This window comes from Coregonus lavaretus, assembly GCF_964263955.1.
Source record: "Coregonus lavaretus genome assembly, chromosome: 37".
Taxonomy (NCBI): Eukaryota; Metazoa; Chordata; class Actinopteri; order Salmoniformes; family Salmonidae; genus Coregonus; species Coregonus lavaretus.
Genome location: NC_140024.1, coordinates 17,876,596 through 18,020,774, shown reverse-complemented (window position 1 = coordinate 18,020,774; position 144,179 = coordinate 17,876,596). Strand labels below are relative to the sequence as shown.

General features: G+C 42.9%; 3 protein-coding genes across 3 annotated transcripts; 1 reads left to right on the top strand and 2 right to left on the bottom strand.

The window, feature by feature from the left end:
* The first annotated feature begins 56,520 nt into the window (after positions 1-56,520).
* LOC311111721 (leucine-rich repeat-containing G-protein coupled receptor 4-like) lies at positions 56,521-85,082 on the top strand. Its single transcript, XM_084154530.1, has 18 exons — positions 56,521-57,304; positions 66,765-66,836; positions 70,005-70,076; positions 72,135-72,206; positions 73,904-74,119; positions 75,700-75,771; positions 76,379-76,447; positions 77,519-77,590; positions 78,430-78,501; positions 78,762-78,830; positions 79,012-79,083; positions 79,193-79,258; positions 79,385-79,456; positions 79,745-79,816; positions 79,953-80,078; positions 80,246-80,343; positions 80,431-80,484; positions 80,582-85,082. Exons 1-18 carry the CDS (start codon positions 57,117-57,119, stop codon positions 81,925-81,927), a joined length of 2,880 nt encoding a protein of 959 aa, XP_084010656.1. The 5' UTR covers positions 56,521-57,116; the 3' UTR covers positions 81,928-85,082.
* Positions 85,083-85,308: 226 nt separating this feature from the next.
* mybpc3 (myosin binding protein C3) lies at positions 85,309-128,131 on the bottom strand (the record flags this gene model as incomplete). The annotated part of the gene is made up of 32 exons (XM_084154529.1): positions 85,309-85,358; positions 85,950-85,970; positions 88,821-89,007; positions 89,291-89,427; positions 89,654-89,813; positions 92,442-92,581; positions 93,233-93,428; positions 94,942-95,030; positions 98,214-98,381; positions 100,552-100,686; positions 106,242-106,430; positions 106,772-106,876; positions 107,286-107,445; positions 108,265-108,312; positions 108,950-109,089; positions 109,214-109,243; positions 109,337-109,443; positions 109,540-109,705; positions 113,803-113,969; positions 115,354-115,459; positions 115,700-115,824; positions 116,373-116,505; positions 117,201-117,370; positions 117,644-117,673; positions 118,974-119,033; positions 121,356-121,404; positions 121,589-121,706; positions 121,919-122,067; positions 122,247-122,324; positions 122,645-122,818; positions 124,546-124,866; positions 128,107-128,131. 32 exons carry the CDS (start codon positions 128,129-128,131, stop codon positions 85,309-85,311), a joined length of 3,933 nt encoding a protein of 1,310 aa, XP_084010655.1.
* Positions 128,132-130,310: 2,179 nt separating this feature from the next.
* On the bottom strand, positions 130,311-139,427 carry spi1b (Spi-1 proto-oncogene b). The gene is made up of 5 exons (XM_084154542.1): positions 138,971-139,427; positions 138,230-138,320; positions 137,157-137,344; positions 132,902-133,061; positions 130,311-132,727 (listed from the first exon to the last, which is right to left on the bottom strand). The coding sequence occupies exons 1-5, from the start codon at positions 139,016-139,018 to the stop codon at positions 132,405-132,407; spliced, it is 810 nt and encodes a 269-aa protein (XP_084010668.1). The 5' UTR covers positions 139,019-139,427; the 3' UTR covers positions 130,311-132,404.
* Positions 139,428-144,179: the final 4,752 nt, after the last annotated feature.

Sequence of the window (144,179 nt, the reverse complement as noted above, 5' to 3'; positions counted from 1 at the left end):
CGTGCTTCACGGTTGGGATGGTGTTCTTCGGCTTACAAGCACCCCCTTTTTCCTCCAAACATAACGATGGTCATTATGGCCAAACAGTTCTATTTTTGTTTCATCAGACCAGAGGACATTTCTCCAAAAAGTACGATCTTTGTCCCCATGTGCAGTTGCAAACCGTAGTCTGGCTTTTTTATGGTGGTTTTGGAGCAGTGGCTTCTTCCTTGCTGAGCGGCCTTTCAGGTTATGTCGATATAGGACTTGTTTTACTGTGAATATAGATACTTTTGTACCTGTTTCCTCCAGCATCTTCACAAGGTCCCTGTTGTTCTGGGATTGATTTGCACTTTTTGCACCAAAGTACGTTCATCTCTAGGAGACAGAACGCGTCTACTTCCTGAGCGGTATGACGGCTGCATGGTCTCATGGTGTTTATACTTGCGTACTATTGTTTGTACAGATGAATGTGATATCTTCAGGCGTTTGGAAATTGCTCCCAAGGATGAACCAGACTTGTGGAGGTCTACAATTCTTTTTCTGAGGTCTTGGCTGATTTCTTTTGATTTTCCCATGATGTCAAGCAAAGAGGCACTGAGTTTGAAGGTAGGCCTTGAAATACATCCACAGGTACACCTCCAATTGACTCAAATTATGTCAATTAGCCTATCAGAAGCTTCTAAAGCCATGACATCATTTTCTGGAATTTTACAAGCTGTTTAAAGGCACCGTCACCTTAACTTAGTGTATGTAAACTTCTGACCCACTGGAATTGTGATACAGTGAATTATAAGTGAAATAATCTATCTGTAAACAATTGTTGGAAAAATTACTTGTGTCATGCACAAAGTAGATGTCCTAACCGACTTGCCAAAACTATAGTTTGTTAACAAGAATTTGTGGAATGGTTGAAAAACAAGTTTTAATGACTCCAACCTAAGTGTATGTAAACTTCCGACTTCAACTGTATTTAGTATAGTTTTATCTAAAAATGACTATTTTTATTTTCATGAAATTCACTGAGGAGGATGTTCCTCCCCTTCCTCCTCTGAGGAGCCTCCACTGGTGAGGGTCACTTAATGTTTTGAGTTCTTCTGCAAGACAACTTCATTGATCCAAACATGATGGAGATTCATCAAAGGATAAGGATGTACATCCATGACATCCATTATTTCCTATGGTATTCTCATTTACATTTGTTCAGGGCCATTGTAATGTATTCAGAAATTCCATACACATACAGTGAGTGAGGTGACAAAACATGACCTCAGGAAACGGGTTTTGGTTCACACCTTGTGTTTGTTTGTGTATGTAGCTACGTACCACCGTGTGACTGTGGGAGGGAGCTGTCGTGTTGTGAGGCTACACATGAAACAAGGTGCTTGGAGCCTCAATATGGGAGGAAGTAATAACTCTTAATGTTGGGCACTTGGGAGCTGCACGGGGCCTCATTATCTCCCTAAACCCTTTAGGCTTTCGGATGTTCTCACCTTCCGCCCACCGCTGACCTATGACTCACCAGCCTCTCTATCCTCACACTAGACCTTTATTAGATTACCTTAAATCACAAAGCCTCATGTTTTTTATCTGTGTCTCTCTCTGTGTTCTCTTCTCACTCTCTTCTGATGAAAACTGCGCGTGCTCGGCTGTGTCTGTCTACGTGTACAGAGACGTTTGCATTCATTACCCCACCACTCATTGTGAACCACTGCAGGGTGAATCAAACACATTCACATCAGTACTGTGCTTGAGTTTGTGCTGTGTAGAACTTGATTCCAGGCAATAATATGGAGGGCAGCGAATAGAATTACCTGAGAAGCAGTGAGAGCTAAGAAATGGCTACATATTTTACATTGGAGTTAATGTCAGGAACAATACCTGACACACTCAGCAGACGGAAGTCAGGCTACACAGGACAACCCCTTTTCAAAGATTGAAAATTGTTATACCTGGGATGCACAACTCAGAACTACCTAATTAGATACTGATATAGCTAGGTAAAATAGACGTGTGGACTAATGATGGACGTTTCATGGATTAGCACCAAGGCAACAAAAACATCGCCTGGTGGGTGAAGCCTTTGGTTCTGAATGAAATTGATTACATTAAGGAAATCATCCATTGCGAGAGAGGTTATGACTTTATCTGAAAATAATATTCTTGATATCAGTGACTGCCAGTAGCAAGTGACCCACAAATCAGCCAATATAGAATCTGCTGGGACTCTATCATACTGGTAGTCATGCGAAGGGCTGAATTTACACAATGAGTCATTTCCCCATGATCCTCTCTGATTTATGTGATTATCACTGAGTGGGGCTTAATTACTTTTTAAATATTTTATAGTACGAAACAAGGGATGTGACAAAAAGAGTAATATGATCCAAAAGTCTGTTTCTAAATATGTGTAACAATTTCCTGGAGAGATAAGACTTTAAAGAGGGAAGTGCTCCAAAATAATTATATTTAACTGTAATTGATTTAATAGAATGTACTATTGACCTATTGCCTGAACGTTAACCAAGTACTCAACTACTGCCAATGCTGATTTGGGCCGCTGATATATATATGTAAATATATAAGAAAATTGAGAAGACATCAGAGACAGAAGAATAGAGGCCTTCTCTTTGGTCTGTTGCGGTGGACAGATAGACCAGTACTGTCACTAAATACCATGTTTTAGGATAAATTCATACATTTATTGCAAACTGACTGACAGGTTTCTTTTCTCCCTTACAACAAAACACTAATGCTATTTATAGTGATTTAATAGACTTTTGGAGCCCCTGATATTTTTAGAATGGCGACAAATTATGCGCCACGAATGTGTCTGGCTTAATTACCAGCTTCATCTAACACTTGCCTTGGATGTTTCAACATGTGACTTTGCACTCCCTGAAACTCTCTTTCATTCATTAAACAAACACAGGAATAGGAGAACAACACAACTCTGAAATAGAGCAGGGGTTGTTACTCATGGGTCATTTGACCATGGGTTGTGGCTGACCGAGGCTCTGTATTGTGGCTGACCGAGGCTCTATATGTATCCCTAGGAAACCTTGACATTCACCCTCTCTCCCTGACATGATTCCCCATCAACCTTAAGGAGCTTGTAAAGATAAAACATGATATTCCTTAAAGGGCAATTCCGCCACTTTTCAACCTCATATTAATGATCTCCAACACCATACCAGTGTCTACATACAGTGGGGAAAAAAAGTATTTAGTCAGCCACCAATTGTGCAAGTTCTCCCACTTAAAAAGATGAGAGAGGCCTGTAATTTTCATCATAGGTACACGTCAACTATGACAGACAAATTGAGAGAAAAAAATCCAGAAAATCACATTGTAGGATTTTTTATGAATTTATTTGCAAATTATGGTGGAAAATAAGTATTTGGTCACCTACAAACAAGCAAGATTTCTGGCTCTCACAGACCTGTAACTTCTTCTTTAAGAGGCTCCTCTGTCCTCCACTCGTTACCTGTATTAATGGCACCTGTTTGAACTTGTTATCAGTATAAAAGACACCTGTCCACAACCTCAAACAGTCACACTCCAAACTCCACTATGGCCAAGACCAAAGAGCTGTCAAAGGACACCAGAAACAAAATTGTAGACCTGCACCAGGCTGGGAAGACTGAATCTGCAATAGGTAAGCAGCTTGGTTTGAAGAAATCAACTGTGGGAGCAATTATTAGGAAATGGAAGACATACAAGACCACTGATAATCTCCCTCGATCTGGGGCTCCACGCAAGATCTCACCCCGTGGGGTCAAAATTATCACAAGAACGGTGAGCAAAAATCCCAGAACCACACGGGGGGACCTAGTGAATGACCTGCAGAGAGCTGGGACCAAAGTAACAAAGCCTACCATCAGTAACACACTACGCCGCCAGGGACTCAAATCCTGCAGTGCCAGACGTGTCCCCCTGCTTAAGCCAGTACATGTCCAGGCCCGTCTGAAGTTTGCTAGAGTGCATTTGGATGATCCAGAAGAGGATTGGGAGAATGTCATATGGTCAGATGAAACCAAAATAGAACTTTTTGGTAAAAACTCAACTCGTCGTGTTTGGAGGACAAAGAATGCTGAGTTGCATCCAAAGAACACCATACCTACTGTGAAGCATGGGGGTGGAAACATCATGCTTTGGGGCAGTTTTTCTGCAAAGGGACCAGGACGACTGATCCGTGTAAAGGAAAGAATGAATGGGGCCCTGTATCGTGAGATTTTGAGTGAAAACCTCCTTCCATCAGCAAGGGCATTGAAGATGAAACGTGGCTGGGTCTTTCAGCATGACAATGATCCCAAACACACCGCCCGGGCAATGAAGGAGTGGCTTCGTAAGAAGCATTTCAAGGTCCTGGAGTGGCCTAGCCAGTCTCCAGATCTCAACCCCATAGAACATCTTTGGAGGGAGTTGAAAGTCTGTGTTGCCCAGCGACAGCCCCAAAACATCACTGCTCTAGAGGAGATCTGCATGGAGGAATGGGTCAAAATACCAGCAACAGTGTGTGAAAACCTTGTGAAGACTTACAGAAAACGTTTGACCTGTGTCATTGCCAACAAAGGGTATATAACAAAGTATTGAGAAACTTTTGTTATTGACCAAATACTTATTTTCCACCATAATTTGCAAATAAATTCATTAAAAATCCTACAATGTGATTTTCTGGGAAAAAAAATCTCATTTTGTCTGTCATAGTTGACGTGTACCTATGATGAAAATTACAGGCCTCTCTCATCATTTTAAGTGGGAGAACTTGCACAATTGGTGGCTGACTAAATACTTTTTTTCCCCACTGTATGTGTAAACGGCTTGTTTCTATGATCTGTGGTGAAAAAGATAAGAAAGGTCCTAAAAAATGCTTCTCTGTGACATCACAGGATAGGATTAAAAGTATGAAAAACAGTGATTTTCAAAACCTGCAACGAGTTTCTATCTTGCTCCCCAAGTCACAGCGAATATTATAGTGTTATAAAATCACTGTATCATAGGGTAGAACTTTTTAACTTTCTATTTTTTTCTACAAAACGTAGAAATGCGCCGTGTTCACATATGTAGACACTGGTATTGTGCTGGAGATATTGAAAATTACGTTGAAAAGTGGTGGAATTGCCCTTTAACATTGATCACGACAAGTGGAAGCCTGTTGCCAGCGCTACAAGGATGACAATAGCTAACAACATGCTCCCCCTTCCTTTAATACCAAGTCAAATCCACAGAACATCATGTTACTGCATGTGTATGGGCTCATGTAGAAGATCAAAGCTATTTTGAATGTGTAACCCTAAAATCTATCCCCCTGTTGTATCGTAAAACACAACCAATATAAATCAATGAAGAGCATGTATCGACACGTCGTTACAGCAATCACTTTGGCTATCTTTGGTCTGCAGGATCGTGTCTAATGCTCAGAAGTTTCATGTTTTCATCTCAGCGAGAGGCCAGTCTCCAGATTCCTTATTTCCATGCCTCGCTCCTGTGGATGACTCATCCCCCTACACCCCCTGCCTTATTCCGCACATAGAGGACGACTCCGTCTCCATTGCCGGACTACAGGATACTAATTATTTTATTGCACATGCCTTATAACGAAATAGGGAAAAGAAAGGGAGAAAGAGGGGGAAGAAAATCAATGACAAATTGCTTTTGAAATGCTTCAAACATAGTTATGATAATGAGTTTCAGATATGAAGAGGTGAATTAAACTCTTTATATTGCGCTACACAGCAAATCGTGTTTAGTGGATCCCTGAGATAGGAAGGCGATGAGGAAGAAGGATGCTCCTGATGGAGGTGGTTGACTCAATGTGCTATAAATTCCTCTGAAGCTACATAGAGAGAAGTTATTTTAGTGCATTTGATTTCCTCTCCAGTGAGTGCAGTGTTCTTCATTCAAATCAAGCAGCAGATATAAGCAATATCAAAATCCCTAAGACTAGCAATGAGTGGCAATTAATTTGGGTATCGTCGTCCAAAAATCTGAAGAGTTGCTCTGTGGAGTCTGTTGCAGTCCTTAGGTTTTACGTACACACTAGATACAGGAGGATGTTTGAGAATATTGTATTGATTTGTGCCCCCAAAGTGTCAATATGGGCCACTTGAAGCCATATGTCATGCAGTGAGACAGACCACTGATCTGAATTAGATCAGTGAGCTGAGAGACACAGCCATCAATGCACTCCGGCATCATTTACATTTTTAAATTTTTGTCATTTAGCAGACGCTCTTATCCAGAGCGACTTACAGTTAGTGAGTGCATACATTTTTATTTTTCAAACTGGCCCCCCGTTGGAATCGAACCCACAACCCTGGCATTGCAAACGCCATGCTCTACCAACTGAGCTACATCCCTGCCGGCCATTCCCTCCCCTACCCTGGACGACGGTGGGCCAATTGTGCGCCGCCCCATGGGTCTCCCGGTTGCGGCCGGCTACGACAGAGCCTGGATTCGAACCAGGATCTCTAGTGGCACAGCTAGCACTGCGATGCAGTGCCTTAGACCACTGTGCCACTCGGGAGATACATCACATATAACAAACCAACTATCCATAAGCACACAATTATATTTCATAACCAAACATGTCTGTCATGTTTTCTGAATTGGAACACATTCAGGAGATGTAAGTGTTTCATATTAGGTGCAGTGATTTGTTAGCTACATGTAAATAACTAGCCTGTGATGAGCGTTTGCATGTGATACCTTAATATCGATGGATAGAAGATAATTCATTGTGGAAGTCATCATCTCCATGGTTATTGATACTGATGCAGGTGTTAGCTTCACAGCCTGGTTGACTCCCCCTCCAAAAGTTTCACTCCTTATATATGACATGGATGAAACGTCACATGACGTCTGTATTTGGAGGTGGAGTAAAGGAGGGGGGTGGCATGAGAACAAATTAAACCTAACTTTGATGTAAACTGTTGTGCCCTAACACACTCACTGACGACCACACCAACTCCCTAGCTCCCCATGCACCAATCTACCTCTTACCTCCTATCTTTAAATAGCTCCAGCCTTGAGAAATGTGAGCGAAGCTTTAGAAATACACCTTTATGTTTTATGGCCACCTGTGTGGCCTCCAGTGGCTCATAATTGCCTCCAGTTTGTCCCAAAACGTGCGGGAGGCCAGGGGTACTCCACAGCCCTCATTATTCTCATCCTTTACCAGTTAATCAGGGAAATTTGGCAAGAGCTTAATGATGGGGCCGATGAGTCAGCCAGAGAATTACACTAAGAGGAGGGGGAAACAGGGAGAAACCAATGGAGAGAGATGGAGAGAAAAACAAATGGTAGACAAAGTGGTTTGGGAGCAATGCAAAGAATATAAATATCTGCATTGAGCTAACAGACACTTTTCTGTTGCTGGCACAACCACAATGTGTTGGTATAAATATATGACATGGCCCCTATCTCCTGAATCCCTTCATTGACATTGTTTCCTTGCAATGTAAATGTTATCATTGGAAAGCCAAAAGCCTTTGGAATGGGTGACTGTACTCATTACTAAGAACCGTAGAATGTCACTTCTAAAACTACTATGGGGTAAAGCCTTATTAGGAATGTTCATGAATAAACCAACACTTTACGGTCATGCAACTGGGTAAAAAAGGTCATTCAATGAAGATCATCAACATACTTATGTTGAAGGTATTACTGTAAATGATGATTACTGTAAGCAATGTTCATTATCTGACCATATAAGACATGCATGCATCCCATAACCCGTCCACCTGATTGATGAGGTATTAGACTTAGGCATTCCAACTATGCCATCAAAATTAAAGCCAATGACACAACTTTCCATGCCTGTGTTTGTTTAATAGCTTGAATTGTTTTTTCAAACACTAAAGGTGATGTGATTTATGTGTCTTTTGGGGTTTGACTTGCTGTTTTAACACTAACGGTGCTACAGCAACACTGTATGCATTTTGGTTCCAAAATGAAGGCCATGATCTGTACCTGACAAATAAACTACTCTGCATAAAAGTTTTTACCTTAGCCATTCAATTTCATTTTTTTGTAATTCTGAATATGACTGGTGCATTGTAGTGACGAACCACAGAAGGTAAGAATGTAGTTAGAGAAAGATGGATGCAGGGTGCTGCTTAATGCAGTAACCCACTGAGCTGTTGGATTGAGCCAGGCCTCAGCAGGACAGAGAAGAGGGGAGAGACACAGATCATGAACCTCTCAGTCATGGAGGGAGGAACTAGGTTTCACTTCCAGACAATGCCTTGAGCAAGACTTGGACGAGGCAGACAATGTCAGTGTCCTACAGTATGACACTAGAGACAGACAGAGATGTGAGTCCATGGTAAGACATACACCTATATAATTCCCTCCATATAGTGTTACATACCCGTGAAAATCTAAAACCGTGATAGAGCCCATTCAATGAGACAATATAAAAACAAAATGAAGGGACGTCACATCATGTAAACAAACCTCACATTGAGAAAATAATCACACATCATAGGAGGACAGTGGAGACACAGTGTTGGAGAGTGTTAAGGTAATTATGTGCATGGAGCAGGCTGATGTCTTAAGGGTCGCAGAGGAGCACTCAAAACAAGCAGCAGCTGCTAGCTGATTTTATTGTAATCTGGAAAACCACCCTCCCTTACTCTATTGCCTCTCCCCTCACTCTCCTCTCTCTCCGCCGGCTGTCAAATCAAAGATGCTGAGCCTTTGAAGGAATGACGTCAAAACAGTGCATCAATCATGATCCCTCAGATTTCTGAGGTATAAAAATGATGCATTGGCAGGTCTCTGGCTCCCTCTGAATGGTAACCCTCTGTGGGGATAGGGAAACAATCCTTTGAATACAGAGGAACCGAGGATAAGGTTATGAATGACATTTAGTTTTAGTTTAAAATACAGTACATCTATTATTTGTATCTTGACGAAACTAAGTAACATTTGTATGAAAATGATAGGAGAAGCTGATGATGATTACAGACCTCCATCTTATCTCTGTGGGGAAAAAATACATTCATAAAGCACAGGATGATTGTAATAACCAAGACCTTTCCAAATGCAATTAAATTAAATAAACACCTCTCTGTAAACATGACCTTGTTGACATTACAAGTAACATGTGCCACTTCAGGATAGGTATCTGAGGAATCAGACTGTGACTCACTGTTATGATAATCTCTCCTAGACTTCCTGGTCTGTGTTCAGTGGCTGCCATGCCATAGGCTGACACTCTCTCCTAACCTAACAGTGACCCTCTGTGAATAGGACAGTGGCACCTGCTCCACGCTCCACTAGTGGGCTTCCTGTTTGGTGTGAGGTGTGGAACAGAGACCTTTAATTGTACCTTATTACTATTGACAACCTGAGCCAGTGGCTTAATGAGTTTCAGGTTCAGGGCCCTGGGCAAAGCTATTCAATAGAGTTATTAATCATGCAACTGGAATTGATCCAAGACGTACCCCCTACCATGACAGGGAAAGGCTGATGAAAGCCCTGGGAGAATGAATAAGGCAGGCAGGCCAACTTTTAACAAAACAGAGCTGGACATTTGAAAGGGAACATAGAGTAGAGTTAAATGGTGCGTGAACACAAACACCACTCCTTCTAAAATGTGGTTGAAAGTGTTTGTGACTGTAGTTGCTTCAAGCCATTAATGAGATAGTGACAAACAATTTCCTAATGAGATGATAGTGATCATTTAGCAATCCAAAGTGCTGGATATTACTGGATCAATATTGGAAGCTATTGTTTAGTCAAAAGTCATTGATCCAGTGTCAGGTGCAATCAGGCATTGTCCCTTTCTTGGATTCATGGCATAAGCTCATCTTTTGCTCTGAGGTCGGCCAGTCCAGGTGGAATTCAGATTGGTTAAATTATAAGAAGCCAATTTTGTTAAAATTCCCTCAAGTTACTTTACTTCATCTCACCTGGGAAAGCTCAAATAAGTTATTTAGTGAGACTTTTTTTTATTGGATGTTGATTTGACTAAATGAGCTGAAGGTAGATTTTGAACTGTTTTTGCAGTGCAACAGTTGGGACCAAATGACCAAAGGATTGCTTGGAGCTGTAAGCAGAATAGAGTGACTACTGTAGCTACATGTTCTTTGCTTCCAGGTGCTGCTCCGGTAGGGAACTGTGTCTGAATATTATTATTGTTTTATTTTTTCTTCAGAAATGCCTTCTTGAACATTTTAACTTTCATGTGCCTTACATTACAAACTCTTATTGGATCTGTATATATTAATAAAAATGTTTAATTATGAGCCTAGTTTAGCCAAGGAGAAAGCACTGAGCTATATAGGGAGAAAGACAGAATCCTTCCTGGCTAGCCATGATTGGCTGATATAATTGAGGGGTTGGCGATGCCAGGAGATGAGTCCTGATTGGTCTGTCATGTCACAGGCTTCTGTCTATAACAGAATGGGGGCTTAGATCATCTTTGCTACCGCAGATGTTTGGAAAGATAACTGCAAAAGTGTTGCTACAGCTCTGAAAAAACATTGGTCCACTGAATTTAGCTGGGGCTATCGACAAAACTCAGTGGGAGAAAGTTTAAGTAGAGAGACTACTTTCTGGAGGACAATGTCATGCTGGCTCACATGCGTTTACATGTGAATTCTTAAAGAGATGGGTGGGGCAAAGGCTTAAGAGGGTGTGAACGATGCTGAATGGGCGTAAACAAAGAAGAGCTCTCTGGCAAGTGTGAAAATCTCAGCAAGGGTATTTTACATTCAGCAAGGGTATTTTACATTCAACATTTACATTTTAGTCATTTAGCAGACGCTCTTATCCAGAGCGACTTACAGTTAGTGAGTGCATACATTTTCATACATTTTCTTCTACTTATCTCCTAAGTGCAGTGGTGGAAAAAGTACTCAAATGTCATACTTTAGTCAAACTAAAGATACCTTAATCGAAAATGACTAAAGTAAAAGTGAAAGTCACCCAGTAAAATACTACTTGAGTAAAAGTCTAAAAGTATTTGGTTTTAAATATACTTAAGTATCAAATGTAAATGGAATTGCTAAAATATACTTAAGTATCAAAAGTAAAAGTATTAACAATTTCAAATTACTTATATTATGCAAACCAGGGGCACACTCCAACAATCAGATATTCATTTACAAACAAAGCATTTGTGTTTAGTGAGTCCGCCAGATCAGAGGCAATAGGGACGACCAGGGATGTTCTCTTGATAAGTGCGTGAATTGGACCATTTTCCTGTCAAAATGTAACGAGTACATTTGTTGTCAGGGAAATGTATGGAGTAAAAGTACATTATTGTCTTTAGGAATGTTGTGAAGTAAAATTAAAAGTTGTCAAAAATATAAATAGTAAAGTAAAGTACAGATACCCCCCAAAACTACTTAAGTAGTACTTTAAAGTATTTTTACTTAAGTGGAATAAGAGGTGTATCAGCAGAATAACTTTCCCATGTTTCCTCCAACTACAATGTATGATACACCATTTTGAAGCTCAGAGTCTATATTTTTATAAAATGCAAAACATATGTATACTGTATAAAAAAACTACAAACATTTGATTTAAGCTCACATAGAGAAATCTGATTTTAAAAATTCTGAACACCCAGTATTTACATAAGCTCAGGATGTGAGATGTCATCACAACATGGATTCACTGAGCCAATGAAAGCTTAAGTGAGCTGCCCTTGAGAGGAGAAGGAGGATGACGCAGATAGTAAGTATTGGTGAATGAGAGACGGAGATAGGCACACAGAGAGATACGGTAAGAGGTGAGAAGAGAGATTCAAACAAAATAAAAAAACAGTGACAATCAGAGAACGATACCCCGGCCACCAGCTCTGCACCCTCCGCTGCAACTTGCCCATGCCCCCCCCCCCGCTTCTCCTTCACCCAAATTAAGATAGCTGATTTTCTGAAAGAGCTGCAAAATCTGGACCCCTACAAATCAACTGGGCTAGACAATCTGGACCCTTTCTTTCTAAAATTAGCCGCCGAAATTGTTGCAACCCCTATTACCAGTGTCACGCGACGTGTATGCGATTAGCGAAGTCAAAAGCAGGACACAGAGCGGCTGGCAACGTATTTTACTGAACACAGTAAAATCAACGTACAAAACAATAAACCTCCAAACAGGGAGGAAAACACAAAGACCCGTACATACAAGAACTGCCGGAATGACAACAAACAATAACACACAAAATAACCAATGAGAGACAGGGGTTAATATAGGGAATACAATCCAACATAATGGGAAACAGGTGTAAAAAATAAACACCAAACAAGACAAACACCGAAACATCGATCGGCAGCAGCTAGTACTCCGGGGACGACGAACGCCGAAGCCTGCCCGAGCAAGGAGGAGGAGCAGCCTCGGCTGAATCCGTGACAGTACCCCCCCCTTGACGCACGGCTCCAGCCGTGCGCCGACCCCGGCCTCGGGGACGGCCAGGAGGACGCGGAGCAGGGCGAGTCGGATGACTCCGGTGGAAATCCCTCAACAGGGAGGGATCTAGGATGTCCCTCCTAGGGACCCAGCACCGTTCCTCCGGACCGTACCCCTCCCACTCCACGAGATACTGCAGACCCCCCATCCGATGCCTCGAATCCACGATGGAACGGACTGAGTACGCCGGAGCCCCCTCGATGTCTAGTGGGGGCGGAGGAGCCTCTCGTATCTCATTCTCCTGGAGTGGACCAGCTACCACCGGCCTGAGGAGAGACACATGGAACGAGGGGTTAATGCGGTAATTAATGGGCAGTTGTAACCTATAACATACCTCGTTCAATCTCCTCAGGACTTTAAATGTCCCCACAAACCGCCGACCCAGCTTCCGGCAGGGCAGGCGAAGGGGCAGGTTTCGGGTCGAGAGCCAGACCCGATCTCCCGGTGCATAAACCGGAGCCTCACTGCGGTGGCGATCGGCGCTCGCCTTTTGCCGTCTGATAGCCCGCTGCAGATGGACATGCGCAGCGTTCCATGTTTCCTCCCAGCGCCGAAACCACTCATCCACCGCAGGGGCTTCGATCTGGCTCTGATGCCAGGGTGCCAGGACCGGCTGATAACCCAGCACACACTGAAAAGGCGTAAGATTAGTGGAGGAGTGGCGGAGTGAGTTTTGGGCTATCTCTGCCCAGGGGATATACCCCGACCACTCCTCCTGCCGGTCCTGGCAATAGGACTTCAGAAACCTACCCAAATCCTGGTTTACTCTCTCCACCTGCCCATTACTCTCAGGGTGAAAACCCGAGGTAAGGCTAATCGAGACCCCCAAACGTTCCATAAACGCCCTCCAGACTCTAGAGGTGAACTGGGGACCCCGATCAGACACTATATCCTCAGGCACCCCGTAGTGCCGGAAGACGTGAGTAAACAGGGCGTCGGCCGTTTGTAGGGCTGTAGGAAGACCTGGCATAGGAATGAGACGGCAGGCCTTAGAAAACCGATCCACAACGACCAAGATCGTGGTATTCCCCTGGGAGGGGGGAAGGTCCGTGACAAAATCCACCGATAGGTGAGACCACGGCCGTTGTGGAACGGGTAGAAGTTGTAACTTCCCTCTGGGCAGGTGTCTAGGCGCCTTACACTGGGCGCACACCGAGCAGGAAGAAACGTAAACCCTCACGTCCCTAGCTAAGGTGGGCCACCAGTACTTCCCACTAAGGCAGTGCACTGTCCGACCAATACCAGGATGACCAGAGGAGGGTGACGTGTGAGCCCAATATATCAGTCGATCACTGACCTCGAGCGGCACGTACCTCCGTCCCTCTGGACACTCTGGGGGAGTAGGGTCGGCACGTAACGCCCGCTCGATTTCCGTATCGACCTCCCACACCACCGGTGCCACCAGACAAGACTCCGGAAGTATGGGAGTGGGCTCAATGGACCTCTCCTCTGTGTCATATCGTCGGGACAGGGCGTCTGCCTTAGCGTTCTGTGACCCTGGTCTATAAGTGAGCTTAGCCTGACAAGGGTTCAGTTTCCTCGCTGCCCGGATGTACTCCAGGTTACGATGGTCAGTCAGAATGAGAAAAGGGTGTTTAGCCCCCTCAAGCCAATGCCTCCACACCTTCAGGGCTTGGACCACCGCTAGCAGCTCCCTGTCCCCCACGTCATAATTGCGTTCCGCCGGACTGAGCTTCTTGGAATAGAAAGCACAGGGGCGGAGTTTTGGAGGCGTGCCCGAGCGCTGAGACAGTATAGCACCGATCCCCGCCTCGGACGCATCCACCTCAACTTGGAACGCCAAAGAGGGATCCGGATGTGCCAGCACCGGAGCCGAGGTGAACAGGTCCTTCAGAGGTCTAAACGCCCTGTCCGCCTCAGCCGACCACTGCAAACGCACCGGGGTCCCCTTAGCAGGGAGGTGATGGGAGCTGCTACCTGTCCAAAGCCCCGGATAAACCTCCGGTAGTAATTGGCAAAACCCCAAAACCGCTGCACCTCCTTCACCGTGGTGGGAGTCTGCCAATTACGCATGGCTGAAACGCGGTCAATCTCCATCTCCACCCCTGACGCGGACAACCGATGTCCCAGGAAGGAGATGGACTCCTGGAAGAACAGACATTTCTCCGCCTTCACATACAGGTCATGCTCCAACAGTCTACCCAGCACCCGACGCACCAGGGACACATGCTCGGCTCGTGTAGCGGAGTATATTAGAATGTCATCAATATACACCACTACACCCTGTCCATGCAAATCCCGGAAAATCTCGTCCACAAATGATTGGAAGACTGAAGGAGCATTCATTAAACCGTATGGCATGACGAGGTACTCATAGTGACCCGAGGTGGTACTGAATGCTGTCTCCCACTCATCTCCCTCCCTAATGCGCACCAGGTTATACGCGCTCCTGAGATCCAATTTTGTGAAGAATCGCGCCCCATGTAATGACTCCGTCATACTAGCAATCAGAGGGAGAGGATAGCTGTATTTGATTGTAATCTGATTGAGCCCACGGTAATCAATACACGGGCGTAAACCCCCATCCTTCTTCTTCACAAAAAAGAAACTTGAGGACGCAGGGGAAGTGGACGGCCGTATGTATCCCTGTCTCAGAGATTCGGTGACGTATGTCTCCATAGCTGCCGTCTCCTCCTGAGACAGAGGATACACATGACTACGAGGAAGCGCAGCGCCTACCTGGAGGTCTATCGCACAATCCCCCTGTCGATGAGGTGGTAATTGAGTCGCCTTCTTTTTACAGAAGGTGAGTGCCAAATCGGCATACTCAGGAGGAATGTGCATGGTGGGAATTTGGTTCGGACATTCCACCGTCGTTGCCCCTACGGAAACACCTACACACCGCCCGACACACTGATCAGACCATCCCTTGAGAGCCCTCTGTTGCCATGAAATGTTGGGGTCATGAGATGTTAACCAGGGAAGCCCCAACACCATGGGAAATGCAGGAGAGTCAATCAAATACAACTGTATAATCTCCTCATGGCCCTCCTGCGTCTTCATCTTAAGTGGCGCTGTGACCTCCCTAATCAATCCCGACCCCAAAGGGCGGCATGGGGAAGGGCACATCAACTGGTACAATAGGAATCCCTAACTTATACGTGAACCGGCGATCGATAAAATTCCCAGCTGCGCCTGAATCTACTAGCGCCTTATGCTGGGAGTGAGAAGAAACCTCGGGAAACACAACTTTAATACACATACAGTGGGGAAAAAAAGTATTTAGTCAGCCACCAATTGTGCAAGTTCTCCCACTTAAAAAGATGAGAGAGGCCTGTAATTTTCATCATAGGTACACGTCAACTATGACAGACAAAATGAGAATTTTTTTCTCCAGAAAATCACATTGTAGGATTTTTTATGAATTTATTTGCAAATTATGGTGGAAAATAAGTATTTGGTCAATAACAAAAGTTTCTCAATACTTTGTTATATACCCTTTGTTGGCAATGACACAGGTCAAACGTTTTCTGTAAGTCTTCACAAGGTTTTCACACACTGTTGCTGGTATTTTGGCCCATTCCTCCATGCAGATCTCCTCTAGAGCAGTGATGTTTTGGGGCTGTCGCTGGGCAACACAGACTTTCAACTCCCTCCAAAGATTTTCTATGGGGTTGAGATCTGGAGACTGGCTAGGCCACTCCAGGACCTTGAAATGCTTCTTACGAAGGCACTCCTTCGTTGCCCGGGCGGTGTGTTTGGGATCATTGTCATGCTGAAAGACCCAGCCACGTTTCATCTTCAATGCCCTTGCTGATGGAAGGAGGTTTTCACTCAAAATCTCACGATACATGGCCCTATTCATTCTTTCCTTTACACGATCAGTCGTCCTGGTCCCTTTGCAGAAAAACTGCCCCAAAGCATGATGTTTCCACCCCCATGCTTCACAGTAGGTATGGTGTTCTTTGGATGCAACTCAGCATTCTTTGTCCTCCAAACACGACGAGTTGAGTTTTTACCAAAAAGTTATATTTTGGTTTCATCTGACCATATGACATTCTCCCAATCCTCTTCTGGATCATCCAAATGCACTCTAGCAAACTTCAGACGGGCCTGGACATGTACTGGCTTAAGCAGGGGGACACGTCTGGCACTGCAGGATTTGAGTCCCTGGCGGCGTAGTGTGTTACTGATGGTAGGCTTTGTTACTTTGGTCCCAGCTCTCTGCAGGTCATTCACTAGGTCCCCCCGTGTGGTTCTGGGATTTTTGCTCACCGTTCTTGTGATCATTTTGACCACACAGGGTGAGATCTTGCGTGGAGCCCCAGATCGAGGGAGATTATCAGTGGTCTTGTATGTCTTCCATTTCCTAATAATTGCTCCCACAGTTGATTTCTTCAAACCAAGCTGCTTACCTATTGCAGATTCAGTCTTCCCAGCCTGGTGCAGGTCTACAATTTTGTTTCTGGTGTCCTTTGACAGCTCTTTGGTCTTGGCCATAGTGGAGTTTGGAGTGTGACTGTTTGAGGTTCTGGACAGGTGTCTTTTATACTGATAACAAGTTCAAACAGGTGCCATTAATACAGGTAACGAGTGGAGGACAGAGGAGCCTCTTAAAGAAGATGTTACAGGTCTGTGAGAGCCAGAAATCTTGCTTGTTTGTAGGTGACCAAATACTTATTTTCCACCATAATTTGCAAATAAATTCATTAAAAATCCTACAATGTGATTTTCTGGATTTTTTTTTCTCACTTTGTCTGTCATAGTTGACGTGTACCTATGATGAAATTACAGGCCTCTCTCATCTTTTTAAGTGGGAGAACTTGCACAATTGGTGGCTGACTAAATACTTTTTTCCCCCCACTGTATGTACAACAGAGAGCTCTGGGTGAGTTGGGTGCTTACTCACCTGGAATGACTCATCAGTGCGCTGCCTACTGCCTCGATTCCTAGGAGACCCTCCCCAGCACCGAACCGCAGTATGTCCTCTGCGACCACAGTTGGTGCAGGGGACGGCCTCTCTCCTGGTATCTCTCCTCGTCTCCCTAGCACCAGAACCCCCGAGCTCCATAGGGCTCGGCTCGGAAGTGCTGGGGGATGGATTGGACGGCCCCGACTCCGGACGTCCGCGGGTAGCCAACAGGGTATCTAGGCGAATCGACATGTCCACCAGCTGATCGAAGCTTAGGTTGGTGGCCCTGCAGGCCAACTCCCGACGAACGTCCTCCCTCAGGCTGCACCTGTAGTGGTCGATGAGGGCCCTCTCATTCCATCCCGCATTGGCAGCCAGAGTCCGGAAGTCCAGTGCAAACTCCTGCGCGCTCCTCTTCCCCTGTCTGAGGTGGAACAGACGCTCACCCGCCGCCTTCCCCTCTGGGGGATGATCGAACACCGCCCTGAAGCGGCGGGTGAACTCTGCATAGTTGATCGTAGCGGCGTCTATTCCCCCCCACTCGGCGTTGGCCCACTCCAGTGCCTTACCGGACAGACAGGAGATGAGGGCGGACACGCTGTCGTATCCCGAGGGTACCGGGTGGATGGTTGTCAGGTAGAGTTCCACTTGGAGCAGGAAACCCTGACACCCGGCCGCGGTGCCATCATAAGCCCTCGGGAGCGAGAGCCGAAAACCACTGGACTCCGGAGGTGAAGCGATGGGTATAGCTGATGGTGGTGGTATCGTCGGAGGAGGTGTGGGCAAACCTCCTCTTTCCCATCGCCCCAAGGTGTTCATCACCCCTTCCATGGCGGTGCCGAGAGCCTGGATCATGGCCGCTTGTTGTGTAACGCGCTCCTCCAGTGATCCAGCTGGCACAGCCGCTCCTGCTGACTCCATGTCTTGGGGTGTATTATTCTGTCACGCGATGTGTATGCGGTTAGCGAAGTCAAAATCAGGACACAGAGCGGCTGGCAACGTATTTTACTGAACACAGTAAAATCAACGTACAAAACAATAAACCTCCAAACAGGGAGGAAAACACAAAGACCCGTACATACAAGAACTGCCGGAATGACAACAAACAATAACACACAAAATAACCAATGAGAGACAGGGGTTAATATAGGGAATACAATCCAACATAATGGGAAACAGGTGTAAACAATAAAGACCAAACAAGACAAACACCGAAACATCGATCGGCAGCAGCTAGTACTCCGGGGATGACGAACGCCGAAGCCTGCCCGAGCAAGGAGGAGGAGCAGCCTCGGCTGAATCCGTGATAACCAGCCTGTTCAACCTTTCTTTCGTATCGTCTGAGATCCCCAGAGATTGGAAAGCTGCTGCGGTCATCCCCCTCTTCAAAGGGGTTGACACTCTAGATCCAAACTGTTACAGACCTATATCCATCCTGCCCTGCCTTTCGAAAGTATTTGAAAGCCAAGTTAACAAACAGATCACCGACCATTTCGAATCCCACCGTACCTTCTCCGCCATGCAATCTGGTTTCCGAGCTTGTCATGGGTGCATCTCAGCCACGCTCAAGGTCCTAAACGATATTATAACCGCGATTGATAAAAGACAGTACTGTGCAGCCGTCTTCATCGACCTGGCCAAGGCTTTCGACTCCGTCAATCACCGCATTCTTATTGGTAGACTAAATAACCTTGGTTTCTCAAATGACTGCCAACTACTTTTCAGATAGAGTTCAATGTGTCATATCGGAGGGCCTGTTGTCTGGACCTCCGGCAGTCTCTATGGGGGTGCCACAGGGTTCAATTCTCGGGCCGACTCTATTCTCTGTGTATATCAATGATGTCGCTCTTGCTGCTGGTGACTCTCAGATCCACCTCTACGCAGACGACACCATTTTGTATACATCTGGCCCTTCATTGGACACTGTGTCAACAAACCTCCAAACGAGCTTCAATGCCATACAGCACTCCTTCTGTAGCCTCCAACTACTCTTAAACGCCAGTAAAACTAAATGCATGCTCTTCAATCGAACGCTGCTTGCACCCGCTCGCCCGACTAGAATCACTACTCTCGGCGGGTCTGACTTAGAATATGTGGACAACTACAAATACCTAGGTGTCTGGTTAGACCGAAAAACACTCCATCCAGACTCACATTGAGCATCTCCAATCCAAAGTTAAATCTAGAATCGGCTTCCTATTTCGCAACAAAGCCTCCTTCACTCATGCTGCCAAACATGTCCTCGTAAAACTGACTATCCTACCGATCCTTGACTTCGGCGATGTCATTTACAAAATAGCCTCCAACACTCTACTCAGCAAATTGGATGTAGTCTATCACAGTGCCATCCGCTTTGTCACCAAAGCCCCATATACTACCCACCATTATGACCTGTACGCTCTCGTTGGCTGGCCCTCACTATATATTTGTCGCCAAACCCACTGGCTCCAGGTCATCTATAAATCACTGCTAGGCAAATCCCCGCCTTATCTTAGCTCATTGGTCACCATAGCAACACCCACCCATAGCCTGCGCTCCAGCACGTATATCTCACTGGTCATCCCCAAAGCCAACACCTCCTTTGGCCGCCATTCCTTCCAGTTCTCTGCTGCCAATGACTGGAACGAACTGCAAAAATATCTGAAGCTGGAGACTCTTATCTCCCTCACTAACTTTAAGCATCAGTTGTCAGAGCAGCTTACCGATCACTGCACCTGTTCACAGCCCATCTGTAATTAGCCCACCCAACTACCTCATCCCCATATTGTTATTTATTTTACTCATTTGCAGCCCAGTATCTCTATTTGCACATCATCTTCTGCACATCTATCATTCCAGTGCACTATGGCCTATTTATTGCCTTACCTCCATAACTTACTACATTTGCACACACTGTATATAGATTTATATTGTGTTATTGACTGTACGTTGTGTTTATTCCATATGTAACTCGGTGTTGTTGTTGTTTTTATCGCACTGCTTTGCTTTATCTTGGCCAGGTCGCAGTTGTAAATGAGAACTTGTTCTCAACTGGCTTACCTGGTTAAATAAAGGTGAAATAAATAAATAAAATAAAAATACATTACATTTACAATTTAGTCATTTAGCAGACGCTCTTATCCAGAGCGACTTACAGTTAGTGAGTGCATACATTTTTTATACTGCATACATATCTACAGTACTGCGCCTCCCATAGTCTGTTCTGGACTTGGGGACTGTGAAGATACCTATGGTGGCATGTCTTGTGGGGTATGCATGGGTGTCCGAGCTGTGCGCCAGTAGTTCAAACAGACCTCTCATAAATACAAGTAGTGATGAAGTCAATCTCTCCTCCACTTTGAGCAGGAGAGATTGACATGCATATTATTATATTAGCTCTCTGTGTACATCCAAGGGCCAGACGTGCTGCCCTGTTCTGAGCCAATTGCAATTTTCGTAAGTTTTTTTTGTGGCACCTGACCACACGACTGAACAGTAGTCCAGGTGTGACAAAACTAGGGCCTGTAGGACCTGCCTTGTTGATAGTGCTGTTAAGAAGGTAGAGCAGCGCTTTATTATGGACATACTTCTCCCCATCTTAGCTGCTGTTGTATCAATATGTTTTGACCATGACAGTTTACAATCCAGGGTTACTCCAAGCAGTTTAGTCACCTCAACTTGCTCAATTTCCACATTATTTATTACAAGATTTAGTTGAGGTTTAGGGTTTAGTGAATGATTTGTCCCAAATACAATGCTTTTAGTTTTATAAATATTTAGGACTAACTTATTCCTTTCCACCCACTCTGAAACTAACTGCAACTCTTTGTTAAGTGTTGCAGTCATTTCAGTCGCTGTAGTAGCTGACATGTATAGTGTTGAGTCATCATTTACATACACTACCGGTCAAAAGTTTTAGAACACCTACTCATTCAAGGGTTTTTCTTTATTTGTAACTATTTTCTACATTGTAGAATAATAGTGAAGACATCAAAACTATGAAATAACACACATGGAATCATGTATTAACCAAAATAGTGTTAAACAAATCAAAATATATTTTATATTTGAGATTCTTCAAATAGCCACCCTTTGCCTTGATGACAGCTTTGCACACTCTTGGCATTCTCTCAACCAGCTTCATGAGGTAGTCACCTGGAATGCATTTCAATTAACAGGTGTGCCTTCTTAAAAGTTTAATTTGTGGAATGAAGGTCAGTCAATACAGAACATGTCAAGAACTTTGAAAGTTTCTTCAAGTGCAGTCGCACAAACCATCAAGGGCTATGATGAAACTGGCTCTCATGAGGACCGCCACAGGAATGGAAGACCCAGAGATACCTCTGCTGCAGAGGATAAGTTCATTAGAGTTACCAGCCTCAGAAATTGCAGCCCAAATAAATGCTTCACAGAGTTCAAGTAACAGACACATCTCAACATCAACTGTTCAGAGGAGACCGTGTGAATCAGGCCTTCATGGTCTAATTGCTGCAAAGAAACCACTACTAAAGGACATCAAAAAGAAGAAGAGACTTGCTTGGGCCAAGAAATACGAGCAATGAACATTATACCGGTGGAAATGTGTCCTTTGGTCTGGGGTCCAAATTGGAGATTTCGCCGTGTCTTTGTGAGACGCAGTGTGGGTGAACGGATGATCTCTGCATGTGTATTTTCCACCGTAAAGCTTGGAGGAGGAGGTGTGATGGTGTGGGGGTGCTTTGCTGGTGACACTGTCTGTGATTTATTTAGAATTCAAGGCCACTTAACCAGCATTGCTACCACAGCATTCTGCAGCAATACGCCATCCCATCTGGTTTGGGCTTAGTGGGACTATCATTTATTTTTCAACAGGACAATGACCCAACACACCTCCAGGCTGTGTAAGGGCTATTTTACCAAGAAGGAGAGTGATGGAGTGCTGCATCAGATGACCTGGCCTCCACAATCCCCCGACCTCAACCCAATATATTTTGATTTGTTTAACACTTTTTTGGTTACTATATGATTCCATATGTATTATTTCATAGTTTGATGTCTTCACTATTATTCTACAACGTAAAAACCCTTGAATTAGTAGGTGTTCTAAAACCTTTGACCGGTAGTGTATGAGATTGGGATATTGTATAATCTTTGAAGACACTGGGCCAAAAACGATTTGTCTGTTATTCACAACAACAAAAAAGTATTCCTGGTGTGTCATACCATGAGAAACACACGTCTCGTTCCTTCTTGGCTCTGCACTAAATATCGCCACCTGCTAGTTTATGGCCATAGCTTGTTTTTTAATTGGATACACAGAGAAATGATCAACAAATTGTCTTTGTTAATCTTTGCAACAACGCACCTGCATCTCTGGGAGTCCAACGCAATCATTATTTTATTAATGATAGGATAAGGCAGGATTGCAGGATTTCTTATAGCTACAGCAATTGTCTTGTCATGGCATCCCAGTGTGATACTATACAGGCCTAAGAGTCACCTAAACTGTTCTAAACTGCTCCAAATATTCTAAAAGACATCATCAAGGGCTTAGATATCATATAATTGAAATATGGACAGGGCTAATATTCTGACGCATTTCGTTTGGGAGGGTTAAGCAGTAATAGGATGCATATACTGTACATTGCAACATTGTAGCAGAATATTGTATCCCCAATACATATCCATATGTAGGAGCTACAGTATATTGAATATTTTAAATTTGAAGCATTGTGTAGTGGTCTTTTGTGATCCCCTTTCTTCATTAAGTTCATGTCAGTCATATCTAGTGCAGAGAATTCCAAATCCTCAATGGGAAAACCTGATTAGTGATATTGTGTTGATGTGTGTGAGTGGGGGGGGACCTTCCACAAATAGAGTGCCTTTTGCATCCCTTTGATATTTTAAGTAGAAATTGTGCACCAATGTTGAATTTTAAAAGCCTTTTATATTAAATGAAGTGCCCTTTAATATAGACCATGTGGAAAATTCAATAAATCAGATTTTTAATATGAATAAAATACTTTAATATGAATAAAAGTGCCAGAAATCTGAATTTTTACATGTCCCTCATGTTTCTCCGACTTCTAGGAACATTTTAACCCACTTAACCCAAAAATGTCCCCAAGTTTTCACTATCATTGTAAAGGCCTAGCCATGACAAAGTCATTTCTGAAGATTATTATTTATTTCAAGTGATTTAGTGATTCATTTACGTTTGTCCCCTCATTTTAAGGTCAACCCTATTACGTGAACTGAACTCTCATTTTAATATGGTGAAACTTCCTTTTTAAATTAAATTAATAGTCAAATCATAGTGTAAAAGTAGGTGAGCTGGTTCTAATCTTTTAGGCAATTTTCTTGTGTTTTGTGGTGTAAAACTGAGCGGGTCGATCATAACACGTCAACGTATAGATAGGTAAAACAATTAAATATTTTTGTGAAGCTTGCATTCAATTGTCCCTCCCTGTTGCACACAACAAGCTTCCATTTCCCCTGTCACAAGGAGATTTATGACTGATTTAAGATGAAAATGTCAACCCTGTTACGTCAACCCTGTTATTTAATTGCCACTTACTATAGTCATTTTTCTTAATTTAACCTCATATAAGGTTGAACATGTGCTCTTTATGACAGAATGTTGAAATTAGGTGAAATAAATAGTTTTTTGGGATCAAATAACACTACCAAAAAGGCACTCTATTGATGGAATGACCCTCCTGCTGTCTGACATAACGAATGGGCCCATGACTCTAAATGACCCTCCTGCCATCTGAGTGACTCATAACGAATGGGCCCATGACTCAATTGTGTGTGCGTGTGCATGTGTGCATGGGAACGAGCTAAAAAGGAATCTCATTTCATTCACATATAGAACAAATATTTTCTTAGTGGGTGATGCTTGTGTGTGAAGATTTATCAGTAAGTTCAGATATATGCTGACTTTCATCAGGCATATATTTTATGCTTATAATGGTAGTGGTAAAGTCACATGACTGGCAAAGAGACTAAAATTGGAGAAACCACAGAAGGGCAGGGGCACATGTCTTGTGTCCTGCCGCCACTGTTTGTTGTTTCAGCGGGCAGTCTGACAAGTTGGCTTGATATTGACTGCTAAATACTTACATTTAAGTATGATGCTAGGTAATCAATTTGTATGCTTGATTCAAGTAAAAAAACTGCATGATGCATTGCAACTTTCTGTGAGTATGTCCAACACTTGAGTTTAACACAGACATCCAGTTTACCGCAGGTTGGTGCCTATTAAATTTATCTGAATGAAAATGAAAATTCTCATGTATATTTCAGTTCTACAACATTCAGCAGGATTTAAACTTACTCAAATCACTCAAATGAAAGTAACACTAAGGATACTGCACAAAACATGAGTGCACCAATTGCATAGCAAGTGAAAAATACACGAGAAACCATTTTCTCATGTCCACAATGTATGATGTCAATCAGGTTAAAGGCTGTGTGTGTGGGATTGTCCAAGTGTGTGGGAGTGTCCGTGTCTGTGTCCGTGTGTGTCCGTCCGTGTGTGTGTGTGTGTGCGTGTGTGTGTGTGTAAGAGAGAAAGGCAGAGTGTGGGAGATAGCAGGCCAGAGGTTAGAGATTGCACTAAAGGGAAAATGACAAATATTAAAATGACATGGAATAATACAGAATTTCTGCACACATTGGCACAGAGCCTCCCCAGTCCCCAGGTGAAGAGGTGGGTAAGGGAGAGGGATTGTTTGTGTGTGCATGTGTGTGTGTGTATGCGCCTTGCGTACTTGTGTGTGTGTGTGCGCGCGTTCAGTGTGTGCGCGTGTGTAGTGTGTGTGCGCGTGTAGTGTGTGTGAGCGTGCGTGTGCGTGTAGTGTGTGTGCATGTGTGCATACGTGTGCGTGTGTGTGTGTGAGTGATTAGGAAGGTACAGCTCCTCAGCTGGGAGAGATTCTTAATTACTCCATGCGGGGTTTCTCAGCCACAGAAAGGACAGAGCAGAGAAGCTCCTCCTACGCCAACAGCTGCTGATGCTGATGCTGCCTTCCTTACAACAGGAAAAATATAGTGAGTTAGGAGAGAGATAGCTCTGTGTTTGTTATAGATCTCTGTCTTTGTATGTGTAAGAATATGTGTGTAAGGCTTTGAATAATAGAGGTCTCGGATAGATTCAGATTTAATTTAATCAAAAGCCACAATATGTTTTCTTATTGCAGATCATTTCCCAGAACAGATATATTTATCTATTTTAGTCCCTCCCTCTGAATTTCTGCGCTTCACGGCGAACTAATAACACCAGCCATTACACCGAAACAAAAACAACAACTCCCAGAGGTCTATGGGAAAAGCCTTGATTAGCTGCATTGGCAGGGATGTGCGTAAGAGAGGTCCAGTGACGTTATCTGGCCCTCTGATGTGTTCTGGCGGAGCACATTGGCTGAGAAATTATTCATTAGTTGGAGACAACAAGGGTAGGCTGGATATATAGGCTGTGCTTGAGGCTACGATGAGCAAGGAGTTCTGACTGAACACGATGGTTCCTCTTACTGACTAAACTGGCAGACAGGGGAAGATATGTTTATTACAAAACATCTGATGCTTATAAACGCAGCAAAAAAAGAAATTTCACTTTTTCAGGACCCTGTCTTTCAAAGATAATTCGTAAAAATCCAAATAACTTCACAGATCTTCATTGTAAAGGGTTTAAACACTGTTTCCCATGCTTGTTCAATGAACAATAAACAATTAATGAACATGGACCTGTGGAACGGTCGTTAAGAAACTACCAGCTTACAGACGGTAGGCAATTAAGGTCACAGTTATGAAAACTTAAGACACTAAAGAGGCATTTCTACTGACACTGAAAAACACCAAAAGAAAGATGCCCAGGGTCCCTGCTCATCTGTGTGAACGTGCCTCAGGCATGCTGCAAGGAGGCATGAGGACTGCAGATGTGGCCAGGGCAATAAATTGCAATGTCCATACTGTGAGACGCCTAAGACAGCACTACAGGGAGACAGGACGGACAGCTGATCGTCCTCGCAGTGGCAGACCACGTGTAACAACACCTGCACAGGATCGGTACATCTGAACATCACACCTGCGGGACAGGTACAGGATGGCAACAACAACTGCCCGAGTTACACCAGAAACGCACAATCCCTCCATCAGTGCTCAGACTGTCCGCAATAGGCTGAGAGAGGCTGGACTGAGGGCATGTAGGCCTGTTGTAAGGCAGGTCCTCACCAGACATTACCGGCAACAACGTTGCCTATGGGCACAAACCCACCATCGCTGGACCAGACAGGACTGGCAAAAAGTGCTCTTCACTGACAAGTCGCGGTTTTGTCTCACCAGGGGTGATGGTCGGATTCGCGTTTATCGCCGAGGGAACGAGCGTTACACCGAGGCCTGTACTCTGGAGCGGGATCGATTTGGAGGTGGAGGGTCCGTCATGGTCTGGGGCGCTGTGTCACAGCATCATCAGACTGAGCTTGTTGTCATTGCAGGCAATCTCAACGCTGTGCATTACAGCGAAGACATCCTCCTCCCTCATGTGGTACTCTTCCTGCAGGCTCATCCTGACATGACCCTCCAGCATGACAATGCCAACCGCCATACTGCTCGTTCTGTGCGTGATTTCCTGCAAGACAGGAATGTCAGTGTTCTGCCATGGCCAGCGAAGAGCCCGGATCTCAATCCCATTGAGCACGTCTGGGACCTGTTGGATCGGAGGGTGAGGGCTAGGGCCATTCCCCCCAGAAATGTCTGGGAACTTGCAGGTGCCTTGGTGGAAGAGTGGGGTAACATCTCACAGCAAGAACTGGCAAATTTGGTGCAGTCCATGAGGAGGAGATGCACTGCAGTACTTAATGCAGCTGGTGGCCACACCAGATACTGACTGTTACTTTTGATTTTGACCCCCCCTTTGTTCAGGGACACATTATTCCATTTCTGGTAGTCACATGCCTGTGGAACTTGTACAGTTCATGTCTCAGTTGTTGAGTCAAATATTTACACATAAGTTTGCTGAAAATAAACGTAGTTGACAGTGAGAGGACGTTTCTTTTTTTGCTGAGTTTATGTGAATCTGTATGTATGCCTAGCCGATCAAATCAAATCAAATGTTATTGGTCACATACACGTGTTTAGCAGATGTTATTGTGGGTGTAGCGAAATGCTTGTGTTTCTAGCTCCGACAGTGCGGTAATATCTAACAAGTGATATCTAACTATTTCACAACATATACCCAATACACACAAATCTAAGTAAAGCAATGGAATTAAGAATATATAAATAAATATATGGACGAGCAATGTCAGAGCGGCATAGACTAAGATACAGTAGAATAGTATATGTGTGTGTACATGTGCATTCATATCTTCAATCATGTTAATACAAAACAATGTGGCCATGAAAGAAATTGGACAAGTATGAACATATGTGAAGATGAGAGGAATGTACTGGTCTGCCTGATGTCTGCCAGTCAGTAAGCAGTAGTCGTCCGGTTGGTCTCACAATGGCCAGCCTTGTTGCAGACACCCAGCGGCTGATTAGGGAGGCTGCTCTGTTTATGCAGAGAGCTGTGGGGCAGCCAAAGGCTTCCGCTACCCTGGGAGACACTTCTGCAGATTGCAAACCATGGAAGTTGGACATAAACAAAGAATTATGGATAACACCCTGTAGCTTCAAACCAAAACTGTCAGCACTACTAAGAGAAAAGTCGTATCTTTTCTCTTTTCTTTGCACTGGTAACGTTCTGGTCATGACGGTGAATGTAAACTAGGGACCAAATCCCTCAGCTACCATTATATTTTATTCTCGGCTGTCGACTTATGAGGTTAACCTATTCTCTCACGCTCTTCCCCCTGAGCTGTCTGCCATTACATGAGCCACTAACATGACTGTGCTGCACACGACGACAAACACTATGGCAGTGGGATGAAACACCCCTTTTGACAAAAGCAGCCTATGAATATAGCATTCTTTTGATTCATCCCCAAAAGCCCTTTCGGTGTCAAAGTAATTCAACGCGAGGATCTATATTTTTATACTTTTTTCCAAGAAGTGCAGAAATTGTTGAAGAAATATGGATGAGCTGAGGTGTTGCCTATGAAAATAGGCTTCTAGGCATGTTGAAACTCAGGGGAGAAGCCCACCCAAAATGACTCTCTAAAACAGCCAGCACACTCCTTCACATTAATAATAATAATAATAATGCCATTTAGCAGACTCTTTTATCCAAAGCGACTTATGTGTGCATAAATGTTTACGTATGGGTGGTCCCGGGGATCGAACCCACTAACCTGGCGTTACAAGCACCATGCTCTACCAATTGAGCTACAGAGGACCATTAACATACACTATCAACTGTACATCCTGATAATATTCTTAGTAACAACAATACTGCTTTTAAATAATTATAAGACAAGTGTTCTACAGTATGTGTATGGAGGTGTTGTGCATATTGTGATTGCAAGATAATGAGCCAGGAAATAAAACGATTTCACTTGGGTGCTGTATAGTGGCACATTTCAGAGAGAGTGTCCATGAAATAGGTGTTTTTTTGCGTGGTGACTCACATCTTGTTGACATGGAGACAAAAATAGCAGCCGAATGGAAGAGGACATTCAGTCTACCCTTGAGACTTGGCACCATTGAGGAAGAGAGAGAGAGAGAGGCAGAAGGAAAGAGAGCTGAGAAAGCTTGAAGAACCATGAGCCTTGTGTTGCATAAGGCAATGAGTCACACTCACTGTTTGGATCTTGGGAACCGATAGGAAATCGTTCCGTTGTCTCTCAGTGGGGAGTGGGCTTTTTCTCTGTAAGAAAAAGGAATACTGGTGGTGATTTGGGAGGGATGCAAGAGATGACTTATTGGGTAAATGTGTGTGTGCGTGAGAGAGAGAGAGAGAGAGAGAGAGAGAGAGAGAGAGAGAGAGAGAGAGAGAGAGAGAGAGAGAGAGAGAGAGAGAGAGAGAGAGAGAGAGAGAGAGAGAGAGAGAGAGAGAGAGAGAGAGAGAGAGAGAGAGAGAGAGAGAGAGAGAGAGAGAGAGAGAGAGAGAGAGAGAGAGAGAGAGAGAGAGAGAGAGAGAGAGAGAGAGAGAGAGAGAGAGAGAGAGAGAGAGAGAGAGAGAGAGAGAGAGAGAGAGAGAGAGTGAGTGGGGTAGGGCTGTTGAAAGATACAAAGTAAGGTAGCTCAGCTGGTAGAGCACGGCGCTTGTAATGCCAAGGTAGTGGGTTCGATCCCCGGGACCACCCATACACAAAAAATGTATGCACGCATGACTGTAAGTCGCTTTGGATAAAAGCGTCTGCTAAATGGCATATTATTATTATAAGGTACACCATATACAGGTAGTTCTCAGGAACATTTGTCTCAGTCTACATTTGGAGAGAGTTGGGCAAATATGCATGAATGTTCTGTAAGCTGTCAGGGGAGCAGTGAGGGTCTAATGATGTACTTGATCCAACAGTATTTATAAGCTGTGATCATCATTAATAACAGAGAGAAAGCTATTGAGTAGCGCATGTAACCGGCAGGGACAGTATGTCTCTGTATGTGTACGTAAGTGTTGGACAGCCCACTGGTTTCCATCAATCCTAGCAGTGGTAATATTCCTATAGCCAACTCAATTAGATTACAATGGTACTCTGATTCCACTCCCCACTCAAGGGTCTGGCTTCTTTTCTCTAGAGGCATTTGGTCCAGAGAAGTATTTCTATGCAGCAGTCCTCAGACATATCCTTGAAATCTCACATAATGTACGTATGTTAGAGAGAACATGTATGTTTGATTTTATTAGAACCACCACTTTCTCCAAATGGCATCACAATACAGGCTGATAGGCCATTGTGAGTCATTCTAAAACTCAATAGTCCCATAGAATGCTTTATGCAGCTCCAGAAGATGACGTCAATCTGCAGGCACTGTTATTTCATTTCAGCTAGGTCTGTGACCATGAAAATAACATTACAAAGCATCTGACTCACCTGATCTGTGGCCCTTAGAAGATTCACACCTCTTAGTGATGAATTGCAGTGTGAAGATTAAAACATGTATTTATCTTCGTTGGGCCTGAAAATGCTGCTATACCCACTCCAAAGCTTCTCATAGAAATACAGCTCTTTACCGCTGACAAAATGTAAGTTTGGGCATTTACGTATGACAACACAGAAAAATTGAAAAAAGAATCTGTCCAAACATTTTTGCGCCAGGGCTTTTCTTTTCAGGCCAAGCATTTCCCGTCTTCCATCAAGAGGGTAGGCATTTAAGTGAACTAGCATCCACTGCACTGATTCCACCCCCCTGCTCATTGCCATGTTGAAATTACACCAATGTTTCAGTTCATTGTCTACGACCAGTGCACTTTGTCGGTACACAAAGGGGGAGCAGCATGGTTTTCTGGTGCTTCATCATTTCCAATGCTGTTTCACAATGAGCCGACAGGATTAGCCAAACCTGCCCATCAGCATTTCTACCAGATTGAGAGGTTGGAAATTAATCTGACAGCGTGCTTTCAAAAAATACCCTGGAGCTAAAGGACACATGGGCTTTGATATGTGTTTCTGCATCTCCTTGGTTTGCCTGTTTCAATTATTATTCAATGAATTATGGTTCAGACTATTGGAGGTTTGAACACATGAACTCAGACACATTCTCTGTGGTTGCTGGGACTTACATTTGCATTTAGCATGAATCTGGTATGTTTTTCACACTCCTTTGCTATTTCATCTGAGTAGATCTGTGACCGATTTGTGAATATCTTTTTTGAGCTGAAGCTATAGTAAAACAGTAACTCACCAAGTTTATGGTCAATTGCGTCTCAGTTGTCAATTCAGGAAGTGGTTAGAATTTTCATTTTCATAACATAGAATGTTCATTATTTTCAGAGGATAAATTATTTGAATTATAGAAAGGCACGGCTGAATTGTACATGAATGGACCATTTCCACTAAGGACCAGTGTTTTACCAAAAATGCTCTGACTTGGGGCCAAGACCAGGCCACTGGTACTTTTCAGCTTTCATTTACATAACAATGGCTAACTGGGACAATGGATTAACACCTTCCATGGTTAACACATTCTCACAAAGCAACTGTCGTGATGATGCAGGAGTTGTTGATTCTGATTTTCACAAGTCCTCAGTGTCAGCCCTAGCTATGGAAACACATTTCCCAAAAAATAACACTAGAACTAACATTAACGTAATCACTGGTGACACACTGGTGCTGTATAATCGAAGGAAAAAAATTGATGATGGAATATTAATATAGTGCTAGTATGAGTCAGACATATTTTCAATACTGCCCTCTGCTATCACAAGCTGAAAATGTTCTCTGTCAAATAAACTTTGCTTAATCAAACAAAAATATATAATTATCTGTTGTTCCATTGTATTGTTCACTGAACTGCCAGTTTCCCACAAAAAGGTTAGACAAATAGACAACTAATTGGACATTTCTATCTTGGTGCAAGCCCTCTAGCCAGGAGTTCACATTCATTGAGTATGTCATGAATTTATGATTTGGGCCAAATTCCTGTGTATTTTGCAATTCCATAAACGTTTTATAGAGAATAATTCTCATGACATTACGTTATAACTGCAAACCAGTTAGTAACTCCACTGCACATTCTTATTGCGGACGACAATCTGCACCATACATCCCATTACAACACAGACAGTTGAAGAGACAGACCAAGCTTATAGCTGAGGTCATCAACTCATGTTAAACAACAGTTTTTATTGTGTTGATGGTGTGAATGTCTGAGGATATAAATCACTTGAGGCGAGCAACACACCAGCCAGTCATACCCAGTCATACCAGGCTCAGAGAATGAATGACAAGACCACACTAGTTGGCCATCATCTGCATGTAAAACGGACCATCAAGCCTCTTTGAACTCTATGGCGACAATGACAGATATTTGCTTTGTAAAAGTTGCGGTTTCACTACCATTGGTATTCAAACCACAAGCCCCATTCCATTTCCATCTCGGGCCAATCAAATTCATCCTCTGTTTTGTTCCCTGACAACAGGTTCTCAGTCAATACAGCTCTCTGAGGGGCCAGTGGATGATGTAATTGGTCCAGCAGACACACATTGTGATGTAATTGGTCCAGCAGACACACATCATGTGAGCAACAGCGCATTGGCAACGACCATACCCTCAATGCCTCCATTGACTGGTTACAAAAACGGACAATGCCCCAAGGTTATTTACGTAACGTTGCCTGAGCAATACGACAAATATCTGTGCTTTCTGAAAGAAATTCATTTCCTCATAAGTGAATAATACTTGTGAATTTATTAGCAAATTTGTGTCTGTTTTGTTCTCTCATCCTGTTTGTCTGTGATGTCCTTCTTCTGCCAGCTGTATTCTACAGACAACCGTTGCTTTATGATGGCCTGACAGTGATCATTGACCATCCACAGGCCTTTCATCAGGTGATCATCATGGACACATCTCTGAGGACAGACTGACAGCGTCATCTGGTGTTAATGCCTTCCTTTGCTCTCTGCTGCCAATATCTTAGGTCTTACACTCCATAGGCCCCTAAGGGGACTGGCTTCCTATTGAAAACTATGGCTGAAGGAAGAAAATAGAAAATGGTTGTCTGTGACACATTTTCTGCCACACAAAGAATCCTATTGGAGTTGACTGTGAGGACTGGACATCTGTAGAGCAGAGTGGAGATAACATGACTGGGGCACGGCTCATTAGTGTAAACCTGATCATCACAGTGAGGATAAAGGGACATTTTAGCCTTGTGGAGCATTTGGAATGAGACCAATTTAGCAGCTTAAGATGTTAACCAGCATACACAGATGCAATAATCCACTACCTTCCTCAAAATAACATATTTATTTCACTGAGTTTAATGAATCATTTGACATGAAATACATTTGAGTGTTGTGCAATAACAATGTATTTCTGCAGTGCAGTTACAATTCCCAGCCTGTATTTTCTTCTCCTGTAGGCTTACATGGGAGACTAAGAAAAAATCTTAGGAGCACTTTGAAATACTCACCACTAAGTGGTACTATTTCTCTACAGAAGAGTTGAGCCCTCTGTTTCCCTCACATCGGGACAAGATGTGGTGAAATGAGAAAACACGATACTAAATGTGTGAAAGATGTCATGACATCTTGTGTCACTGAATAGCATGTAACAAGGCAGTGTCATTTTCCATGTATTGGAAATAGTTATGACAAACAGTACCAGTCAAAAGTTTTAGAACACCTACTCATTCCAGGGTTTTTCTTTATTTTTACTATTTTCTACATTGTAGAATAATAGTGAATACATCAAAACTATGAAATAACACATAAACCAAAAAAGTGTTAAACAAATCAAAAAATATTTTCGATTTTCGATTCTTCAAAGTAGCCACCCTTTGTCTTGATGACAGCTTTGCACACTCTTAGCATTCTCTCAACCAGCTTCACCTGGAATGCTTTTCCAACTGTATTGAAGGAGTTCCCACATATGCTGAGCACTTGTAGGCTGCTTTTCCTTCACTCTGCGGTCCAACTCATCCCAAACCATCTCAATTGGGTTGAGGTCGGGTGATTGTGGAGGCCAGGTCATCCGATGCAGCACTCCATCACTCTCCTTCTTGGTCAAATAGCCCTTACACAGCCTGGAGGTGTGTTGGGTCATTGTCCTGTTGAAAAACAAATGATAGTCCCACTAAGCGCAAACCAAATGGGATGGCGTATCGCTGCAGAATTCTGTGGTAGCCATGCTGGTTAAGTGTGACTTGAATTCTAAATAAATTTGAGACAGTGTCACCAGCAAAGCACCGCCCACACCATCACACCTCCTCCTTCATGCTTCACGAAGGGAACCACACATGCGGAAATCATCCGTTCACCTACTCTGCATCTCACAAAGACATGGCGGTTGGAACCAAAAATATCAAATTTGGACTCATCAGACCAAAGGACACATTTCCACCGGTCTAATGTCCATTGCTTGTGTTTCTTGGCCTAAGCAAGTCTCTTCTTCTTATTGGTGTCCTTTAGTAGTGGTTTCTTTGCAGCAATTCGACCATGAAGGCCTGTTTCACGCAGTCTCCTCTGAACAGTTGATGTTGAGATGTGTCTGTTACTTGAACTCTGTGAAGCATTTCTTTGGGCTGCAATTTCTGAGGCTGGTAACTCTAATGAACTTATCCTCTGCAGCAGAGGTAACTCTGGGTCTTCCTGTCCTGTGGCGGTCCTCATGAGAGCCAGTTTCATCATAGCGCTTGATGGTTTTTGCGACTGCACTTAAAGAAACTTTCAATGTTCCGTATTGACTTACCTTCAAGTCTTAAAGTAATGATGGACTGTTGTTTCTCTTTGCTGATTTCAACTGTTCTTGCCATAATATGGACTTGGTCTTTTACGAAATAGGGCTATCTTCTGTATACCACCCCTACCTTGTCACAACAGAACTGATTGGCTCAAACGCATTAAGAAGGAAAGAAATTCCACAAATTAACTTTTAAGAAGGCACACCTGTTAATTGAAATGCATTCCAGGTGACTACCTCATGAAGCTGGTTGAGATAATGCCAAGAGTGTGCAAAGCTGTCATCAAGGCAAAGGGTGGCTACTTTGAAGAATCTCAAATATAAAATATATTTTGATTTGTTTAACACTTTTTTGGTTACTACATGTGTTATTTCATAGTTTTGATGTCTTCACTATTATTCTACAATGTAGAAAATAGTAAAAATAAAGAAAAACCCTGGAATGAGTAGGTGTGTCCAAACTTTTGACTGGTACTGTATGTTGACAAAACAGCCAATGTCACCTGCTCACTTAGGCAAAAATTAGGCTACAGTAAAAAGTGTTTGGAGGACATCTGTCAAGACTACATAACTACGTCATAACCATGAGAAGTGTCTTTATGACAGTTTTTACAGTACCCTAGTGTCATGTCCAAATCCTGTTTCAACCCTAACCCTAGCCTCAACCACAACCCTAGTGTCATGTCCACATCCCAGTTCATCCCTCACCCCCAACCACAACCCTATGTGTAAGATGGCTGTGTGTAACATGGTGGTGCTGGGTAGTTTGCTCAGAATGTTTGTGCAATAATTTCCTACGACCGACAAACACCCTCTGGACATTAGATCGGAAGCTACAAACGTACAGTATCTTTCAGAAGGCAACGCGGGCAATGAAGAGGAAGGAAAGGGGGACTCCAAACTAGGCTGAAAAGACAGGCAACACAGCCTCCTCTTCCTAGTATTGTGATGGCTAATGTCCAATCACTGGATAATATATTTTTTAACAATATAAAAACGTTTTTATTGAATTTTAAAACATACAATCTACCTGCAGTGAAGCCGCTCAACATTTACATAAATGGATAACAAACTTTGTGAACTCAGAGCAAGGCTTCAATCGCAGAGGGACATCAGGGAATGCTGTCTTTGTCTTCACAGAAACATGGTTGACGAACAATACACTGAACTCTGTTATTCAACCAGACAGGTTGTCACGCCCTGACTCTGGGGACTCGGATTTGTTGAGTCAGGGTGTGTATTTTCTGTGTGATTTTCTATGTTGTATTTTCTATGTTTGGATCTAGTATGTTCTAGATCTATGTTGGCCTGTGTGGTTCCCAATCAGAGGCAGCTGTCGCTCGTTGTCTCTGATTGGGGCCCATACTTAGGCAGCCTATTGGCACTAGTGGGTTGTGGGATCTTGTTCCGTGTGAGGTATGTTGTTTGTCTACCTTGGACTTCACGTTTCGTTTCATTTGTTGTTTTGTCGCTTGTTTATTCAGTATAAATAAACATGTATGCATATCACGCTGCGCCTTGGTCCGTCCCGTCTGTGAACGATCGTGACACAGGTTCTTCATTTTCCGTATGGATTGAACGGTGGCTTCTGGTAAGAGTAGAGGGGAGGTGTATGCTTTCTCATTAACAATTCCTGGTGTACTGAAGTTGAAAACATCTCAAGCTACTGTTCACCCAATCTGGAGTTTTTGATGCTAAAATGCCGACCCCACTATCTGCCGAGGCAATTCAATTAATGTCTGTTATTATCACAGCTGTTTACATACTGTCACAAGCCAACATCACCGCAGCACTCAGTGAACTGTACAAGACCATTAGCCATCGAGAATCCTCTCACTTGGAAGCGGTCTTTATCGTTGCAGGAGATTTTAACCGAACAAGTTTAAAATGAATTCTCCCAAAATATCACCAACATGTCTCCTGCCCCACGAGAGAGAACAACATGCTAGACCACATATGCACGAACATCAGTGACGCCTACAAAGCCACCCCCTGCCCCCACTTCAGCCAATCCGATCACGTCTCTCTGTTCCTACTCCCCGCCTACAAGCAGCAACTCAAGAGGGAGCGTCCAGGACAGAGAATAGTGAGGCGCTGGATGGAGGAGGCGGACTCAATGCTGCAGGACTCTTTTGAGAATACTGATTGGAACATGTTCAAAGACTCATCCACAAAGGACTCATCCATCAACATTGAGGAATATACATCGTTAGTCACAGGCTTCATAAGGAAATGTGTTGATGATGTTGTACCTACAATAACAATCCAGACATATACCAACCAAAAACCCTGGATGAATGGAGAAATCTGTGTCATGCTGAGAGCCCGTACTTCAGCATTCAATGTCAGCAAAATGAACCCCGATGACTCGGTTGCACATGATGCGTACAAGGCGAGCAGGTACGAGCTCTGCAAATCCATTAGGGACGCAAAAAGACAATACACACTCAAACTTGAATCATTGTTCGACAACTCAGATTCGTGACGCATGTGGCAAGGACTGCAGGTTATCACAGACTACAAAGGCAAATCCAGCTGTGTGGTCCCCACTGAATCCTCTCTCCTAGACGAGTTTAATACATTCTATGCTCACTTCGAGGCAGACAACACTGAGCCATCCAGGAGGGCTCTCGTCGCTCTGGACGACCAGGTGCTTTCGCTCTCCGATGCTGACATGAAGAAAACTCTCAAAATAGTGAATACTCACAAGATGGCAGAGATAGCCGCATCCTCAGAGTGTGCTGGTGTCTTCTCTGACATCTGACATTCTACCTGTCCCTGTTCCAGGCTGTAGTCCCCCACTTGTTTCAAGGAGACCACCATCGTCCCAGTGCCCAAGAAAACCAAGGTGACATGCCTAAATGACTATACCATCGTCACACTCACCCCAGTCATCATGAAGTGCTTCGAGAGACTAGTCAAGGCCCACATCAAGGCAAGTATGCCAGACACACTGGATCCACTCCAATTTGCCTACTGCTCCAACAGGTCTACGGAAGATGCCATTTCCATCGCAATTCACAAAGCCCTAACACACCTGCACAAGAAGAACACCTACATGTATGTGAGAATGCTGTTACTCAGGGCCCTGGGCCTGGACACCACCCTCTGCAACTGAATCCTGGACATTCTGACATGCAGACCACAGGCTGTGAGAATTCGCAACAACACCTCCTCCACACTGACTCTTAACACAGGGGCCCCACAGGGTTGTGTCCTCCGCCCTCTGCTGAACTCCCTGTTCACCCACGACTGCGTGGCTAAGCACAACACCAACTCCATCATCAAGTTTGCTGATGATACCACGGTTGTAGGCCTGATCACTAGCAATGACGAGTCATCCCATAGGGAGGAGGTATGTGAACTGGCATTGTGGTATCAGGACAACAATCTCTCCCTCAACATCAGCAAAACAAAGGAGTTGACTGTCGACTTCAGGATGCAGAGGAGAGGACACGCTCCGATCCACATCGACGGGACTGCAGTGGAGAGAGTTAGCAGTTTTAAGTTCCTCGGCATCCACATCACCGAGAACTTGACATGGACCAACAACACCACCAATCTTGTCAAGAGGTAGCAACAGTGCCTCTACTTCCTAAGGTGGCTGAAGAAATTTGGCATACCATCCCGGGCCCTCTCCAAATAGTACCACTGCACCATTGAGAGCATCATGACCGGTTGCATCACAGCCTGGTATGGGAACTGCTCCACTCACGACCGCAAGGCCCTCTAACGGGTGGTGAACATCACTGAGAAAGTGCTCCCACCCATTCAGGACATCTACTCAAAACGGGGTCTACTCTCTTAGAAAAAAGGGTTATTTGGGGTTCTATATAGAACCTTTTGGTTCTTTAGACAAGATTAAAGAACCCTTTTCTAAATAAGGCTCTATATATACTGAACAAAAATATAAAAGCAACAATTTCAAAGATTTTACTGAGTTACAGTTCATGTAAGGAAATCAGTCAATTTAAATAAATTCATTAGGCCCTAATCTATGGATTTCACATGACTGGGAATACAGATATGCATCTTTTGGTCACAGATACCTTACAAAAAAGGTAGGGGCGTGGATCAGAATACCAGTCAGTATCTGAGGTGAACATGAGGTGACGCAGCGGATGAATGGCATGACAATGGGCCTCAGGATCTCATCACGGTCTCTCTATGCACTCAAATTGCTATCAATAAAATGCAATTGTGTTCGTTGTCCATAGCTTATGCCTGCCCATACCATAACCCCACCGCCTCCATTGGGCACTCTGTTCACAACGTTGACATCAGCAAACCGCTCGCCCACACGATGCCATACACGTGGTCTGCGGTTGTGAGGCCGGTTGGACGTACTGCCAAATTCTCTAAAATGACGTTGGAGGTGGCTTATGGTAGAGCAATGAACATTCAATTCTCTAGCAACAGCTCTGGTGGGCATTCCTAAGGTCAGCATGCCAATAGCACGCTCCCTCAAAACTTGAGACATCTGTGGCATTGTGTTGTGTGACAAAACTGCACATGTTAGAGTGGCCTTTTATTTTCCCCAGCACAAGGTGCAGCTGTGTAATGGTCATGCTGTTTAATCAGCTTCTTGATATGCCACACCTGTCAGGTGGATTATCTTGGCAAAGGAGAAATGCTCACTAACAGGGATGTAAACAAATTTGTTCACACAATTTGAGACAAATACATTTTTTGTGCATATGGAACATTTCTGGGATCTTTTATTTTAGCTCATGAAACATGGAACCAACACTTTACATGTTGCGTTTATATTTCTGTTCCGTGTATATATCCAGTGAAGGCAAAGAACGTTGAGAGTTCTATCCTTACCCCAGAGTGTAATGGGGATTTTAGAAAACAACAGCTAACAAAAGCTAACCCAGTCACATCAAACTCAGAAATGACACTTAACGTTCCCTTTTAATTTGTTTCATCTGTTTTGCATTGATATTTATATCCATATTAATGATGCAGCATGCTGCATGATTTCGCCTGGTCAGAAAAATGGCTAGTAGATGTCTGACACTTCAGCTCTCTATGGCAGGGGGAAGATCTAATACATATTTTGCTGTTGCAAACTAAATGCTAGCTAGAAGCAAGAGGAAATAATGTGTTTAATAAAATAATACACTCCTAGGGGTCTGGTTCATCCTTGGGAGCAATTTCCAAATGCCTGAAGGTACCACGTTCATCTGTACAAACAATAGTACGCAACTATAAAACCATGGGACCACGCAGCCGTCATACCGCTCAGGAAGGAGACGCGTTCTGTCTCCTAGAGATTAACGTACTTTGGTGTGAAAAGTGCAAATCAATCCCAGAACAACAGCAAAGGACCTTGTGAAGATGCTGGAGGAAACAGGTACAAAAGTATCTATATCCACAGTAAAACAAGTCCTATATCGACATAACCTGAAAGGCCACTCAGCAAGGAAGAAGCCACTGCTCCAAAACCGCCATAAAAAAGCCAGACTACGGTTTGCAACTGCAAATGGGGACAAAGATCGTACTTTTTGGAGAAATGTTCTCTGGTCTGATGAAACAAAAATAGAACTGTTTGGCCATAATTACCATCGTTATGTTTGGAGGAAAAAGGGGGTTGCTTGCAAGCCGAAGAACACCATCCCAACCGTGAAGCACGGGGTGGCAGCATCATACTGTGGGGGTGCTTCGCTGCAGGAGGGACTGGTGCACTTCACGAAATAGATGGCATGATGAGGAAGGAGAATTATGTAGATATATTGAAGCAACATCTCAAGACATCAGTCAGGAAGTTAAAGCTTGGTCGCAAATGGTTCTTCCAAATGGACAATGACCCCAAGCATACTTCCAAAGTTGTGGCAAAATGGCTTAAGGACAACAAAGTCAAGGTATTGGAGTGGCCATCACAAAGCCCTGACCTCAATCCTATAGAAAATGTGTGGGCAGAACTAAAAAAGCGTGTGCGAGCAAGGAGGCCTACAAACCTGACTCAGTTACACCAGCACTGTCAGGAGGAATGGGCCAAAATTCACCCAACTTATTGTGGGAAGCTTGTGGAAGGCTACCCGAAACGTTTGACCTAAGTTAAACAATTTAAAGGCAATGCTACCAAATACTAATTGAGTGTATGTAACCTTCTGACCCACTGGGAATGTGATGAAATAAATAAAAGCTGAAATAAATCATTCTCTCTACTATTATTCTGACATTTCACATTCTTAAAATAAAGTGGTGATCCTAACTGACCTAAGACAGGGAATTCTTTACTACAATTAAATGTCAGGAATTGTGAAAAACTGAGTTTAAATGTATTTGGCTCAAGCCAGGTTTACTTAACAATGACAAAGAGAAATAACAAAGATAGAGTAAACGACACGAAGCTAAACAATCACACACAACATCATCCAGAACAGTCCAGGGCTAAATAGGGGTGGTGTTGAGATGATGAGGTGCAGGTGCGCTGGAGGTGATTAGGGTGCGTTGGGTTTCCATTCCGGTGTTGCACTCAGACCGGTGGCTCAGTAGACCGGCGAATCAGAGCGCCGGAGGGGAGCAACGGGAGGAGACGTGACAAACTGCATGTAAGTTGTTCTTCTACATGTTACGTTCTCCCCTCGGGTGTAGTTCGTCTGAGGAGGAGACGTAAATGCCTGTGTCTGCAGATTTACCTTTCCCTTCTCCAGGACCTAGGTAGGGTGGAGTACATCAGGAGGACTGTCTGGAACACAAACAAAGATAAATTAACACAACCAATACCCAAACAACAAGTGTCCTCTACCCCCCTCTTCGAGCTCACACGGCAAACAGGTATACTCTCGTCAATCAGCTACAGCTGCCATGACTCCGGACCAAAGCCACGCCCACCATCTTCAGCCGCAACTCAGCACACCTGTAATGGCCAGAACACACAAACACACTACAAAGGAAAACGGGGAGAAAGAAAAACACATTATATGTCTGCATAGCATTTTGTCTTCATTTTGGCAGATTAACTCATGCTTATTTCTGATGATTAACTAATCTTCTTGCTCCTTTTTTCTTCTTCTCTGGAACCAATCAGGCAACAACCCATACTGTACTGGAGGTAGGTACAGTGCCTTCAGAAAGTATTCATACCCCTTGGCTTATTCCATATTTTGTTGTGTTACAGCCTGACTTCAACATGGATTAAATTGATTTATTTTTCTCACCCATCTACACACAATACCCCATAAGACAAAGTGAAAACATGTTTTTAGAAGTTTTTGCACATTTATTGAAAATGAAATACAAGAGATCTAATTTACATAAGTATTCACACCCCTGAGTCAATACATGTTAGAATCACCTTTGGCAGCGATGACAGATGAGTCTTTCTGGAGAGATTTGCACACCCGGATTGTACAATATTGGCCACTTATTATTTTCGAAATTCTTCAAGCTATGTCAAATTGGCTGTTGATCATTGCTAGACAACCATTTTCTTGCCATAGATTTTCAAGCAGATTTAAGTCAAAACTATAACTAGGCCTCTCAGGAACATTCACTGTTGTCTTGGTAAGCAGCTCCAGTGTATTTTTGGCCTTGTGTTTTAGGTTAGTCCTGCTGAAAGATGAATTTGTCTCTCAGTGTCTGTTGGAAAGCAGACTGAACCAGGTTTTCCTCTAGGATTTTGCCTGTGCTTAGCTCCATTTTGTTTCTTTTTTATATTTTTATACCCATGACATGATGCAGCCACCACTATGCTTGAAAATATGGATGGTGGTACTCAATAATGTGTTGTATTGGATTTGCCCCAGACATAACACTTTGTATTCAGGACAAAAAGTTAATTGCTTTGATAATATTTTTGCAGTATTACCTTAGTGCTTTGTTGCAAACAGGATGCATGTTTTGGAATATTTTTATTCTGTACAGACTTCATTCTTTTCACTCTGTCAATTAGGTTATTACTGTGGAGTAACCACAGGGTTGTTGATCCATCCTCAGTTTTCTCCTATCACAGCTGTTGGTGCTGTCATCTTCAGGACAGGAATACCGGCTTACTTAACGGAGGAATAAACACACATGTTCATCGTTGGTGTTTCAACCAGAACGCGGGAAAATGCCCATTCTTTATTTTCGCACATGCGCAGTTGTACATCTCTCATAGGGCATAACTGTACCAGTGTAAGAACACAATTTATAACATATTAGTCTATATGTTAACACCCCCACTTGCTCTTATACTGTACAAGTCGTATTCAACCTAACTATCAACACATTTAGCTTACAGTTATACATCTCACAAATGTCAGTTTACATTCCAAACATATAACCCAAGAATTTTTCATTTTTGAACTTCGTTACAGGTTTAGTCATAACATCTGCAACCATGTCTGCCGTTGGACAATATTCAATACTTATTTTGCCATCACTGAGTGCAGATCGAATGAAATGATATCTGATGTCAACATGTTTACATCTCTGACGACATACTGGGTTCTTTGACAGAGCAATTGCACCTTGGTTATCTTCAAAGATTGTTACTGGTGCATATTGGCACTCACTATCCATCTGGCCCAATAACTGTACAAGGTACAAACTTTCTTGTGTAGTAGCAGCCAGTGCCATGTACTCTGCTTCACATGTAGATAAAGCTACTGTTGGCTGCTTCTTAGACCTCCATGAAATAACAGGTCCACATTTAGTTAAACTAAAACAATACCCTGTTATGCTTCGTCTGTCACTTTGATCTGCTGCCCAATCAGCATCACTATATGCTACGAGGTTGAGTTTTTCCACCCCCTTTTTGTAACACAACTCCTGATTCATTGTCCCCTTCAAGTACCTCAACACATGTTTAGCTGTTATCCAGTGTTGCTGTTTTGGTTCTGATAGGTATTGTGACAGCTTGCTGACAATCCAACTGATATCCGGTCTTGTACATGTCATAACATATATCAAGCTGCCTATCACTTCACGATACCTTTTTGAATCAATAGGTTCACCATCACCATCAAAGTTTGTTTTTTGTTCACATGGTGTTGACCTTGTTTTACAGTCTGACATACCAAACCTTTCCAGTATCTTGGTTATGTACCTTGTTTGGCTCATCTTTATTTTCCCTTCACTTTGTGTAAAATCAATGCCTAGGAAATGTCTAAGCCTCCCAAGATCTTTCATCTTAAATTTTTCACTTAACATTTCTTTTACACTTGTGAGTGAGTCACTATCACTAGCAGCGATAATTAGATCATTGACCCAAATTATCAAAATGATCCTTTCTGTTGCAGTTTGTTTGTTGTAAACACAGTGATCAGCTGGGTTCTGTGTAAAAACCATTTTCACTAAGGTGATCATGCAACATTTTTGTTCCAGTTCCTTCCTGACTGTTTCAGGCCGTACAGTGACTTGTTCAGTTTGCAGAATAGTTGCTCACCTGTATCTGACCTGACTTCAAAACCCTCTGGTTGCTCCATGTACACTTCACAGTCAATAGGAGCATGTAGATATGCTGTTTTGACATCCATCTGATGTAACTCTAAGTCATACTGAGCTGCTAGCTGCATCAAACAACATACTGATGTCATATTTGCAGTTGGAGAAAAAGTATCCTTATAGTCTATTCCTGCCACTTGACTATATCCCTTTGCAACATATCTTGCCTTGTATGTCTCAGTCTCATCTGAATTGTTTTTGACCGCATAGACCCACCTGCCCCCCACTGCATTTTTACCCTCTGGCAGTGTGGTCAATGTGAATGTATCATTTTCTCTAAGGGAATCCATCTCCTCCTTCATAGCAGTAGCCCAAATCTCTGATTTTGGTGAAATCATTGCTTCTTTGAAGGTTTGTGGTGCATTGCACATTACTCTGTAGCGGTAGTCAACACTAGGTGGTATCTGGTCATCACACTTCACTTTACACTCATAGTCTTTTAAGTACTGGGGCTTCTTCCTCTCTCTGTCTGGATAGCGTGGACTCTGACTATCTGAAGTCTCGATTTGAACATCTTGTGTCTCTTCGGAATTTTGATCTGCCATCTTGGCTTTTGGCATGGGGGATTGAAATCTCTCCCCATGAAGATCATCACTCATTTCCAAATCTGTCTGAGTTTGGCGTTCGACTACACATTTTGTAACGAACTTGACTAATCTGTTTTTAAGAACATTTCCAGTGTCTGGGTAGTAGACTAGGTATGCTGGACTATTTTTATCATACCCGACAAAAATACCCTTTTCACATCTTGAGTACAACTTTTTCTTGTTCTGTCTGTATGCATAGCAAACAGATCCAAATTCTTTCATCTTTGAAAGATCAGGTTTTCTCCCAGTAAACATGTAGTGTGGAGTCTGTCCTACACGCTTATTGTAACACCTATTGCGAATTACTGCAGCAGTCATTACAGCATATGTCCACAATTTCTTTGGTAGGTTGCTCTCAAGTAGCATGCATCTTGCCATTTCAAACAGTGTTCTCCAATTTCTCTCAGCGGTCCCATTTTGATGGGGTGAGTAAGGGGCTGAAGTTTCATGTCTTATGGCATTCTTACTGAGCAGTGACTGGAACTCTTTGGCTGTGTACTCTGTGCCATTATCTGACCTGACACACTTTATTTTTCCATAAGGGGCCACATCAGCAATAAACTTCTCAGTAGCTTTTACAGTATCACTTTTTGCTTTTAGGAAATACACAAAAACTGTCCCTGAATAATCATCCGTAAATGCTAGAGTATATCTGAACCCATCTTTCGCCTCTGGCTCAATAGGGCCAGCCAAATCAGTGTGCACAAGCTCAAGAGCTGCTTTTGCCTTTTCATCAGGCTCTCTGTTTCTGCTCTGAACAAATTTTCCCTGTGTGCAGATTTCACAGTTGAGGGTAGATTTGTCAATCTTACCTGTGATTTTCATTCCCTCTGTCACATTTTCTAACTTTGACACATCCTCAAAATTACAGTGGCCAAGAATTTTGTGCCATGTGTGAATATCATAGCACCCATGACATCCATCATAATTTTCATCACTTACAGTGTTAAGATAGTAAAGTCTATCGTACTCCTCGATGTCAAAAGTGGTACCGTTCTTGTGGATGAGCTTGTTACACCCCTGTCGAAAGTTGACTGAAGCTCCGTTGGCTGTCGCTGCTTTAACAGAGAAAATGTCCTGTGGAAACGACGGCACGTACAGCGCCTTCGTCAGCGTTGTTTTCACCCGACGACCCGTGTTGTCTCTCAGGTAAACCTCCGCTGCACCTCTCCTCTCTGCGACACCATTCGTTCTTGTTCCGTCAGCCAGCTCCACGGAATGTTTTTCCGGTTTGAAAGTCTCGTCAAACTCCTTAAACTTCCCGATGTCCGTGACTATATGTGACGTTGCTCCCGTATCAACCATCAGCCCTTTTTGTTTCAGTCCACGAACCTGACAGTCACTTATTTTGAATGCAAATGTGTGGCCTTCAGCATCTGTTGCTTGTTTCACATTCTCTTCTTTTTCGTCTGCAATTTGCGTCAGTATGAGTGGAGCTCTTGCAAAAACTACACCACTGTCTCCGTTCTCTGTGCTCTCCAGTAACGGTACATTCCCGGGCCTTGTGCCCTTTCAGGCCACAGTTGAAGCAGGTTATCTCGGTCCCTTTATCTCTTCCTCTTGGCCAGCTAACTTTAATGTTACTTGCCTTCATCGCGTTGTCTTCAGTGGAAATGGCGCTAAACTTCTCGGTGCTTTCATAGCTTCTCAACTTGGTTTTGAACTTGCCATAAGTTGTCGGCTCGTCACTCTGCGTTATGTGGATGGCAAACGGCTTAAATGATTCGGGCAAACCTTTCAGAATCATTGCAATCAACAGCCCGTCACTTAAAGTCTCTTCAGCATTCCTCAGTGCTGTAATAGCCGTCTCAGCACGAATGATATAATCCGTAACACTTTCGTCACTGGCTTTCTGAAGAGACGTTAGCTCAGTGTAGAGGCTAATCACACGTGGCTTCCCTTTACCTGCATAATGTTCCCTCAATATCTTCAACGCTTTTCTCCCATCATCTGCTGCTTCTCTCATTATCAGGGAAATACTTTTATCATCCAAAACCTGTATCAATTCGGCGTAGGCTTCTTCATTTTTCTCTCCGTCTTCTTCATCTTCATCCACGCTCAATATGGTGGCCTTTAGCCCTAGCAAACGCAAGTGTCCCAAAAACTTCGTCTCCCATAACTCGTAGTTTTTTTCATCTCCGTCGAAACATAATCTATTCCATCGGCTTCCATGTTCCCTCCTGGGCCCATAACCTGTTGGTGCTGTCATCTTCAGGACAGGAATACCGGCTTACTCAACGGAGGAATAAACACACATGTTCATCGTTGGTGTTTCAACCAGAACGCGGGAAAATGCCCATTCTTTATTTTCGCACATGCGCAGTTGTACATCTCTCATAGGGCATAACTGTACCAGTGTAAGAACACAATTTATAACATTTTAGTCTATATGTTAACAACAGCCATTAAACTCTGTAACTGTTTTAAAGTCACCATTGGCCTCATGGTGAAATCCCTGAGCGGTTCCCTTCCTCTCCAGCAACTGAGTTAGGAAGGACACCTGTATCCTTGTAGTGACTGGGTGTATTGATACCCCATCCAAGTTTAATTAATAACTTCACAGTGATCAAAGGGATATTCAATGTCTGCTTTTTTTTTACCCCTCTACCAATAGGTTCAACTGAAGGACCTCACCTTACAGATAATTTATGAGGTAGTTATTCCAAAATCATGTTAAACACTATTATTGCACACAGAGTGAGTCCGTGCAACTTATGTGACTTGTTATTAAAATGTTTTACTCCTGAACTTATTTAGGCTTGCCATAACAAAGGGGTTGAATACTTATTGACTCAAGACATTTCAGCTTTTCATTTTTATTTATTTTTTATAAATGTCTAAAAACATAATTCCACTTTGACATTATGGGGTATTTTTTGTAGGCCAGTGACACAAAATGTAAATTTAATCAATTTTAAACTCAGGCTGTAACACAACAAAATGGGGAAAAGATTAAGGGGTGTTGTCACACCCTGATCTGTTTCACCTGTCTTTGTGCTTGTCTCCACCCCCCTCCAGGTGTCGCCCATCTTCCCCATGATCCCCTGTGCATTTATACCTGTGTTCTCTGTTTGTCTGTTGCCAGTTCATCTCGTCAAGCCTACCAGTGTGTTTTTCGTACTCCTGTTTTCTTGAGCCCTGTTTTCTAGTTTTCCCGGTTTTGATCTTTCTGCCTGCCCTGACCCTGAGCCTGCCTGCCGCTCTGTACCTTACGGACTCTGCCCTGGATTACTGACCTCTGCCTGCCCCGACCCTGAGCCTGCTTGCCGCTCTGTACCTTACGGACTCTGCCCTTGACCAAAGACCTCTGCCTGCCCTTGACCTGTCCTTTGCCTGCCCCCTGTTTATATAATAAACGTCCGTTATGCGAACTGTCTGCATCTGGGTCTTTTCCTGAGGCGTGATAGATGTGAATACTTCTGAAGGCACTGTATCTACAGTGCCTTCAGAAAGTATTCAGACCCCTTGACTTTTTCCACATTGTTACGTTACAGCCTTATTCTAAAATTTATTAAATAAAACATTTCTCAGCAATCTACACAAAATATCCCATAATGACAAAGCAAAACAAATGTCTTAAAAATTAAAAACAGAAATACCTTATTTACATGAGTATACAGACCCTTTGCTATGAGACTCAAAATTGAGCTCAGGTGCATCCTGTTTCCATTGATCATCCTTGAGATGTTTATACAACTTGATTGAAGTCCACCTGTGGTAAATTCAATTGATTGGACATGATTTGGAAAGGCGCACACCTTTGTGTAAGGTCCCACAGTTGACAGTGCATGTCAGAGCAAAAACCAAGCCATGAGGTCGAAGGAATTGTCCGTAGTGCTCCGAGACAGGATTGTTTCGAGGCACAGATCTGGGGAAGGGTACCAAAAAATTTATGCAGCATTGAAGGTCCCCAAGAACACAGTGGCCTCCATCATTCTTAAATGGAAGAAGTTTGGAATCATCAAGACTCTTTCTAGAGCTGGCCGCCCGGCCAAACTGAGCAATCGGGGGCGAAGGGCCTTGGTCAGGGAGGTGACCAAGAACCCAATGGTCACTCTGACAGACCTCTAGAGTTCCTTTGTGGAGATGGGAGAAACTTCCAGAAGGACAACCATCTCTGCAGCACTCCACCAATCAGGCCTTTATGGTAGAGTGGCCAGACGGAAGCCACTCCTCAGTAAAAGGTACATGATAGCCCGCTTGGAGTTTGCCAAAAGGCACCTAAAGGACTCAGACCATGAGAAACAAGATTCTCTCATCTGATGAAACCAAGATTGAACTCTTTGGCCTGAATGCCAAGTGTCACGTCTGGAGGAAACCTGGCACCATCCCTATGGTGAAGCATGGTGGTGGCAGCATCATGCTGTGGAGATGTTTTTCAGCGGCAGGGACTAGGAGACTAGTCTGGATCGAGGGAAAGATGAACGGAGCAAAGTACAGAGAGATCCTTGATGAAAACCTGCTCCAGAGCGCTCAGGACCTCAGACTGGGGCGAAGGTTCACCTTCCAACAGGACAACAACCCTAAGCACACAGCCAAGACAATGCAGGAGTGGCTTCGGGACAAGTCTCTGAGTGTCCTTGAGTGGCCCAGCCAGAGCCCGGACTTGAACCCGATCGAACATCTCTGGTGAGACCTGAAAATAGCTGTGCAGCAAAGCTCTCCATCCAACCTGACATAGCTTGAGAGGATCTGCAGAGAAGAATGGGAGAAACTCCCCAAATACAGGTGTGCCAAGCTTGTAGCATCATACCCAAGAAGACTCTATGCTGTAATCGCTGCCAAAGGTGCTTCAACAAAGTACTGAGTAAAGGGTATGAATACTTATGTACATATGATATTTCAGTTTTTTATTTGTAATACATTTGCAGTAGATTGATGAGGAGAAAAAACAATTCAATCAATTTTAGAATAAGGTTGTAATGTAACAAAATGTGGAAAAAGTCAAGGGGTCTGAATACTTTCCGAAGGCACTGTATATAACGAACATGAGTGTGGAGGGCTAAATGTTTTGAATATTAAGGCATGTACAGAAACTCTAAATCCAAAATGGTTTCCCAGCAGGGCTAATAAAAGAGGCCCATCATATGTTTAAGAGGGGCTCTTTGCCTTTTTGAACATTTTTGGAGGATTGACAGTGTAATCCTATTTAAAGTGTCTTGCTTTTTAAATAAAGCCATACAGAGTTGGCAGGAATTTAAATTTCATCCTCCAGAAAAGGTAGATCAAACATTACAGCAAAACTCCAATGTACTGATAGAGAAAAAAAAATAGCTCTCTTGGAAAAAATGTACACAAAGGGTATAATATTTATGAAGGACATTGTAAACAAGGATGGTAAAATGATGTCACACAAGCAACTAACAACAGTGTATGGAGGTGTATGCTCAATACAAAATGATAACCAACTCATCGCGGCTCTGCCACAAAATTGGAGGAGGCAATTACTTAAAGAAGAAATTTAAGAATTAGTCGGTCTGCCACTCATTAAAAACCATAAATAGCTTAAAATGATTAGTATAAATAAATAAAAGGTTTGACAGCTATGCCGCATAAAATTCAAGTCAGTTGGGAACAGGTCTTTGATGTCCCAATACCTTGGCAGTGGGTCTATGAACTGAAATATAAAACAACAATTGACACATCAATCCGTTCATTTCAATTTAAGCTATTATATAAAACACTTGCTACAAAAAGAATGCTCAATATATGGGGCATTGTACAGTCAGCCCTGTGCAAGCTGATCTACCCCCCCTCCCCCTTATAAAGGCTTTATATAACGTGCAAAATGTTTTTATTAATCTTCAAACTTATGTCATACTCAATAAAGGTTATATAAAAAGGTGATAACAGGTCCGTATGTAGGGTGCATTGCTAAATGTGAAATAATCCAATATTGTATTACATACACCATTTAACATCAAGGGATCCAAAACTTGTCAAATGTGTCACTTAAAAACACATTTGTAACCTCTGCCCATTATGTACGTCCACCAATGCTTTGATAAACCTGCTGTTACATAGATATTTGCTATGTTAATGTGCTTCTGCTTGGACTATTTCCTTCTCAAACAATCTATCATAACAAGTGCCTTTGCACCTTTCACTTGCAAAATTATGCAAATGTAATTTACATGAAAACTGACAACCTTGCAGGATCTTCCTCTCCATCCGAACAAACTTGGCTGCTGTTGCGTTCACACACAGTGGCGGAAAGTATGTTGTATGTTATGCTATGAGTACACTACCAGTCAAAAGTTTCAAGGGTTTTTCTTTATTTTTACTATTTTCTACATTATAGAACAATAGTGAAGACATCAAAACTATGAAATAACACATATGGAATCATGTAGTAACCCAAAAAGTGTTAAAGAAATTTTGAGATTCTTCAAATAGCCACCCTTTGCCTTGATGACAGCTTTGTACACTCTTGACATTCTTTCAACAAGCTTCATCAGGTAGTCACCTGGAATGCTTACTTAGAAGCCCTTAACTAACAATGCAGTTGTACTTATTTACTAAGTAAACTAAAGTAAAAAATAAAATAAAAAGTAACACAATAAAATAACAATAACGAGGCTACCGGTACCAAGTCAATGTGTGGGGGTACAGGTTAGTCGAGGTAATTTGTACATGTAGGTAGGGGTAAAGTGGGTCAATGTAAATAGTCCAGGTGGCCATTTGATTAATTGTTCAGCAGTCTATTCGGCTTGGGGGTAGAAGCTGTTAAGGAGCCTTTTGGACCTAGACTTGGCACTCCGGTACTGCTTGCCGTCTATGACTTGAGTGACTGGAGTCTTTGACAATTTTTTGGGCCTTCCTCTGACACCGCCTAGTATATAGGTCCTGGATGGCAGGAAGCTTGGCCCCAGTGATGTACTGGGCCGTACGCACTACCCTCTGTAGCGCCTTACGGTCGGATGCCGAGCAGTTGCCATACCAGGCGGTGATGCAACCGGTCAGGATGCTCTCGATGGTGCAGCTGTATAACTTTTTGAGGATCTGGGGACCCATGCCAAATCTTTTCAGTCTCCTGAGGGGGGAAAAGGTGATGTCGTGCCCTCTACACAACTGACTTGGTGTGTTTGGACCATGATAGTTTGTTGGTGATGTGGACACCAAGGAACTTGAAACTCTCGACCCGCTCCACTACAGCCCCGTCGATGTGAATGGGGACATGGTCGGCCCTCCTTTTCCTGTAGTCCACGATCAGCTCCTTTGTCTTGCTCACGTTGAGGGAGAGGTTGTTGTCCTGGCACCACACTGCCAGGTCTCTGACCTCCTCCCTATAGGCTGTCTCATCGTTGTCGGTGATCAGGCCTACCACTGTTGTGTCGTCAGCAAACTGAATGATGGTGTTGGAGTCGTGCTTGGCCACGCAGTCGTGGGTGAACAGGGAGTACAGGAGGGGACTAAGCATGCACCCCTGAGGGGCCCCCGTGTTGAGGATCAATGTCCTGGTAATCCGTCTGGCCCCATGGCCTTGTGAATGTTGACCTGTTTAAAAGTCTTGCTCACATCGGCTACGGCGAGCGTGATCACACAGTTGTCCGGAACAGCTGGTGCTCTCATGCATGCTTCAGTGTTGCTTGCCTCGAAGTGAGCATAAAAGGCATTTAGTTCGTCTGGTAGGCTCGCATCACTGGGCAGCTCACGGCTGGGTTTCCCTTTGTAGTCCGTAATAGTTTGCAAGCCCTGCCACATCCGACAAGCGTCAGAGCCGGTGTAGTAGGATTCAATCTTAGTCCTGTATTGACGCTTTGCCTGTTTGATGGTTTGTCTGAGGGCATAGCATGAGTTCTTATAAGCGTCCGGAATAGTGTCCCGCTCCTTGAAAGCGCCAGCTCTAAACTTTAGCTCGGTGTGGATGTTGCCTGTAATCCATGGCTTCTGGTTGGGATATGTACGTACGGTCACTGTGGGGATGACATCGTCGATAAACTTATTGATGAAGCCGATGACTGAGGTGGTATACTCCTTAATGCCATTGGATGAATCCCGGAACATATTCCAGTCAGTGCTAGCAAAACAGTCCTGTAGCGTAGTATCTGCGTCATCTGACCACTTCCGTATTGAGCAAGTCACTGGTACATCCTGCTTTAGTTTTTGCTTGTAAGCAGGAATCAGGAGGATAGAATGATGGTCAGATTTGCCAAATGGAGGGCGAGGGAGAGTTTTGTATGCGTCTCTGTGTGTGGAGTAAAGGTGGTCTAGAGTTTTTATTCCTCTGGTTGCACATGACATGCTGGTTGAAATGCGCCTGCATTAAAGTCCCCGGCCACTAGGAGCGCCGCTTCTGGATGAGCATTTTCTTGTTTGCTTATGGCCTTATACAGCTCATTGAGTGCGGTCTTAGTGCCAGCATTGGTTTGTGGTGGTAAATAGACGGCTACGAAATATATAGATGAAAACTCTCTTGGTAGATAGTGTGGTCTACAGCTTATCATGAGGTACTCTATCTCAGGCAAGCAATACCTCGAGACTTCCTTAATATTAGACATCACGCACCAGCTGTTATTGACAAATAGACACACACCCCCACCCCTCATCTTACCAGATGTAGCTGTTCTGTCCTGCCGATGCACGGAAAACCCAGCCAATTGTATATTATTCTTGTTGTCGTTCAGCCACGACTCGGTGAAACATAAGATATTACAGTTTTTAATGTCCCGTTGGTAGGATAGTCTCGAATGGAGATCATCCAGTTTATTCTCCAGTGATTGCACGTTGGCCAATAGAACGGATGGTAGAGACAGGTTACCCACTCGCTAACAAATTCTCACAAGGCACCCCAATCTCTGCCCCCTGTATTTCCGTCTTTTCTTCACGTGAATGACGTGGATTTGGGCCTGGTCTCGGAGAAGGAGTATATCCTTCATGTCGGACTCATTAAAGAAAAAATCTTTGTCCAGTTCGAGGTGAGTAATCGCTGTTCTGATATCCGGAAGCTCTTTTCGGTCATAAGAGATGGTAGCAGCAATATTACAGTGAGGGAAAAAAGGATTTGATCCCCTGCTGATTTTGTACGTTTTCCCACTGACAAAGAAATGATCAGTCTATAATTTTAATGGTAGGTTTATTTGAACAGTGAGAGACAGAATAAGAACAAAAAAATCCAGAAAAACGCATGTCAAAAATGTTATAAATTGATTTGCATTTTAATGAGGGTAATAAGTATTTGACCCCCTCTCAATCAGAAAGATTTCTGGCTCCCAGGTTTCTTTTATAAAGGTAACGAGCTGAGATTAGGAGTACACTCTTAAAGGGAGTGCTCCTAATCTCAGCTTGTTACCTGTATAAACGACACCTGTCCACAGAAGCAATCAATCAATCAGATTCCAAACGTTCCACCATGGCCAAGACCAAAGAGCTCTCCAAGGATGTCAGGGACAAGATTGTAGACCTACACAAGGCTGGAATGGGCTACAAGACCATCGCCAAGCAGCTTGGTGAGAAGGTGATAACAGTTGGTGCGAATATTCGCAAATGGAAGAAACACAAAAGAACTGTCAATCTCCCTCGGCCTGGGGCTCCATGCAAGATCTCACCTCGTGGAGTTGCAATGATCATGAGAACGGTGAGGAATCAGCCCAGAACTACACGGGAGGATCTTGTCAATGATCTCAAGGCAGCTGGGACCATAGTCACCAAGAAAACAATTGGGTAACACACTACGCCAGGGTTCTTCAATTCCGGTCCTGGAGGGCCGAAACACCTCTGTTTTTCATCCTCTCCTTCTAATCAGGGGCTAATTCAGACCTGGGACACCAGGTGAGTGCAATTAACTACCAGGTAGAAATAAAAAACAGAAGTGTTTCGGCCCTCCAGGACCGGAATTGAAGAACCCTGCACTATGCCGTGAAGGACTGAAATCCTGCAGCGCCCGCAAGGTCCCCCTGCTCAAGAAAGCACATATACAGGGCCATCTGAAGTTTGCCAATTAACATCTGAATGATTCAGAGGAGAACTGGGTGAAAGTGTTGTGGTCAGATGAGACCAAAATCGAGCTCTTTGGCATCAACTCAAATCGCCGTGTTTGGAGGAGGAGGAATGCTGCCTATGACCCCAAGAACACCATCCCCACCGTCAAACATGGAGGTGGAAACATTACGCTTTGGGGGTGTTTTTCTGCTAAGGGGACAGGACAATTCACTGCATCAAAGGGACGATGGACGTGGCCATGTACAGTCAAATCTTCCCTCAGCCAGGGCATTGAAAATGGGTCGTGGATGGGTATTCCAGCATGACAATGACCCAAAACACACGGCCAAGGCAACAAAGGAGTGGCTCAAGAAGAAGCACATTAAGGTCCTGGAGTGGCCTCGCCAGTCTCCAGACCTTAATCCCATAGAAAATCTGTGGAGGGAGCTGAAGGTTTGAGTTGCCAAACGTCAGCCTCGAAACCTTAATGACTTGGAGAAGATCTGCAAAGAGGAGTGGAACAAAATCCCTCCTGAGATGTGTGCAAACCTGGTGGCCAACTACAAGAAATGTCTGACCTCTGTGATTGCCAACAAGTACTAAGTAATGTTTTGCAGAGGGGTCAAATACTTATTTCCTTCATTAAAATGCAAATCAATTTATAACATTTTTGACATGCGTTTTTCTAGATTTTTTTGTTGTTATTCTGTCTCTCACTGTTCAAATAAACCTACCATTAAAATTATAGACTGATCATGTCTTTGTCAGTGGGCAAATGTACAAAATCAGCAGGGGATCAAATACTTTTTTCCTTCACTGTATGTACAAAATAAGTTACAAACAATGTGAAAAAACACACAAAATAGCACAGTTGGTTAGGAGCCCGTAAAATGGCAGCCATCCCCTCCGGCGCCATTATAACATTCATGCTGATGTCACTGTGGAACCAAACAACAAGCGTCATGAGCGGATCAGTATTTCTCTCAGGTTAGAAACAGAACACAGCCCTGATTCCATTATGCTCAAAGCATGATGTGTAGCCCTTTGTCTCTTTCAAAGCTGGTATTGCCTATGGTGGCATCCTTAAGAAGTTTCCTTCTTCTCTGGCTGCTCAGTTTGGAGAGATGGCTGGTTCTACAAAGTTTCTTAATGATATCATACACTATCCACTTCAATATCATACACTATCCATATATTTTTTTTACGTTGAACAGGCTGAATGGCACCCGCTGTAGGTCTGCATGCCTCTTGAGAGCTCACACTGGTCACCTCTGCGGCAGAGGCTCTGCCACAAGTCACAGAGGATTGCCTGCCCAACCACAGAGAAGAGCAACACTGGGAGGAGGGAGCAGTGGACAAGTTGGAAGTGGACAAGTAACAAAGTACCTTACCCGCCACCCGGTTGGTGAAGATAGAGTCCTATTTAACACAGCGATTCTTAAACCCTCGAGAGAGAAGTATCTACTCTACTGGGTGGATTGTTGTCACACTTTCACATTGCCCCTTGTTGGAGGCAGGAGTCAAGCAGAAAAGGGTGCATGGCCTAAGTTCCGACTCAACAAATCACAGGTCCCACACAAAGAAAAGTATTATGTTATCAAACAAATAACATTTGACCTGAAAAGGCTACCTAACAAGTTTCATCTGGCATGTAGTTGTTGAAGAAACTGTTCGTTACACTTTATTTTAGGCCTACAGTATTATTGGTAGAAATCATATGGTAAAATGATAATGCCCGGACAATTAGGCATACCTAATAATAACTACATTTCGGTCAGTTGGAATTCACTAAAATATCAATGGTATGCCTACCATTATATCAGATATTGACCAATTACTATCAAAGGACTATCCTGAGATGGTACCACACTCAAAGAAAGGAATGAGGTGACAATGAATTGATGATTTCAATTAATTGTTACACAATTACAAAGTTATTAATTGCAGTATGTTGCCTACTAAAGCAAAAGTGTGACGTTGTCAAATCATTAATATGTAGGTCAGTATTAACATACTGTATTCAGCAGATCGTGTGGCAGGTTGTCCGGCAGGGTGCTTACGGAGTGAGCAAGAAAAAGCGGGCTGCTGGTGGCAGGGAGCAAAGGAAGGAAACGTGAGGAATGGCTGAAAGCTGACTGTTTTTCTACAGGAAACAAATCAGGAGAGGGAAACGATAGCAAAAACAAGGCACCAAATGTTTCCCATTTCGGTTGGAGAATTGTATTGAAGCTTCTTATTTTGACCACGCACGGATCCGCCTGGTTTGCTGATTTAATGGGACAACGAAAACGGAAAAAAGCAAAAGGTGCCGTTTTTGTCGTCTGTGTGGACTGGTGCTACTTATTTTTTATGGGACCAACACTCCACACGGGATGCATAGGAGGACACTTTTCTAGTGCAAGGTAAACCGCATTGTTTGAGTAAAGAAAAATACCCAGGTTTGACAGGGGTAGTTAATGATATATTTTTGGTGGGACTGATGCATTAACATTTTATATTCTTGAAGTGGTCGACTACCTATAAAAAATTATACGTATTCAAGCTTCTTGGACAAGCCACCACAACGGAGCAGTCACGTGAAAAGTAGCCTATATGTCCTTATAAGAGAGAAACGTAAAACAATTTTTGCTCAATCTGAACAGAAGAAGAACATGCGCGTGTTTGTCGTCTGGATATTTTTGCGGTTGTGTTCACTACGGGACGGTGCCGCTGGTCAAGGACAATCCACTCCGGCTATTTGTTCGTCCTCATGCAGCTGCGACGAGGACGGAGGCGCGGATTGCTCTGGGAAGGGTCTGACCACTGTTCCAACTGGTCTAAGCGCCTTCACCTACTATCTGTAAGTATCAACACATTGAAACTGTAATAAAACACGATTAAACCTACAATCAATCTCTCTCCCTGGTTAGGAAGTGTTTGTAACGGTAAGGTTGGCCACTACTTACTCGAGAGGGACACCTCTCCACGTCACTACTAGAGCAAACTTTTGCACAATGGCTGTCAATGAAGCCAAATAATAGAGTGCGTTTATACAACCTTTGGTTGTGGATCAGTGATTAAACTAATAACAAACACATTATTGTGGTTGGTATAAGAGGGCAAACACAAAGAATGAAGAACAGCCAGAGGAAAAATAGGCCATAAAACAAAAGGTTGATACAGTATATATACAGTGAGGGAAAAAAGTATTTGATCCCCTGCTGACTTTGTACGTTTGCCCACTGACAAAGACATGATCAGTCTATAATTTTAATGGTAGGTTTATTTGAACAGTGAGAGACGGAATAACAACAACAAAAAATACAGAAAAACGCATGTCAAAAATGTTATAAATTGATTTGCATTTTATTGAGGGAAATAAGTATTTGACCCCTCTGCAAAACATGACTTAGTACTTGGTGGCAAAACCCTTGTTGGCAATCACAGAGGTCAGACGTTTCTTGTAGTTGGTCACCAGGTTTCGAGGCTGACGTTTGGCAACTCGAACCTTCAGCTCCCTCCACAGATTTTCTATGGGATTAAGGTCTGGAGACTGGTTAGGCCACTCCAGGACCTTAATGTGCTTCTTCTTGAGCCACTCCTTTGTTGCCTTGGCCGTGTGTTTTGGGTCATTGTCATGCTGGAATACCCATCCACAACCCATTCCAATGCCCTGGCTGAGGGAAGGAGGTTCTCACCCAAGATTTGACGGTACATGGCCCCGTCCATCGTCCCTTTGATACGGTGAAGTTGTCCTGTCCCCTTAGCAGAAAAACACCCCCAAAGCATAATGTTTCCACCTCCATGTTTGACGGTGGGGATGGTGTTCTTGGGGTCATAGGCAGCATTCCTCCTCCTCCAAACACGGCGATTTGAGTTGATGCCAAAGAGCTCCATTTTGGTCTCATCTGAGCACAACACTTTCACCCAGTTCTCCTCTGAATCATTCAGTTGTTCATTGGCAAACTTCAGACGGGCCTGTATATGTGCTTTCTTGAGCAGGGGGACCTTGCGGGCGCTGCAGGATTTCAGTCCTTCACGGCATGGTGTGTTACCAATTGTTTTCTTGGTGACTATGGTCCCAGCTGCCTTGAGATCATTGACAAGATCCTCCCGTGTAGTTCTGGGCTGATTCCTCACCGTTCTCATGATCATTGCAACTCCATGAGGTGAGATCTTGCATGGAGCCCCAGGCCGAGGGAGATTGACAGTTATTTTGTGTTTCTTCTATTTGCGAATATTCGCACCAACTATTGTCACCTTCTCACCAAGCTGCTTGGCGATGGTCTTGTAGCCCATTCCAGCCTTGTGTAGGTCTACAATCTTGTCCCTGACATCCTTGGAGAGCTCTTTGGTCTTGGCCATGGTGGAGAGTTTGGAATCTGATTGATTGATTGCTTCTGTGGACAGGTGTCATTTATACAGGTAACAAGCTGAGATTAGGAGCACTCCCTTTAAGAGTGTGCTCCTAATCTCAGCTCTTTACCTGTATAAAAGACACCTGGGAGCCAGAAATCTTTCTGATTGAGAGGGGGTCAAATACTTATTTCCCTCACTGTAGTATTGGCTAGGCTATTATTTTTTTTAATGCAATGGTTGCCAAAATTGTTGATATTGGTCCAAACTCATTCACTTGCTGACCTTTCCTTAAAATGATACCGCATATACCCTAGTTTTTACTCTACTGGAAAGCATACAAGCTATAGCATATTCCTTGGCCTGGGACCTGAACCTTCACTTTCTTAGACCACGGCCATGATCGTTTACACTCATATTCAGGGACATGTGGAATAGTAGTCCATCATCAGTGTAAAGCAAGAAGGTGGATTTGTCTTCATTTGCTGATTCTTCAGCCTGACTTGGCTCTGTAGTCTGGACTGACTCCTTGGTGAGATGTGATGGAATACAACTATGAAGACGTCTTGTGCCTGTGGTTGTGAGAAGGTGGAGGTTTGATCCCGAACAGGCATTGACAGAGGGAACCTCATATAATGCTTTGGTGTATACCATTAATTTGATCTTTATAATATTGGCGATCAGACATACAGAGGTCCCAGAAATACCCAGGCAGGAAGGTGATTGTACCTGCCTGAGACTGTTTATCCTGAATGCTGCTCCACTTACCAACTCACATCATGGCAGAGAAAGTCCCAGGTCACTTTAGGTGTATGCCTACCCCTAAAAGAAAACACTGCGGACACACTTACCCATCATCTCAGAGACAGTTGTTGTGGTTGGTATTCTGATATCTGCATGACATATCCTTTACATATGCATAACATGTCCTTTACAAAGTGATGCAGGAAAACCTTTCAAATTCATCTTACAGGGATACCCCAGAATTTACCCCAGAATTAGTCAGTTGGGTAACACTTTACTGTAAAAATTAAGTCTTATTTACTATACTTCCAAAGTTTCCTAAGTTGCAAAATTGTGGCTCAATCAACTTATCAACATGGGGAAAATGTGAAATTGTTTGTAGACTGTATATTTTTAACAAAGAAAAATATTTTCTGGATCTTGGCCAGGAACCGCCGAAACGAAAAAGCTGTTGTGATCAACACCACAAAATAACAACTAAACCAAAAGCCCTATGACATGGATCTTTTAGTTAGCCTATAGTTGATTTGAAGGAATGGTCATGGTTTCTTTTCTGTATTCCCTGTGATTCCGCCATCATATCTGTCTTTGTCTCTGTACCAAGAAAAGGAAGTTGCTCTGCCCTACCTTACTAGAGAGGAAGAGCATTACTAACTGAGGAGAAACTGAGACTGGGACTACATAGTTAATATATTTCTGGTTAACTAGCCTTAAAGGTTTCACAATGTCTTAGTTAATGATCAACTGAGCAGCCGCCCAAGGGCGTCAAATGGGCTATGTGTTATTCATTGAAGGTGGACCAAGGAAATGTGCTTCCTAATGTAGAAAAGAAGGAAGGATCTGACCTTGAGAAGACTACCCTCTGGGCACACACTGGTTGAACCAACGTAGAACCAACTTGAAATAGATGTTGAACTGACGTCTGGGCCTGGTGGGTATTGATACAGAACAGTTTCATATCCAAGACTGAATGAGAAATTGAAATATATACAATATCACCATCACCTTTATTTACTTAACATAAGCTGAGGGATTGGTTTTTACCTTTATTTCCACCTAGGTACCTGAACATTACACCACATGGACTGTAAGTCTATTTTTTAACTTCTTGAGTGTATTAATATTCAGCAGAATTGTAGAAATCCGCAAGCTCTAGTTGACCCAATAAACCGCCAATGTAGGGATGTTTTGTGTCTGGTAAACTGAAGAGAAACAGTGGTATTTACCAATGTGTCAACTAAGACACAGTGTAATGTATGCTGTTATCAAACACCATGGTCTTTTCAGACTTGTATGTAAGTTACCAACATATCCCCAAATATTGTATTACAATTGCCAAGTCTACTTATTACGATTGGAAGTGTGGGCGAGGAGGCTTCTTGTGCGCCTACACTGAGCAAGGTTAACTAAATGCTTTGTGACAGCTTTTTAGCTCATAACTATGTGATATATTCAGTTCAAGCCCTCCGAGTATTTGACGGGTTGCGTTAGGGCAATTCCACACTAACAGAGTGAATTTTCACTTTAAAATGTATGTCAAACAAAAACCAGTGATTGCAAATGATACAACTTCATGCATAGGGACTACTTAGCAATTTCCACAGAACATTTTACAAAAACACATTTACTTGTAGAACAGTGCAGATGCAAAGTTTGGTAAAAGAATGATGGCACAAACAGTACAAAACATAATTATGTTACCAAACTGCATCTGCACTGTTCTTCAAGTAAATGTGCTTTTGTAAAATGTTCAGTGGAAATTGTTAAGTGGTCAATCATTGGGTTCTGTTTGAAATACATTTTCAAGTAATGTTTTATTGGTCTGTTGCTGTGGAATTGACCCTTAGTGCAGCTGTCTCTCTCTTTCTATTTCTCTCACTCTGTATTTTTCTCTCTCTCCCTCTCTCCATTCAATGTCTCTTCTCCGTCTCTTAAACTCCCCTTCTTTCCATTCCTTCTGTGTTTTGGTGAGCAGAGGGCAGGGGTCATGATGGATTAGTGCGACACATCACAGCTGTAGAAAGACTCTTTTGTCAGAGCTAATGCACAGGGAGGCTGTGCTGAGCTGGTAATGCTCCTTACCGGAAGTGAGCTAATGTTTGTTTAAAGAACTAAACAAAATATTCACCTCCATAATGTCAATTTAATCTCAGTTATCACTCATCAAAAGTGGAATTACATCCTTAGTACTCTTCTAGAAACATATTTTGGTAACACTTTACATTAAGTTGCTTATTTGCTGACACACTACCGGTAGTCTATTCTTTGGGGTACACATCATCTGCTGTGACGTTTAGTGGCAATTATAAGCTTTTTTGCTCAAACAGCAGAAACAGACAGGGATCAACAAGACAGGCAAGTAGTGAGGAGCTTGATAAATTGAGATATGGAAAATTACTGAAGGGAGAGATTCATGGACAGGGAAATTGACTGACACACACACACACACACACACACACACACACAGAGATAATGACAGAAGCAGACAGGTCCAGCAGTCTTACAGGAGGAACATTGCAGGCCCTGCTGTCCCCACAGGTGGGAGAATGGTTTCCTAGAAGGTTGGCTTTGTTTGGGATTTTCCTCCTGCTGTGATTCCATCCAGTACAATCTGCCACCCCATGAATGTACTGAAACTGTTGGACATAGAAGCAGAGAGGAGAATGGAGGGCAGCAGTTCTGTATGAAAATAACTAAAATAAATAGGACCACAAACATTAACTTCATCTTTTGAAAGTCAGGTCTTTTGTTGGATTTCTGGCCTTGGAATTCTGGAATGTCCTTTTAAAATTGGAATAGTTTCAGACAGAGGTATGACTAGACCTGCTCTTGTCCTGCATTTGTAGTTATTTAGAGAGCATTACTTCGTCATTCGTCAAAATTAGTAACCAATATACTTGGTCACAAAATAATATTCAGTACTGTACATTACCACTTTCGTTGGCAATATCCTACAATAAATTTATGCATCTGTTGATTTGCATAATCTTATGGAATTTGACACAGATGGGAAGTGGCCTGTGCCCTTTGTTTTATCAGTCCATAAATCAGTGTGTTGGGTTGGCACCAGCCAGCAGCCCAGGGGAAGGTTGGAGAGGCAGGCTGGGGGGTGGAGCTGCCTGCAGCATGTTGGTGTGTACATGACGTTTTTTTATTGGCAGCTGAAATGGAGACTCTCCTGCCTGAGGAGAACAGGTGAGGTGAGAGAGAAATAAGTTCTGGAACCCCCCTCACCCTGTACACCAATTTCCCCTCTGACAGTGGATGCCTGCTGCATCTCTGCTGGATACGAGTGATGAAAGAACATCTCAGCCTCTTGAGGGCTTGGTGACTGTGTCACTCTCATGTGTGCGGGGACATGAGGGTTTGGGATAGGAGGGGGTCACTTCTCACATCTCATCTCAATTGAAGTCCTTTCATAGTGTGAACAAGCACAAGTTTAGGGGAGGGGATAGGGGGACTAGTGCCCTTTCAGTCCACTGGTCCAGCTAGCTCACTCGCCATTGGTGCCCTCTATCCATCTTAAGCTGAATTATACTTTTGTTCATGGTCAGCAGAGGTGAAAGGAGCCAGTCACTGGTTCCCGCTCCCAAACAGGATGACTGCTAGATGGTAGAATGTTTACATTGCTCTGTCTGTCTCTTTCTCTCTCTCCCTCATACACAACTCTCACTCTCTTTTACTTCTAATCACTTACTCATCTTCCTAATTTTCATCCTCTTTTTCCATAATCCTCTCCAACTCTCATCATCACATTCTCTGTCAATCTCTCTCTCGGTTCAATTCAATGTTGTAAATTGGCATACAAAGCATACATTAGAATAGCAAAATAACAATACGTTTAATGAAAGCTAACAACAACAACTCCCATACCCATATCAATCACTTCTCTCCCCCTCTGTCTCTGACATGTTTGCCTTGCAGGCTGGTTGTTTGTACTCTAGCTATAGTGAATCAGTCTCCCCTTGTCCCCATGTGGTAAATGCTTGACCTTCTCTGCACTCCCATGGTAGAACACTCTGCCCGTCTGTGTATACAAAGTTCCCTTGTTCCTTTCCAGCATGGCAGCCAGGGAACCTCAGCCATCTTCCTCAATTCTCACCACCTTCACCTCCTCTCTAGTCAATAAGAAACAGCCAGCTGAGAAAATAGTTTCCCATTACCTGCACCTTTCCCACAACTCTGTTGTCATGGGACCAGGGGGCTAAAAAGCAAAAGCATTACTGAGTTTGCTTTACTTCTGAGGGAGTCAATGGTAGCAGGTGGTTGGGTTGGTGCCCTGTTTGGCTTCTCTACCTCAACAAATGATCTACCGGCAGGATATCGATTAGCCGGCTAAATAAACACTGCCAAAAGGTATTGAAGAAGTGAAGTTGTCCTCCTTTTGAAGATCACCTTGGGATTCATGGTGCACCTGAACTAAGGCTATGCCACCTTGAAGCAAGGCCCTTGCAGAGACTACATCAGATACTTTTTACACTTGCTACCTTCAACGCCCTCCAACTCATCACCCAGAGATCTTCAAAGGAAGGACGTAGTAACCTTTTTCCCCAAATCTCTATCTTACTTATCTGCCGTTGTCCTGTCTGTCAATCCTTACTGTTCTTGCTGTTCTTGGCATGGTAGCTTTCCCTCCCTCTCATGGCTCCATGCCAGCCAGAGTGTCTGATCCACCCACACACATACCACATATACACGCCTTGGTTTTAGAGTCGCTTTAATTTGAATCTCTTTTTTGGTCTGCCTTTGCACTGCTTGGCACACTCCATGTATATTTCTCTGTCTGTAATGTGGAGCTCTGTGGTTGTTGTGTGGCTTTGGTGAGGTCCTTGTCTGGTCTGTGGACAAACACCAGTGGCCTGTGTAATTGTGAGGGGGAAGCTAACCCTGAGCTCAGGTTAAAACCATGCTGACCAAGATCAGTTTCAGATCTAAACGTTGTCAATAAAGTGGTGAATTGGGAACATAAACAGTGTGCAGGCCTTCTTTATTAGCCCAGCACCAAAGTTTTAAGGATGTGCTTATGACCATAAACATTTCTAAAACCATGCTCCAACCATCAGAGACCACACAAATAAGCCACTAAATAACAAGTATATTTTCTCAATTGCCAGAGACTTGAACAGAGTTGACCTCTTTTTGACCCTCTTACCATGGAGAGGTTGTGGTTGGCTTTGAGATAATGCAGAGATAGAATAAATATATTCATCTTGCATCATAGCAGAGATTATTAATTATTGCTTATTTTTAAATTGTTTCAAAGGTATAGATTTGGTCTTTGACATTGACTGCAAAAGTGAGTTTGGAAAGGTATCATGTGTCTTTTAGTAACAAAAAAAAACATCTGAGCTAAGAGGATCTATATGTCTCTATTTACTTGGATTGGAGGTGAAATCCCAGGGAGTTTTAAAGGTGCTCTGTTGAGACTTGACAACAGCCTCCGCTGCCTTCTCCCCATACTTTCCTCTGTTGGGTGTGATTAGTGTTTTGAAGGATTTCTTTGTCGCTGATCTCTTTTTTTTTTCTGTAAGGCAATCTGGCTTGAGAAGTGAAACTTTTGGCAACTCTTGCTAGAAATGTGATTCTTTCCATTTCCCACCAAGGCTGCTATGAGCCCAAAGTGACACCTTTGCATTATTTGATGTCATGTTGACATTTCATACCCTCAAACCAGTGGGCATATAACTTTTTTGCTTCAGAAATAGTGCTGTTTTTTGTCTGTTCTATATGTATCACAACTGTATTTCTATGTAGGATAGGCAGGCCCCCTGATGACTAAAGCAGCCGGAAGGGAGGATGACGGCATTCACAGGCCACCCTTTCATCCTGTCCCTGTGGCTGCCTGCACTCTTGACCATGGCAGCCAACAGCCTGTGAAAGATGGTTACAGGGTGCGTGTGTAGGGGTGCTGTCAGCAAGACAGAATGTATCTAAAGGAGGGACCACCGGGAAAGCCTTCCAAATAGTGGCCCCACAACGCCCCCAGGAGAGTCAGTAGGGGGGATAAGGGGGGGGGGGGGGTCAAGGTGGAAGCTCCATTGTACAGAGCCTAGAAGGCAATTGGATAAGCTAGGTAACCTAGAGATGGGAAAGAGAGATGGCAGGGACGATGAGGGCTTCTGTTGGGGGCCTTTGTAGCTTGAAACGTGGGGGGTGGGAGTGTGGCGGGCGATATTATCCTTTAAGGATCCAAAGTCCTACATGCACACACATGCAAAACTTTGGGGAGGCCTGGTAGTGAAATTCAAGATGGACAATTTTTTGGGGGGGGTTTCGCTTCATTAACAAATGCAGGATGTTTTTTCAGTCCTGTTACATTTTACATTTTAGTCATTTAGCAGACGCTCTTATCCAGAGCGACTTACAGTTAGAGAGTGCATACATTATTTTTTATTTTTCATACTGGCCCCCCGTGTTGTACTTCAACTCTAACATCTGGTGTCTATGGGCTCCTCTTTGAAAACAATGAATGGATTCCTAAGTTAAAAGCTACTCTCTGTTGAGTTGTGGAACACAAGGGAATGGCTATGGTGTCATACCATTTTTGCAGTCTTTTTATACTATAGCCTGTGTCATTTTTGTAGGATGTGCACTAATCTGTAGACTGCTTTAGGATCCTTCTAAAATCAGTTTACGATCTTTACTAAACCTGCCTATATAACAATCTCTCATCAATTCCAAGAACTTCAGTTGGATTCGATGACAATTTTTGCCCATGGTTACTCTCTATGTATTACATATCTAAGTCACATACTGAATTAGTCAGGTGGGGAAGAAACGTGAGTGTTGTCTGCATAGTTGTCGTGCTGCTACATGCCTGTCTTTCCCTGCAGTGAGTTGGAAAAGCGAACGTCCCTTGGGCCATATGAGAAGGGTTTCTTCAAGGTTTTACAGTACTGCTGGGGACCTGTTTTGGCCCAAATGAATCATTATGCTCCTTGGGAAGATGACAGTACTTTCCCTCTACCAATCTACAGGAAAACCAATGTAACAGTGTTGAAAGCATGCTTCCGAGCAATTACTTACTAGTTATGCCTCCAAAAATATTAATTTGTTACCCACTACCATACATTATGTACTATTTCTGCAATTCTCTGTTGTTGTGTCTTTAGGAGTATAAGTCCAGCTTGATTGTTTGAGATTTGAATTGGAATCAGGGCCGTGTTCTGTTTCTAACCTGAGAGAAATACTGATCCACTCATGACACTTTGGTTCCACAGTGACATCAGCATGAATAACATCACAGAGCTCCCGGCATTCGTCTTCAAGAACTTCCCCTATCTAGAAGAACTGTGAGTATTCATCTTTTCTTGTACATTACCCAATACAGTTCTTGTCACATGCATATGATAATCAGTGGTTTTCAACCACAACAGACCAGTTGTATTATGTGTTTGATCAACAAGATATAAAGAACCCTGTAGTTTATTTTACACCAAAGAGTCATGCCATTGTAGAGTCGGCTAAGTTGCAGTGTTTTCACAAAGGGCGAGTTTTACCATGATAGCTATCAAAAAGTACCATGACTATAGGCTATGTATGATTCTAGAGAACATCTATGTGAGATGCATCACGTTCTTTCTTTGTATTTTATTTGAGAATTAACAGGATGGCAACTGCATGTCTCAGTTCTGGGACCCATTCAATGAGCATATCTAATCTTAGCGTGTGTTTGTCATCTCTTTACTCTTTAAATACCCCTCTGTCTGGTTCAGAGCTGGAAGTAAAGATAAGATCTGTCTACCTGATATCAGGTAACATGCAACCCTGAGAATGCAAAATGACCAGCTAACACTATTCTGCTCCCAGTGCTGCTTTTGTGTCCATGTTATTTTAGCCTGTGTGTCTTTCATCTCGAACCAGTCTTCGCTCTCTTCTTTTCCAAACACTAGGCCTACTTCATCTGTTTTGTCAAAGGGCAATTTACTTTTCATCGCATTGTAAGTGGAGGAATGCAAGGCAGGAAGGAAGAAGGCAAAACAATGGTTTCCATGACAACCAGGCTAAAAACGCACCCTCGCTGCACTCTACCACTCAACATTACCTTTCAGGCAGGGGCAGGGGTCTCTGCCCAGTGTCATATATACATAGTGAAACCTGTTCTCTGGGTTCCATCCTGCTCTGGAGCTGAGCAGTAGGCTTGGGAGATACCCCGGGGTACGGTATATTTCCCGGTATGTACCCCGGTATGGTACAGAAACGGTATGAAAATCGGGATACCGCCCAACCCTACTGAGCAGCACTGTAGGCCCTAGCGGTTAGATTCGTGCTTCAGAACGCTGTTTTGTTGACAGGTGTCTAGAGTTTTTAATTTGTGTTTGTTTAGCCTTATCCTTGAAACAAATCATAAGGTTTCATTGAGTGAACTGAGCGGATGACTCTATAGCCCAGGGTGTTGTAGTGTCACTGAACCACAGCTCCAGCCCTGAGGGCCGACTGAGAGAGAGGGGGACATGCCCAGAAAGGAACATTCCCTCTCTGATAGTCACGCAACCCTCCTTCGCACACACCTCCCATCCTGAACAAAGCACAACACAGCCTAGCCACCATGCTGACAGATCAAGAGATGTAGGGGAGTCGTCCCCCTCAATTTGTGTTTAGTGTGCTTAAGGTTTTGTGTGTATGTGTCTGTGTGTCTGCACACATTTGTCTCCATGAGCGTGTGTTCCTAATCTCTTTACTTTCTGATGTTGTAAAAGTGTATGTTGTCTACCAGTGAATTTATTAGTGAAATAGAATGGCTGTGGGAGTGGTGCTACAGAAGGGGAGGATTTAGTCTTTCCTCAACAAGGCTTAGCACATTCTTCTGCCCTCATCAAAGCCTAGAGGGACGTGTTCTGAATTTGTTGAGAGAAAGGGAATGGGTGGGGAGGTTCTTCACCCTGAAACGTGAAGGATGTCTTAGCAATTTGTTAGCAGGCCTGCGTGTGGTGGCTGGGCCGTAGACATGTGGGCGTTGACCAGCTCCAAGGCTGTGGACGTAAAGTTTACAGTACCTTATAAATCTGGCAGACACACTAACCACATACAATTTGTACATAAATCCTACTCTGCTTTCAAACATGAAGCTGTATTATTGGAGTCCTAGATTCATATAAAGCATTGGGTGCATTTAGTCAAATTAGGCCTAATTCTTTTTGTTTTCATTTTCTCGATTATCTTACAAATGTTGTAAACCAAGATTGTTTAAACTTGTTTTTGCTAAATAATTGTCAGTAGTTGGGATTGCAATTGCAGACAATTTAGTGCAATAGAGTCAAGGAGTAGGCTTGATTTATGTGCATGAAACTGGCCCTTTTGACTACAAGTGCTTCAAGAGTTCAATTACTGCTGGGAAATAATGAAAATGCTGTCAAAAGGCAACAATTCAGTCAATGAATAGTTGACAAAGACACATGAGAATTGATTTGGTTGTTTGATGGTGAAGTGTGTCCTGTGGAATCCACCACTGGAAGGCAATCATTTGGTTTGAGCCAGAGCCAAGTCAAGTTGGAGCGCATGAACCATTATATAGCCTTCCAAATCCTAACCATGTTTGTCACCCACAACAAATATGTTATTGTAAACATGGTCTGCCATTGGATCACAGTGGAAGTCTGCCACTAGTGTTTGTGTGTTTAGACTAGAGACCCTGTCATATGATGCTGTCTGGTTGTCATATGATGGATCAACAGTGTTCGACATCCCTGGAAGTGTGTCCCCCAGTAGGCCCCAGTAAGGGGGTGCGTTGTAGGGTTGTATTCGGGCATGGTGGGAGTTGTTACTCAGATTCCCCAGGCTCTCAGGCTCATTCCCAGCAGCTATTGGCTGCAGGATAATCTAACGCCACCCGACTCAAGTTGCAGAGGGTGATAAATCTGGTGCTAATCTCCCAGGCCAGATTTGGTGGAGCTATGAGTCCCTGACATTCCGCCCCCACATGATTATTCACACGTCCAGTTCCTCCTGATATCCTGGCTGGAAGGGAAGGGGAGGTAGACCAGGCCCAGGAGGGGAAACCCAGGTCCAGTCCTTATGCGGCCACTCTCTTCCCAGAGTATCTGGTGAAGTGACAACATGCCGTCGCACTGACACGTCGCTCTGGCACCCCAGGCGTTATGTTATGTTATGCTATGTTTGATAACACAAACTGGAGCCTATGAGGTGTTTTCATTAGTTTTTTTGGTTGATGACTTTCAATCTTGTATGTATTAACATTTCAAAGTGAAGCTGTTAAATTGACTGCTTTGAAAGTTGTATCAACAACATAAAGATTACTGTATGAATCATCGTTTAGCTTTCGATGCAAATAGGAATTTATCACCATATTTCTCTCTCTCTCTCTCTCTCTCTCTCTCTCTCTCTCTCTCTCTCTCTCTCTCTCTCTCTCTCTCTCTCTCTCTCTCTCTCTCTCTCTCTCTCTCTCTCTCTCTCTCTCTCTCTCTCTCTCTCTCTCTCTCTCCTCTCTCTCTCTACCTCAGACGACTGGCAGGAAATGACCTCTCATTCATCCACCCTGACGCTCTGTCTGGACTGCATCAGCTCAAAGTTCTGTAAGTATGCCACTCATTGGTCCTACACACACACTTACAACACGCACACACAGACAAACACTCATATAATACCTGTATGTTCTGTGACAGTACATTGAGCCAGGGGTTCAAAGTCCAATACTGGTGAGTGCTCGGGCACAACCCACACAAAAGCAAACACACAGACATTCACACACACACTCACCTGTAAATAAAACAGGTGAATGAAATACAGGTGAATGAAATAAAACCGAGGTGTTCACTTCCTTCCCAACGAGCGGTGGCCATATGACGTGTGAGTGGAGGCAGGAAACCAGAGGGCCTGTTCCCCTGGGCCCTAGCCTGCATTGACGACAGAGACTACTGATAGTGGAGAGGAAGGGAGATAGTCACCATAACCACATCTGTGTCCAGTAAAGACTAGGATCCACAGACAGATACTAACGCTCTTCACTACATGGTCAAGTACTCACGTCCCACATAAGAAGAATACTACACTTTACTATAGAATACTACAGTACCTACTATATAATTCTGTGGTATAGTGTCGAATACTATACTACAAACTGTAGAATCCCTCGATCATGTGTAGTACTAGTAGTATGTACTTTTGTAGTATACTGTAGAATACTATAGTAAATACAACAGTATTATCCACAAAAAACACAGTAGTAAGTACTGCAGAAATATCAGCAAAAACACAACAGTCTGCAATTTGTGCCACCTGTAAGTGAGAAACATACATGCCAAGTATAGACCATATACACTGAGTGGACAAAACATTTCCTTTACATAAACTGACCAGGTAAATCCAGGTAAAAGCTATCATCCCTTATAGATGTCACTTGTTAAATCCACTTCAATCAGTGTAGATGGAGAGGGGAGACAGGTTAAATAATGATTTTCAAGCCTTGAGTCAATTGAGACATGGATTGTGTATGTGTGCCATTCAGTGGATGAATGGGCAAGACAAAATATTTAATGGTAGGAGGTGCCAGGCACACCGGTTTGGGTGTGTCAAGAACTGCAACGCTGCTGGGTTTTTCAAGCTCAACAGTTTCCCGTGTGTATCAAGAATGGTCCACCGCTCAAAGGACATCCAGCCAACTTGACACAACTGTGGGAAGCATTGGCGTCAGCATCCCTGTGGAATGCTTTCAACACCTTGTAGAGTTCATGCCTCGACAAATTGAGTCTGTTCTGAGGGCAAAATGGGGTGCAACTCAATATTAGGAAGGTGTTCTTAATGTTTTGTACACTAAGTGTATTGCGTTCCCTATGGTTATAGAAAAGAGGAGAAGCTCTGAACTTTCCGTTCAGACTCCAGTCCTACCTACCTATAGGTTATGGAAAATGTGGTCTTTTAGTATTTCTCCAGTAGGTTTAGTCAAAGAGAAAGCCCCCCACTTCTATGTCATAGATAATAAAATAACTTTAGTAAATACCACAGTAATGTCTGCAAAAATACTACAGTAGATACTACAGTATACTACAGTCCGCAAAAAAGCTACAGTAATTACTATAGTATATACTATTTTTTTTACTATAGTATTTATACTATAGTAAACTGTAAGTGAGTAAAGTCCACAGTGAATACTATAGTATTCCTACCATAGTATACACTATAGTATTTTTTCATATGGGATATGCATGCAGAAACAAACGTCTGTTCTCAGACACACACATCCTCCCCACAGTCAATTATACTGTAGTCCATGCTGTACACACTACCTCACTCCGAACCCATACACAAGCTTATGCAACAAAGCCTGAGGTGCTAGTTAGTCAATGACGTTGACCCTTTACAGAGATAAGAGGTTGAGAGGCTGCAACACTTTGTGATCCTTTTGTGTTCATTTTCAATTTACATTTTAGTCATTTAGCATACGCTTTAATCCAGAGCGATTTACAGTAGTGAGTGCATACATTTTCATACTGTGTTCACACTTTAACTCAATACAGAGCTGATCTACTCATTCTCGTATGCACCACATGACTGCTGGTTGTGCAGAAATTGTAATGAGGAGGCATGTTGGTGCAACCACAGTTCAGGTTATAAAACGGTGTTCTCTCCCTCAGGATGTTGCAGAATAACCAGCTGAAGACTGTTCCAAGTACAGCTCTAAAGAACCTCTACTCTCTACAGTCTCTGTGAGTCCCCCTATCTCTTCATCCATCTGGAATTACACGACTGTGCACACACACACACCTTTTAGAGACTTGAAATGGCAAAACTCCTCAAATGGACATCGTAAGCATAATCATGACAATTACAATGGGAAGCATTCACTCTACAATCCAATTGAACTAATAGCTTCCTCTAGACTGGTCTGCATCATTGCACTAACCTTCACACAGCTCACACATAACCATCTGGTTAACATGCTGTCTCTACCCCCCACCACGTTGCATTCACCAACAGTTAGACATCCTGGATTTATTTATGTGGTTGGTTTTTGCCTGTATGGGTTTGAAAGGGATGTGTGTGGGTTGTTATGTTTCCTAGACACTGCAGGGCTCTACAGTGCGACCATTTGAATATTTTGCTATGCGACCTGGAATTTCTATTTAGGAACACCAGTGTGCCTAGAAAAATTAAGGATTCTAGCTTTAATAACTCAAATATTTTTCATTTTGCTCCTATATGTCTTTGTGTGCTCCTACATTTTTCAACTTAGGCGCACACGTGCTCCTTGTAAAGGTCAGTGTAGAGCCATGCACTGGTTTCCAAATCCCCAGCTCCCCAGCGTCTCTTTTCTTTGACTTAGTGACTCTCTGTGACTACTGCATGTCACTCTCTGAGGGACTATGACTGAGCATTACTCCATCTTTGTTTCCCCGTGCCTCTTTGACTCTGACTGTGAATAGTGTAGGATGAGATCCAGCTGGAAGCCTGGTCTGGGACGTGCTGAAAATCCAGCTTTCTGCCATTATCACCTCTCCAGATCCTTTCCCTCAGTCCCATGATTTGCCTCTTTTGTCCTTCTCTTTTTTTGCAGAAGTCTTTTCTCTCTTAGGGGTTAAGGTCTGTAGCTGAAGTAATATGTTTTGGCAGAGCCTAGCTGGGTTTCTATAATGCCTTTGAGAGTTAGATGTCAATCATCGTGCCTTTCTGCTTCCAACACAGACTCGTAGGGAATTTAGAGGGGGAGAGAGAGAAATGGAGTCATGGAGGTGGAGAGAAAGAGGGAGAGGGGAGAGGAGAGTGAAACCCAGCTAGGCTGTGAAGGGAAGAGCGGAATTACAAAGGGATAGAGCTTTTGTTGAGGAAGAGCGCGAACGTTGTGATACCAGCATTAAGGAGCATGTTTCATGAATGATGAACAGAATGTGCAGCAGCAGCCAAATACAAAACTAGAAAGGTTAAGATTTAGTAGAAACCTTGATTGTCAAACAAAGCTATTTAAAACATTTTATTGTAGTCCTCACCAGAACAGTCTAAATAGTTAGAAGTAAATACAGAATATTTAGAAGAATAATGAAATTCCAATTTGTATAGTAACACCATACTATACATACATTATAATGCAGTAGGCTATCCAATGGGTCATTCAAATATTTGTGGTTGATAAGAGTAAGGGAAATGGAAAGCTGTTAAAAATGGAAGACCATAGTGTAATGTTTTTCTACTGAGGCAATAGAAATACCTCATAAATACCATTCCTTACTTGGCCCTTCATGCTCTCTCTCTCTCTTTCTCTCTCTATGTTATGTGCTGTTTCAATATGAAATGCCCTCAACGTGAGAATGTTAATGGTGGTGAATGTATGACAGGATTCACACATTGCTGTGACATAACTAGTAAGATAAAGGTTTCTAAAATCTATTTCCCCCCCCTCCCTCTGCAGACGTCTGGATGCCAACCACATCACAACGGTGCCTGAGGATAGCTTTGAGGGCCTGCAGCAGCTCCGCCACCTCTGGCTGGATGACAACAGCCTGACGGAGGTCCCAGTGGGCCCCATGAGACACCAGGCTAACCTGCAGGCTCTCACCCTGGCACTCAACCGCATCACCCACATCCCCAACAATGCCTTTGCCAACCTCTCCAGTCTGGTGGTGCTGTGAGTGCTGCAGATCTATCTATTCCAGACCTGGGCTGAAATACTATTTAAAATCTTTCAAATACTTTTAGTGTTTGCTCCAGTCTGCCTGGAGTGCAAGATGGACAGGGTTTGGACTCCTTGTGATTATTCTATTGGTTCCATTGTGCCTATCACGACTCAGGATATGACCCAGATGCAGACACAGGAGGCGGTTAGTACAGTTCTCAATAATAATTTATTAGAACACGGGGCAGGCAAAGGGCAGGTCGAGGGCAGGCAGAGGTTCGTAATCAGGTCAGAGTCTGCCAGGTACAGGACGGCAGGCAGGCTCGGGGTCAGGGCAGGCAGAATGGTCCGAACCGGGGAAACTAGGAAATAAACACTTGAGAAACAAGAAAACGGGAAAGCACGCTGGTAAGACCTGACAAGACGAACTGGCAACAGACAAACAGAACACAGGTATAAATGCACAGGGGATCATGGGGAAGATGGGCGACACCTGGAGGGGGGTGGAGACAAGCACAAAGACAGGTGAAACCGATCAGGATGTGACAGTGCCAGGCAAGCTCAGTAAACTCAAGATAGTATTTGAACCCATGTCTGATCTATTCAAGTCAAAACGGAGGATCTGTTCTGTGCTCCCTCCCTTAGGGGAGAGTTTGGGGGTTTCAACTCATTGATAATATACTGTAGATTCAGATGTAGGACCAATATTTGCTATTTTTGGTGGAGATTTACATCTGTGTGGTAGCAATTGGAAGAAGAACATGTAGAATCATGGGTAATAGAACTATCTCTATTTTATTATGAAAGACAGTTACATGTAAGATTATTTTAATGTTTTTAAACAAAGTGTTAAAGGAGCAAATCATCAGATTACACTTCTCTACCATTCAAACATTGCAGATGTTCAAATTCATTCCACTCCAAGTCAAATGAAATTCTCAGTTAAATATATCAACATACTGTATGAAGCCATCACTTACTGTGGAATGCCCCTACAAACACAAATGCACTCACTTGCACGCACACACACACACACACACACACACACACACACACACACACTCACAAGAAAAATGCTATTGCTGCAGGGCCCAGTTGGAGGGAAAAGGGACATAGCTGTGTCCCTAGTGGCTGACAAGAATAAACAGGAAGAAAATACCTTGAATCCATCAGACTTCGACACACCAGCACTCACACTGATACCTGACTTACCAATCACTGTGATCTCTGGTGATAGCTGCAGAGGACATTTACCTTTTACCTTATGAATAGATTGAATTGGGTCTTACTATCAGGCAGGGAGTGTGGGAGATGTGAAAAGTGCTGCATTGTTCATCCACAAAGGATGGGATGCCATGTGGCGGATTGAGCATTTTGTTTTATGTGTGTTGTATGTCACTCAGAATAGCTATATTATATCCTGCTTAAAAACCCAGACGGAACCCTATGAAACCTCTCTGCATGTTCAATCACGTAGACTAGATATCCTATACATGTTCCTTCTGTTGTTCAATGTCCGTTTTGGCTCGTCTGCAACAGTGAAGTCTATTTTGAGCCGGGAATGGAATATAAATATATCCTTTATCTTCCAGACATCTGCATAATAACAGAATTAAGGAGATTGGGGAGAGCTGCTTCACGGGGCTGGAGAACCTAGAGACGCTGTAAGTACATTTGAATACAAACTCATTAAAAGTGTGTGTGTGTGAGCCACCCACACCCAGAGCGGCCGGGACGTCAGTGTGTCCACTTCCTCCTGTAATTGCTCCAGGATAAATGGAGCGGAGTCCATGATGGCTATCTGCACTACCCTCCCATTGTTCGCTTCCTCCTGCGTCACCAGCCTGAACAGTGACACAACATCTTTAGTCCGGAGAGGACAGAGACATTCTGACCTATGGTTTAACAGCAGCCATATTAAACGTACCATGGCTGTTACAATCATTTTTGCAGTGTCACACTCACTCACAACATTGACACTGATAAAGCATAAAGAGAATTGTCTGACCTACTAAAGGAGCCTACCTTATATGTGACCACTCCTGTCTGTCATGGGAACTACAGTACACTTGGCTATTCGTGAACACTGGATATCCCTTCAAGATAATGTTTTCTAGTGTAGTGCGTGAAGCTGGAAGATCAATATTTTAGTATCATTAAGGTGACCATATGTTTGCACAGCACTGCTAGTGAATGGTTACAGTATGATTGAGTGTGCTGTGGTGTGTGGTGTAATGATTATGGAACTCCCTGCTCCTTTTGGCCCCTCAGGGATCTTAACTTCAACAACCTGATGACCTTCCCAGAAGCAATCCAGGCTCTGCCCAAACTGAAGGAGCTGTGAGTACTGTCCCATGACAAACGCATGCACGCACACAGTCACAAATGGAAGCACACACACACACACACAAACCGACACCGACACACACACACAGGGATGCACATGCGTACACAGATTCCTTTTGTGAGATTATTTTGAATCTGAAACGTCAACTTTGAGTGATTAGGTTGTTTAGTCAGGAAGTGGCATGTGGCCTAGAGGTGATATCATTTTCTGAAAAAAGAGGAGACCCCTAGTCTTTTCTCCAGTGTAACTGTAGTTGCGTGCAGGCTGCAGTGTTTCTGTAGAAATGTGAGCTGTTGATGTGTCTCAGTGGAACTGTGAACCTTGGCAGGGGGAGCTGAGAGATTAATGACGGGGTCTGAATAGTGGCCCCAAGAATACACTCCTCCATCTGTTTTCCTTTCCTTTCTTTTGTTGCGCTCCACTCCTGTCTGTCAGAGGTGTAGTAAAGAGAGAGGCTCTCTTAATGTTCCTGTACAATGGTTTCTTGATCCATTTAACTTTTGATGGATCTAAGGGACATGTCTACTAGATAAAAGATGCAGGCACCTTAGGTACATTACCTGGGCTTTGTCTTGAACAATAGATCATGACTTCACAACGTTTGATGTGGACAGTAACAACTGTTCTCCAGATGGTGTTCTTTCATATTTCTGATGGAAAAACAATAATGAACAGATATGGAATTTACCATGTTTTATGACCTTTATACAGCAGTATAGATTCATTAGCATTAAAACCTTCAATCAAATAACTGACATGCACTAGATTGAAAGAAGCCATATAATGGTGAAAACTGGAATTAGCCACATTAAGTACAGAAATCAGGAAGCTATAGCAGAACATGCATACAGAATTAGTGGTCATTTACATATTGGCAACTATAACAGTTTACTTAATTTGGACCCATCTGTTTTCCTAATCACAATTTGTATCTTGTTCTTCTCGTTCAGCTGTTGCAACTGTATTATTGCACATTTCATATTCCACCTTCATCCCAAATACGTGTATTCAAACAGTGTGGTTAGAATAATTGTTTCACTGTGTATGTTTTCATTTTCCTCCAGTGGATTTCACAGCAATGACATAGCAGCCATACCTGAGGGAGCCTTCCACAGGAACCCTTTGCTCCGCACCATGTAAGGCCATACTTCAAAACCAGTCCTACTGTCAACAAATACTATTGAATAGAACCTTAAGCCTTCACATGTTCATGTACTAGCACAGTGTTCCCCAACTCCAGTCCTCCAGTACCCCCAACAGCACACATTTTTGTTGTAGCTCCAGACAAACTCACCTGATTCAACTCATTGAGTGCTTGATGATTAGTTGACCAGTTGAATCAGGTCTGCTTGTCCGGGGCTACAAAAAATGTGTACTGTTGGGGTAGTCCAGGAGTTGGGAAACACTACAAGTATGTACAGTTGATCATATTTACACACATAACTGACTGACTGACAGCACCAAGCTGGTAATATAGTGACTGACTGACAGCACCAAGCTGGTAATATAGTGACTGACTGACAGCACCAAGCTGGTAATATAGTGACTGACTGACAGCACCAAGCTGGTAATATAGTGACTGACTGACAGCACCAAGCTGGTAATATAGTGACTGACTGACAGCACCAAGCTGGTAATATAGTGATTGACTGACAGCACCAAGCTGGTAATATAGTGATTGACTGACAGCACCAAGCTGGTAATATAGTGACTGACTGACAGCACCAAGCTGGTAATATAGTGACTGACTGACAGCACCAAGCTGGTCATATAGTGATTGACTGACAGCACCAAGCTGGTCATATAGTGACTGACTGACAGCACCAAGCTGGTAATATAGTGACTGACTGACAGCACCAAGCTGGTAATATAGTGACTGACCATGGGCCCTAGAAGAAACTTGTCCAGAAGATGGTGCCATTCTCGCATAGTAAATGAGTTTACTATCAGAGTCCTCTTCGCTTATCTTCCCCAGCCACCTGTATGACAACCCCCTGTCCTTTGTGGGAACTTCAGCCTTCCAGAACCTGTCTGACCTGCACTCCCTGTAAGTCCCTGTCCATATCTGTTAGAAAACCAAGTCTGGTACTCTGAACATTGTATTCATAGTGTGGTAATGATCTCTGAATTGACTGATTTACAATAACAGTGTATGAAATCACCATGTGATACCATACACTGAATATCGCTGGTGCTTATTTCATACCATGATCTAATGTTAGGAGTGGACAGTTATTCAGACTAAAGTTACAGTCTCTGGTCTGGCATGCCTGTTTGCATTCTAACCCTGTGAGGTATGTGTTTCAGGATGCTACGTGGAGCCAGTATGATGCAGGAGTTTCCCTGTCTCACTGGGACTAACAACCTGGAGAGTCTGTGAGTGCACAATACAGCTGACTCTTTACATCAACATACACAACTGACACTGACTGACAATGTTATAATGAATGTGTTCATGTTAGATATATTGTGAGTGAATTCGTTTTTTTGTTCTGCCTAGTTTGAGGTCAAGTGAGACAGTTTGTCAGTGGTAATTGACTCAGAGTTTCTTTCTCAGCACTTTGACAGGCACAAAGATTGCTGCCATACCGGTTGAGCTCTGTGAGGATCTCAAGGTGCTGTGGACTCTGTAAGTATCCCCAACCTCACCTCTCACCCTTATCCTACCTTATTAATCTATTTCACATAAATGCCGGTGACATTCCAGATTACATTATTTAATCCTTTTGCTTCATCAGAGACCTGTCCTACAATGAGATTGAGGAGCTGCCTTCCTTCCAGGGCTGTCTAAAGCTGCAGGAAATGTGAGTATGGTATATTGTTGGGAATATGAGCAAGAGCACAAACACATTTTTTAACATTACACTCAAGATGACCCCCATCTTCTACCTTTTTCTGAGTGTATATTGTGTGTTCTGTCCTAATTATAGAAGCCTGCAGCACAACCACATCCAGCAAATCGACAGGGACACCTTCCAGGGTCTGTCTGCCCTGCGCTTGCTGTGAGTACACACACACACACACACACACACACACACACACACACACACACACACACACACACACACACACAGTCTTGTACAAACAGACACACACACACACACACACACACACACTTGCAGCCTATAGTACCTTGAGGCTTAAAGGTGAAGGGCCTAAGTAGATCTCATTGGAAATTAACTCAGTTCTGCTTTCACTAGCTCATGCCAGTGGCTAATTTTAAAAAAGCATGCTTAATTTGCTGCCCTGATTCTTAATGAACACATCATTAAGTCATTTCTTTCCTGTAGGGACCTGAGTAGAAATGAAATGAAAACCATCCACAGAGATGCTTTTCTCTATTTGACGGCGCTAACAAACCTGTGAGTATGACACTGTACTGTGGTAAAAACGAAATCTGTGAAGTCATGATAACAAATACATTACTGTTTAAACATATCTGTGTACATATGCTAGTGTGTTCCAGGAATTTATGCTAATATGTATTGTTGGTTTCAGAGACCTGAGTTTAAACTCGCTGACCAGCATTCCAACAACTGGACTGAGTTCCCTGAACCAACTGAAACTCACAGGAAACCTGCAGATTAAAAATGTTTTTACTGCAAAGAGCCTCCCCAAACTCAGGTCAGAATCCAAGTAATTCATCCAAATGACCTCACTCTTTCCTGAACTAGATGTGAACTTACTGTAGGGCCAAACCCAATTCACTTACAATAACTAAACTTAAGTCCAATTGTGAGGTTGGGGTCACGCAACACTTTGAATGATAATGGTCCTATTGTGGTCTACAGGTCAGTATCAGTTCCCTATGCTTACCAGTGCTGTGCATTTGTGGGATGTGATTCTTCAACAACTTCCACTGATGAGGAGGACATCAAGAAGGTTACAGGTGAAACATATCATTAGACCACTCCTGATGTCAAAATGTGTTGTTCAGAGGAGGGATAAAAAGTATATTGAAATCTTTGTGTTCCAGGTGGAGAAGAAGTGGAGAGGATATCAATGGTAATGCACTGCTCTCCCTCGCCAGGTAAACCACAGTCACTTTATTGTCATCTACAGCATTGAATTGTGTACATTATCACACCTCTTACTAACTGAAGGCTGACTCTGTTTCTCCCCTCCAGGAGCCTTCAAGCCCTGTGAGCACCTCCTGGGCAGCTGGATGATCCGTCTGACCGTGTGGTTCATCTGCCTGGTGGCTCTGATCTTCAACACCCTGGTGCTGGCAGCCACCTTCTCCCGCCGGGCCTCGGCCCTCTCCCCTGCCAGACTGCTGGTTGGCCTCCTGGCCCTCACCAACCTGCTCACTGGGGTCTATGTGGGGGTGCTCACTGTCCTGGATGCTGCCACCTGGGGCTCCTTCGCTGAGTTTGGGGTCTGGTGGGAGACGGGGGTGGGCTGCCGGGCGACAGGGGCCCTGGCGGTGTTCTCCTCAGAGTGGGCGGTGCTGCTGTTGCCCCTGGCGGCTGTGGAGCGCAGCGTGGCGGTGAGGGGGCTCCTGGGGAAGGTCATCTCGCCCAGGAGGAGCAGCGAGAGGGGGGTCTGGGAAAGACGCTTCGCCCTGGCAGCTGCTCTCCTGGGGCTCCTGGCGGCTGCAGCAGCCTGCCTGCCCCTCTTCAGTACCAGCGACCCTTCAGCCTCCCCTCTCTGTTTACCCTTCTCTGGCGGTGAGGGCCCTGCGCTGGGGGTCACTGTGGCCCTGGTGTTGCTCAATGCCCTGGCCTACCTGTTCACAGCAGCAGTGTACACCCAGCTGTACTGTGTCTTGGGCAGGGCGGAACTGGCAGACCAGGAGCAGGCAGGGGCCGTACGCCACGTGGCATGGCTCATATTTACCAACTGCATCTTCTTCTGCCCTGTGGCAGCCTTCTCCTTCGCCCCTCTGCTGGCCAGGTCTGGCACCGCGGGGGGCCCTGAGATCGCCAAGTCCGTTACGCTCATCTTCTTCCCCCTGCCGGCATGCCTTAACCCCGTGCTCTACGTGTTCTTCAGCCCCGCCTTCCGGGAGGACTGGCTGCGGCTGCGGGGCCATGGAGCTGTGGCCCGGGGGGTGAAGGCTGGTCAGTGTGCAGGGGGCTCTGGGGCTGTGGACAGGGACTCCTCTACAAGGCTGGGCTATGACTGTGGGGTGTACTCCCAGCTTTGTGGGGAAACAGGCGTGTGTGAGCGCTGCGAGGCGGCTCTACATGCCAGGACCTCTTCCTCCTCATCATCATCAGTCTGCAGACACTTGGTGAAGTCCCACAGCTGCCCAACCCTCTCGGCTGGTGCAGCAGCGTGCCAGCGTACGGAGGGCTACTGGGAAGACAGCGGCACGCCCTCAGCCCAGTCAGAGTACGCTGACGAGGGGGACTCGTTTGTGTCCGACAGTTCAGACCAGGTGCAGGCCTGTGGACGAGCCTGCTTCTGCCAGAGCCGAGGGCTCCCTCTGGTCCACTACGCATACAACATACCTCGCATCAAAGACTGAGAAACTCTACAGCTGTGTGTGTGTGCATCTGTGTTTGTTTGTGTGTGTGGGTTGGACACTATAACAAAAACAAACTGTTTTTGATACACAACAAAACATGTGCAGGGTCCCTGCACACAAATCATTCAGGAAGCACTTCTTTAATCACTGTGTGAAACAGACTCAAACATCACAAAAGTGAATCTGCCATTGAATTAGACTTCTTTGAGCCCAGAGACTTTTGGCCAACACTTGTTTTGCCCTTCAGGATTTTGAACTGATTCCTGTGTGTGATAACACCAAACTGGCTGTCAAATATGTAACAAAAGAGGAAACCTTGCCACCTGTGCCTGCTTCTTTGTTTAGAGCGAACTCATTATCAAGATGTTACAAGCCTGAATTCATCTGTCACGTCTCTTGCTAAGGCAAGGATCTATGTGCCATCCTTTTGTGGGTTCTACCTGTAGCTAGCTATATGGTTCTTTGTGTGATATGTTGTCATTCCCTGGTCTTTCGATTTTAAAGCCTTGCCATAATTTCTATATGAGAATGTAAAGTAACTGAAAGGAGAATTGTATGGCAGCGGTTTTAAATTAAGGGGTACTGACAATGTGTTAAATATAATTCGAAAGCTGCATTTGCAGCCCTCCCAATATGAGGCAACTGAATCTCCAGTCTGAATCTGTTCATGTATGTTCATATGCCCTGTAGTACAAGACAATAACTTAAATGTTTATCCTCTTTGACAATAAGTGTCAACAATTCTTCCTCGCTATGAGTGATAAAGTCTTGAATGTCACGTGGGAATGGAAGAGAGCACTGTTTTAACAACAGTCTTCCCACTAGTTGTGGAGAGTTTTATGACTTTGTTTGCTTTGTCTCTTGGACTGAAAATCATTTCGGTGAACTGTCCTTTCCCCCCGGATCGTTCTAATTTATTGCTTAAAGAGGAGCAGAATGTCCGGGCCATGGACAAGGTTATTTCAGGTGTCAGGAAGTTGGTCTTTGAAAGGTGAATGCAGCATGTACCAAGTGCAAGCTGAATGTTGATGCCACACAAAGGCCTTCATTTCTGGATTGTTCTCTGAGACAGATTGCATTGTAGTAAAAGCTCGCTTTTTTTTCTCTTAAATTGGACATAATTGGTGCTCACAACCCAGTCGTTATGATCAAGACGCTCACAATCCCACATCTCACCAGTGTAATGTATATCATGGTATATATTATGATATAATAACAACAATAAATGTAGATAATGTTTCACTATGAAACATTTTATTGCATCAGGTGTGACTGTTTGATGTGCATGAGTATGACTTACCATATGGGGCCAGCACCACACCCTAGGAGCCTGTATCCACATGTGTAATTCATGTGAGTGCTCAGGAATTTAGGCAATGTAGGGAAGACTAGACTGCCCTAAACATTTAGTTAATGTGTCCATATTATGAAGCTCATTGGTTTCTTAGTTTTGTGTGGATTTCTCAACATGTTGACTGAGTGTAATTCTAACCCCAACCAACTGTTCAGATTGTATTGGAGATGTTTGAAGCCTGTACGTGCAAATTCCAAATCGGTGTGTATTGCGGTCTGTTTATCCATATGTAAATTATTTTTGATAGAAAAACCAATTATCAAGAATGGGATGCATTGTCTAACCACGGAAGCTACCTCTTCAACTTTAGTGGCTACCAGCAGTGCTTTGTAAGAAGGTGTGTGTTCTTATGCTATTGATATTGTTATTATTGTTATTTTGGTTTGAACTGTAGGCTTTGTTTGTAAATACATCTGGTTGTACAGTGTCACTGAATTTTAAGTCACGCTTTTAGTTAATGCCAATTGTGGGAGGAATGTATAGTATTTACTGTATACTGTGATTTTTATAAACCAAACTATATAAACCCAGTTGCTTAAAAAAAAAAATACTATGCTTTATGTACAAGATTTCAGACACTCACACTCTCTCACTCATTCATGTAATTTATTTGACACACAGATGAGTTGGCCTGATTTAGACCTTGTCAGGACTGTCAGTGTTTTTCTTTGCCTACAGTGTTAGGTTCTGTCTGACCATAGTGTGACTCACCGGTGCTGTTGAAATCTTCAGGGCTAGAAATGGCCCAGAGGGCACCAGGGCACTGGCACCTCTCTGAATTGGCTCCTCTGGCTGATGTGTGGAGAGTTTTGACTGCATTATGGGTAAAAAAAGAACCCTGTTGATGGTGTCCATGTCACCTGATTCACACTGGGTGGCCCTGTTCCTTTAACACATCTAAACCTCACAAGGGGTGTAACGCCATCATGATGGATGCTTGCTGGAAGTGGAAGCGTGGACAAGTGCACAGGAACTATGGTCTTGAATGTGACATGTCAAATCTGCACCAAGTTTGACAATAAGTGTTTACGTTTAGTGAATGTATGCTAGTGAATGAAGGTAGGTAGTTGGCAATGGACCTCAGAAACCAACAGAAGCAGCCTTACCTCTCACACCCTGTTTGGCAATGGACGTGGCTTGACCAAACATTTAACCTCCCAGCGATGCAGCCACAGGGGGAATGGGACATTCCAGCTATTCCAACCCTCCTCACACCTCCCGCTGCGCCAAACATTAAGCACATTGCTGTATCCTCTTTGGCCTTAGTCAGGCTTTGTTATGTTAATACCTTGCAGCTTTTGTTCATTCCCACTGGCATTTGAGTGTCACAGCGTCAACTGTTTTTTGACCTCATAGTGATCATGTTCTGTGGGTAGGGCAGCATGAGGCATACGAGTGCTGCTACACCTGTGTACTCATCTCAGAGTTAACCCCTGTCCACTGTCTGTTTCCCATTTTAAACAATGGTGGGGTTTTATAAGGCCCCACTAGCAAACAGGCCACACCAGGGATAGTGGTATACTTAACTTGCATTATAACCAGTTTACAGCTGGGAATATGAGTATGATTGGGCACCCTAGAAACCTGGGATAGACTTGCATTTGAATAAGTGAGAAAAAAAGGGGTGCCCACTGCCCGATGACAAAGCTTTGCATTTATTTTTCAGACATAAAACAAATACTCATTGCCACTAATACTCAATAACCTTTTTCTACAAAGGATGCCAGAGTGAATCAAACAATGCAGTCCTCTGCTACTCCTGAAATTATTATATGAAATAAATAAAGGTACAATAAACCAATGTGGATGAATGTAATGTCTGATGACTTATGTAAGATGATTTCACAACAGGGAATGGGGATGATTGACGTGCACATAACGGGGTGGAAGTGGGACACAGGGAAATGAAAGCTAATGGATTATCTCTGGTCTCTTCACATTGAGCTGTAGTCTGGCCAGGGTGCCAGTAGAGGTCTGTGTAGGATGAGATGGGACATCCACCCTATCTTCAACCGGCTTCTTTACATCTAATCGGCCTTGTTCATCTGCTTCTCTCTCTCCTCTTTGGTGATTTGAGCTGCAAGGCAATTAGTCTAAGTCGTTAATCATATTTCCAATTTAAAATGAAACATGCTATATCTATGGTTGGTGATCAATGTAGGACTGATAATAATTTCACTATTTTAGAATTTATTAAATCTAATTCTTGTCTTTTTACATGTTATTTCTATATAAATTCTATAATTAATATCCATGCCATTTGATGAATACTTACCACTGAGGAAATGATTATGTAACTTCAATAACATTGGGATTAGAATAACATCTGCAGTTCAATTTGTTAATATCAAGATTGATTTTTCAAAAAATCTAGAGTGTATAGATGAGGTAAAATGTGTCATCCTTTCACATTATCCAATATTTTGTAACATATTTTACCTTCTCGTACCGTTAAATTAAGTGAGATGGACCATACACATGATTACATACAGTAATGTATAGTACATTTACATTTTAGTCATTTAGCAGACTCTTATCCAGAGCAACTTACAGGAGCAATTAGGGTTAAGTATTTTGGCACACCTTTAATTATTCTCTAATTAACACAAATTAAACAATTCTATAATAATGGGATTGACCTCAGTTATTACTGAGTGTGGGGGCTTACCTTGGGGGAAAGTGCCAGGTGCTGGGAATAAAAAGGGTAGAAGCGTGACAGGACACAGCATGGTGGGGTTACAGACAGAAGGAGAGACACGTCAGGAGATGGATCATGTAATGGTGGCAGGATCCATTTAGAACCTTTAGATGTATTCCAGTGTACATTCCAAAGGTCCGTCAGGGAGTTAATATACAGTTGAAGTCGGAAGTTTACATACACTTAGGTTGGAGTCATTAAAACTCATTTTTCAACCACTCCACAAATTTCTTGTTAACAAACTATAGTTTTGGCAAGTCGGTTAGGACATCTACTTTGTGCATGACACAAGTAATTTTTCCAACAATTGTTTACAGACAGATTATTTCACTTATAATTCACTGTATCACAATTCCAGTGGGTCAGACGTTTACATACACTAAGTTGACTGTGCCTTTACACAGCTTGGAAAATTCCAGAAAATGATGTCATGGCTTTAGAAGCTTCTGAAAGGCTAATTGACATCATTTGAGTCAATTGGAGGTATACCTGTGGATGTATTTCAAGGCCTACCTTCAAACCCAGTGCCTCTTTGCTTGACATCATGGGAAAATCAAACGAAACCAGCCAAGACCTCAGAATAAAATGGTAGACCTCCACAAGTCTGGTTCATCCTTGGGAGCAATTTCCAAACGCCTGAAGGTACCACGTTCATCTTACAAACAATAGTACGCAAGTATAAACACCATGGGACCACGCAGCCGTCATACCGCTCAGGAAGGAGACGCGTTCTGTCTCCTAGAGATTAACGTACTTTGGTGCGAAAAGTGCAAATCAATTCCAGAACAACAGCAAAGGACCTTGTGAAGATGCTGGAGGAAACGGGTACAAAACTATCTATATCCACAGTAAACGAGTCCTATATCAACATTACCTGAAAGGCCACTCAGCAATGAAGAAGCCACTGCTCCAAAACCGCCATAAAAAAGCCAGACTACGGTTTGCAACTGCACATGGGGACAAAGATCATACTTTTTGGAGAAATGTCCTCTGGTCTGATGAAACAAAAATAGAACTGTTTGGCCATAATGACCATCGTTATGTTTGGAGGAAAAAGGGGGTGGCTTGCAAGCTGAAGAACACCATCCCAACCGTGAAGCACGGGGGTGGCAGCATCATGCTGTGGGGGTGCTTTGCTGCAGGAGAGACTGGTGAACTTCACAAAATAGATTGTATCATGAGGAAGGAAAATTATGTGGATATATTGAAGCAACATCTCAAGACATCAGTCAGGAAGTTAAAGCTTGGTCGCAAATGGGTCTTCCAAATGGACAATGACCCCAAGCATACTTCCAAAGTTGTGGCAAAATGGCTTAAGGACAACAAAGTCAAGGTATTGGAGTGGCCATCACAAAGCCCTGACCTCAATCCTATAGAACATTTGTGGGCAGAACTGAAAAAGCGTGTGCGAGCAAGGAGGCCTACAAACCTGACTGTTACACCAGCTCTGTCAGGAGGAATGGGCCAAAATTCACCCAACTTATTGTGGGATGCTTGTGGAAGGCTACCCGAAACGTTTGACCCAAGTTAAACAATTGAAAGGCAATGCTACCAAATACTAATTGAGTGTATGTCAACTTCTGACCCACTGGGAATGTGATGAAAGAAATAAAAGCTGAAATAAATCATTCTCTCTACTATTATTCTGACATTTCACATTCTTCAAAATAAAGTGGTGATCCTAACTGACCTAAGACAGGGAATTTTTACTAGGATTAAATGTCAGGAATTGTGAAAAACTGAGTTTAAATGTATTTGGCTAAGGTGTATGTAAACTTCCGACTTCAACTGTACCCTTATGAAGACACAATGATATGTCTGTATATGTTAACATGAAATCTGAAATAGGAAGAATAGATTTACTGTATTTGCCTGCTAGAATATACTATCATTCCCATGATACATGTTCTAGATTTGTACATGCCATTTGACACGTAGAAGTATAATTCTTCCATCTCAGATTTGATGTCCAAATGTATTATTTCATAAGGAAACCCCAAAACATGTTTCAAATATGAGTTGGGGAGCATTCATATATGATGACATTTTCAGACATTCATATATGACTTCATATTTGATGGACACGTGTGTACTAAGGGTACCTGTTCCAGACAGGAAATAGAGTGAAGTACACCGGAAGTTGGAAACCTTGACAATTACATCCCTATTTACGGTGGTCATAACTGTAACAATCACCATGTACACTCAGTGGCCAGTTTATTAGGTACACCCATCTTGTACCGGGTCGGACCCCCCTTTGCCTGAATTCTTTGGGATATGGAAACATTGCTGAATTGGTATCAAGGGCTCTAACGTGTGCCAGGAAAACGTTCCCTACACCAGTACACCACCACCACCAGCCAGTTAGCTTGCACAATTCTTGCCATTCTCCTTTCGACCTCTCATCAATGAGCTGTTTTCACCCACAGGACTGCCGCTGACTGGATGTTTCTTGTTTGTCGCACTATTCTTGGTAAACCCTAGACACTGTCGTGTGTGAAAAGCCCAGGAGGCTGGCCGTTTCTGAGATACTAGAACCGGCGCGCCTGGCACCGACGATCATATCACGCTCAAAGACACTTAGGTCACTCATTTTGCCCATTCTTACATTCAATCAAACAGTAACTGGATGCCTTGATGCCTGTCTACCTGCTTTGTATTGCAAGCCATGGCCTCATGATTCATTGTCTGTAGATGCTAACCATTTTCGTGAACAGGGTGATGTACCTAATAAACCAAGAATGACAATGGATTTGGCAGTTGGTTTGCAGAGCTGTGTAGGCCAGGTGTGTTAAGGAGCTCACCAGCAGAGAAAAAGTGAGTAGTGTTAGGGATACTTACGGCGAATCTCCAGCTTGCACTCCACTACGTCTTCTCCACTGGCATTGACTGCTTTGCACATGTACACTCCCCCGTCAAATGAGCAGGGCTTGCGGATCTCCAGGGTGAGTACGCCCTGCTTACTAAACATACGGTACTTGGCCTCGTTGGAGATGTCCATCTTGTTTTTGTACCATGTCACTTTGGGCTGAGAGAGAGAGGTTACAATGTGAACTAGATTTGCCTATAACAATGCATTATGGCAAAAATAATGAAGTAATAATGTCTATCTGCTATAACTAAGGCTCATAGCTTTTACTGGTCAGGACATGCTTGTCATTCCCCTACAGCACTAGTAGCATACATTATGATAATGTAATGGTCATGCTGATTTCATGGTGATTCTGATGGTGATAACAGTGACTGTATCATTCATGGTTAGTAGCATAGGCTTTATCTATGTCATTCTCACTTGTATAGGGACACCTCACCTTGGGGATGCCTCTGACAGAGCAGCTGAGGGTGGCGTTGTAGCCTGCTATGACTGAGCGGCTCACCAGAGGGTGAGTGAACTTAGGCGCCTCGGAAAAGTCATGCTCCTTGTAGGTTGGAGGCTTGTATTCGAAACCTGATGAACGGATGGACAGGTGCAGTGCTCAACTTATGTTCAGAAGGTTTATCGGTTTTACACAGGTGGCAGTAGTGGATGTTAAAAAAACGTTTTATTTCATGTGAATTCCGCTCCTACATACATACACAATGACCATGTTAAATGTATAACTTTTGTTTGTTTATAGATATTATGTCAGGGTGGTATTACTGTAATGAACAGTGCACCAGGTATGAGAGCCCACCTGTTTTCTGGATGTAGGCGCTGTCTGCTGAGAAGCAGGGCTCTAGGCTGAGGCCTACCATGTTCACAGCATAGATACGGAAGATGTATTCATTCCCCATGATGAGGTCAGCCACCACACAGTTAGTTCGCCTATATAGCTCATAGACAGTGTACCATTCCTGAAAATCAACCACATTTTAGTCAAACTCTTCATTTTTAAGTGAGACCATATTTTAGGGCTACCAAAATACTACAGTTCAACTAAACCACAATGTCAGTGAAACGTGTCTCTTGAGAGAATGAGTATGCATGCCACCTTCAATGAATGTATGCCAAACAAAGGGCCCCAACAGTTTTATATTTAGCAACGGGGCATCTCAGATATCCAATTGAGATATTGTTCTTTGTAACATGATAACCTCATATCTCACAGCCTGCCATTGTGAGATGGAAGAAAATTAATTGGGTCTAATAATGACTCGTGTGAAACCTGAACAGGGAGCTTTTTATTTAGCAACTAACCTTGCAGCTCAGAAGTACAATGGCTTTGCATCACTACACAGACAAGCCATGTCCAGTATGAGGCCAAGGCTGGGGGCTAAAAACAGGGTGTGCTTGGCTTGCTGTGCTCTGGGTGGCTGCCTGGGGTGGTGGAAGGTGGCAGTTGGAGATCAAACAAACAGGCCCAGAATGCAGCTCTCCTTACCCACAAAGACTCTCTGCCAAGCTGTGGTTGACTGTGTGTCACAAGGGAGGGTAAAATACCCCTCGGTGACCATGTAGCATTCTTCCCCTCACATAGTGTACATACATTAGTCAATTATGGCTGTGTGTCAGAGAGCTTAGCTACAGTGGGGGAAAAAAGTATTTAGTCAGCCACCAATTGTGCAAGTTCTCCCACTTAAAAAGATGAGAGGCCTGTAATTTTCATCATAGGTACATGTCAACTATGACAGACAAAATGAGAGAAAGAAAATCCAGAAAATCACATTGTAGGATTTTTTATGAATTTATTTGCAAATTATGGTGGAAAATAAGTATTTGGTCAATAACAAAAGTTTCTCAATACTTTGTTATATACCCTTTGTTGGCAATGACACAGGTCAAACGTTTTCTGTAAGTCTTCACAAGGTTTTCACACACTGTTGCTGGTATTTTGGCCCATTCCTCCATGCAGATCTCCTCTAGAGCAGTGATGTTTTGGGGCTGTCGCTGGGCAACACGGACTTACAACTCCCTCCAAAGATTTTCTATGGGGTTGAGATCTGGAGACTGGCTAGGCCACTCCAGGACCTTGAAATGCTTCTTACGAAGCCACTCCTTCGTTGCCCGGGCGGTGTGTTTGGGATCATTGTCATGCTGAAAGACCCAGCCACGTTTCATCTTCAATGCCCTTGCTGATGGAAGGAGGTTTTCACTCAAAATCTCACGATACATGGCCCCATTCATTCTTTCCTTTACACGGATCAGTCGTCCTGGTCCCTTTGCAGAAAAACAGCCCCAAAGCATGATGTTTCCACCCCATGCTTCACAGTTGGTATGGTGTTCTTTGGATGCAACTCAGCATTCTTTGTCCTCCAAACACGACGAGTTGAGTTTTTACCAAAAAGTTATATTTTGGTTTCATCTGACCATATGACATTCTCCCAATCCTCTTCTGGATCATCCAAATGCACTCTAGCAAACTTCAGATGGGCCTGGACATGTACCTGCTTAAGCAGGGGGACACGTCTGGCACTGCAGGATTTGAGTCCCTGGCGGCGTAGTGTGTTACTGATGGTAGGCTTTGTTACTTTGGTCCCAGCTCTCTGCAGCTCATTCACTAGGTCCCCCCGTGTGGTTCTGGGATTTTTGCTCACCATTCTTGTGATCATTTTGACCCCACGGGGTGAGATCTTGCGTGGAGCCCCAGATCGAGGGAGATTATCAGTGGTCTTGTATGTCTTCCATTTCCTAATAATTGCTCCCACAGTTGATTTCTTCAAACCAAGCTGCTTACCTATTGCAGATTCAGTCTTCCCAGCCTGGTGCAGGTCTACAATTTTGTTTCTGGTGTCCTTTGACAGCTCTTTGGTCTTGGCCATAGTGGAGTTTGGAGTGTGACTGTTTAAGGTTGTGGACAGGTGTCTTTTATACTGATAACAAGTTCAAACAGGTGCCATTAATACAGGTAACGAGTGGAGGACAGAGGAGCCTCTTAAAGAAGAAGTTACAGGTCTGTGAGAGCCAGAAATCTTGCTTGTTTGTAGGTGACCAAATACTTATTTTCCACCATAATTTGCAAATAAATAAAAATCATAGGTACAATGTGATTTTCTGGAGAAAAAAATTCTCAATTTGTCAGTCATAGTTGACGTGTACCTATGATGAAAATTACAGGCCTCTCTCATCTTTTTAAGTGGGAGAACTTGCACAATTGGTGGCTGACTAAATACTTTTTTTCCCCACTGTACCTTGCCTTCGCAATGGTATGGTTATTAAACCCAGCGTTCTAACATTCAGAGCTTGGCATAGTTCACTCTGAGCCCAGCCAGATAACTAACTGATATTATCAGGTATCTCTCCCTCTCTCACACACATACTGGGATGTGAAAATAAATATTAGCCTAATCATAATTTAGAATATAGATCATGCTTTCCTGAACCTGCCATGGGTGGGGCAGTGTATGATCTTCGTATAACCTTACTCATTCAATATTGTCTGACCAATATTGATTGCTAATTTTGTGTTGTATATCAACCTCTTGCACAAATTGATGAAGAGAACATTTTCATGTTAAGACACTGCCCAGCACATTGACTCTCACCATGGTCTTCTTGTCAGCCTTCTGAACCATATAGCCGGTTATTTCACAGTTTCCATTGTCCTTGGGTGGCTTCCACTCCAGAGCCACGTTGAAGCCCCAAACATCCATGATCTTCAGTTTCTCTGGAGACCCTGGCAAATCTAAAGATAATAAATAATATTTATTGAGTCAACATACTGTACCATAACTTTGCCTTAAACTCCAATTCAATTAATCACAGATAAGGTAAACCACACGGCGGGTACACTTAGAATATTGTTTACGCTGTATTTTAGGGGAAGGTGTGGTTTTGTTTCAATATCCAATGATAATGACGGCAAAGGGACCAGCTTGCGGGATGTGTCAGTTTCAATGTAGTTATCACCTCAGATACAGCATAAACCCATTCTGAGTAAACCGATAGTGCCACCACAGAATCAATCATTACATTTACATTTACATTTAAGTCATTTAGCAGACGCTCTTATCCAGAGCGACTTACAAATTGGTGCATTCATCTTACTATTTCAATGAAAGACAATATGGTACAAGAAATTACAAAAATAATAAAATTTGAATAATATTACATCCTTTTTACATTACTTTCTCTTCTTATAGGGCCTTGATAAGCTGGCTTCAGTTATCAACTTATCCAATAACTGAATCCAAAATACTCTATCTGGTATGTGGACATTGCAAAGTCTCTGTTTGTGTGAATGATATTGTTCACTATGATATGAAAGTGACTCATCAATCAATCATAAAACATTTCCATTCTATTCAAAACCATTAGAGTTGTAAGGAGTCCTCACCGACTATTTGAATTGAGATGCTGGCTGTGTCCTCAACATTCTCAATCTGCAGCTTGATTTCGTACTTCCCAGAGTCCTTCCTCTCTGACTTGCGGATGAAGAGGATTGTGTCGGTGTCGCTGTTCCGGACGCTGACCTGCTTTGGGTTCAGAGGCTCCCCATCTTTAGTCCAGGTGATCACAGGCCTTGGCTTACCCTAAAATAAAAAATAATTGAGATTGGAAATTAACATAAACATTCTCTTTTTTTTTAAGGCCAAACCAGACTCTGGAGGACTACAGGACAAGTATTTGTGAAAAATTAGTTTACCTCAGTAGCCTAAATTTACTACATAATCATTATATTTCCAGGGGTGATGATGATTTCCATACATCTCTAAACTAAGAAATTTGAAATGTGAAATTGTTCAGATATTTTAATGGCAGATTTTAACCTAGATAAGTGTGCCTAATGGATACAGTAGATGGTGGTACATTTGGCGGTGGCCCAGACTCCTTGGCTTGTGGTTTTCAGCAGTCACTCACTATGAGCTGCTTAAGAGAATCATGTCTGTATCAGTTATCAGTCTGTCAAAATAAGGAAATAAATTTCACAAATTAACTTTTAAGAAGGCACACCTGTTAATTGAAACGCATTCCAGGTGACTACCTCATGAAGCTGGCTGAGAGAATGCCAAGAGTGTGCAAAGGGTGGCTATTTGAAGAATCTCAAATATAAAATATATTTTGATTTATTTAACACTTTTTTGGTTACTACATGATTCCACATGTGTTATTTCATAGTTTTGATGTCTTCACCATTATTCTACAATATAAAAAATAGTAAAAATTAAGAAAAACCCTGGAATGAGTAGGTGTGTCCAAACTTTTGACTGGTAGTGTACTGGACAAATACTAAAAGAGCTAATTTTGCATAACCTGTAGATATGTAGGACTGTGGTCTGAACAGATAGTTCAGAGCCTCTGCTCTTTTCTATAACCTGTAGTGAACACAGTATGGTCTATACTTGGCATGTAGGTTTCTCACTTATGGGTGGCACAAATTGGGTTATGGGGGAGGGGAATATGAAAATTAAATACTGTAGTATTTTTATACATAAAAAACTGTTGTGTTTTGCGGACATTACTGTAGTATTTACTTAAGTATTTTTTTGGTGCGGATAATAATGTAGTATTTACTATAGTATTCTACAGTATACTACAAAATGCTATAGTAAGTACAGATGTAGGATCTTAATTTGAGCCTGTTCGCTACAGCAGGAAAATCAGTAATAAGTGAATTATTATGTGGATTTTAATTAATGGACATTTTTGTTGAAAAATTAAGCCCTTTTCAACCTCAAATACACTACAAGTTTTCAATTTCCTGCATTGCAGAAAAGTTCTCCTGAAAACAGGGTGATCAAATTAAGATCCTACATCTGTACTACACATGACATTGGGAAACAGTGTGTAGTATAGTATTCTACAGTATACTAGAGTTTACTAAAGAATTCTATAGTAAGTAGGCCTACTGTAGTATTCTATAGTAAACTATAGTATTTTGTCATGTGGGTAGCACCATTCCATAACTCAATGTGCACCAAAGAAAAGCAAATAGCAATTTATAGTTCCTGTGTCATTCAACATATTTGTCTTATGGGCAAGGGCACCAGCATATATTAAGTACATTCATCCTATAGAGTGTGAAGGGTGTACTCTACCCCGTACCTGGAAAGGGATCACAAGGTTGATTGTCTCCTCCACTTTCTTGATGAGGGTCTGGCGGAGATTTCTTGGAATCCAGATTTTGGGTTTCTCTGTGACCAAAAATATCATAAGATGTCAATTAATAAAAGTGTTTGGGTACAGTTTTGTGGTGTGCTGTGTGTGCGTGTGTGGGGAAAGTGGTAGGCTTGGCGGTATATCGTGTTTTCAATACTGTCAATCAGGGGTATCAATTTGGGCTAGCTTTAGGACCATGCAGACACCTTGGAGTGGGCGGGAAGGCTGTTTGCCTGGCTGCAGTGAAGAGCCCGACTTTCCTCTCAAAACAGTGCAGAGGTGGAAAATGGCTGTAGTTGACTAGGTAACTGCTGTTTGACTTGACATGAAACTAAACTAGAGTTTTCAATCCCGGTGCTGAGCTAGTGCGTAGCAGCTAATTGCTGTAAGACATGTTGCTGAAGAATGTTATTTATGTCCCTTATCAACTGAGGTGAATGAAGCTACAGCAGCCAAGGTGATAATGGATGGAGTCAATTGTTGTCAATTGCTTGTTTTTGCTGTTCTCCGAATAGCATTTTAGAGTTTTTAAATTGTGTAGAAATGCAGTAAATAGAATAAATAAAGTCACTTTGCTATAGCCTACCATAGGTTTACCTGAAATGATGCCAATGCCATCAGTACCCTAAAGCTCGGGGGCCTACCTGCCTCACGGGGGCTGCGGGTGTGCGTGCTACCAAATCAATGATCTCCAGCTCAAGGCTCCAGCTGGACGAACTTCCAAACGAGCTTCAACGCCATACAACACTCCTTCCGTAGCCTCCAACTGCTCTTAAACACTAGTAAAACTAAATGCATGCTCTTCAACCGAACGCTGCTTGCATCCGCCCACCCGACTAGAATCACTACTCTCGGCGGGTCTGACCTAGAGTATGTGGACAACTACAAATACCTAGGTGTCTGGTTAGACTGTACACTCTCCTTCCAGACTCACATTAAGCATCTACAATCAAAAGTTAGATCTAGAATCGGCTTCCTATTTCGCAACAAAGCCTCCTTCACTCATGCTGCCAAACATGCCCTAGTAAAACTGACTATCCTACCGATCCTTGACTTCGGCGATGTCATTTACAAAATAGCCTCCAACACTCTACTCAGCAAATTGGATGTAGTCTATCACAGTGCCATCCGTTTTGTCACCAAAGCCCCATATACTACCCACCATTGTGACCTGTACGCTCTTGTTGGCTGGCCCTCACTACATATTCATCGCCAAACCCACTGGCTCCAGGTCATCTATAAATTACTGCTAGGCAAATCCCAGTTTTATCTTAGTTCACTGGTCACCATAGCAACACCCACCCGTAGTCTGCGCTCCAGCAGGTATATATCACTGGTCATCCCCAAAGCCAACACCTCCTTTGGCCGCCATTCCTTCCAGTTCTCTGCTGCCAATGACTGGAACGAACTGCAAAAATCTCTGAAGCTGGAGACTCTTATCTCCCTCACTAACTTTAAGCGTCAGTTGTCAGAGCAGTTTACCGATCACTGCACCTTTACACAGCCATTCTGAAATTAGCCCACCCAACTACCTCATCCCCATATTGTTATTTATTTTGCTAATTTGCACCCCAGTATCTCTATTTGCACATCATCTTTTGCACATCTATCATTCCAGTGTTAATACGAAATTGTAACTATTTTGCACTATGGCCTATTTATTGCCTTACCTCCATAACTTACTACATTCGCACACACTGTACATATATTTTCTGTTGTATTTTTGACTTTATGTTTTGTTTACCCCATATATAACTCTGTGTTGTTGTTTTTATCGCACTGCTTTGCTTTATCTTGGCCAGGTCGCAGTTGTAAATGAGAACTTGTTCTCAACTGGCTTACCTGGTTAAATAAAGGTGAAGAAAATAAATTTTAAAAAAGGCTCCAGCTACGTATTTGGTTTGCTAACTTGCTAGCTAAGTAGCTAGCTCGCAAGATCAAGCTTCTTGGTTACGGCAGAAACAATCAATCCCCTCCTGGATAAAAATCCTGGCTGCCCCAAAGAAAATTGTGCCGCAGCAAACTGATTAGCCTTTTGAGATACTGTAGTTATATAACTTTATGGGCTGGGTTGTCTGTCCTTGCAATTAGTTTATGGTCGCTTGCACTTGTTAGCATTTAGCTAGCGTCCGCTATGATAATTTTTGGGGGAAAGAAATAGCGGCCGTTGTGTGCACTGCCGGTAATACCGTATACCCCGCTATGGTACAGGAACGGTATGAAGGTATGAAAATCTGGATACCGCCCAACCCTTGAAGGTGGTTCATGGCTCTGACTTTGACAACATGAGTTGACAACATCAAGTGAGTTGACAACATCAAGTGCTTGTCAGTGCTACTGGGCAATTCCACGGTAACAATGACACAGACTTTCACTTAAAAATGTATGTCAAACAAAAACCAATGATTGGAAAGTTAAACAAACCATACAACTCTATGTACAAGGACTACTTTTAACAATTTCCACAGAACATTTGACAAAAACACATTTACTTGAAAGTTTGCAAAGTTTGGTAACAGAATGAGGGTTTGTGCCACCATTCTGTTACCAAACTTTGCATCTGCACTTTTCTACAAGTAAATGTGTTTTTGTAACACTTTCAATGGAAAATGTTAAATGTAGTCCTTGTGCATAGAGTTGTATGGTTTGTTTAACTTTGCAATCATTGGTTTTTGTTTGACATACATTTTAAAGTGAAAAATCTGAGTCTCAGTGTCACTCTGTCACTGTGGAATTGCCTTACTGCCAATCAGCACTTAGTGATAGTATCATCCTGTCAGCAAGCGGAAAGGCCGGGGGCTTCAGTGTGCATCTGAGACCTCAAAATACACCTCGCAGCTAATCTGTTAGGTGCTGAGAGCGAAATAGCTTATGACCTTGGCAATGTATGTGTGTTCCCAAACATGATCTGTGAGCCCTGAGATCCATGTAGGGTAGTGGAGGCTAACTTCAAGCCTCATCAGCTAAATATCTCAAACTGTAGAGAAATAGGAGAGAGGCGACAACAGCAGGACACCTCGCTTACTTTCCATTTCAACCTTTGGGTTTTGAACAAACTGATGATGTCTTACTCTTACAGTGCAAGTGTTTTAGGAACTTCTCTGGTAAAAAATAAATGCATGTCTTGTACATGTTTGGACTTTATGCTCGTTGTATGGGAGGGAGGGTAAAATGGAAAAATGTATATTTGTTTTAGGCAATCATGGGGGAATGCTTACGCATGATCTCGTGGATAGTGACGGCCTGTGCTAGGGAGGTAGGTGCACTGGGCCCTGCCATGTTGTAGGCTCTGACACGGAACTGCATCTTCTCCCCGGTTGGCAGGTCCCGGATGATCACAGATGTCCTCTCTGTCAGACCCTCAAAGGCTGGCACCCATTCATCAGCTGTGGGCAGGAGACGGCCAGACAGACGTGTCAAAACGCAACATCAGAAGAAGGCTCAGTGCCCCATCCCTATATGTCATCACAACTAGGGCTGCCTGCATGGATTGAGTTAGAACATTGACGTGCAGCTGGCTAGCACAGCCAGCCCTGAAGGGATTGCTTTAATTACATAGGCATTGTGCTAATGGTCCCTGGCTCAAACCACTCTTGACAACTTAGGCTCTTGGTGTTGTCAGACTAAAACCAAAGGTTTTTAGATAATGGCTCGTCATGGAAAGTGTAATACAAATAGCAAGATAGAGTATGTCGTTTTATGTAAGGGGGTCAAGATAAACAAAAAAACAGGCAATGTTCTCTGAAATGTTGCTGCATTTGGATTTGTTTGGATTTATTTGACAGTTTTCTACAGTATGGAAAAAAAGTATTTAGTCAGCCACCAATTGTGCAAGTTCTCCCACTGTAATTTTCATCATAGGTACAAGTCAACTATGACAGACAAAATGAGAAAAAAAATTCCAGAAAATCACATTGTAGGATTTTTTATGAATTTATTTGCAAATGATGGTGGAAAACAAGTATTTGGTCAATAACAAAAGTTTCTCAATACTTTGTTATATACCCTTTGTTGGCAATGACACAAGTCAAACGTTTTCTGTAAGTCTTCACAAGGTTTTCACACACTGTTGCTGGTATTTTGGCCCATTCCTCCATGCAGATCTCCTCTAGAGCAATGATGTTTTGGGGCTGTCGCTGGGCAACACGGACTTTCAACTCCCTCCAAAGATTTTCTATGGGGTTGAGATCTGGAGACTGGCTAGGCCACTCCAGGACCTTGAAATGCTTCTTAAGAAGCCACTCCTTCGTTGCCCGGGCGGTGTGTTTGGGATCATTGTCATGCTGAAAGACCCAGCCACGTTTCATCTTCAATGCCCTTGCTGATGGAAGGAGGTTTTCACTCAAAATCTCACGATACATGGCCCCATTCATTCTTTCCTTTACACGGATCAGTCGTCCTGGTCCCTTTGCAGAAAAACAGCCCCAAAGCATGATGTTTCCACCCCCATGCTTCACAGTAGGTATGGTGTTCTTTGGATGCAACTCAGCATTCTTTGTCCTCCAAACACGACGAGTTGAGTTTTTACCAAAAAGTTCTATTTTGGTTTCATCTGACCATATGACATTCTCCCAATCCTCTTGTGGATCATCCAAATGCACTCTAGCAAACTTCAGACGGGCCTGGACATGTACTGGCTTAAGCAGGGGGACACGTCTGGCACTGCAGGATGTGAGTCCCTGGCGGCGTAGTGTGTTACTGATGGTAGGCTTTGTTACTTTGGTCCCAGCTCTCTGCAGGTCATTCACTAGGTCCCCCCGTGTGGTTCTGGGATTTTTGCTCACCGTTCTTGTGATCATTTTGACCCCACGGGATGAGATCTTGCGTGGAGCCCCAGATCGAGGGAGATTATCAGTGGTCTTGTATGTCTTCCATTTCCTAATAATTGCTCCCACAGTTGATTTCTTCAAACCAAGCTGCTTACCTATTGCAGATTCAGTCTTCCCAGCCTGGTGCAGGTCTACAATTTTGTTTCTGGTGTCCTTTGACAGCTCTTTGGTCTTGGCCATAGTGGAGTTTGGAGTGTGACTGTTTGAGGTTGTGGACAGGTGTCTTTTATACTGATAACAAGTTCAAACAGGTGCCATTAATACAGGTAACGAGTGGAGGACAGAGGAGCCTCTTAAAGAAGAAGTTACAGGTCTGTGAGAGCCAGAAATCTTGCTTGTTTGTAGGTGACCAAATACTTATTTTCCACCATAATTTGCAAATAAATTCATTAAAAATCCTACAATGTGATTTTCTGGATTTTTTTTCTCAATTTGTCTGTCATAGTTGACGTGTACCTATGATGAAAATTACAGGCCTCTCTCATCTTTTTAAGTGGGAGAACTTGCACAATTGGTGGCTGACTAAATACTTTTTTCCCCCACTGTATATTGTTAGGTTGGTTTTCAAATATTGTGTTCCTAACTGAAATACTCTCTTCAACAGCTTTCATGTCATCCTCCCCTTATCTACTCAGATATTGTGTGTGTGTGTGTGTGTGTGTGTGTGTGTGTGTGTGTCAGGGATCAAAATATTGAATGCCAGACCCTCCTGGACCCCAGGACTCACAGCCCTCCTTGCAGTACTCGACCCCATAGCCATCCAGCTCAGACGAGCCCAGATGCTCCGGGGTTCTCCACTTCAGTGAGATGGTGGTGTCACTGATGTCATCCACGCACAGGCCGACGGGCTCACTGGTTGGGGCTTACAGAGAGAGAGGGAGAGAGGGACACAAGAAAGGAAGAGAGAGGGAGATCAGCAACATTAGTCTAGTCTAAATAAGAAATCTATGTCAAGAAAAAATACATAAATAGTTCCATATGTTATGTCACGGATGTCACAGTACGTGACTGTAAAGAAGACATATTGCAAAACAGAGGAGGAAACATATCAGTGTCAGCAGGTGTCAAGCCAGGATATTTTTTATTGTGGATTTACTGCTACCTGTCACTGATGCCTCAGCATCAAGGCAGCTTAACTTAGCTGCAGATCAAGTGTAGTGTTGCTACAGGTAACAGCCATGTAAACTAGGGTCCTACAATAAATGCACGAGTCCTGAAATACAGTATCTCCAACCTTACCACAACCAATGTGTTAAGCTCCCCTGCAGGCAAGCTGACATGGAGCTAGCACACTGGAGATTTAGAATGGCCCTTGCAGGACACAGCTTTCATCAATACTCAACCTGGTCTTAGAGCATTTCGTATTATTCTGTACGCATATCCGAGCCACTCCATTTAGTATGATATGATATGTTTCATATGGTATGTATTAATTTGTGGATGTCCATTACCCATTTCGTATGACATGTTTACGAATTACAATTCATATTAAATGTTACGAATTTGCGACACGTACAATATGTTACGAATTTGCAAACTTATGATATGTTATAAATTCTAGCTAGGTGGCTAGGGGGTTAACATCAGCTAGCTGGCTAACGTTAGCCAGGCTAGGGGTTATTGTTAGGGGTTAGGGTTAAGGTAAGTTAAAGGGTAAAGGTTAGGGGAAGGGTTAGCTAAAAGGGTTAAGGTTGGGGTTAGGGTTAGGGGGAGGGGAAGGGATATCTAACATGCTAAGTAGTTGCAAAATAGCTCAAAAGTAGTAAGTAGTTGAAAAGTTGCTAATTAGCTAAAATGTTGAAGTTGTCCATGATGAGATTCAAACTCGCAACCTTTGGGTTGCTAGACGTTTGCATGATATGCCTACCCATCCACCCTGACCAAACACCCTACTTTCATTTTTCCCTTAAGTAACCATCTGTCTTATTTAACCATCAGTGGAGGCTGTTGAGGGGAGGCTGGCTCATAATAATGGCCGGAACAGAGTACAGTGAGGGAAAAAAGTATTTGATCCCCTGCTGACTTTGTACGTTTGCCCACTGACAAAGACATGATCAGTCTATAATTTTTAATGGTAGGTTTATTTGAACAGTGAGAGACAGAATAACAACAAAAAAATCCAGAAAAACACGTGTCAAAAATGTTATAAATTGATTTGCATTTTAATGAGGGAAATAAGTATTCGACCCCTCTGCAAAACATGACTTAGTACTTGGTGGCAAAACCCTTGTTGGCAATCACAGAGGTCAGACGTTTCTTGTAGTTGGCCACCAGATTTGCACACATCTCAGGAGGGATTTTGTCCCACTCCTCTTTGCAGATCTTCTCCAAGTCATTAAGGTTTCGAGGCTGACGTTTGGCAACTCGAACCTTCAGATTTTCTATGGGATTAAGGTCTGGAGACTGGCTAGGCCACTCCAGGACCTTAATGTGCTTCTTCTTGAGCCACTCCTTTGTTGCCTTGGCCGTGTGTTTTGGGTCATTGTCATGCTGGAATACCCATCCATGACCCATTTTCAATGCCCTGGCTGAGGGAAGTTGTCCTGTCCCCTTAGCAAAAAAACACCACCAAAGCATAATGTTTCCACCTCCATGTTTGACAGTGGGGATGGTGTTCTTGAGGTCATAGGCAGCATTCCTCCTCCTCCAAACACGGCGAGTTGAGTTGATGCCAAAGAGTTCGATTTTGGTCTCATCTGACCACAACACTTTCACCCAGTTCTCCTCTGAATCATTCAGATGTTCATTGGCAAACTTCAGACGGGCCTGTATATGTGCCTTCTTGAGCAGGGGGACCTTGCAGGCGCTGCAGGATTTCAGTCCTTCACGGCGTAGTGTGTTACCAATTGTTTTCTTGGTGACTATGGTCCCAGCTGCCTTGAGATCATTGACAAGATCCTCCCGTGTAGTTCTGGGATGATTCCTCACCATTCTCATGATCATTGCAACTCCACGAGGTGAGATCTTGCATGGAGCCCCAGGCCGAGGGAGATTGACAGTTATTTTGTGTTTCTTCCATTTGCGAATAATCGCACCAACTGTGTTGTAGCCCATTCCAGCCTTGTGTAGGTCTACAATCTTGTCCCTGACATCCTTGGAGAGCTCTTTGGTCTTGGCCATGGTGGAGAGTTTGGAATCTGATTGATTGATTGCTTCTGTGGACAGGTGTCTTTTATACAGGTAACAAACTGAGATTAGGAGCACTCCCTTTAAGAGTGTGCTCCTAATCTCAGCTCTTTACCTGTATAAAAGACACCTGGGAGCCAGAAATCTTTCTGATTGAGAGGGGGTCAAATACTTATTTCCCTCATTAAAATGCAAATGCATAAAGGTCAATCAGATTTGTGAACATGGTCCCTAGCTGTGTGTTGCCGCTTTCCATGTCTGTTGTCTGTAACTTGTGAGGTGTGGAAACACTTTGTTGCTTTTATGAATTTTGTCTTGCTGCTTTTTGTTCTATGTTGCTCGGTCTGTATGCTACGTCTTGTTTGTCCTATGTTGCTATGTCTGTATGATATGTCTTGTTCTATGTTGTTATTGTCTATATTGTAATTGTTTTTAATAACCTGCCCAGGGACTGCGGTTGAAAATTAGCCGGCTGGCTAAAACCGGCACTTTTACTGAAACGTTGATTAATGTGCACTGTCCCTGTAAAAATAAAAAATAAACTCAAACTCAAACTCAAATCAATTTATAACATTTTTGACATGCATTTTTCTGGATTTTTTTGTTGTTATTCTGTCTCTCACTGTTCAAATAAACCTACCATTAAAATTATAGACTGATCATTTCTGGTCCCATGTCACAGGTTAAACAGACAGGGGCGCCATGTAGGCCCGTACTAGAGGTCAGAGGTCAGTCTGTGTTGAAAGGGTCGGACTGAATGGGAAAGACCAACCGACGGCTACCGGCAGAACAGGAACACAGCAAACATAATAATTTGATAAACATCCTTTTCATCTTACTAGCCAATACACAAACAACAACACAGGAAAGTCTGTTAGTAGAAAACATTTCTTCTCTTTTGCGCCTGTGAGTTTTAATACAGAGAGACAAAACATACAGCAAACATCTCTGATCTACCAATTAATGTGGCACTGTCTATTCCTACTTATATTGCCCCTCACAAAAACAGTAAAAAGGAGAACAGAACCACAGAAACCACAGCCAGGGTTTACCTTCTATCTTATTATCATCATCATGAAAGAAAACCCAGTATTTATTACAGCACAGACCGTGCCCCTAATAGTTGACCCTAGCTTAGAGGAAAATAAATCAATGCCTACTCCTAGGAGGCTCTGGTACGGGCTCTGTTGCCGGGGCAGGCTCTGCTGGGGCACCCTCTGCAGGAGGAGCTCCATCGGCTGGTGGGGCTCCTTCTGTCGGAGGTGCTGCATCTGCCGGAGGGGCCCCGTCCTCAGCTGGGGCTCCTTCTGCTGGGGCTGGCTCTGCTGTGGGTGCTGCTGGCTCAACGGGGGCCTCTGACACTGGATCTGGGGCAGGTTCCTCTGGAGGAGGTGCTGCTGCTGCCTCTGGCTTGGCCTTCCCCTCTGTCGGTGCCTTTGCTGCACCGTCCACTGGAACCTCCTCCGCCGCTGGCTTCTTCTCGGCCGTCTTTGGCAGCATTGGCTTGGTCATCCTTGAATAAGGTTAAGATAGTCCTGTTCGAAGTGAGCTTGTCGTACTCCTCCTGTTCCTTGTCTCCCACACGCCTCAATCTACTCTGCTGCTGCTCCTCTCTCTCTCTCTGTTCTGCCTCAGTGATAGCACTCGACAGCAGCAGCTCAGCTGGGTCAATGTCCTCCTAGAGCAGCCTCAACAGTAGCAGCTAGCCCCTGTGTTCTAAGCAGCTGGTCCCAGCCCCGCCGCGCGCTTACATGCCATTATTTATAGAGGGGGATGCCACGGATAGTTTCCTAATCAGCTGTCTTACAAGAGATGGGTCCGTCCGGATACCTCGGGGTTCACACTCACATCCCGGAGAAGGATGAGTAGGTTGAGGGAGACCCAAGGTAAAATAATAAGAGACACAGCAAAAGAGAGCCCCTTAATTCCACCAGACTCTGATTTCTGTCCTGAAGACACCTCCAGTCTTATTTTAGCCAGCGTCTACCCAAACATGTTTTCCCTACAAGCACAAGTCTGCATGCCATGGAAACCAAATGTCAAGATGACCATGTGTTGTTGAGTGGTTACAGGTGCCCGTTGTGATTGCATAGCAGACCTTACATGGCTTAGGGGCTATGTAAACTTAACTCTCAGTAGCCAAACCCCCAAGACAATTCACTGTAGTGATAGACAACACTGAAGTCAATCAAACACACTGCCACTGAAAATATGTATACGGTTAATCCAAATACTTTAAGATGAGAACAGTTTTGCACATTTTCAATTAAAATCATGTAAATAATAAGATGATACATCAAACTGTGAATTTTGTGACATTTTAGTGCAACTGTATTCTCAAGGAAATAATATCAACATTATCTTCAGAGAATACAGGTATGTAGCTGCAGTGAGAACAATGGGGTTGTTTCCACAGTTTTTATGCTCTGTTTATGTTCTGTAGTCAGCTCACAGCAGGTCAGTGTAAATCAGACAGCAGTCATCTCTGCCAGGACAAAAGTTGTGTTTACGTGACAGTGTGACAATACATGCACACAATAATACGATTATTGTGAATAGTCAGATGAATATAATAGTTTGATTTAAACATTTACATGGTTTGTAAGAAGAACGATTTTCCTAATAATCCTGTTTACATGGACACATCTGAAATCAGGCTACCTGATGGCATTTAATAAATGCTGAAAATCACCAATCAAAATAAACGTTGTACCACAGTGATCATGTTATTTTTGGGAAGCCTATATACAGTTTGTAAGAGGCTTGCGCTGCTGGTGCTGGCACATGTGCAGATCAAATACACTGCTGGATCTCCGATTAAGCTGTTTCCATGTCCTAATAATTCAAAAGATTGCTCAGAAAACCAGGTGTTTTAATCAGCGTATGCTTACTTCGATTTTGACCTTACGCCGATTAAGATAGTCATGTAAACACCTTACTCTGGTTATTGCAAATACTGGTCCTACTGCCATTATCAGTTTAATATCAAATTATTAGTGAGCATGTAAACATACTCATATGACTGGGGAGTGACTGATACCTTTAGCTGACCTGGCCCTTAGTCTGACTGTCACCAGGAATGACCAAAGGTCAAGCATGATTACAGCCCAGTGTGACCGCCCCACCAGAGCATGTGTCTATGGGATGACCATCCATCCCATTAAATCATTCTCCACACATGTTTTGAAAGCTGACACCTATCTGTTTGCATTTGGGACAAAAGTTATTTCCCCATCCCTCAAACAGGCAAGTTCAATTTCACACAGTAAAAACCATAGGAGGGGAACTCACCCACTGGGATAAAGGGTTGTGAGGCAGCGCTGTGCCGTGACATGCCGATGGCGTTCACTGCATAGACACGCATCTCATATTCCACACCCTCTATCATCCTCTTGGACTCATAGGTAGTATCAGTGTAGGGGTCAAAGTTCAGCCTCATCCACCTGTAGCTCTTCTTCTTCTTCCTCTCCAGCACATAGCCTGGGAAAAAAAAGTCAAACATGGTTACTATAGACATCACAGGAGGTTGGTGGCACCTTAATTGCGGAGAATGGGCTCATGGTAATGGCTGGAGCTGAATTAGTGGAATGGTGTCAAATACATCAAACACATGGTTTCCATGTGTTTGATGCCATTCCATTAGTTCCGTTCCAGCCATTATTATGAGCCATCCTCCCAGCAGCCTCAACTGATAGACATGTGACTGTACCTATCAGTATACTACAGTCAAACTACTCATATTTGCTGTAAACAAGTGAGCACTGTGTCTGCCTGAACATAAGATATGGTAAGCCATTATGCACGCTACTGTATATCCTCACCAATGATCGGGTTGCCACCATCTGACTTAGGGGGGTCCCACTGGACAATGCAGGAGTCCTCCCCAACACTGAGGATCCTTGGGGCCGAGGGAGGGTCTGGCGCATCTGAGGAAATTAAAAGGCCATAAAAAAACAGGAATAAGCTGACTTGGGACTATAAGGTTTTATCTCCAAAAAGATGATTCTGAGATAATTGGCTTTAAAGTTCCAAACCCTCAATGGTTTGAATGGTGTCCACAATTTATATCTAGTATTCGTTTCAACTTAACAACATGAATTGGGGTATTTAGAGTACTATATAGGTAGAGAACATTGAACAGAACAAGGCTTTGACAATAACTCAATTTGGACAAAAATGCAGATAGAACGTTTGTCCCAAGCTCTGGAAATATAGCGTAAAATACAGGATAAGCAAGGCACAACCTGATTAAACAAATGTGTCTCATCTCTTTGACTAATGACAGGAACAAAAATTTATCAACAAAAATCCTTGTGGACAGTGGTTGTATCTTACCAACAACTTTGACGTTAATGTCAGCTTTGTCCTCCCCAGCAGGGTTCCGAACAATCACAGAGTAGAGGCCCTCGTCCTGTTTATCCGCTCCCTCAATAGTGAAGATACAGTGTCCCTTGGTGCTCTCCACGTGGACCCTTCCATCTTCCTCTGTCATCACCTGACTCATCAGGACAGCAGATCATTAGTGGAGTTATTCTCATTCAGCTGAACTAAAGGGATCAATTCCAATTCGTAATGCAACCGTTTTTATCATCTGATCTGGGGTGTATTCATTAGTGAACACCGTTGCAAACAAGAGTTTCTTAATGGACAAATTCAGGTAGGTCCCTCCTTGTTTTGGCTTGCTTGCTTCCGGTCTGTTCCAGTGAACACACCCTTGATGATACTGTTTATTGTCAAAGCCAAAAAAGGATGAAATACACTTTCCAAGACACATTGGCTGGAAAGGATGTACCTGGTCATGCTTTTTGGCAAGAAAACCAACCACACTGGGAGGTTTGCTCATAGACTCAGCTAAAATGGCCATGCAAAAGCAGCTATAATACTTACTGTTCTGCCCTGGTGTCACCTCTTCGATGTCTTTCATTTCAGCAGAAGATTTTGAACATGCTCTTACCTGATCATCATGGAAGAATGAAACTGCATGCATTGTTTTCTTAGCATTGAATGCTGTGTTAATTATCAGGTAATTAACTGGTGTAGGACAGAATGCAACATGCTACCACCCAGGCCTCTATTGGCACAGACAAAATCCTTGATGTTTTGAAATGAACAGTGTGTGAGAAAATGAGGAATAGAAAGTAACAGGGATGTCAAAAGAGAAAGAAGAACAGCATGAGACTGACACACAAATCCATCAACACAAATATACAGGGCAAAGAGATGCATTTTTTGGAACCCAGGTGATATGGAGAGAAGTAGTAACAGAAAAGAGACATGCACAGGCCTCAGCGTTGGTGTTTAGGGCCACACTCACATCCCCATCCTTGATGCTCCATGTTTCTGCCGCCACCTCAGAGCCAGCCTACATGAGCAGAGCAAAGCAGTAAGGGTGCTGAAGAGGAGGCCAGAGGGCCAGAGGGTATTCCCCTCTTGTCCTCCCCTTCTCCCCAACTAACCTCCCGTTCCCAGTAAACAACCAGTCATCTGCGGGCATTTAGGTCATGTGATCACCTGCAGACCTCCTACCTGTTGGTATGGGTGAGGAAGGGACCCTCTCACCATGAAAGTGAAACAATTAGTCAAGACATAAATTAACAAGTTTGACAATGGAGAACATGGAAAACCACATAGTTGATAGTGGAAAACAAGGTAAACCATATAGTTGATAGTGAAAAAACATGGAAAGAAACATTAATAATTATGCTAGTCTACAGTACGTGGCCACTGGTAGTGGAAGAGTTAATTGTATGAGGGAACATACAAAGTATTAGACAGCTTAGGACTTACTAATGGGTCAGATAAAACAACATGGTTCAGTCTTCTCACAGCAAGCCTTACCTAGAAGACCTGATCATCTGGATTGGAACTGAGGTAGTCTCTCCTAAACATTCACTGGCCAGAGGCCAGTGTTCACACAATATTTGGTTCTGGGCTGCCAAGATTGGAATAGAGGCTATGCGCTAGCCTGCGTGGCTGATGAGGAAAACCAGCTGCTTTACCTTTTCTCCCTTTGTCCAGACCACAGTAGGCGCTGGGTCTCCAGTGATGGGAACATCCAGTCGCAGCTTGTTCCCAGCCACCACCACTATGGTGGAGTCGGCCGTCTGATCCGTGCAGTCCAGGTGGATCTTTGGAGGATCTTCAGGAATAAAGAATGATAGACATGCAACATATGTAAATGTATCTTAATCCAGCAATCCAAGATATATAATCTTTGCAATAGAATAAGAGGCTGCGAGGATGAAGAATAGACCATGGTATACCTTGGCGAGGCACATAATCGATCTTGACCTCTGAAAAACAGACAAGCACGCAATGAATTCATTAGATGAAAATTATCATTATGAAATACAGGGTCACATGACATGGTGTAATTGTTAAAGTACCCAGGAAGTTGAGTTTGGCTGAGAGGTTGAACGCGTATCCCTCTGGAACAAAGGTGTAGTCACCCTCGTCCTCGGGTTTGACATCATCAATAGTGAGTTTGTGGATCCTTCAGTGAGAGAACATAATTTTTACTAGTATTTGTCCAACTACCCAACAAACCTTCTGACCCTACCCAATACAACAGTATGAATATCATTCTCACCTGCCAATGTGTGTAATATGGGTCCTGGCATCGGCCTTCACTTCCACTCCGTTCTTGTACCAGATACCATTCACATTCTCATCTGAGACCTCACACTTAAACACAGCCTCGTCCTTTGCCTTCACCGTGAGGTCAGCAATGTTCTGGTACACCTCCAGTTCCTTCTCTAAAGGGTCAGAAGTCAGAGGTCAGAGATGTATGTCATGACTGGCCCTCATATGATTCACAATGTATGTAGTATATAAAATATTTCAGAGTATGGGGTGTGTTCATTATAATCCTATGTTTTTCTGGGGGACTTTTTCTAGGGGATCCTAGGTGACATGGATATACCGTATAACTTATACAGTATATGACAACACCAGATGCATAGAGGATAGGGCATCTGATCCACACAGGAAACAAATACTTTCAGACATCGATGGAGGCTGCAAGCTCAAAGTCTATCAAAATAAGAGAGAGTACGAGACAGTTAAGGGTAGTGGACAGGTAGTGTCCGCAATGATCAATATATACTACTCCACTCAGAGTGAAGGTTACAGCAGAATGAAGTTAGCTGACAGGGGCAATGAGAAGCTGCTACTGAGAGCATAATGGGAGCTATGCTATGGGAGGCGTTGCTTCCTGCAGCAGATTGGCAGCTGGTAATTCTTGGCAACGGCTACATTTGATTAGAGGCCTAGATAAACTATAGTTGCGAGCTGGGCCAGATATCATCTTTAAATTCAACTACGCGCAACAACCCCTGAGCGACACATGACAAAATAATACACACAAGATACTTGTGTATTCAGGGGTGCATGCTTAGTCCCCTCCTGTACTCCCTGTTCACCCACGACTGTGTGGCCAAGCACAACTCCAACACCATCATTAAGTTTGCCGACGACACAACGGTAGTAGGCCTGATCATCAACGACGAAACAGCCTACAGGGACGAGGTCAGAGACCTGGCAGTGTGGTGCCAGGACAACAACCTCTCCCTCAACACGAGCAAGACAAAGGAGCTGATCGTGGACTACAGGAAAAGGAGGGCCGAGCACTCCCCCATTCACATTGACGGGGCTGTAGTGGATCGGGTCGAGAGCTTAAAGTTCCTTGGTGTCCACATCACCAACAAACTATCACGGTCCAGACACACCAAGACAGTCGTGAAGAGGGCACGACAATGCCTATTCCCCCTCAGGAGACTGAAAAGATTTTGCATGGGTCCTCAGATCCTCAAAAAAATCTACAGCTGCACCATCGAGAGCATCCTGACTGGTTGCATCACTGCTTGGTATGGCAACTGCTCGGCATCCGACTGCAAGGCGCTACAGAGGGTAGTCCGTACGGCCCTGTACATCACTGGGCCCTGCCATCCAGGACCTCTATACCAGGCAGTGTCAGAGGAAGGCCCTAAAAATTGCCAAAGGCTCCAGCCACCCAAGTCACAAACTGTTCTCTCTGCTACCGCACGGCAAGCGGTACCGGAGCACCAAGTCTAGGACCAAAAGGCTCTTTAACAGCTTCTACCCCAAGCCATAAGACTGCTGAACAGTTAATCAAATGGCTACCTGAACAATTTGCATTGAGCCCCTTATTTTATTCTTATTCATTCTTATTTTTTTGCATTGACTGTCTTGCACAGGTTCGATGGACACTTACTGGACTTTAACCACACACCCGCACATACTACACTGACACTGCAACACACACACACACACGGACACACACACAAAACATACACATACATGCATATGACGCCACACACACATACATTCACATTCCCTCACACTCCTCACATACGCTGCTGCTACTCTCTGTTTATTATCTATGCATAGTCACTTTACCCCTACCTACATGTATAGTACATATTACCTCAATTACTCGACTAACCCGTACCGCTGCACATTGACTCGGTACCGGTACCCCTTGTATATAGCCACGTTATTTTATTTTATTGCGTTACTATTTTTCCTTTAGTCTATTTAGCAAAAAACATTCTTACTTTTTTTTATTTTTTTTTCATTGTTGGTTAAGGGCTCGTAAGTAAGCATTTCACAGTAAGGTCTACTACACCTGTTGTATTTGGAGCATTTGACAAATAAAATGTGATTTGATTTTGATTTGATTTGATAACTGTATATACAGTGGGGAAAAAAAGTATTTAGTCAGCCACCAATTGTGCAAGTTCTCCCACTTAAAAAGATGAGAGAGGCCTGTAATTTTCATCATAGGTACACGTCAACTATGACAGACAAATTGAGAAAAAAATATCCAGAAAATCACATTGTAGGATTTTTTATGAATTTATTTCCAAATTATGGTGGAAAATAAGTATTTGGTCAATAACAAAAGTTTCCCAATACTTTGTTATATACCCTTTGTTGGCAATGACACAGGTCAAACGTTTTCTGTAAGTCTTCACAAGGTTTTCACACACTGTTGCTTGTATTTTGGCCCATTCCTCCATGCAGATCTCCTCTAGAGCAGTGATGTTTTGGGGCTGTCGCTGGGCAACACGGACTTTCAACTCCCTCCAAAGATTTTCTATGGGGTTGAGATCTGGAGACTGGCTAGGCCACTCCAGGACCTTGAAATGCTTCTTACGAAGCCACTCCTTCGTTGCCCGGGCGGTGTGTTTGGGATCATTGTCATGCTGAAAGACCCAGCCACGTTTCATCTTCAATGCCCTTGCTGATGGAAGGAGGTTTTCACTCAAAATCTCACGATACATGGCCCCATTCATTCTTTCCTTTACACGGATCAGTCGTTCTGGTCCCTTTGCAGAAAAACAGCCCCAAAGCATGATGTTTCCACCCCCATGCTTCACAGTAGGTATGGTGTTCTTTGGATGTAACTCAGCATTCTTTGTCCTCCAAACACGACGAGTTGAGTTTTTACCAAAAAGTTATATTTTGGTTTCATCTGACCATATGACATTCTCCCAATCCTCTTCTGGATCATCCAAATGCACTCTAGCAAACTTCAGACGGGCCTGGACATGTACTGGCTGACTACATACTTTTTTTCCCCACAGTACAAACATACATGTCTGTATATGTAATTTACATCTACATAAAAAAAATTCAAAAAATATTGCAGGTCTATCTTTAGGACAGCAAAACCAATGTCTGCACTCTGCAGCTCTTGACATCAATGACTGGGCATTTATGGTCATGTTAGGGTTGTGAAATGGTCATAAACTGATGCTTAGTTAAGAGATGGTGGAGAATGGGTGTTTTTTAGATGTCATTGTGACATGGCTAAGGTTCTGCATAGTTGAAAATGCTGAAGTGACGTTGTTAATTGATGGTTGTTGTTCAATCACGGTTTAAATTAATATTGTTATTTAATTTTGGTCCTACGGTCGTTTAGATTTTCTTCTACGTTCGCTTCCATTGAATGGTCATCATCCAACTTCTCTACCTCGTCGCCTGTGGGTTATTCTCTATACTCTCTGGAATAGGACAACATTTTCAGTTTGCTGTATTGCCTGAATATCTTTTCGGGAATATCCCTATAAATATACCCCTGTTGGCAAAAATTAGATATACAGAACAAATGAAACATACAGCAGAACCGAATAGAGAGAGAGAGAGAGAGAGAGAGAGAGAGAGAGAGAGAGAGAGAGAGAGAGAGAGAGAGAGAGAGAGAGAGAGAGAGAGAGAGAGAGAGAGAGAGAGAGAGAGAGATAGAGAGAGCGAGAGTGAGCGAGAGAGAGAGAGAAGGAACACAGAGAGCGAGAGAGAGACAGAGAGACAGGCATAGAGAGAGAGAGAGAGAGAGAGAGAGAGAGAGAGAGAGAGAGAGAGAGAGAGAGAGAGAGAGAGAGAGAGAGAGAGAGAGAGAGAGAGAGAGAGACAAAGAGACAGATAGACAATTAAGGGTCACCCGCGCCAGCCTGTACCCTTCAGATAAAATATATGTGGCCATGTCTTCTAACTTTAGCCGGCATTTGGACAGACTTGTGTCTGTGCTGTAACCTTGGCATAGTGGCATGGTTGATGGCCTGGGCAGCCATGTTTCAAGGTTAGGCAGAACAGGGGCATGCTTGGAGTGACAGGAACACAAGAGTAGGCTGGGTATCGGTGGAGGGTGATTCACAATGTTTTCTGTATCTTCAGCCCAGTACTGTAGTTCAAAGATTACTTTGTCTGTCCTTAAACTGGACATGCTTTATGGACTGCAGGTGGTTGGACCCCCAGATGCTAGCTATCATGTTCAAAATTGTTGAGCAGAGATGTATTTCATTCTGTTATGTTGTCTGACGTGAGCACTTACCCGACACCATGAGTTCAGCCATAGATTCACCGCCATTGGTTTTAACTGTGTAGTGGCCACAGTCCTCCTTAGTTGCCTCATTAATGATGAGGACGTGCTTGCGGCCATCTTTCTTGAAGCGGTACTTGAAGGACTCATCCCTTGTCAGCTCCACACCATCTTTCTCCCTGCATAGACAGAGCCCCACATGAGCACCAGCAGTCTCAAATTCTCCATTATTGTCTGATTGATTGAATCTGCATTTCTACATCTACATTTCTATATATTAAGCAACACTATATATAGACTTTATAAACAGTCAGAGGTGTCACTATAACAGCTCTGATTTGAGGTTATGTTAGACAGTATCTAGTGAATGTGTTACAGAGTTGTCGATGTATCACTGTCAGCCATTTTGCATTACAAATCGGCACTGACAAATGTTCTCAACATGTCACTTTTCTGAAAGGTCATCACTTTACAAGAACTATTTAATTTTCACCAATGAAGGCACAGTTGCACAGGTATTAACAGTGGTATCATGGCAATCTGATACTGTATGTTTGCCCATAGAAACAAACTGGCAGATAGGTATTTATTTCTGTGCCCATGGTTAGGCCCAATTCCAGGAACATCACCCTGTTGTATTTTAGATGGGTGACCATAATTCACGATGACTTTCTTGTTACGCTAAAGGACAGGGGAGGTGCTAACAGCCCTGTGTGACCTTTCATGTGGCTGATAATTTACTGCATGTTGTGATATACAGCCCAGCCCTGTGGATAAGACACTGTGACAGAGACACTGTGACAGAGACACTGTGACAGAGACACTGTGACAGCGACACTGTGGCAGAGACACTGTGATAGAGACACTGTGGCAGAGACACTGTGGCAGAGACACTGTGATACACAGCCCAGCCCTGTGGCAGAGACATTGTGGCAGAGACACTGTGACAGAGACACTTTGACAGAGACACTGTGACAGAGACACTGTGGCAGAGACACTGTGAGAGAGACACTGTGGCAGAGACACCGTGATATACAGCCCAGTCCTGTGGCAGAGACACTGTGACAGGCAGGTCAGCATATATCTGTCAATCAGGGAAGTCACAGCCTGGGGGTGACTAACACGTTACAGCCATGAGCGACACAAATGCCATCTACCGGACATGTGAGGAATGTGCACCATGCAGCACAGACTCAAAAACGACTACTGTTTCAATCCTTACAACCAGAGTAATGTTATCCTCAAACCAATATCTGATATGTGGATTACTTCTATCAAGGGAAACGGAAAATACAGCTATTTCCTATACGAAACCTACTGTACCACTATGTCACCCATATTAGTTATTCCAGCCATCTGTTGTGTCTCTCCGAGTTGTTGTGAAGTGACTTAATGTGAACAGTATGCCAGACCATGCTTTTGATGTCCTGGGTCAGGGACTTGGCACGTTGTAAATCTTAAGATCCTGTCTGGTATGGCTCCCATTGTTGACCTCCTCACACCTGCTATGGTAAGGAAGTTATGGTTTTTGAGTTTGATTTGTGGGTTGAGGGAATGTCTTACCATTTGACAGCAGCCCCTTCTTCTGACACCTCACACTCTAACTCCACCCGCTCACCCTTCATAACCATCTGGTCCTCCAGATTACTTGTAATAGTGACAGGAGGCTCTGCAGACACACAGAGAAAGAAACAATAAGAACCACAATTAAACCACCAGGCATCTTAGCAAATAATCATATTTCCTTTGTTGTGAGTTTCCCTTGTTGTCCCTTGTTATGTCATGATGCTATCTTAAACATCACACAGGCACAAATAGAATGTCAGTGTGAAATGCATTCAAACTGGTGTACAAATGAAACATTGATGTTGGACCGTTGATTGTCCACTTTCAGTTGTCTCACATGTACCTTTGACAAATAGCTCTGTGGTGCACTTCTCATCTCCAACCACACAGGTGTATGTGGCATCGTCTGACAGAGAGCAGTGGTTGATGGTCAGGTACCGCTTGTTGCCAACGCTCTCAAAGATGTACCTGGTAGATGGACAAGAACCTTCATTATCCACTCAATTATTCATCAAGATCTTTTATAAAATACATTTCCCTTCTTTTTGACAGACAACATTCAAATCACAAAAGCCTTCTGTGTAACACTGTCTTCTTCTTGATGATACATTGTATAGATAGTTGGTTAATTGGTTTATAGCATAACAGATTTACATCAGCCATCATATTGTTTTCAGAGTAGACAGCAGTGTGGAGACCCAAAAAAGCTTCCATATTTACAATGGTTGACAATGGCTTATTTCAGTATGGAGTGAGCCCTTTGCTACTGTCGGTACCTAGATAAAAAAATCTCAGATGTGCTGCTTGAAATTATGAAAGTACTTACTTGCTGTTCATGAAAGGTCAGCAAGATCAGCACAGTCCATCCACGTGTTGTGGGGGTAGGGAAGAGAAATTGTATTGTTGATTTGCTGAATACGTATGTGTTGTACACACATTTTTTAAGAGATGGTACATCAGTAATTCATTCAGTTTGTTGAATGCAAGCTCAGAAAACCCTTTCCGCTCATGGCTACCTTCCAGTTGATTGAATCTCTTGTCCATTCTTCAGCCATTTTACATCTACATCTTCATTGGCCACCTCAATGCATAGTTTCATTTTATGCCCTTTTTCTACCTGGTAGGCAGGGTCCAGCTTCTTTAGGAAAGCTGGGGTTTGGAGACACAGACACATGGAGAGCAATTACCTTTCCTATAGTTAACCATGCAGAGCACAGGAGGTTGGTGGCGCTTTAATTGGGGAGGACGGGCTCGTGGTAATGGCTGGAGCGGAATAGGTGGAATGGTATCAACTACATGAAACACATAGTTTCCATGTGTTTGATGCCATTCAATTAACTCCATTCCGGCCATTATAATGAGCCGTCCTCCCTTCAGCAGCCTCCTGTGCAACAGAGGTAACATTTAGTCTCTCTGGCTATCTGATTCACCTGTGTATTTATGCCCTCACTTCCCTGTGTTCCCTTGCTCAGTTTTCTCTGCTAGTTCCTTGATGTCAAGCAGTACATATCAGTGTCGGATCACGTGACAGAGTTACAGGTACTCGAGAAGTGTTCTCCCTGTGTCATTGTCTTTTTCCAGTCAGAGTTAGTATTTCGTATTGTTTGTTGTCAGCCTGTTTTTTGGAGACCTATGTGCTCCTCATTTGTTTTCGTGTATAGTCTGTTGTTTTGTATCCTGGCTTCGGGACCACCAGTAAAGATCCTTGTTTCACTATCTCTGCCTACTGCCTACTGTCTATCCTGCACCGCACCTGGGTCACACCTCACACCAACCCTTACACAGGATGCATAATGTATTAGCTGAAGGATAAGTGTTGGTTTCACAAAGATAGAGACACCAACCTTCACTCTTCTTCTCCTCCTTCTTCATCTTCTTTAGCCTCTTCAACATCCCACGCAGGTCTGTGATGCCATACTGGAAGGCAATCTTCTCATACTCACTGGCTGGAGCCTTCTGGAGGATTTCCCATACATCCCCATCAGGCTCACTTTTGACCTGGGACTTAGAGGTACTGGCACAGAAAGAGGACACAAGGGGACAGGGTAAGCCAATGTCTGAAGCCATCACTTAGCATTATCATTAGGCTGCATTACAGACCATGCACAGTAACAGTTAGGCCTACTCATGTTCAATAGGCCTATTTATACATTTTCTTCATTACCTGCAATTTTCCATTACATTTTTACAAGTCAAATTTGCATTCAGGTTTCACTCAAAAACTCATTGCAGTCTTCACATAACAATCACAGAGCATATTATTACATCGACAACAATTGTTTCTTACCGATGACCTGGTGAACCTTTAAAAAAACTGCTGCACTCATTCCGAAGCAGAACCCAAGCGACAGGCATGACAAGACAAACCAAACAAATTAATAAACACATCAAATATACATTGCAGTACCCAAAATCGAATTATAGCACCCTAGAACCCATCCATGAAGACAGCAAACCAGCGGAATAACTACAACAAAAATATAATATCTGCTGCAATGGTCTGCAGACATACAGAAAAGTGCCATAGCTATTGAAAAAAATTGAAAATGAATTCCGATTAATCTGAATTATACAGAACATCAAATCAGAATAGTTTATACTGCATTATGAATTTTGGAAAAAAAACATTCACATTTTCAACAAACAAGAGACCTTAAAAAAAATGTGTTTGCCAGTATAGGTCAACACATGACATCAAGGTAAATGCCAGGGCATGACATCCACTAGTCTAGGAGATGGGTTTGACATTAAGGGATTGAGTGAGATGGAACAATGTTTGTGTGTGATGGGGGCGGAAATAAACCAGTGCTTTTAAAACAGGCGGAGTCGTGACTGGATATGGAAGGAAGGTCTTGAGAGTCAGTGATGACTCATTGTGATGAAGCAGTGACACTCATAGAGAAGAAACAGATGCAGACCACAAAGTGTTGTGAAAGCTTCTAGTACATTCAGATGTGTGCTAAGTCTTCTGCACTCTTAGAAAGAAAGGTGCTATGTAGAACCTAAAAGGGTTATTCGGCTGTCCCCATAAGATAACCCTTTGAAGAACCCTATTTGGTTCCAGGTAGAACCCTTTTGGGTTCCATGTATAACCCTTTCCACAGAGGGTTCTACATGGAACCCAAAAGGGTTTTACCTGGAACCAAAAAGGGTTCTACCTGGAGCCAAAAAGGGTTCTCCTTTGGGGACAGCCGTAGAACCCTTTTGGAACCTTTTTTAAGAGTGTACTGCTCTATGTGTTCTAGCTTGTGTGGTAGAAGTGACAGAGCCTTCTATAGGGCATGAGGGGTGTGAGGGGCTAGGCAGAAGTAGTCTGGGACCAGTGCGAGATTAGCAGGAGGACTCAAGATGCATTGTTAGTAGACAGCAAGACTGACCTGAAATCAGGTTAGTGATAAAGTAGCTGGAAAATATGTCCATTAATCCAATCTGTTAGGTAAAGTAGTAGTAGTCACTTACTCTCTGTATAGTGAAATGGAGGGAGGGGGGGTGACAAAGCGAGATGAACATAGTGAGATAATATGCCCAAGAGAAACAAGCTTTCTGATTTTGAAAATAATTATATTAATGTTACTCAACTTTTTGGTCTGAAATAATCTGAGATAATTCACACTCACCTTTTCTTCAACAAGGCACTGAAGTCCAACTCTCCTGCTTCCTCACTTCCATCCACACTACTGTAAAAAATATCAGCACCAATAACACAATGTCAGTACTTTATCAAAGAAATGTATTCTTACAGTGTGGTTATCATCATCACCATAAGAGATGAGCTGCACCCTTGAAAACAACAGTAAACATGTGGTCCAGGCTCTGTCGTAGCCGGCCGCGACCGGGAGACCCATGTGGCGGCGCACAATTGGCCCAGCATCGTCCAGGGTAGGGGAGGGAATGGCCGGCAGGGATGTAGCTCAGTTGGTAGAGCATGGTGTTTGCAACGCCAGGGTTGTGGGTTCGATTCGCACGGGGGGCCAGTATGAAAAATAAAAAATAATAATGTATGCACTCGCTAACTGTAAGTCGCTCTGGATAAGAGGGTCTGCTAAATGACTAAAATGTAAATGTCCCCCACAAATGATGCAGCAATTGTCAGTTAATTACTATGGCTCCTGCCTTGGACCAATCAGTGTCATTTTGTAAATGCCGGATCTCTGTGGCAAGACTCATCATTCACCCAAGTTTTTTCAAAATCAGGCCAGTGCTGTCTGAGATATTGCGTGTGACTAACGTACAGAGGAACGGACGGATTTCATCATGGGGGACAATTATAGACAGTAGCAGACAGGGTCTTGACATTTTTTCAAGGTGGAACGCAGGGAGCTGGTAGATATTTAAAGGGGAAAGAAACAAAGAGAACTTTGTGATGCACTGTAAATATAATAGACAGACTGTCTTTTCTGGCAGAAAGATAGATGATGATCAATGGATGGATGGATGAGGGGTGGATGAATGACGGGTGGTTGCATGAATGAAAAGATGGAAGACAGGATGGATGAACAGTTGGTTGGTTGGAGAGATAGATGCTTTCCCTGTACTAGCGTAACCATGAGAAGCAACAATCTTCCAAACAAAAAACTAAGCACTCAAGTTGAATGGCAGCACCTGGTCAAAATCCCCATGGAATCTGTATACCACACTGATCAAATGGGATGAGGGATCTCAGGGAGAGGACAGCAGTTTTATATGCGGCTGGAAGTGTTTATCTCCTCCCTCTGATCTCTGAAGCGATCAGGATTAAACGAGGGCCTGGTGGTTCATGTGGTAGAATTACAACACACGGCAGTGACTTCCTCCAGTGATATCTCTCATCCGACAGCCCTGGAGAACCAGTGCCACAGAAAAGCCTGTGTGTCTTAACTCATCCTGACACTTTCAATACCATGAAACCAGGGGCAAGACCAAAACTCACTCCGTCGGCTCACTGTTTGTGCAACTGGTTCCGCTGTTTTGATAAAGACCCCATGGTAGATCAGAGAGAGAGTTTGAGTGACATATAAAGTTGGTGTGCTGTTAAGCTGCTTGTTAACCGAGCCTATTGTACTCTCTCACCTCCAGACCAGAAGCTGGTTCTGTCAAAGTTGACACAATGACAGTGTTCAAGCTGTCAAGCTAAAGGATGACCCAGTGGATTTAACATCTGAGGTAGTCTCTTTAAAAGATTAGTTAGGTCAAACCCTCTCTCTTTCACACCATGGCTGTCTTCTCAAAACCCAGAGAGGAAGTTACATATTCCCAGAAACTGGTTCTGTTTGACCTAAAAGGAAAGCGAAGAAAAAGAGGGACTGAAAACCTTTCCCTGAAGTCTTTTTGGTAATCAGAGGCCCAAGTGTTTGGATATGAACCCCCAATGTTGCAGCAAACCCCCTCCCCCCACTACCTTCCTGATGGTACACTTCTCTTCTTAGCAGCTCCACTCCTGACAAGTTGGCATTGCCAGAAAGTTATTTCTCTCACATATCCAAAGGACTGTACAGATACTATCACACCCCATTTACTTATTGTGTAGTGGCACATACTGTATACAAAAAAAGAGAAGGATTTAAATAACCATCCAACAATATGCACACCACTGCTAGTTTGGGGCTGTGAGAAAATGCTTTTGTTATGTCCATAGTACAAAGTAGATGTGTGTTGTTTTGTTGATACAGCTTGCTAAATAACAATGTGATATACTTTCCCTTCAATCCTTCTCACTTTCGCACACGCACACACACAAACACACACACACACACCAGTGGAGGCTTCTGAGGGGAGGATGGCTCATAATAATGGCTGTAACGGAGCGAATGGAATGGCATCAAACCATGTGTTTGATGTTTTTGATACCGTTCCATTGATTCCGCTCCAGCCATTACCTTGAGCCCGTCCTCCCCAAATAAGGTACCACCAACCTCCTGTGACACACACACACACACACACACACACACACACACACACACACACACACACACACACACACACACACACACACACAGAAATAAATACATGTTTGAGCTTACGTGCGCCTGAAAGCTGCCCTGATGTCAAACCCTTCCACAGCCCGGGCCTCTGAAACATGATAGAATAATCAGTAATCTCTTCTCTATCATTGATTTTTATACCATAGGTACTATAAAAATAACTGATATTTACTCTATGCTTTAGTAAGGAAAGGCACTAAGGAGAAAATGAGAAAAAATGTAGTTTCTGTTAAGCTGCCCCTATTGATTTTACTGTGTGTGAGGGCACCCACCATGCACAGTTAGGTCAAAGTTGCAGCTGTCAAACTTGTCTCGGGATGACACCTCACACCTGTAAGCTCCAGCGAAGCTGGGCTTGGCTGCAATGATCTGCATCTCAAAGGTGTAGACCTGAAAACAAAGGCCAGAAATTCCTGGTCATAATAATGTCAGCCAAAACCATAAAACCTCTGAAGTCTTTTGCAAGGTGATCTCTAGGACTTTCCTGAACAACTTTTAACAGCTCATGGCAGTGTCCAACCTGTTTTTGTATCATGATGTTCAGTGTTGTACATTGGCGACAACAGTATGTAACATGCCTATGGATGGGACAAAAGTCTAACCTTAGAGTTACGATCATAAAGTTCCTTGAGCTGCAGGTTCTTTCCAGACTTGCTAGCCAGGTCCATCCACTTCCCCTTAAACCACTTGATGGTGGGCTTCTTCAGCAGTGAAGCAGCATTCACTTTAGCCACAAAATTGATGTTCTCACCTGGACAAAATAGTAGAGAAACATGCCTTGACATGCCCATAGCATCTTTATGAATGGCTTACATGAATGGCTATGATCTCTGGGGTGCTGTTCCCTATTGTTAACATGTCTGGTGTCTAACTAAGTCACTCTGGAGGAAAGTGTCTGCTAAATGACTAAAATGTAATGGTGTCACTCACCCACAGCGACCTCCCCACTCTGGGGTTTCTCTGTAAACAGGCCTGTGAGGTCTGTCTTCGTGTCAGGGGCTTGACTTTCTGGCAAGGGAACAGGAAAATGTTAAACAGGACAGAGCTAGGGAGAAGCTGGGAGCAAACTACAGAGTATTGTTATATCATTAGTTTTTTGTATGTTTTATTATTCCCAGAAGCTCTGTGGAAGGCCGTAAGGCTGATACAAAAGCTAAATTGTGATACTGGCAAGCGCAGTGCACAAGTTCTTTATTTTCTTTCAAGATTTCAGTGAAGTATATTACAATGTATCCATTGTCATGCATTGTGACCCTACAACACCACCACAAGCGTGTATCCAGTAGCTCAAAGGATCGGTGGAAGGAATCTGTAAACATTGGTCTAACCATCAGATCCTGGAGTGTCATGTGCCTGTATATTGGCACCTGGCTGAGGTGCTGCTGGTGTAGTGTCCGCTGCTGCAGGGGTCTCTGCTAGGGCTGGGGCATCTGCTGGAGCTACAGTGTCTGTAGCAGCTGGATGTGGAGCTGCTGGGTCCCCTGCTCCACCCTGGGCTTCCTCTGGTAACAAAGAGTTTACAATAAGAGACTCATAGAACTGAATGTTTCTCTAGTTAGTAGAAACATCCCTCCCTTTTGCCTTCAGAACAGCCTCAATTCGTCGGGGCATAGACTCTACAAGGTGTTGAAAGTGTTCCACAGGGATGCTGGCCCATGTTGACTCCAATGCCTCCCACAGTTGTGTCAAGTTGGCTGGTGGACCCTCGAAAAAGTCAGATAATACTTTTATTTCCCTTTTGACCCACATTTTAATTGCATAGACAATCAGGTTGTGAATATCAAAAGTCTCACACAAGCAGGAAGATGACATGCTTGAGGGGGCGGCGTTCATGCAGGAACCAATGAAATGATCGGGGGGGGGGGGGGGGCAGATATCTATCTCTATGGCTTGTTGTTCACTCGAGTATCTTCCCTCTCGTTGGCTAGAATGGTCCTATCTGATCTCACCTCTCCCCGCCTGCCTTCCATCTTTAAAGGACATGTATTTACATTGTTGGGGTGGTCAATCGACTATCTTGTCAATATAATAGACAATCTTTGGGTAGGCGCAGACACATACAGTATATAGATGGCTCTGAGTTGGCCTACCTGTAATGTATTCGTGCGCAGGTGCATTCTAATAGTTGTAGGTGGCCTTCCCGCGAGGACACCAATATTATGAATGACTCGACTGTGAATTGTGAAATAAATAAGTTCTGATGATTATTATGTCTGCTTTAGACTATTACTCTACATTGTAGGCTAATGACGGATTTTGGAATTAATATGCATTTTACATTACCAGTTATGGGTTAACTGTCATCTTGACAGAGGTATGTCCCAGGGGGGAGCTAAGAGAATCATAATCGCCTGTTTGTTTATTATTTATTTAGTTTTTTGGGCAGTTTGCATAATTGTGAGGAGGCTGATGTGAGCCTGTTATACCCCAACTTGAGTCTGCAGTAGACAGGTTTGCCTGCCCCTAGGCATTTTGTTTTTCATTATATTATATTCACTATGTTTTATTACTTTGTCTAAATTGTCAATTGAAAGTCTGGATCACCATTGACATAAATAAAAGCACAACTTCTGCACCTGAACCTGCCTGCCTCTTGCAACATTTCTGCCATTACGACTGCTACAAGGTCCCTATTTTACACATTTTTCTACGCTTATCTTGCAAATATTTCAATTTATCAACTTTGAACAGATCAAGTTTCCATGTGCACTGTGTTATCTCCTGTCAGATGCCTCTTGTGGCTATCTATCCTGAGCACTTGCTGCTGTGGTGACTCATGAGGAAACAATCTGTTTGTGTCAGGCCAGGGTGAAGGTCATCAGGGAGGGTTTGATGTGAATCATGGCAGCACTGGACAGGCAGGAGCTGCTCCAAGTCTGAGCTCTCCACAGCCACTCTCTCTCTAACCCAAGACGTTTCCATCTTATCAAACCACACACAGTACCTACTGACAGGCTAAAAGTGCACATGTTGCTGTGTGATCAACTATGCAGGGAATGTTACAGTACACACTGTGTTCTGTGCTTGATGAAATGAAACATACTGAGTGATTGTCTGAAATAGACTGTGATTCAAGGTGATAACAACTAGCAGTGCAACAAACAGTGCTCAGTGCTCAACGAACATGGTGTTTATGGCGTTTGGTGGCCTCTGTGCTCGGTGCTCCTCACACTGTGCTCACAGGTGAGTATGGCTCTGGAAACAGGTCTGCATCCTCATAGACTCCCACCTTTCTCCTCCTTCACTTCCTCCTTCACTTCCAATTTGACTTCCTCCTTGACTTCTTTCTCTTTCACCTTTAGGTCAAACTTGACTTTTGACCCTCCGGCAATCACAGCATAGGCAGTGCCGTCCTCCTTGGTGACTGCTTGGACGGTAAGTGAGTGATTGTTTCCATCTGCCTTGATCACATACTTGTCGCCAGAGACAAGGTCCTTTGTGTTGCACTGCCATCTCACCTTCGCATCAGGCTTCTCTGTCTCTGTCTCAAAAACCACTGTTTCCCCCTCCTCTGCCACCTGAGTCTTTGGTTTCTTGGCAAATGCTGAGACTGGAGAGGGAGGGATGGGTCAGAATGAAATAATTCCCTTTAAGATGCCCAGTTTGTCATGGATTTTTGCAGTACATTGTGATGTAAAACCTTTGAAGTGCGCTATGATGATACACCATAATATTCCATTATCAAAATGGAAGCTCTCAGATTAAATTACAAATAAGGTAATATATAACCTTCATTGTACCACTGTCTTGAATTCAGTTGAATGAATCAATTGAAATTGATGAATGCTGAAAAGGCCAATATTATCATTGCAATCATCTGCATTGTAGTGGGTTAATATCAGAGCTATCCAATGTGTTGTTAATGAGAGGTTTTTATTGTCTAGAACATTTCTCCTCTCTGTGAGTCGTATCAGGTGTTTTATTACCCTCTAACCAGGGAAAGGTTTCCAATCAGCTCATTACATCACAAATGACCTCCATATGGAGCAAGATTACCCTATGGGTTTAAATATAGAATGCATATGTGCCCCACTAATAAATGCACTCAGCAGGCAACCCCAGTGACGGGGGCACAGGTAGCACAGTAGAGGGATTAGTGAGACTCTATTTTAGTTGCGCAGCGAGTATAGAAAGAATGTTACGCCTGTGCTGGGCTTCCAAGTGCGCCTCCTTTTTTCAGGCTAGTGATGACTGGTATCTCCTCCTTAACCTCAACAGTGTATTTATTGGGCCTATGCATATTACATTTCACTCCAATTCCTTCATATAAAGTAAAGTAAATCAGAAAAAATAAATAATATGAGGGTTGAAACATAATTTGAAATAACAATAGTTATTGTAAAAAGAAGAGGAAAAATAACTAGCAAGCAAAGCAGCTAGCTAGCTAGCACTAGGACCAGGAAGTGTTTACCCAATTAACTTATATAGTTCAACTGTATCTTCTAGTTTCTTGTTTTATTTCAGTCCAAATATTTTACCACAAATTATTTCTTCATCTGTTGGGGAATTCAAAACCCCTTTGCAGATGCAGTGCAAAGCATCTTTGTATCGGTAGAGAGACTAATTCTACGTTTAAAAGACACTTCAACAAAAACCTGATCTACAGAATAATTATCTGTTGATAGCAGGGTCTTGATGTTAATGCTAAATTACTCAAACAGCCCATGACTGTTATACTTTGGGAGATCTTGAATGCTAGATGTCTTAGCAGACATACTGTATCTGAGTAACTAATACTGTGAGGAGGCTGTATTGTCATCTGATCTGTTGAGTTGCTCTTTCCACAGTGAATGGCAATGCTTTCCGTCTGACCCAAAAAAGTGGAATCCTGTGAGGCATTACTGGATCATCGGCACATGATGAGTGATGTTTACACATGAATGCAGTGGTGCATGAAATGATGCACTCTGAATTTAGAACTTACGCTACATACACTCCCCTACGTATTTATTTGGACAGTGAAGCTAAAACTTTGAGATCAAATGTTTTCTATGAGGCGACTGTACAGAATGTCAACTTTTATTTTAACCCAACACCTCTCATCACCCCAAGAACACCATCCCCACAGTGAAGCATGGTGGTGGCAGCATCATGCTGTGGGGATGTTTTTCATCGGCAGGGACTGGGAAACTGGTCAGAATTGAAGGAATGATGGATGCCGCTAAATACAGGGAAATTCTTGAGGGAAACCTGTTTCAGTCTTCCAGAGATTTGAGACTGGGACGGAGGTTCACCTTCCAGCAGGACAATGACCCTAAGCATACTGCTAAAGCAACACTCAAGTGGTTTAAGGGGAAACATTTAAATGTCTTGGAATGGCCTAGTCAAAGCCCAGACCTCAATCCAATTGAGAATCTGTGATATGACTTAAAGATTGCTGTACATAAGTGGAACCCATCCAACTTGAAGGAGCTTGAGCAGTTTTGCCTTGATGAATGAGCAAAAATCCCAGTGGCTAGATGTGCCAAGCTTATAGAGACATACCCCAAGAGACTTGCAGCTGTAAGTGCTGCAAAAGGTGTCTCTACAAAGTATTGACTTTGGGGGGGTGAATAGTTATGGACGCTCAAGTTTTCTGTTTTTTTGTCTTATTTCTTGTTTGTTTCACAATTAAAAATGTTTTTCATCTTCAAAGTGGTAGGTATGTTGTGTAAATAAAATTATACAAACCCCCAGAAAATCCATTTCAATTCCAGGTTGTAAGGCAACAAAATAGCAAAAATGCCAAGGGGGGTGAATACTTTCGCAAGCCACTGTATATATATATATATATATATATATATATATATATATATATATATATATATCATACAGTAGGAAAATACCCTAAAATAAAAGGTGACATTCTGTACTGTCGCCTCATATAAAACATTTGATCTCAAATCCAAAATGCTGGAGTATAGAGCCAAATTATAAGTTTTAGCTTCACTGTCCAAATAAATAAGTAGGGCATTGTAAATATACAACGTCCATGCAGACTCATTTGGTAACAATTGGCTCCATAATGATCCAGAAGAAAATGACAGTGGGCTGTAGTCAATATAACCTAGCCATGTTTATGCAGTAGCTCTGTTTACACAACTCCTGCCACAGCACATATGTGCATTATTCAGAATATTAGAATTATGTGAGAGAATTCTATCTACTCTTCTTAGTACCTAAAAAGAGTAGACCACAGGGGGGGGAAAGGCTTGTTTATAGGCTACTGCATAAACACTGCAATGTGAGATGATGGTTGGACAACTGTCATCATGACTTCATGGGGGTGAGTATAAAAGTGGTCTGTACTTTTACGCTAATGTAATTTGTAACCAAAACTGGGTAGGTTAAAAACTGTGTATTTTAAACCATTGAAACACATGCATTGCTTAGCACTTGAACATGGACCATTTTCTGAAGGACTGGAAGATGGAGGAGGGTGTGGTCAAAGAAACACAGTATGGAGACAGCGTTATTTTTCTCACACAGATGATCAAATAGAGAAAAATACAACACAGAAGACATGTATAGTTAATATGAAGCTGAAGAGGCAGGTATTGGCAAAGTTCCCCCTTGTAACAGCAACAACTTTCAAACGTAACCTCTCTGAAATGCAACTGTGAAGACAAGAAACTATGACATGAGCTGATCACTGATCAAAAGTCCCACCAGTTCCACAGGTTGGGAGGGATTTGTTATTACAGAGGGAAACGGGAGAGGAGGTAGAAAATCCAGTGATGTCTTTAGATAGCAGCTGGTGATACAATGATGCTGCAGTAAAACGAGATGGAATCTAATCAAGCGCACTTACCTGTTTTTTTGACTGGCTCTGGCATTCTGATTGGACGTTTCTTCCAGAGAGTAACCAACAATAACTAACTAACTCCTTCCTAGCTCACCCCTTGCGTTTAATAGTGGGGCTCCTGAGCAACCCCCCTTCACAACAGTACCAACCCACCCACTTTTGTCACGATGTCTAGACCCAATCCCCTCTCTGTCCGGCAATGAGATAATAGACGTGCACCATCCCTCCCTACTCCTCCACCCCACACTCACACAACCCCAGACTCCTCTGACCTCCTACAGGCCATATTTCAAGGTCCCTTCGCCCAACACCTCAGCTTCATGACAGGTGAAGCAAGGGAGGGTGGGAATGGGAGGTGGGGGGTTAAATTTAGAAACTGAGTCCAGCGAGGTCTCTTTCTAGAGGCTAGAGTATTCCTTTTATCTGTTGGCAGGAATGTGAGTGCTTTTCCCCTGGTGAACCAGGACTTCCAGGAACCTTCCATGGCCGTGTGCACAGCTTTCCATCATCCATCTGGTTATTTAACATTTATTTTCTGACCAGGCAGCACTGTAAACAGCAAAATACCTTTCTTTATGTTTGTAACGTAACAATACTTTTTCATGTAAAACAAGCCTTCCAATTGGCAGTCAATTTTACATCAGAACCTAATTGCCCAAGGAAGTAATACACATATATGTGTGACCTTTACCCTCTCTAAATAATTCATGTTCTGGTTTAATCATATACTGTTGCCTGAGACACTGGAGCTTAGCATCTTATTAGTAAAGGCCTACCGTCCGAAGCCTCGGCTCGGTGGCATAGCGAGGACATGACAGACTGACAGACTGACTGACTGGAATAAAATATTATGGAGTGTTAACTGTGGATAATAAGGCATGTCTGACCCTGATCCTTAACCCTACATCCTGATCATTTTAGGATTTTCCTTTTTGTGTTTTACCTTGGCCTTGTGTCTGCCCAGTTGTCTCAAGTGTCCCAGCTATTACCGTAAGCGACCTTATACTTCCTAAAATAAATAGAGTATATGTATTTATTTTCAACCTCGTTTTATTTCTCAGTCAGTAATAAATGCAGGAGGGTTCACTTAAATCAATCCTCACTCTGTCTATGATTTTGCATTATTCAATTGAATTATTCTAACTATATCCCTGTCCTTTATGTCTCCTTTTCAGTTGTATTTCTTAATTGCTTTATCCAAGAGGTGCTGTAGGGCAAATACGACTAATAATATTGTCTGTGCCTCTTGATGGCGCCCTCCCTGGATACCCCACTTTGCGTCACTTTTCACTGCAGACTGTGCCCTTTGCTCCCATCATAGAGCTGTGTCAGCACCCAGAATTATTTACACCTAGAGGCTTCGGCTGCCACATAACTGGGCTGGGGGTGGGTGGATGGTGGGGGACTGGGTGGCCTTGTATGCTGCCAGTGGGCCCAGTAAAGTCTCCACAGCTGCCCAAATGTCTATATATTATCTGGCTCGGCCACTGGGGTTCTGCGTACATGGCTGTGATTCCCAGAGGATTTGCTAAAGCCAGTCTGTGATGTGCTGGAACAATGTGAGGATGAGTCGACTAAAACCACATGACGTGTGAGTAATAGAAATGCTTTCGAGTTCATCACGTGCAGATATGTAACTGAGTCATGCCAACATACAAACAGGCCAAGATGCATTATACAGAGAGCACAGAGTACGGAAAAACAACTGGTCATATACACTATCATACAGTTCAAACAGGAGTCTATGAATGAGAGCATGGGAGAAATATCCCTGTGTTGGAATTCCTAGGCTAGGAATAGATTGCACCCTTTGCTCGGAGGATGCAAGGGTCTGTGCTTCATCTCAGAACACAAGCAGATGATAAAGGCTGGGTGACAAGCCTCTTCACCCTCCCCCATGTCAGGAACAAGTCTAGGGGTTGTGACAGGGAAGTAATGGTCAAGGGGACAGTCCGAAAAGGTTGCAGGTTCAATCTCCCAATGTTCAGAAGGGTTTACTTCCCAAAGTCTTGAGCTACCTTGAGTTAGTATGTAATACACATGTAGTACCATTATACAAATATACAAGCTTTATACCACGGCTTGGCTGAATACTAAATTCTGATTAGCAAAAGCTAATGTATAATATGTTGTGTTTGTGTGTGCTGCTACACCAAAGGTTAAGCAACAGGAAGTGTGTATCCAAAGTCAGTGCATCTCAGAGTATCAAATCAATTTCATTAATGCTAAAGAGCTCTTTATCACAGTCTTTTTGTTTGTTTACATTGCATCCAAGTATAATTGATGTCAAATGTGCACAATGGTCAGTCACTCCAACATAGTGAGTAGATGTCGGTGAATACAGCCAGCTTTAAGAAAGGAGATCTCTGAGGACTTCTAGTGGTCATCTGTATTACCACTCCTATAAGCATTCTGGTAATAATGATTGACAGTATTATTTTAAAGGGTCCTGTTTCTACGTGCTATGGAATGTAAAAGGTCCAGAGGTGTGTGCACAAACATTGACTTATAGGAGCAAAATTAGCTAATTGTCAGATTCCATTGGCTTTGACGTTCACATACAGTGAGGGAAAACAGTATTTGATCCCCTGCTGATTTTGTACGTTTGCCCACTGACAAAGAAATGATCAGTCTATAATTTTAATGGTAGGTTTATTTGAACAGTGAGAGACAGAATAACAACAACAAAATCCAGAAAAACGCATGTCAAAAATGTTATGAATTGATTTGCATTTTAATGAGGAAATAAGTATTTGACCCCCTCTCAATCAGAAAGATTTCTGGCTCCCAGGTGTCTTTTATACAGGTAACGAGCTGAGATTAGGAGCACACTCTTAAAGGGAGTGCTCCTAATCTCAGCTTGTTACCTGTATAAAAGACACCTGTCCACAGAAGAAATCAATCAATCAGATTCCAAACTCTCCACCATGGCTAAGACCAAAGAGCTCTCCAAGGATGTCAGGGACACGATTGTAGACATACACAAGGCTGGAATGGGCTACAAGACCATTGCCAATCAGCTTGGTGAGAAGGTGACAACAGTTGGTGTGATTATTCGCAAATGGAAGAAACACAAAATAACTGTCAATCTCCCTCGGCCTGGGGCTCCATGCAAGATCTCACCTCGTGGAGTTGCAATGATCATGAGAACAGTGAGGAATCAGCCCAGAACTACACGGGAGGATCTTGTCAATGATCTCAAGGCAACTGGGACCATAGTCACCAAGAAAACAATTGGTAACACACTACGCCGTGAAGGACTGAACTCCTGCAGCGCCCGCAAGGTCCCCCTGCTCAAGAAAGCACATATACAGGCCCATCTGAAGTTTACCAATGAACATCTGAATGATTCAGAGGAGTACTGGGTGAAGGTATTGTGGTCAGATGAGACCAAAATCGAGCTCTTTGGCATCAACTCAACTCGCCGTGTTTGGAGGAGGAGGAATGCTGCCTATGACCCCAAGAACACCATCCCCACCATCAAACATGGAGGTGGAAACATTATGCTTATGGGGTGTTTTTCTGCTAAGGGGACAGGACAACATCACCGCATCAAAGGGACAATGGACGGGGCCATGTACCGTCAATTCTTGGGTGAGAACCTCCTTCCCTCAGCTAGGGCATTGAAAATGGGTCGTGGATGGGTATTTCAGCATGACAATTACCCAAAACACACGGCCAAGGCCACAAAGGAGTGGCTTAAGAAGAAACACATTAAGGTCCTGGAGTGGCCTAGCCAGTCTCCAGACCTTAATCCCATAGAAAATCTGTGGAGGGAGCTGAAGGTTCAAGTTGCCAAATGTCAGCCTCGAAACCTTAATGATTTGGAGAAGATCTGCAAAGAGGAGTGGGACAAAATCCCTCCTGAGATGTGTGCAAACGTGGTGGCCAACTACAAGAAACGTCTGACCTCTGTGATTGCCAACAAGGGTTTTGCCACCAAGTACTAAGTCATGTTTTGCAGAGGGGTCAAATACTTATTTCCCTCATTAAAATGCAAATCTATTTATAACATTTTTGACATGCGTTTTTCTGGATTTTTTTGTTGTTATTCTGTCTCTCACTGTTCAAATAAACCTACCATTAGAATTATAGACTGATCATTTCTTTGTCAGTGGGCAAATGTACAAAATCAGCAGGGGATCAAATACTTTTTTCCCTCACTGTAAATGCTTTTTACAAGAACAGCAAAAACAGTTATTGTTGATTTAAACACAAACAATAGTTATTACATTGATAACCATCTTGCATACTATATACAGTTAACAATCTATCTCTCTCTCTACCCTTCTTCAGGACTTCCACTACAAATGGGAATATGGCCTCCTCTCCAAGTGAGACCTCCCCCCCAGCACTTCACCACTGAACTGATAAGTCAGCTTCTTCTTGACCTTTTTGACCTCGCCTGTCTTGCCATAGTTGCGAAGAGCCCGAGCCATCTTCTGGTAGGTCATTTTCTTGCGGTTGCCCTTCTGTACGCCCCACCGATGTGCCAGTGCCTCCTTGTGTTTCGAGGAGAACTGGAAGGTGCCCTTGTCCCTGTCTACCCACCAGATACTGTCCTTCATGTCCCCGTTCCTCAGCAGATCCAGCAGGAACTGGTACAGACGGATCTTCTTCTTGTTGCCTATATTAATGTTGACAAAAGGGCAAAATGGTTAAACATGCAATGGATCAGTTGAGGAGGTTCCCTACCTATGATCTACATGGAGTAGGCCTACATGAGTAGGTTTATTGTGACATCAAAAGCTAAATGAAACATGTGAGATATTAGGAATGCGTTTATGAATGAATTCCTTACCCAATTCTCCCCTTGTTACATGCGTGATGTGGTCTCTCAGACACTCTTCATCAGACACTTCTAGTGGAGGGCTGCGGCCTCCTGGCTCCTCGTCATCTGAGCTCCTCATTGTCTGAGGAGAGGGGTGCAAGTAGCCCATGGCTCGAGGGCAATACGGCACCTTGGGAACAACAAACAACAATAATCATGTAGTCATTACAATACAAAACCATCATTACAATTACAATACATTATTTTTGGAGCAGTATTCACTGAGAAATTACTACTTAGCAAATTAGTATTTCTCTAAGATACAACTGGTCTCCTGACTTGAAGCAAATAGTAAAATGTAGCAAACTAGCAGCATCATGCTAAGCTAATCAGAACAGGCTAGCTACCTAAGCATTTAGCAACCTCTTAGCTACTCATGTTGAATTAATAAATATAATGTTCAGTCATAGAATAGAGCTAGCTAGGTCTCGAATATACCTGTAAATCAGCTCCCATTTACTTTATCAAAATATTTAGTTGAATAAGCTATATAAACTTTTGGGGGAAGAAATGTAAAATGCTAAGCTAAATGTAGCTTAGCTGAGCAGAGACCTACCTCCTACTAATGTCGAATTATAAAATAAAAATAGCTAGCAAGTTAGGTCTCAAATCTGCCAGTAGGTCAGTTAACATTTGTTTTATTAAAAGTTTAGTTGAATAAGCAATATAAACAAAAAGGGCAGAATTCAAGCACAAAAGTATTTACTGCCCTAGGGGCAGCCATGGACTTATGGTCATTTCCATGTAAAAGGACCCATGAGCACCAACATGTGAAGTTCATAGGAGCATGTCAAATTGCTCCTATGAGCTAAGAGTCTATACAGTGTATTTTAGAAATTAAGGCAGACATACATTTTTCAACCAGGAATAAGCAAAGGCATTTTTGGTCAAACAGATGGAAAAGGGGTCTTAGAAAACATCCACCAGAAAAAGTCTTAAAAAGTATTAAAAATACATAAAAACACAATAATGTTGATCGGTAACGGAATTTCTGCAATTGAATTGGCTACAATGGGAAATCATAGTAGTCACAAACCACAGTTGGGTTCACACGTATGGACAGCACAGTACTATACAGTAGAGTAAAGAAAAGTAGAGTATAGTACAGTAGAGTAGAGTTCAGTTCAGTTCAGTACAGTAAAGAAAAGTAGAGTATAGTTCAGTACAGTACAGTACTCTACTGTACAGTAGACTGTAATGTACTGAACTGAACTATGCTCTACTTTACTGTACTCTACTGTACTCTACTAAACTCTACTCTACTGTTCTCTACGGTACTGAACTGTATTGTACTGTACTGAACTCTACTCTACTTTACTGTTCTGTTCTGTGCTCTGATGTACTGTACTCTACTGAGTTCTACTGTGCTGTACTTTGATGTCCAAACTTCTGAAACATAGACGTCTTTGATTGTTTCAGATTTGGTCCGGTTTCGACCAACCAAATTTGGTCTTGTTTGGGGGCAGAGCTCATTTAAATAATAGCCTTTGTGTAGAATAATCCCTAAATATGCAAAGGAGGATATTGCACATTTCTACCTTTGTGTACCTATTTAAGATAGATCACCATGAAGAGAATGACATTCATATCCATAATTATGCATTTCTGTGTAGTACAGATCAGGGACATTTACATTTTAGTCATTTAGCAGACGCTCTTATCCAGAGCAACCTACAGTTAGTGAGCGCATACATTTTTCATACTGGCCCCATGTGGGAATCAAACCCACAACCCTGGCGTTGCAAGCGCCATGCTCTACCAACTGAGCTACAGGGACCCATGATGAAATTCCGTTACCGCATTTCAGTTACCCGGTGTAAATCCACTTCACTTATTGTAGTTCAATAACCAGAATATATTTTTTCAAAGTCAATGTGTCATGTCATAGCTGACACCCCATTCTTTCTGCAGACATTGTTGAATCTTAATTTTGAGCAGATATTTAACAGAGTTTTTGGAAAACGTGGACACATAAAAGAACTGAAGGAGATTTTACAGAAATTCTGTTACCAAACTTTGAATCTTCACAGTTCTTCCAGTAAATGTGTTCTTGTAAAATGTTCTGTGTAAATTGTTAAAAGTAGCCCTTGTGCATAGAGTCCTTGTCCACTGTATGGTTTGTTAACATCTTAAGGATCGGACCCTTTTTTTCAATTTTCACCTAAAATGACATACCCAAATCTAACTGCCTGTAGTTCAGGACCTGAAGCAAGGACTTTCATATTCTTGATACCATTTGAAAGGAAACACTTTGACGTTTGTGGAAATGTGAAATTAATGTAGAAGAATATAACAGATTAGATCTTGTGAAAGATAATATAAACAAAAAATATGCGTTTTTTTGTTTGTTTTTGTTTTGTTTTTTCATGATCTTTGAAATAAATGCAAGAGAAAGGCCACAATATAATATTGTAGTTTAGGCTCAATTTAGATTTTGGCCACTAGATGACAGCAGTGTGTGTGCAAAGTTTCAGATTGATCCAATGAAGCGTTGCAATACTGGACTATTTTGTATTAAGTCTGCCCAAATGTGCCGAATTGGTCAATTGATACATTTTCAAGTACATAACTATAGAGAACATACAAAAATGATATAGTAATACAAATTGTAAGTTTACACACTCCCAGGAATGTCATACATGATGGATCATTAGCTTATACACTAACTTTCACACATCTAGATGGCCGGGTGGGGTGGGTGTGGAGCCAGAGACAGCAGGGGTTCAAACTGTAGAACCCAGTTCCTACATTTGAATATAAAAATTGATTTTATCAAACAAAACTATGCTACATTTTATCTCTGGGACCCTTAGGATGACAAATCAGAGCAAGATTACTGAATGTAAGTACATTATTTAGCTTCCGAGGTGAATGTATCAAACCAGTTGCCATGATAAGTTTTTTGTTGTTGTGCACTCTCCTCAAACAATAGCATGGCATTTTTTTCACTGCAATAGCTACTGTAAATTGAACAGCGCAGTTAGATTAACAAGAATTGAAGCTTTCTGCCCATATAAGACATGTCTATGTCCTGGAAAGTTTGCTGTTATTAACAACAGTCGTGCTAATCACATTAGTGCACGTAAGCTCAACCGTCCCGTATACGGGACACCGATCCCGTAGAGGTTAAACTTTGAAATCAATCGTTTTTGTTTGGCATACATTTTAAGGGAAAAATCGGAGTCGTGGAATTGCCCTTATCTAAATTATATCCTATTGTTATCTTCACCCAAACTAACATTTCCTGGCATATTTGAGACCTAGCTAGCTAGGTCTATTCTTTGACTCAACATTAGCAAAAGATAGCTATCTACCAGCCAACTAGCTCTGTTTAGCTTAGCATTTTATATTGATGCCCCTGGGGCAGCATAACTGTCCATCCCTGCTTAGCATGTCGCTGCTAGCTTGCTACATTTGACTCTTTGTTTCAAGTCAGGAGACCAGTTGTATCTTAGAGGTATTGTCACATTTGTCTGACTACTTTAACATAATAACAACTTATAACTCAAAGTTTTATTTACATGATTCTCAGTTCAAACCTTCGCCATGTTTTCAAGAGTTGTATATCTGTTAAACTCTGCCCATTGACCTGTTACTTGGTGATATAATCATCTCAATTTAGCCCAGCGGTGGCAAAGATTATAGGGCACCGTCCCTCTGCATGAGCTGTGATGTGTGGTTGCTGTTACAGATTTTACACTAAGAACACTGACAATGATTCGTTTGTGTGTGTGTGTGCGTGCGTGTGTGACATAATGTTGGGGGAGGCCTCTTCTGGTTAAAAATGAATTATTTGTTCATCAGCCGTTAGTGAGTTGGCAGATTATAGTTCTGTAGCAACACCAGCAGGCCCCAGTTAGGGAAAGGCCACAATGTCAAACCATCTGTCTGTAGGCGCACCCAACATCCTCCACGCAACACAGCTCACCAGTAACAAACAGTAGCCCAGATACACTTTTCATAGTCATTTCTTTATCTGAAGCCAGATGACTGATTTTATGTTTACCTGTTATTCAACATTTCTGAGGCATTGCTATTACCACTAGAGGGGACATGGAAATACATTATGCTACTTGCTTTAGGATTGATGATCTGTTATGTTCTTTTTTTTCTCCTGAACATTCAGAACATTCTCTATTAGTCATGTACACTCTACTATCTGCATGAAAGAATTACCAACTCTGTCTGTGTTAGGGGAAAAGAGGGGTCAGGGGGGTGGGCTCACCGGTGGGGGTAGGGCATTGTGGTATCCCCCAAGGCCAGGGTCCAGCGAGAGAGTGTCAGCATCATTATAACGAGCCATGCTGGGTACATGTAGATGCTGGACACTCTGGAGCTCAGTGAAGTGGCCCTCTGGCAGGTTGTCAAAGTCCAGCGGATGAACATGATGAGTGGTGTGATAGTCCCAGTGATCTGAACAGAGAGAAACATTTAAATTGTTCATAGAGTAAGAGGTAGGTCTGAAGGACGTGTACACTAAATGGCAGTGTTCAGATGGCGTAGAATAGAGAGAACCTAGTTGATTACAGATTCCAAATACATGTAACACACAATGTCTGCTATTAGTTTAAAGAGTGTTCAGCAAAATGTATTAAGCAGTTTCCTGTTCACACATCTTTGCTTTGGCAGTTGTCTTTTTCTTTCTTTGAGCCCAAATGTCACAAATGTGAAAACGTGTAGAAACTCTAAAAACGTTCTGCATGTAAACATGTTTTAGTGATCTGTTGTGTTCTGTCCTGACACTGCACCAGAGACTTACCATTCTTATTATTTTCTGTTTATCAGGCATACTGTAATAATTTAGTTCATTAAATGGAGCAGAGCCTATATAATTCTATAGCTCCTATTAGTAAATACCAGTTTATTCTTGGCAGTAGGATCAGTTGATTACAGGAGAAAATACAACTGAACCTTTCCATTTCAATAAACCCCAGGGGGGAAAGTTGTTCTATGACTGTAGGTTGACAGAAATGGCATCTGTTTCCTGTACTCCATGGGGGCAACATGGTTGGCTCCAGCTGCAGTGTCTTGATGCTTTTTATTGTCTTTAATATAGCTACTGTGTGTGATTTCCTCAGGCCTGGTCAAACACATAGCTAGTTGGGCTGGCACTATTCACTTCCGTATAAGTGATATTCAAATTGTTTATTTTGTCAACAATTATGTGATGGTAAGTTCATCAGAGAAAGGGAAATTAATTAAAAAAGTATATCATTGTATCATAGTAATCATGATTATAAATAGATAATACATGAGGTATTAATACTAGGAAAAATGTTTTAGTGTTTTAAAGCTCACCTCCTTGACTCTCTCCATCGATGACATACGGATATGAATATTCTGACATCTGTTGTCTATAGATGTCGGGTTCGTACATGTCTTCTGATGGCTATTAAAACAAAAAGGATATCCTCAACTGAAAGCATATCAAAACTTCACATAATGTCTTACTATTGTTTCCAAGGAACTGACACTCAACATTTATATACAAATTGCTTTCTGCCCTTGATAATGTTTGTTGATAATGACATTGCTGAACAACATGTTTTTGGACAAAAACATACATGAAAATAACTTGAGCAACTTCAGCTCTGTTTTTTTATTTTGAGCTTCATTGACATTTACTATAATATCTTTGCTGTTTTTTTTAAATGGTCGGTCATAACCTTACAAAATGAATTGTTGTGAATCAATAAATATGATAAACTATTATGTTAGAAATATTGTTCTTGTGAAAGTATGTAGACCACAAAATCACTTACACTGCGTAAACAAATGTATTGTGTACCAGTTTAAGAGTTTGAAAATTAATGACCTTGCAGTAATCTATTAACATATTTTCATTAATGAAAATATTAATGTTAATATGAAATCCAAACTTGAATCCAGTGAGCTTACGATGCTTGAGATGCATTTTCTGTATAAGTACATTCTATGGTATATAAACAAGTAAATATGCTCAACAAATAACCACATCCCTGTACATACTTGGGCCTATAACTGAAATAACACAAATTGTTTGACTCATCGTGTACTTACAGGACCAGGTGAGATGAGGTACCCCTCCATTCTGTATGGATGCAACATGAAGGCTTCTTCTTGAACCGATCTACTCTCAGGCACTTAGCTTGCAATTGTTTCTCACACTCTTTCAAAACTTTTCTCGCACCATTGCACAACGTTTACCAAATTTCCTCTCACCGAACGAAACCCAAAATGTCTCCCTCTGCCTACACAACTTTATCCACTTGTAAGCTAAACTATTCTCCGGGACTCAAATTTCGTCTAATAAAATAAAATAAATTAGCCCAACTCAATGACAAAACATTTAAAGGGAACCTGATATTTTGACTTCTGGATATCTTTGTGGGTGTACACATCTCAGTGTGTCTGGTGGTAGTTCCTGGTCATTGGTGATTTGTCAGGGGGAGATTCTAACATCTCACATTTATTAAAGCTCACCTCCCAAACCAGCCAATCATTTCAAGGCCTGTCTTAACTGTCAGTCTTTACTGGCAGTAGCATAGCATCTGTCAGTGGATAGTATCTTTGCATCTCATCGTGACCAAATTTTCCCAACCAAATTAAAAATATATAAATAATTGTGTGGCTAAAGAGCAGGTATCCATATTCATATACCTTCCATACACTAGAAAAATCGATATGAATATAAAAAATAAAAAATAAAAATGTTTTACCATGTTTCAATGCCAGACACATAAACATTGTCATCTCACATTTTAAGCTGGTTTAATTCCTACTTATCAGACCAGTATCAGTGTGTACATTGGATTTGGTGTAAATATGTCAATTTAAAAACAAACTAGTAGCTTGAGTTCTAGCCATATCAATATAATAATGACTCACATACATCAATGAATTCTGCTGTATTTCTATCCAAACAACTGTTTTATCTGCGTGTAGATTAGCTGGACACATAAAATCATGCCACTTCCTTTTTGAAATCCTGCAACAGGTCTGTGGAGATTAAGGGAGAGGAGATAAAACACATCCTGAGACAATAGTAGTGTTGGTAGGGGAATTCTTGAGAAATCGCAAATGTTTTATTCTATTTTCTGACCAAATGTGTTTTTCTCACCAAGATATTCTTCATCATAATGAGTACAGTGTACTGTAGGTCTACTACTAGACTCAGATGACCCTCTCTCCTGACCCTATGGGCTGGTTTACAGGACACAGTATGAGTATTCCTTTTTATCCAGGACTAGGCAGTGTCTGGGAAACCAGCCCTATCTGTCTCAGTTATCTCTCCCTGACACAACATCTCTGTTTTATCTTGAAGAGAAGTGAGGACACAAGGCAAGCCTCCACTGACAGGCTTGTGTAGGTTTGGGCAGAGGAAGAGTGCATCAGTCTGATAAGGACAAGATACTTGAAATACTGTAGACAGTAAGATCCAAATCGCACTGAAAATAATTTCAGAATTATTATTATATTCCCTTGGTTGTACAAAGCTTAATATAACACACAACCAAAAACAAAATAGAGTCAAATTTGCTCTATTATGGATGTCCATGTGTAGTGTCTTGTGAAAGCATTCACCCCCCTTGGCATTATTCCTATTTTGTTGCCTTACAACTTGGAATTAAAATGGATTTTTGGGGGGGTTTGTATCCTTTGATTTACACAACATGCCTACCACTTTGAAGATGCAAAATATTTTTTTGGGTAAAACAAACAAGAAATAAGACAAACAAACTGAAAACTTGAGCGTGCATAACTATTCAGCCCCCCCAAAGTCAATACTTTGTAGAGCCACCTTTTGCAGCAATTACAGCTGCAAGTCTCTTGGGGTATGTCTCTATAAGCTTGGCACATCTAGCCACTGGGATTTTTGCCCATTCTTCAAGGAAAAACTGCTCCAGCTCCTTCAAGTTGGATGGGTTCCACTGGTGTACATGTTTCCCCTTAAACCACTCAAGTGTTGCTTTAGCAGTATGCTTAGGGTCATTGTCCTGCTGGAAGGTGAACCTCCGTCCCAGTCTCAAATCTCTGGAAGACTGAAACAGGTATCCCTCAAGAATTTCCCTGTATTTAGCGTCATCCATCATTCCTTCTATTCTGACCAGTTTCCCAGTCCCTGCTGATGAGAAACATCCCCACAGCATGATGCTGCCACCACCATGCTTCACTGTGGGGATGGTGTTCTCGGGGTGATGAGAGGTGTTGGGTTTGCGCCAGACATAGCTTTTTCCTTGATGGCCGAAAAGCAAATTTTTTGTCTCATTTGACCAGAGTACCTTCTTCCATATGTTTGAGGAGTCTCCCACGTGCCTTCTGGCGAACACCAAACGTGTTTGCTTATATTTTTCTTTAAGCAATGGCTTTTTTCCGGCCACTCTTCCGTAAAGCCCAGCTCTGTGGAGTGTATGGCTTAAAGTGGTCCTATGGACAGATACGCCAATCTCCGTTGTGGAGTTTTGCAGCTCCTTCAGGGTTATCTTTGGTGTCTTTGTTGCCTCTCTGATTAATGCCCTCCTTGCCTGGTCCGTGAGTTTTGGTGGGCGGCCCTCTCTTGGTAAGTTTGTTGTGGTGTCATATTCTTTCCATTTTTTAATAATGGATTTAATGGTGCTCCATGGGATGTTCAAAGTTTCTGATATTTTTTTATAACCCAACCCTAATCTGTACTTCTCCACAACTTTGTCCCTGACCTGTTTGGAGAGCTCCTTCATCTTCATGGTGCCTCTTGCTTGGTGGTGCCCCTTGCTTAGTGGTGTTGCGGACTCTGGGGCCTTTCAGAACAGGTGTATATATACTGAGATCATGTGACAGATCATGTGAAACTTAGATTGCACACAGGTGGACTTTATTTAACTAATTACAGTGGGGGGGAAAAGTATTTAGTCAGCCACCAATTGTGCAAGTTCTCCCACTTAAAAAGATGAGAGAGGCCTGTAATTTTCATCATAGGTACACGTCAACTATGACAGACAAATTGAGAGAAAAAAAATCCAGAAAATCACATTGTAGGATTTGTAATGAATTTATTTGCAAATTATGGTGGAAAATAAGTATTTGGTCACCTACAAACAAGCAAGATTTCTGGCTCTCACAGACCTGTAACTTCTTATTTAAGAGGCTCCTCTGTCTTCCACTCGTTACCTGTATTAATGGCACCTGTTTGAACTTGTTATCAGTATAAAATACACCTGTCCACAACCTCAAACAGTCACACTCCAAACTCCACTATGGCCAAGACCAAAGAGCTGTCAAAGGACACCAGAAACAAAATTGTAGACCTGCACCAGGCTGGGAAGACTGAATCTGCAATAGGTAAGCAGCTTGGTTTGAAGAAATCAACTGTGGGAGCAATTATTAGGAAATGGAAGACATACAAGACCACTGATAATCTCCCTCGATCTGGGGCTCCACGCAAGATCTCACCCCGTGGGGTCAAAATGATCACAAGAACGGTGAGCAAAAATCCCAGAACCACACGGGGGGACCTAGTGAATAACCTGCAGAGAGCTGGGACCAAAGTAACAAAGCCTACCATCAGTAACACACTACGCCGCCAGGGACTCAAATCCTGCAGTGCCAGACGTGTCCCCCTGCTTAAGCCAGTACATGTCCAGGCCCGTCTGAAGTTTGCTAGAGTGCATTTGGATGATCCAGAAGAGGATTGGGAGAATGTCATATGGTCAGATGAAACCAAAATATAACTTTTTGGTAAAAACTCAACTCGTCGTGTTTGGAGGACAGAGAATGCTGAGTTGCATCCAAAGAACACCATACCTACTGTGAAGCATGGGGGTGGAAACATCATGCTTTGGGGCTGTTTTTCTGCAAATGGACCAGGACGACTGATCCGTGTAAAGGAAAGAATGGGGCCATGTATCGTGAGATTTTGAGTGAAAACCTCCTTCCATCAGCAAGGGCATTGAAGATGAAACGTGGCTGGGTCTTTCAGCATGACAATGATCCCAAACACACCGCCCGGGCAATGAAGGAGTGGCTTCGTAAGAAGCATTTCAAGGTCCTGGAGTGGCCTAGCCAGTCTCCAGATCTCAACCCCATAGAAAATCTTTGGAGGGAGTTGAAAGTCCGTGTTGCCCAGCGACAGCCCCAAAACATCACTGCTCTAGAGGAGATCTGCATGGAGGAATGGGCCAAAATACCAGCAACAGTGTGTGAAAACCTTGTGAAGACTTACAGAAAACGTTTGACCTGTGTCATTGCCAACAAAGGGTATATAACAAAGTATTGAGAAACTTTTGTTATTGACCAAATACTTATTTTCTACCATAATTTGCAAATAAATTCATTACAAATCCTACAATGTGATTTTCTGGATTGTTTTTTCTCATTTTGTCTGTCATAGTTGACGTGTACCTATGATGAAAATTACAGGCCTCTCTCATCTTTTTAAGTGGGAGAACTTGCACAATTGGTGGCTGACTAAATACTTTTTTTCCCCACTGTATGTGACTTTTGAAGGTAAAAATCCATTTAAATTAGAGGTTGTAATGCAACAAAATTGGAAAAACGCCAAGGGGGATGAATACTTTTGCAAGGCACTGTATTCTATTGTTTTTCCTCTCCTTTATCTCTATCAAAGACTATCTTGAATTTTCTGTGAATGTTATAACCTTATTTGATATTATTTTGATGTGCTACGCAGCACCAAATACAGTGCATTGTTTGTTTAATAATCAACATTAACAAAAAGGCAAAAAATCTGTTTGACTTGCTGGTTGTGGTATAACTATCTTAATTTGGTAGGCCTGTGCATTCGATTTTGGTGTACTTTGTTGGATTTTGGTTTATGTGGCCTTTCTGTTTGCCTTGCTTGCATGGTCTGGGGTTATAATTTGAGTCCACTGCATCCTTTTACCACTTGTGGGGCTGCTGAAACCACACAGCCTGTCCATGGCCCCCATGTTAATCACAGCTGTCTGAGCAAAACTGATGACATTTAGTATGAATATACTATGTGCGTTACAGCAAGCACAGCACGCTATTTTCACCACAGCTATTTTCAGAGCACACAAACGACTCTCTAACACAGCTAAAAAATTTGCTGTTTTGTCAGAAATCAATCAGGTTTCCCAGATCTTGTGACTGGTGGACATCTCAGTAAGAGACCGGTCCTCAGCCTCATGGACAGCACTATAGTTAGTTTGATGAGTATGATATAGTGTAATTTCTGTTCCCCTGTACTTTGCTTTACACAGTACATCCACATGCAGGTCTATTACATACAACATAAGGCTCCAGGATGCTA

Excerpts from the sequence above, each read along its gene's own strand:
- spi1b (XM_084154542.1), bottom strand. The coding sequence starts at position 139,018 with ATGTTGCATCCATACAGAATGGAGGGGTACCTCATCTCACCTGGTCCT. Across the intron at positions 137,345-138,229 it reads CGATGGAGAGAGTCAAGGAG|ATCACTGGGACTATCACACC; the intron begins GTGAGCTTTAAA and ends CTCTCTGTTCAG. Across the intron at positions 133,062-137,156 it reads ACAATGCCCTACCCCCACCG|GTGCCGTATTGCCCTCGAGC; the intron begins GTGAGCCCACCC and ends GTTGTTCCCAAG.
- LOC311111721 (XM_084154530.1), top strand. The coding sequence starts at position 57,117 with ATGCGCGTGTTTGTCGTCTGGATATTTTTGCGGTTGTGTTCACTACGG. Across the intron at positions 57,305-66,764 it reads AGCGCCTTCACCTACTATCT|TGACATCAGCATGAATAACA; the intron begins GTAAGTATCAAC and ends TTGGTTCCACAG. Across the intron at positions 80,344-80,430 it reads GGACATCAAGAAGGTTACAG|GTGGAGAAGAAGTGGAGAGG; the intron begins GTGAAACATATC and ends TTTGTGTTCCAG.